The 144179-nt window shown below is 42.4% G+C and overlaps 2 protein-coding genes and 1 long non-coding RNA gene across 4 annotated transcripts; 1 reads left to right on the forward strand and 2 right to left on the reverse strand.

Moving 5' to 3' along the window:
- Positions 1-21841: 21841 nt before the first annotated feature.
- On the reverse strand, positions 21842-23331 carry LOC311234207. Its single transcript, XR_014620076.1, has 3 exons — positions 23210-23331; positions 22354-22443; positions 21842-21930 (listed from the first exon to the last, which is right to left on the reverse strand). It is a non-coding gene; the product is annotated as an uncharacterized lncRNA (long non-coding RNA).
- A 6542-nt stretch (positions 23332-29873) lies between these two features.
- Positions 29874-96584, forward strand: skic3 (SKI3 subunit of superkiller complex). Of its 2 annotated transcripts, XM_084335516.1 has the most exons (41): positions 29874-29946; positions 30290-30390; positions 31684-31827; positions 33256-33347; positions 41005-41080; positions 41221-41367; positions 47616-47714; positions 48265-48373; positions 48524-48664; positions 48953-49051; positions 49281-49405; positions 49963-50049; positions 50324-50427; positions 50652-50778; positions 51218-51397; positions 51534-51658; positions 52241-52491; positions 52609-52711; positions 54541-54723; positions 54970-55117; positions 55215-55293; positions 57171-57232; positions 57339-57395; positions 58836-58904; positions 59207-59281; positions 59585-59726; positions 60994-61087; positions 63420-63497; positions 71350-71474; positions 71786-71909; positions 73332-73556; positions 73769-73841; positions 74005-74058; positions 76209-76320; positions 76792-76920; positions 78039-78163; positions 85675-85839; positions 89731-89883; positions 92161-92291; positions 94067-94196; positions 95876-96584. In XM_084335516.1, exons 2-41 carry the CDS (start codon positions 30301-30303, stop codon positions 95954-95956), a joined length of 4713 nt encoding a protein of 1570 aa, XP_084191642.1. In that variant the 5' UTR covers positions 29874-29946; positions 30290-30300; the 3' UTR covers positions 95957-96584. The 2 variants fall into 2 exon arrangements, with proteins under 2 accessions (XP_084191642.1, XP_084191643.1); XM_084335517.1 differs by lacking the exon at positions 31684-31827.
- A 1886-nt stretch (positions 96585-98470) lies between these two features.
- Positions 98471-101131, reverse strand: LOC311246145 (uncharacterized protein). Its single transcript, XM_084336255.1, has 2 exons — positions 101038-101131; positions 98471-100016 (listed from the first exon to the last, which is right to left on the reverse strand). The coding sequence occupies exons 1-2, from the start codon at positions 101067-101069 to the stop codon at positions 99329-99331; spliced, it is 720 nt and encodes a 239-aa protein (XP_084192381.1). The 5' UTR covers positions 101070-101131; the 3' UTR covers positions 98471-99328.
- Between the last annotated feature and the right edge of the window lie 43048 nt (positions 101132-144179).

The raw sequence follows: 144179 nt of genomic DNA on the forward strand, positions 1-144179 counted from the left end.
ACAAATAAATAAAACTATTACAAGAATAGAAAAATAGATCCCTTTAAAACGTTACACACTCAAATACAATTAGAAAACAATACTGATACTATTGTATAATATACAACCTAGCAGAGCACATCAGCCACATTTCATTCCAAGTTTTACAGTGCAATAAAATCTATCTCAAATAGTTTTTCCCCACTCGTTGTAAGGAGTGTCTGATCCAGGCCCAGACTTTCACGGCCTGTTGTTTTTGGACCCAGAGTATGAAACACCTGGGGGGATGGCTAATGCCATGTGCAGCCCATGTGTGCTGACTGCAAACCCTGAGTGGCAGCCAGTGTTTTCTCTCAAGCTTTGAAACCATGATCAGGGATGTCCACCATTTTCTATTGACAGATAGCATTATTACAAGTCAATATATCCCCTATTCAATATGGTCTATGATCAGAACTAATAACAAAGCTGCTCATGCTTTGAATGATTATTTATTGTGATCCATTGTTGTGTAACAGTTCATAGTAAGTTATGTTCATTGTTTTTGTCTTGTTGATGTTGTTACTGTTGTCAATTGTCTCTGCATTGTCAAGGGGCTTATCCTGCGATTATTCCAGCTTATCCTGCTTAAATACATTTCCAAGCTATTCCAACACATCATGGCAATATACTTTCTAAAACATTTGAGGGGAAAATATTTAAACAAATGTAACCATTGACACTGGTTCAGATAATGTCAACTATGGGCATTTTAAGTTCACTGTTTTAGTCTGTAGTCAGCCTTTAAATACCATGAAAATCATGATTCTGTGATTCACCTTTTCTGCTGTTTTGCAATGTAGATTTATGGTGACTCCATATCCTTTAATGCAAGTAAAGGCAATAAATCATTGTGGCGCAATGATGAAAAGGATACACATGTCCACCTACTGACATCTCTCTATAGCGTGGGGAATACTTTACACATGTCCACCTACTGACATCTCTCTATAGCGTGGGGAATACTTTACACATGTCCACCTACTGACATCTCTCTATAGCGTGGGGAATACTTTACACATGTCCACCTACTGTGATGTCTCTATAGCGCGGGGCAATACTTTACACATGTCTACCTACTGACATGTCTCTATAGCGCGGGGCAATACTTTACACATGTCCACCTACTGTGATGTCTCTATAGCGCGGGGCAATACTTTACACATGTCTACCTACTGACATGTCTCTATAGCGCGGGGCAATACTTTCTGTGGAAATAACTGAATAATGAATATTATGTATGAATGAGAAGGAAATTGAGGATGCTCATAGATCTAGTGTCCTGAGAACACAATCTGTTCGCTGTTGCTTCTTCTTTCCTCTTCCTTTTCATTCAAGAAGTAACAATGAAATACATTCTGCATCATTTCATACAATCTAAAAGTTGCAAAACAAAAGTTCTGAACTTGAGATCACTGCTCGCTGACTGACCAAAGTTTGCTTCGCCGTCTTTGTCCGCATATGATAAAAAGTCATATGATGGTCACTGTGACCTCGCAAATCCTGCCTCTTCTGTGAACCATCTCATGCGGTCTTAGCTGTTTACCTCTGACGTTACGAGACGAGAAGGATGTGGGCTGTATGCGGTCACTTACAGTTTACAACCTCAGAGAGACAACTGTCCTGAGACAACATACAGTACAGTGTGCAACTCTCTCAGTTGTGGAATGCTCCCATTATGGTTCCTAACTTCCTCAGTCAAAAGCTGTTGGGAGTGTATTCCCACCTCAGAACAATTTTGTGGCATTTCTCCGCCTTGTTTGTAACCGACGAAGCAGCGCAAATCTAAAGGGGGTGAGCCACAGTGTGAGAGCTGAGAGACAGTACATCCCTTTGTGTTTCTCTGGAGGAAACTATTGAGTGGGTCCTGGGGCCGACCAAGAAGTTAAGAAGTTACCCATCCCTATTTGACATGAATGGTAAATGGACTACATTTATATAGAGCTTTTATCCAACTGTGCTTTACAACTTATGTCTTACATTCTCTCACACATTCACACACCGACGGCGGAGGCAACCATGCAAGGTGCCAACGTGCTCATCGGGAGCAGTTAGGGGTTCAGTGGCTTGCTCAAGGACACTTCGACACGCTGCCGGGAGGAGCCAGAATCGAACAAGGAACCTTCAGATCAGACATGAGACATGAGGTCTAATGGTATCTTGGGGAACTCCCAAGATACCATTAGATCTCAGAGTTAAAAGCGGTTGTGAGTGTATTCTCACCTCAGAACAATTTTGTGGCATTTCTCTGTCTTGTGTGTAACTGACGAAGCAGCTAATATGAAGGGGTGAGCCACAGTGGGAGAGCTGAGACAGTACATCCCTTTGTGTTTCTCTGGAGGAAACTCTTGAGTGGGTCCTGGGGCCGACCAAGAATTTAACAAGTTACCCATCCCTATTTGACTTACTGTAAATGGTAAATGGAACACATTTATATAGCGCTTTTATCAAATGCGCTTTATAACTTATGCCTCACACATTCACCCATTAACTCACACATTCACACACCGACGGCGGAGGCAACCATGCAAGGTGCCGACCTGCTCATCGGGAGCAGTTAGGGGTTCAGTGTCTTGCTCAAGGACACTTCGACATGCTGCTGGGAGGAGCCAGAAAATCAAACCGGCAACCTTCAGATCAGACATGAGACATGAGATATATTGATGTCTTGGGAAGGCATGATCTTGACTTCATAATCATCATCTACAGTGTTTGTATTTAAACTAGTCTGTTTATTGCGTTAATTAGATTAATTAATTACACAGCAAATTATCGCGTTATGTAAATTAACTCACAATTATTTACAAAAAAAAAGATTTTTTTATTTTATTTAAATTTTTTTGTATTTTATTTATCTCATTCATTCCATAAGAACGTAGAATACACATTTACAGACTTTTTTTTAATATGGTCCATTTGCATGTTCTTGGTATCTGATTCTAGGGACATCTATGGATCTCAGGGAATGTATTCCCAGTGTCAGAAATACTGTGTCTGTTGAGTAAATTGTAATGAACCAAATGAGAATATCAATAATTTTTTTTTTTTTTATCTTTGACTGTGAATAACACCATGCTCAAATTGACCAGACCTGAAAAATCTAAGCAAATTAATAGATGGAAGATGATTAAACAGAAGGTTTTGTAGATACAGTACTGAATTCTGCCATCCGGACACATGCAATTTGAAATATGACTATAGAATATAGAATATCAGGCATAATGAGGGCGGTCAGGTGGCGTAACGGAGATTGCGTTCGTCACCAACCCCGGAGCGGCTGGATTCGCCTGTTCGAATCCAGCTCACAGCTCCGGGGTTGTCACCAGCTTGGCTGGCCGTTCACACTAATACAATTGGCAGTATTAGAGGGTGGGAGAAGCTGGCGGGGTGGGTCCGGGTCGTTGTAAACAGCGACTCCTACAGTTCGGTCGGGACGCCTGCTAAGCGCGGATAGGATCTAAGTGGGATAGTGTGATCCTTCCACACGCTACGCCCTCTCAGTGAGAATCCGCGCTGCCAGGTGAAAAGAAGCGGTTGATTGGCTGGACGTGTGTCGGGGGAAGCACGTGGTAGCCTCCACTCTCCCAGACCGACTGTGGGGGGTAAGTGCGCAGCGACCAGGAAGGGGATTGGGAATTGGCATAACGACTAACATTGGGATGGGAGAAAATCTGAGGAAAAAGGAGGGGGAAAAAGATTTAAAAAAATTAAAAATATCAGGCATAAAATGGTTATGCGATTAAAATGTGATTAATTAGATTAATTCATTACAAATCCTGTAATTAATTAGATTAATTTTTTTAATCACCTGACAGCACTAATTTAAACATATACAACTGTATATTATTTCTCCTATCCTAATCTATTATCAAGAACACCTCACTTATACCCCCCTGTGTACAAAACATTCTGGACATATTCCTAGTATTGTGTTCCACTCTTTTCCACAATCCAAGTCTCAAGGCTCAAAAGGCTTTGACTTGTCTCCTCCTCACTATCTACAGTACATCTCCTCTTCATGATTAGAGTGGATTTAACCTGTCCAGCCTTAAGGTCCCCCTATAAATCGATCAATAGAGACCGTATTAGATCCCCAATGATCATATCATGAGGTACAGTATCATTGGAAAGCCACACTCATTGGCTACAACCCTGTGCCTCACATATCGGCATGTAACTCGAGAACCGCTGAACGGATTTTGTCACCTGAAAGGGCAATCGACAGGCAACAAATAGGGCTTTAATTCTATCTATATATTGTATTAAAAGAAATGCACACCCGAGCCACTAGAGGTCGGCAAAGAATCATCCACATGTGGGCCCTTGGATGTTAAGAGGTCAATGTTTTTAAATATGTTTTTTTGTAGCCAAGAGTAAAGACCATAACCATATCAAAAACAGTAGTCAAAGTGTATATTTTCATTTTTACCGATGTTTTATATGTTTTATCGGAAATACAAATGTATCTGAAATGCTAATTATCGTAAAAACCACAAGAAATGACTAAATCCAGATTCAACCCTGCCATTGGAAAGAGGAGCATTTTCCCTATCCATAGATGTATGATTTGGCCATAATAAGGTAAAGGTCAAGTTCAAGGTCAAATATAAATTTATAATTAAAGTCGATTATCATTAATTACTGTATCTACAAATGCTTCTGTTTAATCATCTTCCCGCGGTTTTTGTACACATGATCTCAATATGGTGGTGAATGAGCTCAGTGAGCATTTTCTCGTGCCCCGCATCAATTTTTGATCATCATCATCAAAATCATAAATCATAATTAATCATAATTAATTTATTCATTACAATTTACTCAGCCTAGTAACAGACACAATATTTCTGACACTGGAAATACATACCCCCAGGTCCCTAGATGTTCCTAGATACCAAGAACATGCTAATTGACCTTGCAGAAGTGGAGCAATCTTCCATTTACTTAGGCATGTACCTTTTATGCGAAAACGGTCTACAGATTAACAGGTTTATAAGTCAAATCAATGGGGAATTGTTGTTGCCACTTGTATTTCATTTCATGTGTATTTCATGAAATCTACAAATGTTAACATTTTAAACCCAGCATTAAATAATCCTTCAGATCCTGGTTTCTTAGACTATGGACCAGGACCTAAAATGAGTCACAGGCCTTCTTTAGGTGGGTCATGACAACAGTGGTAATATGCTTGTGATGAGTTTAAATCTCAGTCCCATGACAATGAAAATAAAAACATTTGGGTCCCTGACCTAAAAGATTTAAGAAAACATGCTTTTCATCATTATGAAGGACAGACTAACCAGCATTCCAAATTCTACTACAATTGGAAAACATTGCTTTTTGCTAATGTTTTGAATACCCATTGTAATTACTGAGAACAATACAAACGTATTGTAGTTGATGTGACCTAGACAAGATCTCCTATTCTGAAACCGTGGAATTGAAAATAAAAAAGAAACCCTGCATAACTGGACTGACTGCTAGGAGCTTGGAAATGATCCCAACTCATTTGTTGGCACGTTGGCTCGGCACAGTAGCATCATTCCACACCTACCATATGATCCTGGAAAAAAAACAAGCTGCAACAAAAAAATATATAAATGATGATGCTGACGTCCTACCATACATCAGAGAAAAAGATAGCACTGCAAAGAATAAAACCATATTTTTGAAATTCTCCGCATATTTTTGGAAGAAAAAAGTGTGACACGTGATACGTGACCTGCCCAGAATTGACGTCTGAGTCAGTCTTGATTCACCTCTTATTCACATGTACAGTATGCCACTGTAAAACCCCTCTGGCTCCACCTGTAAAGACATGCTGGTAACTCTACTAATGTCATAGAGTTTGATTTACTGCCTTGATTTTGTGAATCTTGGAATCATTGTAAAAGCTACACAAAAATAGATGTCCTGTTAACGTTTAAAGGGGAGAAACACCCACATTTTTGCAGGTTAAGTATTTTATGTTTTTTTTATTTCGTTTTTATGTTCCCTACTGCCCATTTGGCCAGTTATCTTCATCAAGCAGGAAATGTTCACGTGCAACTTGTATTATCAGACAACACACGTCAATGTCCCCATGGGCCGTACACGTCCTCCCCAAACAAGTCAAGAAGAAACATCACATCAAGTCAAGAACAAAACAAGAACACCACAAGGTCAAATTTTTTTTAAAATAAATGCTAAATAAATAAAAGCAACACTCCCAGACATACCCCACGCAAAGGTAAGGAAAAGGAAAAACTCACTAAAACCTAGCAATGGAAGGGGGTTAGCAGACATGGGAGCAAATAGACATCCTAACTAAACTAGACAGATTATTCTAAGGGTCAGACCCCGATCAGGTGAGATCAGGGTAGGTTGAAGGAGAGAGAGAAAAGATGGGTCTTAAGCAGGGATTTAAAAGCTTCGACAGAGCAGGCGCCCCTGACGACGGCAGGTAATTTGTTCCACAGGTAGGGAGCGTGGTAGACAAAGGCTCTGTGGCCGGCGGATTTCTTTTTAACCCTAGGAATCGATAGAAGCCCCGCATTTTGTGAGTGCAGAGCAAGAGCGGGCGAGTATCGAGAGATGAGATCGGATAGATAGAGCGGTGCAAGCCCATTTAAAAGTTTGTAGGTGAGGAGTAGCACTTTAAAGTCAGATCGGGCTTGAATAGGAAGCCAGCGTAGGGCGGACAAAACTGTTGTGATGTGATCAAATTTTCTCGTTTTAGTTAGTATCCGTGCAGCTGCATTTTGCACGAGTTGAAGATTTTTTATGCTTGAATTAGGTAGGCCTGAAAAAAGTGCATTACAGTAGTCTAGACGGGATGAGACAAAAGCATGAATTAGGGTTTCAGCATCAGCCAGAGTTAAAATGGGGCGAATTTTTGCGATATTACGAAGATGGAAGAAGGCAATTTTGGTGACATTTTTTATATGTGCATTAAATGAGAGGGAGGAATAAAAAATTACTCCGAGGTTTTTTATGGTGGAGCTCTGGGATACATAACAAGTATCAAAGTTGAGGGAGATGTCCTGAAACAGGCCTCTGTGGTTTGGGGGGCCAACAATTAACATCTCAGTTTTATCTGCATTAACACTTTCCGTGCCAGCAGGGGGTGCCAGAAATAGGCGCTTGAGTGCCAACGCTGTAGTCAATGGAGTGCGATCATATTTGCAAACGCATAAACTATATCTTAAATGATGGCTATGTGTCTAATACGCCCCTCGCTTATCAATGACTTGTTTGCAGTCAACATTGTCGAAACGGATTGTTTTTTTTAATCGGTTCATTTCCGTTTTATACCATTTTGAAAAACGCTCGTTTTTTTAAACATTCCGAAAAAAATTTAAGATTCTGCAGGAATCGCGCTTTACTGTAATACACAAAACACGTTGTCATTTGTCGGCCTATTTATGAATCGTTTTCAAATAAACGCTAGATTATCGATAGTATATGTGTACTTATGCACGCTATAGAAGCGGGCTGAAAAATCGATTCTTATTTCCTGATCAGCACAGTAGCACACACACACTCACAGCCACACACACACATTATATGGGCAGTGATGGGAATAACGGCGCTATAAGTAACTTTGTTACTAACAGCGTTAGTTTTTTCAGTAACGAGTAATCTAACGGATTACTCTTCCAATCTTAATAGCGCTGTTACCGTTACTGCAAAAAAATGTGGCGCGTTACTATGAATGAACCTGTTTCTTTCATCGGATAGATCTCTGCGCCGAGAGGCAATAATATGTTCTTCCTTGTTTAGTGGGCAGTGCGCGAGCCAAGCATACATGCTGACGATTGGCTGAGGTTGAATAAAATGTCATGGTAAGCCAATCAGAGGTGGAGGTGGGCGGGTGTCTAAAGCATCCAGAGTCTGACACACGGCGCGACAAGACAAGCGATCACTGATCAGTCAGCATGAGACCGCGGTCCGTGTAGTGTACGTTTTGAGCCCAAATAATCCAAAACGAATCCAACAAACAACACAAGCGACTCAGTCAACATGAGACCGCGGGTCCATGAGCGTTTTGTGTTCACTCTTTGCAGCGCAGGGCACTGAGTGGCTCTACTGCAGTGCTGACAGCCTTATCAACAGTGCTGCACTTCCTGGTGTAATAGCACAGGCTTCAGGTGCTCAGAGATATATATATCTCTGTATGTCATGCATGTCTTAAATCAATGTCATGATTAGATTAGTTTAGATGATTCGATTAGATTCTTATATCTGTATGTTGTGTATGTCATTGATTGATTGATTGAAAAGTTTATTAACAGATTGCAGAATGGGTACAGTACAGTACAGCTCAATACATACAATTGTTAAGGGGATGCAGACCAGAGAAAGACTTTCGTCATAAATGTCATGAATTGAAAATGGGGGACCCTGATGTAAACAAGACGAAACTCTTTCTCTGGTCTGCATCCCCTTAACAATTGTGTGTATTGAGCCGTACTGTATTGTACCCATTCTGCAATCTGTTAATTAAAATGTTCAATCAATCAGTATATATTTGTTATTTATTTTTGGTATAGTGCTTAACAAGCATAATTTAATGTTGCCCAGTTGTGGCCTGTTGAGGGGCAATACATATCAAAAGTTCCAAAACATCTATTCTGTTTGTATTTGTATGATCCACTATATAAACATAGTAATTATAATATCTACATACATGGCATTTGATTGGAGGCTAGTCTCACTTTGTCCCACAGCAACATTAAAATAGTTTAGATTTGTGTATGTTGTTTATGTAAAAAAAAAAAAAAACTTGAAAGTAACGCAATAGTTACTTTCTGAAGTAACTAGTTACTTTTATAATTTGTAACTGAGTAAGTAATTTAGTTACTTTTTGGAAGAAGTAACTAGTAACTGTAACTAGTTACTTTTTTAAAGTAACTTGCCCAACACTGTATATGGGACACGTTGATATATAGGTGAAAACAGCTCTGGTTATCCCAAGACTGGTAAAATAGATTCCTTACCTCAGTTCAGATGTTCTCCAAAAAGATTATTCCAATTCCTGATCGCCATTCCAAATATCGATCGCGTTTATTGATCCAACACTGGGTGGTCGAAACACATATTCCACGCTGTTCTGCGGCTCGGCAATGAGTGGGTTTGGCTCAGATTACATGCCTGACAAGTAAAATGTGGAATCCGGACTTTTTTCCCCATCCATTTCATTCAGTCCAATCCAATGGGGTGCAATACCATCCGGAGAGATGATAGGGGGCGGTATTTTCCCTGTTCGAGCTCAGACAGATCCCCACTGGTAATGTGAGGCTAGATTGATGAAAAATGAATGGAAATCAATAATAAAAAAATAACGATTAAAAACTAGATTTCTCGTCGGTTAGCACTCAACGCATGGCATGAACTAACGAGTTTCTCGTCGTTGGCACTCAAAGTGTTAAGGAGTAGAACGTTTTGCGACATCAACTTTTTGACGGCAAGTAGGCAAGCCTCAATATTTTGTAATTGGGAGGAATCATTTGGCTTAATAGGTATATATAATTGGGTGTCGTCAGCGTAAAAATGAAAGTTTATGCCAAATTTGCGTATCAAATCAAATCAAATCAAATTTATTTATAGGGCCCGACAACACACGTTAATGTCCCCATGGGCCGTACAGGTCTTCTTTAAACAAGTCAAGAAGACAACATAACAATAAGTCAAGAACAGAACAAGAACACCATAAGGTCCAAACATTTTTTAGATGAATGCAAATAAATGAAAGAATGCAAGCACTCCCAGACATACCCCACGCGAAGGTAAGGAAAAACTCACTAAAACCTAACAATAGGGAAAAAAGCCAATAGTATGATATTGCCAAGGGGTAGCATGTAAATCGAAAATAGTAAAGGGCCCAGGACAGAGCCTTGTGGGACCCCACATTGCACTAGGAGGGTCTCAGATGTTAAATCATTATAGACCATGCAGTGTGTTCTATCAGTTAAATAAGATTTAAACCAAGCAAGTGCGTGACCCCGAATGCCAACATGATTCTCAAGCCGACCTAGAAGAATCGAATGATCGATAGTATCAAAGGCTGCACTGAGATCAAGCAATAAGAGCACAGAAGTTAGGTTTGAGTCAGAGAGAGCAGTAAGTCATTTGTGACTTTGGTAACCGCCATTTCGGTGGAGTGTAAGGCTCTAAAGCCAGATTGAAAAGATTCATTAAGATTATTGTTTGATAGATGGTCAGTAAGTTGCATTGCGACAATCCGTTCTAATATTTTGGATAGGAACGGAAGATTGGAGATGGGTCTGTAATTTTTTAAGAGGGTCGAGGATCGGTTTTTTAAGTAGTGGTTTAATGACGGCTGATTTAAAAGCCAGTAGACAAGGAGGTGTTGAAGATATTGAGTATATTGAGAGCTTTTTGATGAGAGTTGCTGGAAGAGGGTCAAACAGACAGGTTGAGGGTTTAGCCGCGCTAACCAGTTTAGAGAGGGCACTAAGTGAGACGTTTTCAAGGCAGCATAGCGTATGGCTGGATTCAAAGTCGGGGGGGAAGCCCATCAGAGGTTGGGAGGGACTCTGATTGTTGAGTAAGCCAACAATTTCATCTCTTATGAGATCAATTTTCTTGGTAAAGAATTTAATGAATTCGTTAGCCGAGAACGCATGGTTTAGGGCACTTGGTTGTTTCTGAGTAAGTTTTGCAACTGTGTCAAACAGAAACTTTGAGTTGTTTTTGTTTTCGTTAATGAGCCTGGAAAAATATGAGGTTTTGGCAAGTGAGAGTGCCTTTTTGTAGTTACGTAAACTATCATTCCAGGCAAGGCGGAATACTTCGAGTTTGGTCGAACGCCATTTATGTTCAAGTTTGCGACATGCCTTTTTAAAGGAGCGGGTTTCCTTCGTAAACCAGGGATTTTGTTTTTGCGGAGCTCGTTTAATTTTAGGCTTAAGGGGAGCGACAATGTCGAGCGTGCTACGAAGGGCTGCGTTAAGTTTGTCTGTAAAGAGATCAAGGGGGCCAGAGTAAGAGAGGAAGGGAGAGAGGGTGTCTGGTAGGCAGTTAACTAGAATTGGGACAGTTGAAGCGTTAATACGACGGCTCATGTAGGATTCTACACTGTCTGGGCAAGAAACCGTCAAATCAATTTGAAATTTGATGAGGTAGTGGCAGGGGCGTATCTAGACCCAGCACTCTACTGGGGCACAGGGGGGCACAGAAGTATCTGAAGCGGGCGCGCGCTGCGCGTCCACGATTTGTTTTTTTGCCGGTTTTGGGCGGTTTTTGGGCAAAAATGGGTGGATTTTGTAACTTTTTTTTTTTTTTTTTTTTACTTTATTTCGGTTTTAGGGTTAGGTTAGGGCTATGTTATTTAATTATTTTGGGGAGCCAGCCCCCCAAACTCCTGAAATGCATAGAAATCTATGAAATAAATAAAACAATCTGACATTTATATTAAAAAGAGCTAGCCCCCCAAACCCCTAAAATACATAGAAATCTATGCATTTTGGAACAGTTACTATATATATAGTCAAGAAAGCATTTAGTCATACTTAAAGTTTAATGCATTGAACATTGCATTGAACATTGAACATTGAGGAGACATCATTAGAAAGCACAATGTATGTTTCCATAGTTACGCAGATGACACACAATTGTACATCTCCGCTGAACCAAATGATCACACAGCTATAAACTCCTTTTTCCGCCTGTCTCTTAGCAATAAACAAATGGATGACGAACAATTTCCTAAAATTAAATGAGGGCAAAACTGAAATCCTACTAGTCGGTCCTATAACAAAAAGAGAAATGTTACAGAGCAATATGGGGCAACTTACTCCTTGGATCAAACCCGAAGTTACAAGTAAGTAACCTACACTGGCTTCCGGTAACATTTAGAATTGATTTCAAGGTCCTCCTCCTTATATACAAAGTATAAACATTGCGATCATCTACTACTGGTCTATTGAAGATTCCAAGCCACAGTCTAAAGAAAATCGGAGATGCAGCCTTTGCTAACTATGCACCAAAGTTATGGAACACACTACCTATGGACATTAGGGAAGCTAGATCTCTAATAAGCTAAAAACGTACCTCTTCACCATAGCCTTCTAATACACCCCGCTGTTGATTGTACTGTAGCACTATTTTACTCTGGCCATTCTATTGCATAATTTTACTATCTATTCTACTATTCTATTATTGCACTGTATTATTGGTGTGCAAACCAGTCAACTTACAAAAAATAGCCTGTTGGAGGATTTCAACAAGATAAATGCGACAACAGTGCAAAATATTTCACTATAATATTTCAAAGCGAAGTAAAAAATATTATAATAATTATTTGATCATGTTAAATGATAATTTGACCATGTTAAAAAAGGGAAAATAAAAAACATTTGTTAAAATTTTTATTTTATTTATTTTTTTATCAGTGGGGCACGTGCCCTACTGATAGTGGTCTAAATACGCCGATGGGTAGTGGTCTGAGATAGCAGGAACATAGGGAGAAACGGTCAAATCTGACACAGTGAGACCGCGGGCTAGGACTAAGTCAAGGGTGTTCCCACCACTGTGAGTGGGTTGGTCAACGATTTGAATGAGACCGACAGAGCAGTGTTAATTTTGTCAACTAAAATGATGACGAAAGATGTTAGTCAACGAAGGTTTCTTTCATGACGACGAGACGTGACGTCACGTTATTGAAGACCATGGGCTAGATCCACAAAGAATGGATTGCACGGAGCAAGTTGCACCCTTACTTACAATTCATTATGAATTGAAAATGGGGGACCCTGATGTAAACAAGAGGAAAGTCTTTCTCTGGTCTGCATCCCCTTAACAATTGTGTGTATTGAGCCGTACTGTATTGTACCCATTCTGCAATCTGTTAATAAAACGTTCATTCAATCAATAATCAATCAATTATTTCATCAATCGAGCCTCACGCTAGTGCAGCAACCTCTCTCTGAGCTCCATTGGGAAAATACCGCCCCCTATCGTCTCTCCCTGTGTAACTGCACCCCATTGGATTAGACTGATGAAGGGGGGGGGGGGGGGGGGGCAGTTTCCTCATTTTACTTTTCCGTCAAGCCAACTGAAGGATCCAAGTGATCGCCGAGCCGCAAAACAACGTGGAATACATATTTACAGTACCCAGCGCTGAATCAATAAACGCGATCGATATTTGGAATGGCGATCAGGAATTGGAATAATCTTTTTGGAGAACATCTGATGAGGTAAGCATGTTATTTTACCAGTCTTGGGGTAATCGGATCTGTTTTGACCTATATATCAGCGTGTGCCCCATGTGTGTGTGTGCATGTGTGTGTGTGCGCGCTGATCAGGAAATGAGATAATATATTTTTCAGATCGCTTATATAGTGTGCATAAATACACATATACTATCGATAATCTGGCGTTTATTTGAAAACGATTCATAAATAGGCAGAAAAATGACAACGTTTTTTGTGTATGCCAGAATATTCCAGTAAATGCCGTTTATCCCGGAATCTATATATTTTCCTGAAAAACTAGGGCTTTTCAAAATGCTATAAAACAGAAATGAAGCGATTAAAAAACAATCCGTTTCGACAATGTTGACTGCAAACAAGTCATTGATAAACGACGGGCAGATTAGACACATAGCCATAATTTAAGACAGAGATTATGCGTTCACAACGCTATCATTGAAGTGGGTGGTGGCATTCAACCACGTTTTACCATGTTAACAAGTGGCAACCAAAGTGTTAAGGAACCTTAACCATAGGAATACAATTTATGAATTCAAAAAATTGGACGTTATTCCCCTTTAAGACTTGACAGCTGAATTCTGGACTAACTTTGGCAGAAATAAATAACATTGCTGCCCAGCTGCAACACATTGTTAAAAAGAAAAGTAGCAGACATGTGGATGTGGTCTGGAAGGGTGTGGGATGCTATGCTATTTGCAGCCTGCTGTTAATTAAGCCTACCCAGCTGTCTCATTAACATCAACATCCTCTTAGCTAGTTACATGTACATTTCTCCAGAAATGAGTTCATATGTTCATGAGAAAAACACTTAAGTGGGATAAGACTTGGAAATTAGATGATGGCTGGCTGCTGAGTTTACTCATGCTGTATGGGCGGTTTTTAGAGAGTAATACAATCTTGAATGAGATCAAAAGCTGTATCTCACATTTTTACACCAATCCCTTCCATTATGGTATGCAGTAGACGCCAACATAAAAGAGAGATCAAATTTCATCAATTCACATTACAAGGCCTGTCCTCCAGCCTCAGCCAGAACAACATGAAACAGCCTTTCCGTCTTGTGTTGTAAACAGACCCCTCCTGCTGGGCGGTTTCCACGCCACAGGGAAATACCAGGTTCCCTAAAAACCTCAGCATCATCAACTTCACTGCACCAGACATGTTTTTATGTCCACAATCACCCCCCCCCCCCCTCGACCTCTCAGTCTTATACTAAAAGGCTGGAAAGAGGTGGGTCATGCTGAGTACACAGGAATGTAGGCATTGCATAAGGAAATGAAAAGGAACACATTGTGTGTCTGCTCTGTGATGGTCAAATGAAACGACATATTCGATTTTAAATCATGTTTTATTGTTGGCGTTAGAAGTCTTGCTAACATTTGATCATTTATCATTTTCATTCGGTTATCAAATGGTCTGATACGTTTATTACACTGCAATGAAAAGTAACAGGAATAACAAACAAATACATCAACTTAAATTAGTACTGTAAAAAAGTAATACTCTGTCAGTAGCAAAATAAAGTGCATTATACATTGAATATGTTTAATTAGCCTATAGCACTACCTATAAAGTCTATGTTATTAAGTCAGTACAACAAGCCTCTTATAACCACTACACAGATAGAGCTGTGAATCTTCACTGGCCTCACGATTAGATTACGATTCAGTTGTCCGCGATTCGATTAGATTCTACGATGCATCTCGATGCAGGTCAATAATATATTACATCCTCAATGTTATAATCTATATTACTGCACATGGCTACTTTTTCATGAATTAATACAAGCAGTCAGATACATTAACAAAATAAATGTCTTTACTAGTGTTGCATGATACAGATACTAGAACGGTATCTCGATACCCAGCTGTTAAAAACGGTTCAATACTCTTTTTATTAGTATCAGTATTAGTATCAATACTTTTAGAATAACCTGATGCTGTATTTTCTATGAGTTGAGTGGATGCATGACCAGAGCACTAGCTTTAATAATACAATAATAATAATAATAATAATAATAATAATAATAATAATAATAATAATAATAATAATAATAATAATAATAATAATAATATTAATAATAATAATAATAATAATAATAATATATTTGATTTTTTTTAGGGTGCTTTATAGTTGTGGAGCAAATCCCAAAGCGCTACATTGTAAAAGAACATAAAAGCTAGCAAGAGAGTAAAACTATTTTTATTTTTATTTTAATAGATTATGTTCCGTCACTGCATCGATGCTGAATCGTCCGCATCGCAATGCATCTTAGAATCGAGAAATGTCCACATCCCTATACACAGATAGACTGATATAATACTGTGTAGTTAAAAAAGCTAGCTACCTATACCTATATGGTAAATAAACGGTTCTCAGTGCTCACCCATTTCATTGCTCTGGCACACCTATGGTACATGAGACACAACATTGTAAGACATATACAATTGCAGATTCTTTCAAAATGCATAATGCAGCTGGCCAAGAAGTACATTTCTCTCACTTCAATGGAAATAAAGAGGGAAAAAGGCTGATTTAATTAGATTCAGATTAAGTAAACAAAGTACTCAGCCAAAACTCAAGGCACACTTCAACTCACTTCACAGAGCAGTGAAGATCAACCATAGTAAAGCAAGTCCTGGTAATCACAGACTTCTACAGTAACTGCTTTTCCAACTACCGTATACTACTATAGGCTCAGGCTATTGCTTGTTCTATAGGCCCAGACTTAGATTATGTAACATATGTAACATATATAACAATATGTATATATATAACAATTCTACAAATACAAGAAGTATACTTGAACTGCATTAGAGATTAGATTAGAACATTGTTCACCAATCCTTTCACCTGACAAACACAACATCTCGAAACACCTGTTGACAGGCCCACTAGATTACGGTTTAATTTTACTTGCTACTCCAGATTCTATGGGGTGATGACGACGTCACTCACTCCAATTCTTGGCACAAGCTTTACTAGCAGTAGCTTTATGTTAGTTTGGCCAGCTATGCTTCTCAGGGTGCGTTTTTTATAGGCCCAGTTAAGACTTGGATTATGTATAACAATTCTACAAATACAAGAGGTATACTTGAACATGTTTCACTCTTCAATCCTTTTAACCCGACAAACACAACCCATACATCTCGAACACCTGTTGACAGGCTCACTAGATTACAGTTTAATCTTACTTGCTACTCCAGATTCTATGGGGTGATGATGACACTGCTTGCTCCGTTTCTTGGCACAAGCTGTGCTAGCTTTATGTTAGTTTGGCCAGCTATAGACCACTGCACTTCCGTGTTACATGGAGCTTGTGAGGAACCACCACGGGGGGGGGGGTAAAATTAATTAATGTTGATTAGAGCCTTGACGTAGGGCTGGGCGATATGGAAAAAAATCATATCGCGATAACGATATGATAATTTTATTTTATTTCTCGATATCGATAATTATCGAATTGTTATAAGTATAAAAAAAAAAAAAAAAAAAATTAACAACAGATGTATGTTTATTTTGCAGCTATTCTTTGTCGTTGCCGCCATCTTTAGTGTTACATCCCCTCACACTCCAGTTCTCAGGCTGCAGCTGGTTTAAAAGCTAAAGTAAACCGGCTTCTCTGCTGGCTGTGGCTCCAGAGGAGTTGAACAGTTCTGGATCTGCTAGTTTATTTTCGATCTTTTGGCGCTTTTTTGGTGGACAAACCACCGCACATGTGCACTGTGACTCGTGACTGGAGTCTAGTTCTGCTAGCACACATAGTGTACAGACGGTTTCAAAATGTATTTTAAATTAGAAAGCAAACAAAATAAATGGACAAGAGAAAAAGAAATCTGAATTTGGTCAGTATTGTCATTTGGACAAGCAAAGCCATTACTTTAAGTTGCAGGCAAGAAAGACAAGTCTGTCGATTTTTTTTTTATTTCGATATTCGATATCGATTATTAAAATATATCGCGATATTTATCGTTATCGTTATATCGCCCAGCCCTACCTTGACGACGTAAGTGGTTGTAGCTACGGCTGTGGGGGAGCTGGAGACATGATCCAATAGACTTTTTTATACAGGTGCGGAAAGGTGACTATAGCTTGGCCGAGGAGAAAGTGCCGATCGGACTTGGGATTGGTCTCTCCGTGTTCAGGAGACTCAGGCGTATAAAAAAATCTATTGGATCATGTCTCCAGCATTCCCACAGCCGTAGCTACAACTAGAGCCAAAACGTTACACTATAAAAACAAACTGGGAGCGGCTAGGTGGTGTAGTGGGCAAGGCGCTCGCCATCAACGCTGGAGACGCTGGGTTCGAATCCAGCTCTCGGCGTTGCCATCAGCTTGGCTGGTCGTTCATACTAACACAATTGGCAGTGTTAGGGGTGGGAAAGCTGATGAGTGGGTCCTGAGCGTTGTGGACAGCGACCCCTACAGTTCGGTCGGGGCGCCTGCACAGCGAGGGTAGGATCTGGAGGGAGGTAGTGTGACCTTCCACACGTTACACTCTCCCGGTGAGAATCGGCGCTGCCAGGCTGGCTGCCGGCTGGCTGCACATGCGTCGGAGGAAAGCATGTGACAGTCTCCGGCCTCCCGGACCAACAGTAGGGGAGAGTGCGCAACAACCAGGAAGGGGGTTGGGAATTGGCATAACGACTAACAGTGGGATGGGAGAAAAATCGGAAAAAGGAGGGGAGAAAAAGATAATAAATAATAAAAACGAACTGGATAGTTAATTTAACTTCATTAGCTGGAATATTCTAAAAGCATTAAGTCTGCTATAAGCCATTCTCCCTTTCTGTGTGTGTGCATGCGAGTGCCCGTCCCATCTGGTCTTTGGAAAGACCAGATGAGGTCAGAGGAGTTTGATAGTATTTATTGAGGATGGACAGATAATGTTGATATATAAACTTAAAAAAATTGTATACAGAGAGAAGCTTCAGCCAGTACAAAACGCTGCTGACAGACAAAAGAGAATCCCTCACTGAGGAAAACACAAAGCGCCTAACCATCATGTATCACAAAGGTGATGTCAGCCAGAGATGGGGAGAAGCATGGACCATTAAAAGACATCTCTTTGAAAGAAATTACATTTGACAGTTTTTTTCCTGATTTATTTTAAACAAATTATTATTTTTTATTATTTAACTATTTAATTATTATTTAGTTATTGCACTGCACTGCACTGCACTGGCAGTTGAACTGCATTGAACTGAACTGAATTAAAAATAATTATAATAATCATAACTGAACTGGCACTGAACATTGAACTGCACTGGCACTGTTTGCAGATGTACTGTTATTAAAGTTAGTTAGTTAAAACATTATTTTGTATTGTTTTTTTCAGTTAAATTCAAAGGAAAAAAAATCCAAAATCAGATAAATCCGAAAACAGGCAAATTCATATCCGAAAACAGGAAAAGATAAAAACGGATTGCATTAGGCCCTACTATAACCACTTACATCAAGGCTCTAATCAACATTAATTCATTATCCGTCCGCTCTCCATGAGCTCAAAATACCGCAAGTGTTGCGTGGTCTATGTCTCTCAGGATGAGCTTACTACTAGCCCTTGAGCATGAAATGCTCTACTGAGAATAGCTGACAGGCTCTTTATGATCACTTTTTTAATGTAAAACCATGCTGGGTCTATTTCTATCAGCTTAGCTGATATAACCCTGCACTGTCTAGGAGATTCGGTCGTCTTATAATCAGGGCCGTTTTATTTATTTATCGGACCAATACGGTAAGTGTATGGCTGAAATAGAACGCTCAAATGTTGCTTCATTAGCCTACTTTGAAAAGTGAATCTTTTCCTGGGCCGTAATCAACATAGCAGTTTTTGGCTGCAAATGCCGGATGCAGTACAACAACATGGTCCAGTTTTACAGTAGTTTTTGGCTTAACATTGGGTCAGCTTTCACTCCCTCCGAAGCTCTTACCACTTCCACTAACAACTTCCCTGGGAGAAACCCCTGCTTTTATATGAACAATGATAGACCTGAATCAGTCAAGGCAGGAAACTATTCCCTCCATTGGCCACAGTGGCTGGTGAAATCACTTTCATTATTCTACCTGCCATCAGAATAGAAGAGTCTGGTTGTTTACCTTCCAAAGTGTCCAGTAGAGGAGACAAACTTACCAAACATTAATTTGTTCACTAGTGTTAATTCCCCACCCTGGCATTAATACTACAATAAGATTCACTCCTTTATCATTCTGTCCCTATTCTTCTCCTTCACATACTTTCCGTCTCACATACAGTAGATCCACACACATTAAGACCCACACATTTTAACACACACGCATGCATGTATGCACGCATAGGCACAGACACAGACACACGCACGCACACACAACACACACACACTTCACCCCTCGTAAAGTGGAGTAACGGTGCCATCCTTCCATTCAATCAGGATTTCTCCTCGATGTAATGTGGGGGAGGAGTGAGGGAGGTGCATGGCATGCTTGGTCAGAGGAGCTCTCTCGTTGGGCACTGGAGACCCGGGCTGGCTCACCTCTGCTCTGGGAGTGTATGACTTCAACACACAGACCACCTTCTTCCTTCTGACAAAGCAAGACCGAAAGAGACAGCGGTTGACAGGGTTAGGGAGGTTATTATTCATCTCTGCTTTAATTACAGATTACACATTTCCATCTTAAGGTTTTAATCAATCCATTAAATTACACAAACTGATTAATGATTACATGTATTTTTTTATTACTTTGCCTACAAATTCCATAGAACATAATGCTAAACAGACACATTTTCAATTGGAAAAGTCTCAATATTTAAAGCTTCTCAACATCACTTGTGAGCTGAGTTGGGAGCAGTGTCAATTTCGTCACCTATTTAAAATTTAAATATTAGTCTTAGTCATGTGTCAAATGCTCTTTTTCGTTTATCATATTTAGTCATCTTTATCTATTTTACGTTTAGTCAAGTTTTAGTCAACTACAGGTCTGAGCATTTTAGTCTTAGTCTTTTTCGTTTAGTCTCGATTTAGTCTTTTTTGTTTAGTCTCGCCACTCAGTTACAGCCTCATAAATTGGCCTGACAAATTTACATCTAAACAAAAACAAGCTAATGTTAGTGCTAGCTGGTTAGACTTATGTAAGCTATTTGATGTGTTCTATGTTATTATTGATGCTGACGTTATTAGGTGGAGTTGCAGGGCGCGCGCCTGTGACAGGTCCGTTGTTGTGTTGTGGAGTGGAGTGGAAAGAGGAAGAAGGTGAATAAAACCGTTATGTTGATGATCAGATATCAATTCTCCCGTGATTTTATTTTAGTATAGTTTGAAAGTATAGGCGGACTATTCCTCTGTTACATTGGTGGCAGCCGTGGGATTGTTTCCTGCATTAGTGTCCAGCGTGAGAAGTAAAGAGAATGTGAGAATGAATTGGAGATGATTTGACAGTTAGCTAGTTGCTAATGCTAACAGTAACATAGCAGTTAGTTTCAAAGTATAGTTAGACAGCATTCGCCTTTGGACAGTAAGAAGTGGAAACGGTTCTAGACTTGAGTTTGGGAATCAACATAACGGTTTTATTCACCTTCTTCCTTTCCACTCCACAAGACAACAACGGACCTGTCGCAGGTTTCACACATTTCTCCCCGGGCTGAGCGGGCTCCCCTTCTTCTCCTCCTCGTCTTTCACTTTCAACAATACATTCTGCCAAGTCCAAGCCCACTGCATACAAGACCACCGAGACCCTGTTGCCCCGCCATTGTTCCATTAAACCCATGCCATGTGCAGTTACTGCTATCTAGAATGCTGGCTAAGAACAAGTAACGTGAGTGAGGAAATTAATCAAAGTGCTTGCGGTGCACACAGGAAACGGAAATGCTGCACTAATAATAACATGAATTATTCTAAAAGTTATAATTATTTTGTCTCGTCTTAAAATAAAGAGAGATTTCGGCAAGATTATATTTTGTAAACTAAATTTTGTGTTGTCGTTTGTAGTCAACGACATTGCATAAATTATTTAGTCACGTTAGTGTCACATGATCTACATTAACGTGACGTCTCGTCTCGTTGGCGTCAGGGGAAAAAACTTCATTGACGACCATATTTAGTCATCATTTTCGTTGACTAAATTAACACTGGTTGAGAGTTTATTTATTTTACATTTTAAATGTAAAACATTTTATTTTACATTTATTTTATTTTTATTTTGGGACCCTCTCGAAAACTAGATATTGTATCTCAATGTGGTTATCCCAATAAAATAATTTCAATATATAAACAGTAGATAGTGGTGGGTCAATGTGGATTGTGATTTGTACTACATTCACACTTTAGGCATTTAGCAGATGCTCGTATCCAGAAGTGTATGTGTGCCCTTTTGCAACCTTAGCTGTGTTTCACGTGTGTGTGTGTGTGTGTGTGCGTGTGCGTGTGTGTGTGTGTGTGTGTGTGTGTTTGAATGAGAGAGATAATTTCCTGAGAGCAGTTACACATTTAAGTCAGAGAGCAAATGTGTGCATCAAGAGAATGTTTCAATTTATGTCCACGGCCTGCAAGGCCTGGGTGGGGGTCGGTAGTTAAGATAAGGGCCTCGGATTGGATCTTGAAATGGGCCCCCTGAACCTTATGTGTGTCTTCTCACCTATTGGAGTAAACATTGAGGATGAGAATCACAGTTCCCAGCACAAGAGCCAAGGAAGTTAGCACCAGCATGGTTATCTTCCAGCCCATACCTACACACACGCATGCACGTGCGCACACACACACACACACACACACACACACACACCAAAAACAACAATATAACTTTTAGAAAGTTATTACAACTTATGCTTTGATGTCTCTGTGCCATGAACCTGTGATAAATGGACCTATTTAATCTCTTTCAAAAGACCTTGGACTGTAAATAAAAGCCCATTGAAACTCCTTTCACATCCGCTACAATACACCCACCATAAAAATTCCTTCACGTTTTTCTTTCATCTATCGCCACCCAGTGGTGGAGGAGTGGTTAGATTGATGTAGGCCAGGGCAAATAAAATGCATTCATGGTTGTGTTGAGTTTAAGTTTCTCGGCTAGGCTAAAAATGGTTTGTAAAATAATTTCAGTCAAAAAATCTTTAAAAGCCATTAATTAATCTGTTTACAAAACGTACCATAGTCCATACTGAAGAATACCATGGTTGGGTCTGCAGGTGATTTGGTGCTTAGGGACAACTCTGTCCCAGGACCTGTTTCACCTTCATCTGAACGTGGAAGGGAAGAGGACGACATGTTAACTTGCTGACATGAAAACAAACTGCTAGGCTACGACTGATTACCATACTTTTCTGTTGGCTTAGTAGAGATTTCTTGGCTTATTTGTTTTGGGCAATTCATCTGCTAATCAATTAGTGCTGCCTCCTCATGATCTACAGCCAAAACGCACATCATATGTTAGAAAGAAAAGACACCATTTCATACAGAGACAGCCAAGAAAGATAGCGGCAAGTCACAGTGATGCAGACTCATGGACTGGCAGGCAGCCTGCCCAGAAAAGGCCAATATCAGCCGGGGTGACGAGCATTTAGCTGAATGAGCTCTACAGTAGCATATATCAGACTAATACGAGTCCTCAGTCCTGTATTCCTGTAGTCCTGACTAATACCACCGGTATGTTTCAGTATCTCGTGGAAATTCCATTTTATTAGACAGTGACAGCCTAAAATTGTATGAGGATACAATTACACCTAATATATAAGCTATAATTTGTTAGAAATGATGACCTGGGATTTCTCAAATCTGAACAGTCACAAAGGATGATGCAGTCAAAAGGTATGATATATTAGTCTACTCGTATCAACTTGAAAAGGAGTGTGGTGTAATTCCTGTCGGTTTTGAGATGTAATTTTTTTTATTTCAAAATAGTTTTTGTGCTGGAGTGGTGCATCATTGCGCTGTGCAAAATGGCGAGCAAAACAGCTTTTTGCACTGTAATGTGAATGTTGCTTCAGACTCTGACTATTGTCCTACTTGGGTGGGGCTGGCTGCTGGCGATGGCACTTGGTTGCACTGATGCCCCAAGGCGGTTGTGAACGTGGTAATGGTGTTGATGGTGGCTCCCATGTCTCTCACTGCACACCGTCTGGTTGTCCAGTGTCCTCCATCTGCTGCCCTGCTTGTAAGAAATAAGAACGTCATGTTGAGTTCAAGTGTAATTACACAAACGGGTGAGAGCCAAGAGCTTTTCGGTCCCAGTTTTGACATTTTAATGTTTTGGCAATCAAATCAGTATATCAATCAATCAAAGTGCTTTCTGATGCGCCTTTTGATAACCCTTCTCTAAAATATTCTTGCCTGCTTGTGTTCCTTGGAAAGGAAGACCAGTGTGGACTCCTGTGTGGCACTGAGGTGCAGCCCCCTGCCAAGCAGGGTGAGGTGACCCTTTTTGGAGCAGGCCCACGCTTGACTGCTACTCTCTCTGTTCATCTCCACTTCTCCCTCTGCAGCAGGGCCAATGCAGGGTTGCAGACGGATGCCTTCATACTGTTCTCCCCTCGGGGCGGTGAGACAATCCCCCGTGTGGACGTTGCGAAGGGCTTGGCCCTCGGGGATCCAGTTCCAGTACTGTAGGGGGGAATCACGGCACTCCCCCAGTACTACTCTATCACTCTTCTTGCCGTGCCCCTCGTGGACCTGCAGACATTCACCCAGCAGTTTATTCTTTACCATGAAAGCAGACGCCTCTGTGGAGCGGACACCGTGAGAAACAAACTGTTAGCAGATTAAAAACAAACGTTTGCCAATCGAGTTGACCGTGGCCAGTATCAGGCTAGACTTGCTATCACAAGCAAAACCATGGCGTCCTCTACTACTCTACTGTTGGAATGCACCTGTGGAAGTACTGCAGACCATGGCTCTCTGACTAGTAATGCCACTAAGTAACCTAAAACATGTGACTGTTAGCTAACGGTAACGTTAGTTAGTGTAGAAGCTAGCAAAGCAAGCTAACTTTGGTTAGGGAGCTGGCGAAGTTTGCTCCAAATGTGACGTTAGCTAACGTTACATGAAAAAGAAGGAATGCATGGTGTCCCGTTAAACTTTTCAAAACGGAGTTATCTGACGTTAACATAACTAGTTAGTTATCCCACTTTGCAAAAATTCTTACCGTTATACGCGAGAGCGACAAGAAAGCAGATAACTTGCAGACTTCTCCTCATGATGATGACAGGCAGCCTGGGGTCTCCCGGGGCAACAGCCTGCATCTACTGCACGATAAGGGGGCGGGAACTAAACTTTTAGACAATAACGTTCAAGCCTCCAATCAGAGATGTGCGATTAGAAAATAATATAATTACTTGCTGATCTGATCCAAGTTACTACAGATAAGGAATTCAGAGTTATACAACATGAACGCACAACCTTACAGAGTTCTATAATAGTTTATTAATAAAGGTCAGTAGTTATAACGCAACGTACTGTACTGGTTTTAGGAATGTGAGGTAAAATTCCTTCCCACAAATCAACACAGTGTGAGCATGACACAAAGTAGTTTTATTGAGTTGAAGCCTATATAAAAGTACAGCATAACATGTAAACTCTGACCTGTCACCACATGAAATGAGCCCAGATTTTGTTTTTTGTTTTTTTCATGCATTGTATAAAAACTATATATGTTTACCAGTGTTTAGGCATGAATGATGTTTATGTCTGAGGCTATCCTGCAACTCCATGGACTACCAATTAGATCTGAGGAGCATAAATCTGTTATAAAGAGAAAACAGAGTTTCAAACTGAATAGGATTGCAAACACATTAAAGTGAGAAATGGGACAGCTTTGGGGGCCTGGCTGGTCACGTGATGTTTTCCCTCAATTAGTTGATATTCAAAGTATCTGCAAAAAACTACTGGTGAACACTGTTGTTTTAGCTTGTTGTAACCCTAAGTACACCCCACCCCTTCCCACACACGCACACGTGCAAATCCAACAGTATAGCCAACGACAATATGACATTCATAGACAAAATCTGTATAGAATAGAGCTTTAATTAACATGTTAACACGTTATAGATATAGTATATACACAATATTTCAGCAATAAAAGGGAATGTAGGGCTATTGTCACACAAAGTAAACAAGGAGACATGCAACTCCATGCACACTGCTGAAGGGGGAACTTCTCTTTTGTGTAATACAATACAAATAACTTCCCTTTGTTAGCTAATTCATTATCTTGTTCTGACTGTTCAATGATTGGGCAGTTTAGTTTCCTTCAAAGCTTTCTACAGTGGTTATCACCTTATTACCAACGATAATTATATTGCAACCCATATAAATCCCTGCTCACAGTGATCTGATATATTAGATAAATAAATAAAGCTAATGTGACAAGACCTGGCACATAACATATATGCAGTGAGTTCCATATTAACAATTTCACTACCACACTACAGAAGGTTAACCCTGTAGTGTGGTAGTGAAAGGTTAACCTTCTGTAGTGTGGTAGTGACAGTGTTAACCGTTTGTAGTGTGGTAGTGAAAGGGTTCTGTAGTGTGGTAGTGAAAGTGTTAACCCTTTGTAGTGTAGTAGTGAAAGGGTCCACCTTATGTAGTGTGGTAGTGAAAGCGTTAACCCTGTGTAGTGAAAGGGTTCAACTTGAATCATACTTAAAGGAGCACTTCACCAAAATACAATGCTGATTGATTTTGCACATTAATCTCACACACATCCAACAACTTCCCTTGTGAATTATTGTGTTGTGTTAATTGCAGCTCAATAAAATTACAGGGTAACAGTCCCAGTCCCTATAAAACAAGGTATTGCTATTGTGTTAATCTACATAATTTCAACATGAGGATCCAATGTATCCAATGACATCACTGGAGGCCATATTCAAACCATTATTCTCAATAACTGTCAAACTAAATTAATGTGTGCAATTGGATGTGCGTGAGATTATGTGCAAAATAAATCAGCATTGTTTTTTGGTGAAGTGGCATGAATGAATGTTCTAACTATATATAATTCAACTATCTTAAAGGTCAGTGGTTATAACGCAACACGTGCTGTAATGGTTGAAAGGAATGTGAGGTAACATTTCTGTCCACAAATCAACACAGTGTGCGCATGACACAAAGTAACTTTATTGTATATAAAGGTACAGCATAGCATGTCAACTCTGACCTGTCACCACATGCAATTAGCCCAGAGTTAATGTTTTTCATGCATTATATAAAATGTATTTACTACCGGTGTTTACCAGTGTTTTAGGCATAAATTACGTTTGAATGATGTTTGTGTCTGAGGCTATGCTGCAGCTCCAAAGATCCGGGGAGCATAAATCTGTTATAAAGAGAAAACAGAGTTTCAAACTGAATAGGATTGCCCACACATTAAAGTGAGAAATGGGACAGCGTTGGGGGCCTGGCTGGTCACGTGATGTTTTTCCTCAATCAGTTGATATTCAAAGTATTTGCAAACTACTGGTGAAGACTGTTGTTTTAGCTTGTAACCCTATACACTCACTAAATACACACACACACACACACACACACACACACACACACACACACACACACACACACACACACACACACACACACACACACACACACACACACACACACACACACACACACACACACACACACACACACACACACACACACACACACACACTCTCCCTGGCAATCAATGGCACACATAGTAGGCCAATGACAATGTGATGGTAGACTATATTTGTATAGAATAGAGCTTTAATTAAAGTTAACGTGTTGGTTATAGAATAGAATACACAATATTTCAGCAATCAAAGGGAGTGTAGGCACTTCATAGACTAGTACACACACAATATTTCAGCAATAATGATAAATAGTTTATTTGCCCTCAGAAGGAAATTACTTTCTACAGTACATAACACAACAAGTGTTAATTATACAAAATACAGGATTTACACTTAATTACAGGGGTCACACAGCAGAGACAAAGTCATGGAATGACACTATATACCACAGACTGGATTTCATGTAACTTAAGTGGTTACTTTTTAAAGCTTGTATGGCTGTGGGAACAAATCTCTTGCTAAATGGGCCTGTCTACACATGGGTAGTCTGCTCTACAGCCAAAAGTAAGGGGGTAAAGTGCGAGTGGGTGGTCTGGGTCAAAATCAGATACGTTGGGGGGTGGGAATACCAATGAGTTTGCTGGCTAAATTAGTTATCTTCAATCATTAATTCTTATTGGTGACTATAAGCATATGGAAACCATATAGAAGAACTAGCAGTACACATTAGCTTTTACTTTAGAGTACAGTAGGTTTAACTTTACGTTAAAGATCAAAGTAAGTGCTTTACAGACATTGAGTGTCACTGGTAATCTGTGTTGTCATGAGTTTATTAATCATGGGAAATTCCACATCACCACAGGGGAGAGAGGTGTGTGTGGAGTGGAGGCGCTGAGGGGTTAAACATTGTTTTACCTGCTCATAGAGACTCCATTGATAACGTGTGGGAGACACTGGTGGCATGAAGTCTGGAGCTGCTCGCAAAGTTTGAAGGTAAGTGTGAGTGTGTGTGTGTGTTTGTGTGTGATTTACTATAACGTACAACCTCCAGTCTTGCCACTTAATTTATCAATGAAGTTGATAAATGGAAAATGGAAAATTATAATTAATCTGTAAGTAACTATTTAAGGAAGTGTTCCATGAGTTGGCATCCTTGATTAAGTATTGATTTACCATAACTTGATTCCAAACAGGGTACTCTCTGCTCATTCATTTAAAAGCACATGCAATGTTGATTTTGATAGGTCACAATGGTAGAAAAAAAATCCCTTAGCTACAGTCAACCTTATTTTGTTATTACAAATAGCGTCACATATTAGTAAACAGAACCCAATGGTTAAATATGCAGGCACCAAGTTATTGATTTATCGAATTCTAAAGGGTGTGGCATTACAGGAGCAGAATGGAGCAGGCAAGATGGGGTGAACAACTCTGTTGGAAAGCTGCTGTCCATGGTGCTGAACATGCTGGTGTTTTTTCGATGGGCTGGTCCAGGTCCATCTTAGATGACAGTGGGATGTGAAAGTGCACGTTACACTCCCGCAGTGAGAGTCCGCGCTGCCAGGTGAAAAGAAGTGGTGGGCTGGGTACACATGTGTCGGAGGAAGCATGTGATAGTCTCCGCCCTCCCTGACCGACGGTAGGGGGTAGAGTGCGCAACGACCAGGAAGGGGATTGGGAATTGGCATAACGACTAACATTGGGAGGGAAGAAAAAACGGGAAAAGAAGGGGGGAAAAGATCATTAAAAAAAATAATGCATTGCCGTCAATGAGAAAATGGAATACTGTACACAGTTTACCAAAATCGCTAGTTTTTTCCTTATTGTGTAAGAAACCTCAGAATGTTATCAAAAGAGACCAGGCTTATGCATGTGCTATAAGTATAAAGTATAAAGATAAGCTTTGCAAATCAAGTATGCAGTCCTCAAGTTCAAGTAAAAAAAAAAGGCAGCTTTTCTGGGCGCATGTTATGTGGTTTTAATGTGAAAAATAAACAATTTTCTATAGCTTTTGGAGTTGACGACACAGTTGTGGTGGGCCTGATCTCTGCAAACGACGAGAGGGCCTACCTGGGAGAGGTAGAGAACCTGGTGCTGTGGTTCCCGGGAGAACAGCCTCTCCCACTCATCCACTCATCAGCCAGAAGGTACTTCAGCTACCGGATTCTGTCTCCTCATCGTGGGAGTGTTAAACTACCTTCCAAGTAAGAAGACTGAACCTAAGCCTTGCTGTACTCGTTGATATTTCCTGATCTAACCTCCGCTCCAGTGTCCCTCCTACCAGGACATCCCGTGCAGATTCCGCACAAAGGAGTGCTCCTGCTCTCACCCCCGACACAGCCTGTACAAGGAGTGCACCTGTACTAAACCCCCAAGAACATTTCCATTCCTGTCTGTCGCACATTCCATTCTGTCAAAACTGTCAAAACAACCCTAAACCTCTCCATTCTCTCTCCTCCTGTGTTTGCTATTGGGCTCCGCCAAATCCCCTCCTCACACACTCATTGCACACACATCCAAATGCACACACTCACTTTAAACAAACACTTACCTTAACACTCACTTTAGACACTTTAACACTACATTATATTTATCTATTTGGACCTTATGGTGACTTATTGTGGTGACCTTATGGTCACTTATTGTGATGTTTCTTCTTGACTTGTTTAAAGAAGAAGTATACGGCCCATGGGGATATTAACGTGTGTTGTCGGGCCTTACAAATAAATTTGATTTGATTTGATTTATTAAAGGGATTTGCACTACATTCATACCTCATTTGCATTTGCACCTTGCCTTAAAACGTTTTTGTACCTCATTGTCTGCATTTTACTTCATTGTACTTAGATTGTACTTAGGTTGTACTTTAGTTTGTAGATTATATTGTATATTGTATAGTGTTATTCCTCTTTTACTTACTATTTTACTGTATGAGGCACATTCTCAGGGGCTCATACAGAACCAAGCATTTCACTGTAAAGTACATGTACCTTATATGTGACAAATAAAAACAAACTTGAACTTAAAACGTTTGTGTTAAAAAAAAATAAAAAAAATTGACTTGTGCAGAATCGTTCTTTTATTTTGAAAAGACCCAGCCGGAAGTTGTATTATTGTTATTGTCGCCAGCGGAACACAACATAAGCGGGGAGCCGAAGAAGAAGCGAACTTTTGTAGTGGCGATATTTGTTGAATGGGCTCATAAAGGTTTGAAGCCTGTTCAATCATATTAAATGTGTAACGTTAACGTTAGCTAAAAGTGGCCATACATTAGCTAGTTATCGTTGCAGCTTGCTACCTGTCACTCAGGTTGTCTGAGTCAGGGCCGTCTGTCAACTCACGCCAAGTCTGCCACGAAGCTCCACATGACATGACCAGACAGCACCGTTGTTGGGAATAACTACGTTGCCCTGCCGTCAGCTAGATTCATATCCATTCAAATTCACATTTGTGTGCTTTGTAAATGTTCGCTTTGTGCTGTTACTTAACGTTAGCTAGCTAACAAAATTGGCTAATGTTATCCTCAACTTTGTTTTATTGTTTAATCCAGCTATTATTACGATGGCTAACAAAGAGGTGAAATCCGCTTTGAAAAGTGCAAGAGATGCCATAAAGAACAAAGAATTCAAAGAGGCTCTAAAACACTGTAAGGTAAGAATTGTATTGTCTGAAAAACAGAAATGTATTGGCTACAGTACGACTGAGGTTGCAATTAAGGAAATTGTGATTAATGCGTTGGTCTAATTTACCAAGCTAATCGTTTTTTATTTTATTTAAAGGTAAATTAGCATTATTAACACTTTGGGTGCCATGGGTTAAATTCATTATCAACCGTAGGTTGCCGGCTCTATTTGTCTATAGAGAAAGTCTCCTTCTTTGCAGGGCTATAACTTTTTAAATTCTATTGCTACATTGCCATTATTAGGGCCCATTCAAAGTCCTATATGTATTGTTTATTGTGTAGCTTTTCATTCACATATTCATAGTAAAGTATGGTCTAATGTATAACTATGTTTTCATCTCTTTCTGCAGCTTTCTCCAGAACGTGATCTATAGCCCCAAATACATTATATTGATGATGCAATACAGTTTTATGGCAATCAGCGTGATATAAATAATTCCAACTAGACGTACTTCTAGAAGTTACTACACGTCATCTGATGTTGACCGGATGGGCTAGGGGGCGTTTATAATTCCGTGGGCAGCGTTATACCAATCATCTAATGTGGGTCAAATGTTGATAATAGCAGTTAGTATCGAAGACGGTAATTTTACACGCTAAAACTCACCCCAGTCTCCGCGCGCCGTTGGGCGATCATCGTAGAGTAGAAATTTTACCATTATGGGATGCCGATTTACCCGGTCCATCTCCAGCTTGTATAATGGTATATACGTCCAAATCATGTTGTTTATCGAGTTATTGGCAATCGATCGCTATGTAGTGTGTCGAGATCGAGTCCCGGGACCTATAGCGAGTGCCCGGAAGTAATATGGCAGACCAGCACAACCTCTACGGCACTTCCTGTTAAGCGATTGCGCCGATCGGCCACCAGATGGCGCTCCTGAACCGCCAGAGAGCTCAGTGGGTCCTCCTGGTGGATCTCAGGCCAGCGGAGGGGAAATATGAATCCGATCCCAGATTTTTGAAATATTGATATTAAAGACGCTGTAAAGCGTCCTCGGCAACTTGAGCATGGCCGGGAATGACGCTTTTAAGCGTTTTCCGGCAGTCAAAGTGTTAATAATGGTGTGTTTTTAGTAGCCTGTCAGTGTTTGTATCCACCTCTAACCTAATTTTGGGTATTGTCCAGTAGTTGGTCAATGATCGAGTTAATGGCAAGGTTTTAACTAGCCCCTTTCGTGACTTTCGGTGGGGCTTGCAAACCGAAAGTCACGAAAGGGGCTAGGTTTTAACCAAAAATCCCCTCCCCAATCTGGTTTTAGGCTGTTCTGAAGATTGAGAAGAATAATTACAATGCATGGGTGTTCATCGGCCTGGCAGCCAGTGAGCTGGAGCAACCAGACCAGGCTCAGACAGCATACAGGAAGGCTTTGGAGCTGGAGCCTGAGCAGCTGTTGGCATGGCAGGTGAGATGGGGACCCTCAGCTCGGAACTAGGCAAAATCTGCATATGGCTCGCTGATAACAAACTATCATTACACATGGGCAAAACAGAGTCCATTCTCTTCGGTTCAAATAACAAACTCAGCAAGACTGACGGCTTCTCAGTTACAGTGGGTGACAATATTGTCACAAGGAAAGAAGAAATTACCTACCTGGGCTCCATCCTAGAGGCAAATCTTTCCTGTGACAAAATGGCATCCAATGTAATAAAAAAAAGTCAACCAGCAAACTCGATTCTTGTACCGGATCTCCTCACTGGTAAACAAGAATACCCTGAAGACTCTGGCAGGAGCACTCATTCAAGGGTACTATGACTATGCTTGCACCTCATGGTACCAAAGCACCTCAAAGGCGCTAAAAACAAAATTACAAACATCTCAAAACAAACTGGTCAGACTACTGCTTGACCTTACTCCTAGAACCCACCTCACCCCTGCCCACTTTGACAAACTAGGATGGCTTAGAGTAGACAACAGAGTACAGCAACTTGCAATGGGCCTGGTCTACAAGATTCACTACACGACCAAGGTACCCATGTACATGTCAAAATACTTCCCAAAGGTCAGTGAATACCACGATCACAACACCAGAGGGAGCTCCACAAATCATGTTAAACCCAGATTCGGTTCAAACAAGGGACTAAACACGTTTCGCAATTATGCCACATCAATGTGGAACGCCCTACCCAAAGCTGTAAAGGAATGTGAATCACTACCCACTTTCAAAAACACTCTCAAAGAACACCTACGGGAGACTGCAATTCGAAACTGGCCCCTGTAAATGTCCTAACCCAACCCAATGTACAGTAAATTACAAGTATGGTTTTGTCAATATTCCAATGTACAGTTTTGCTTGTACAGGTGTACAGTGTCCCACCCCACCCACCCAACCTCCTCCAATGTACAGTCCCCACCTACCCTCCAATGTACAGTTTCTACGTCAAATGTATATACTCTCTTTTCTGGACTCTTTTGGTATCACAAACAGTACTGTATTTGCAAATCTGATATGTCAGAAATGTATAGATGTAGCAGTACTGTCTATCTGTATGTCATGTATGTCATATATGTTATGATGAATTGAAAATGGGGGACCCTGATGTAAACAAGACGAAAGTCTTTCTCTGGTCTGCATCCCCTTAACAATTGTATGTATTGAGCTGTACTGTACTGTACCCATTCTGCAATCTGTTAATAAAATGTTCAATCAATCAACGTAGATTCAATGTGTTCAACTGGTTGGCATATACAATTACGTTTTTCAAGTGGCGAAGTAGGGGTTTGTCAACTAGACTCGAGTACCCCCCTCAGATGTAACCTAGTTAGTCTCTCATTGTAATCAATCATGATTCTGAACTGGACCAAAAGTTCTTAAGCAGCATCTGTTTTTCAGGGGTTAGCTAACCTGTATGAGAAGACTGACCAGTGGGATTTCAAAACTGAGTTGCCAGATGTCTATCAGAAACTCTTGGAGCTGCTTGCAAGGTATGCTATTCGTCAACCTTTGGCCACTGGCCATGATATCTAATGGCTTTCTAATGGCTTTAAAACGTCACCAGCTACTTTACTTCTTTTTGTTTAGGCTACCACCAGCCCACATGATGATTTGATTGATGAGCATTGAGCTGAGCTTCATAGTAGGGGTTAGCCCAGGGGTCGGCAACCTGCGGCCTCGAGGCCGCATGCGGCTCTTTAGCCAATCAGCTGCAGCTCCCTGGCCATTTTTTTTTTTTTTTTTGGAGATCGATGTCATACTGTGACACTGAAATGAAAAAATATTTCATCAACTAATATATTTAGTCAACAAAAGGCTTACTTACCTGTATGCCTGATATGTGGTGCGAAATTTGCGAACAATGAAAAATTTACTTTTTATTTTTATTCTTTTTATTATTTTTTAAACAAACGTATAAACAAACATGACAACACACGATAAGATATACAAGCATTAATTACAGTGCATATCCAATGAAATTACCATTTAGTCAAATGTCTTATACAGGATATACCCCTAATACCTGTTATCTAAAAACCTATTATGCTCCAGCTCGTACCCCCCCTCCCGGACCCCCCATTGGATAATCCAACCATTATAACTTGTTCCTAACCAGACACTACCATTATATGCTAGCTTTTATTCTCTCCACCACTTCTAACCACATTGTCATTTTGGATTCATTGAGACCCAAAATTCTTGCTGTAGATATTTATTGATAAATCACATCGAGATATGTAAGAGTCCAGACCTTCCGGCACATTTTTTCAGGTTGAAACCATCGTGATGCTATCAGCTTTTTAGCCACTGTGATACCGGATAAAACCAATCTCTTTAGCTGTGGAGGTACTGCATGTTCAAAGACATCATTCAGCAGTAATACAGAGGGGTGTACAGGTATATCCAGAGCTAAGAGATTTGATAATTGCTGGGTCACTTCTTTCCAAAATATCTTAACTGGTGGGCAGTCCCAGTACATGTGCATAAATGTCCCTTCGTCCCCATTTGTACATGGGGAGCATTTGGAGTCTTGTTTAAGACCCATTTTTGTTCAGTCTTATAGGAGTTAAGTATGTCCTGTGAATATAGTTAAGATTGATTTGTTGATGGTCCGGGTTCCTTGATGCAAGTCTTACATTTACCCAGGCCTCTTGCCAGTCAAAGTCTGTCTCCAGGTCTGGTATATCCCTCCTCCAGACTGAGTCTAGATGGAGGGTTTAATACGAGGCCGTTAGTAATTGATGATAAAAATCTGAAACAAAACCTCTCGATGTCTCTCTTTCATAGAAAAATGTGTGGTATCTGTGGTGTACAATTGGTATCTTTAATGGAACACCGTGAGCTTTCAAACATGCCAATAACTGTGCGTAATAATAGTATGTGGACTTGGTGAGATTAATTTTTTTGCGTATTTCATTGAAACTACATTTTTTTACTTTTTATTTTATAGATTTTCCACAAATAAGGGAAGGACTCTAATAGAGCTGCATATTTCAGGGTTTTATTTCAAAGTAGGTCTACAGATGCCAGTGTTTTTTCTCCTTTTCTGTGTTTTATTTCAAAGTAGGTCTACACATGGTATTCTTTTTTCAAAGTGGACTACTTTCTATTTTATAAATGTTCCACAAATAAGGGAAGGACTCAAATATACCTGAATAGTTCAGGGTTTTATTTCAAAGTCGGTCTACAGACACCAGTGTTTTGTCTCCTCTTCTGTGTTTTATTAAAAAATAGGTCTACACAGCCAGTATTTTTTCTCCTCTTCATAAGAGTTTGAGGTTTTCCTTTGGTAAAAACAGGTAAAAACAGCAATTAAAAAGTAAAAAAATTTCTTTTTGTTGCTTTATAATCCCATTAATGCAACAAACTGTGTGCTATAAGTATAAAGTATAATAAATCGCAAATTACTTTGGGTATGCAATTGTCAGGCGTTTTATGCTAAATGTGGGGTATGCTTGGGGATATATAAAACGTTATACACTGTGTTATCTTCATTTTAAGGGTAAATAGGTTGTGCGGCTCCCTGAGCATTTTATTTTGTGGGACGGGGGAAAAGTGGCTCTTTTGATAGTAAAGGTTGCTGACCCCTGGGTTAGCCCCTTTCGTGACTGTGGTTTGCAAGCCTGGGGCTTTTGTGACCGCAGTCACTTGCTCATGGGACGCGACCACTTTAGAAAATACCAACCAAGCGTGAACGCGGGCGTGGGGGTGTGTCAAAAATATATCGGATATGAATTTCAAAGATACCCAGCGTACAATATGGGTTTAACACAGCTTTACAGTGGGGTCTGGAAGATCGGAGTTGCTAATAAACAGTTTAAATCATTGTTACTCCACAAGTGGTACTCGCAGAGCGAGCCGTGTATTTCCGCCATTGGTGTCACCGTGCATGCGCACCAGGCATTTGGCTGCCAGGTCCAGGCATTACAGGCGGAAATACACGGCTCGCTCTGTGAGTACCACTCGTGGAGTAACAATGATTTAAACTGTTTATTAGCAACTCCGAGCTTCCAGACCGCACTGTAAAGCTGTGTTAAACCCATATTGTATGCTGGGTATCTTTGAAATTCATATCCGATATATTTTTGACACACCCCCACGCCCACGTTCACGCTTGGTTGGTATTTTCTAAAGTGGTCGCGTCCCATGAGCAAGTGACTGCGGTCACAAAAGCCCCAGGCTTGCAAACCGCAGTCATGTAAGGGGCTAAGTAGGGGTGGCCCCACGATACGATTATGATACTAGTTTATATGATAGGCCTACTATATTATTATATGATATTGTAATATCACAATATTGTGATTTATTACCGTTCTTCAACTGCAAATTATGTCTCCAATGGAAAACCGTGTCAATATCTGTAATAAAAATATATACAGTATACATCAGTTTATATATATATATTGGAGGTGGGCATAGATTAATTTTTTTTAATCTAGATTAATCTATCTGCAATCCTGGATTTAATATAGATTAATCTAGATTAAAATGGCTAAAAAAAAACCTGCCGAAGGCATTCAAAATATGTGTTCTACCCAAATAATGACCAGAAGTAAGTCCTTACTTTTTCTTTCCTCCTTATGTTTCTCAGGCCAGGTGGCCCATTACACCATGAGCCCATCTCCCGTTTCCAAAATGCATTACAGACTGTTTGAAAAAGCTGTTTTGCTATGATAATTGGTAATGAAATATCAAAATAATGTTCAATAAGATGTACTTGTGTTTAATAAGTTGTTTTATTCAGAAGTTAACACAAATAAATAATATTACCAGTACAGTATCTAGCACACTCTCAGGAGCAAAACAGAAAGAAGCATTTCAAACTTGAACTATGTGACATGGCTTGACTCAATCAGTCCAATCTCTATTTCTCCTTCTTCCACCAGTCACTCAGGCAGACCAGCTTGTTTTATGTAGCGATGTCTAGTCTACTTATAGTGCCTATAATATTTTTCCCGTTGGGTGCCAATGCAAATCAACTGCTCCAGTGGAGTTGCTCAGTGGCCAATGGTGTCAACTGTGGTTGTACTGGGCAGCTCCCAGGTGTGAATGGAACTGTGTGTGAAGCAGGGCGTTCCTGAAAAAGAGCATCTGTGCTCAGCGAACCTACCCTGGGTAAATAAAGGTAAAAAAAAAAAAATGTAAAAAAAGAAAATATATATATATATATATATTTTATATTAACACTTTGGGTGCCATGGGTTAAATTCATGATATACCATAGATTGCCAGCTCTATTTGTCTATGGAGAAGTACCCCTTCTTTGCATGGCTATAACTTTTTAAATTCTATTGCTACATTGCCATTATTAGGGCCCATTCAAAGTCCTATATGTATTGTTCATTGTGTAGCAACGTTAAACTTTTTCATTCACATATTCATACTAAAGTATGGTCTAATGTATAAGTATGTTTTCATCTCTTTCTGCAGCTTTCTCCAGAACGTGATATATAGCCCCAAATGCATTATATTGATGATGCAAATACAGTTTTATGGCAATCGGCGCGATATAAAAAATTCCAACTAGACGTACTTCTAGAAGTTACTACACGTCATCTGATGTTGACCGGATGGGCTAGAGGGCGTTTATAATTCCGTGGGCAGCGTTATACCAATCATCTAATGTGGGTCAAATGTTGATCATAGCAGTTAGTATCGAAGACGGTAATTTTACACGCTAAAACTCACCCCAATCTCCTCGCGCCGTTGGGCGATCAGCGTAGAGTAGAAATTTTACCATTATGGGATGTCGATTTACCCGGTCCATTTCCAGGTTGTATAATGGTATATACGTCCAAATCATGTTGTTTATCGAGTTATTGGCAATGGATCGCTATATATTGTGACGAGCCAGAGTGCCGGGAGCCAAACCGAGTGTCCGGAAGTAATATGGCCGACCAGCACAACCTCCACAGCACTTCCTGTTTGGCGATTGCACCGATCGGCCACCAGATGGCGCTCCTGAACCGCCAGAGAGCTCAGTGGGTCCTCCTGGTGGATCTCAGGCCAGCGGAGGGGAAATATGAATCCGATCACAGATTTTTGAAATATTGATATTAAAGACGCTGTAAAGCGTCCTTCGGCAACTTGAGCATGGCCGGGAATGACGCTGGAAAGCGTTTTCCGGCACCCAAAATGTTAATGCGTTAATTATATTATCGCGCGATAATAGTATCGCGTTAATGCAGCACGTTAACGCCGTTAACGGCCCAGCTCTAATATATATATATATAGACATAGATAAAATGTTCAGTCTGTTCAGCTCACTCCTCATTTCTATTGTAGCAAAATGGGATTTTCAAGCAAAACAATAGAAAAATATATATGTATACTTGGCGTCAGTGTATGTATCAATATAATTTCGGCACGCAAAATATTGCAATATATCTCTGTATAGACGGGGATGGGAATTGATAGGATTTTATCGATACGATTCCATTATCGATTCTGCTTATCGATTCGATTCTTTATCGATTCCCTTATCGATACCTGATCAATTTATAATTTAAATAAATAAATTGGAAATGCAACATAACTACATTTACATTTAGTCATTTAGCTGACGCTTTTATCCAAAGCGACTTACAAGTTCTGTACGACAAGCCATCAGGAAGGGCACAACTCTTATCAGCTGAGCAACTATGTTCATCAAAGTGTTGAGTGCTACAGTGTAGGTTAGTTTATTAGGACAAGTGCATGACAGTACGGTTAGTTAGGGTTAGATATATTTTTTTTTATTCAGATAATGGTTGAAGAAGTGCGTCTTTAGTCGACGGCGAAAGATTGGACGTGATTCGGCTGTCCTAACTGGGGTGGGTAGTTCATTCCACCATTGTGGGGCAAGGACTGAGAATAGGCGACTTCTCTTTGATGACCCTCCCGGAGCTTGGATAGGAGTAGGTCTGAGGCGGCCAGAAGATGCAGAGCGTAGGGGTCTAAGCTGGTTAGAATAACAACATGCAACTTGACATTTCTGATTGTCATTTATTGTTGAGCCCCCATGTCAGAAAAATACAAAAACTATAAAAAATAAAACATTAACTATAGCCTACACTTAAATAAAATAATGTATTTGAGATTCTCTTAAAATGTATTTATTTTTTTATTCTTAAACTAATTTAATCTATTGAATAACAGGTCGTTATTCCTCTGACTTCTGTCTCTCTCTCTCTCTCTCTCTCACACACACACACACACACACACACACACACACACACACACACACACACACACACACACACACACACACACACACACACACACACACACACACACACACACACACACACACACACACACAGACAGAGAGCTCCCTCCCCTGTCCTATAAGGTATTGGCTTGTGTTGCTACACAGACACATTTGTATGTTGCACCATGGTACTTCCTGGCTTACGAGACTAGTAAACAAACACTCCGTCTCTTATTATATGTGAACTAAAGAGTACAAGGTTTACACAACAGCCCCCACCTGCTGTTTTATTGTATTTGTACCTGTACTATCTAGGGGTGCACCGATATATCGGTCGGGTATCGGTATCGGCCGATAAGTGCCTTGTTGACTGCTATCGGCCTATCGGCCGATAAGCTCAAATGTGCCGATAGCAGTCGCCGATAAATACCCATCAATTTGTGTAGCGTCAAAAGGCAAAAAAAAAAAAGTTCACTCGCGACCTACCTGCACAACACCCGCCGTTCCCCACACACACACACAATCTACTGCATCAAAGTAACTACTTATGATTAACAAGGCATTCGTTTTGTGGCATTAGCGTTATATAGTTAGTGTTACACGGACAATAACATCAGCATATTATTATTACCCATAGCAGCAAGGCATTACTCCGAGTCCGTTCATTAGCTCGGTTCCATTCCGTTGCTCATTCCGTACCCAACTACACATTCTGCAATCTGTTAATAAAGTTTTCAACCAGACAAATGTATAGAAAGGCTTTGTTTTATTATAACATTTGTTGCAGTAAAATCATTATGTCTCATTTGGTCATGCGTGGAGCGCCGGTCGGCGGGCCGGGCAGCTAACGTAGCTACGTTAAGTGTGTTCTGCTCTCGCAAACAGAACAATGGCGGCATGCCCGGAAGTAGAAACATTTATAAACGCTTGCCGATTGGTGGTAAGGACAGCAGGAGGTGGGTGCTAGCGGTGTGGCGTAATTGGCCGAATCGACTGTCAATCAAAATGGTTCCATTGCATTGGTTGAAAGCTCTGGTTGAGAGAATAGTATCCCGCTGCAGGCCGCAAGAATGGTTCCATTGCATTGGTTGAAAGCTCTGGTTGAGAAAATAGTATCCCTCTGCAGGCCGCAAGACGATACTGGGAGAGAGATAGTGATACCATAAACCTATTTCTTGATGTTTCCTTTTTTTAAGTAAGTAAAGAGGCCTACAAATACAAACATACACATACAAATATACAGTAGTTTCATTAAAAAAATAAAAAAAAATTAAAAAAAATATATATTTTTTTACAAATACTTATATACAAATATACAAATATCGGTATCGGTATCGGCCGATAGTGTTAGTTGAACAATCAGTATCGGTATCGGCGGCCAATTTTCATATCGGTGCATCCCTAGTACTATCTGCTGCCAGCTGTTTATCTCTCTTTGTGAGCTTGATTAAATAGCGTTAGCTCACGTTAGCTAGCGTTAGCTCCGCGGCTAATTTGAGCTCACCCTGAACTAAATCAATGACTAGGTTCTAAAGCATTCAAGTAGTTTTCACTGCACATAGAAGTAGCCAAACAGCGGGAGCATTTCGGGAGCATATTACCAAAACCCAGGCAATTTCGAGCCCTTAAGGAATCAAATAGTCTGCCATGGCTACATGCTAACGTTATTGCGCAACTGTAGGAAAAACCTGGCAGCGATGAGGGAATCGAAAGTCACGGGAGCCACACGGTTCCAGGCATCGGCCAATTAGGAACCGGTTCCCAATGGGAACCGGTTTTCGATTCCCATTCACAGTGGTTGATCGTGGTCCTGGTCTAAGAGGGTGATTGCACATGGACATTTACAAGGCAAAGATAGAACCGACCAGTGTTTCACACCTTTTTTGTTACCTGGTAACTAAAATCCACGACTTGTCTGTTCCACTGTTTATGTTCCTTATTTTGTTCTTCATTCACAGCTCAGACAAGACTAAATGTTATGAGGTGATCAAAAAACTATCCGACATCTACCAGTCTGACAAAGAATATTTAAAGGTATGTAATATATAAAGTGCATGGTTGTGTATATGTTAAAGAAAAAGAGAGGGAGAGAACGAAAGAGACAGACAATGTCGGAGACTCACTATATCAGCCCATTAAATCAGTTGTGCGTGTGTGTGTGTGTGTGTGTGTAGTTGGCAAGGGTTTGGCAGCGTCTCATCCATCTGAAGGAGGAAGAGGCTGTGGACAAGTCTGAGCTCCTACAGCTGTGGCAGCAGATGACCTGTCTCCTCTCAGAGTGCACTGATGTAGAGCAGCAGGACAATGAAACTCAGCAGCACGTAAGTTTCAGCGGCACGTTAGGAGGCCAGGCAGTATATCAAGATGTATTGTTTAACCATCAGTTATCCTCTTGTGGTTTTTCTTTATTGTGAATCATGACTATGCACAATTTTGTGGTATAAATCAAAGCAAATATTAAGTCAGATTTGTCACAAAACTGTCTCTGAAATATCAGTTGGAAATGTAAAATGAAAATTCCAGTTTGGTTGATAACTATCACTCAAACCATAACCAGTGTAACGAGCATCAACATGCAATTTCCCATACAAAACAGATATGTTGATGTATATCTATCAAGAAAGTCCTTCTGAATATCCTATTTATTAATTTCCATATTACCTACAGCATGTAAAAGTTTCCTAAATACACACCAAGACTCAATAGCACCTATGTTTACCCACACAGACAACTGGGCCCTATTCGCTGTACCTGGTTCAACTAAGTCGATCAAAAGTCCCATTATCCAGATTCAATTAACCCGATGTTTGAATCCAGGCTTTCCCTGTTCCTCGAACACTGATTCAGTCTCGTTAATTCGAACCAGACTTGATACTCAGGATAATTGCGCGCGGCCGCCTCTCCTGAAAAGACAGCAGGTGTCGATCGCAGAAATCCTGATTTTCTAACTGCATTGATTGATTGATTGATTGAAATTTTTTTTAACAGATTGCAGAATCGGTACAATACAGTACGGCTCAATAGCCTTGCCGACAAGTTAAATGCATAATCTATAGGCTAATTTTAAATCCCTCATTACCCCAATCAATCAGATTATATATATATATATTTTTTTTTATCCACTTTTTTTCTCCCATTTTTCTATATTTTTCTCCCATCCCAATTTCGTATCATCCAATTCAACCCTCCCCTGTCACGAACGCTGTTTCTTGCCTCCCACAAGCCGGCTGCAATGTGGACTAAGTCATACATAGCACAAGTCCCCTCCGGTACTTGAGGTAACAGCAGTCGCATCTTTTCACCTGCACAGCTCGATCTCTGTGGCGAGGAGTAACGCGTGGGAGGCTCACGCTGCCCCCGACACTTCCTGATTCTACTGCGCAGGCGCACCAACCGACCTGTAGGAGTCGCTGTCCACAACGCCCGATCCCCACCCTTCAGTTTCCCTCCCCGTAATACGGCCAATGTGTATTACTGCGGACGACCAGCTAAACTGAAAACAATGTGGAGAGCTGGATTCGAACATGCGAACCCAGCGTCTCCACATTGGTGGCGAGTGCCTTGCCCACTACACCACCTAGCCGCCCCAGATTATATTTCTTTAAATGTGCCTGCTGGCAGTAGGCTTAATGGAATGAATAATCAAATGAGATCTTGCTAGCGAAAATAATTAGTTCAACTCTTTCAGAATAAGTAGATAAAAAAACAAGCCCAAAGAGTATCTAAGTGATACGAATTAATAGATACTTATGAGGATATCTGTACTGTATGTGCTTAGGTATCATGTACTATATAAATACATGGTTCCCAAAGTTTAAGGCGGGACCCCCGAATGAACGTGTCAGAGACTTGGAGGCTTGCAGTTTCACTATTAATCAGGTTTTAATCTGTTTCGGACATCATCCATACATGCATTGAATTGATTAACCTTTGGTTTATACCAGTGACACCAGTCATGTTAATCACCTTCTTGTTCATCATCAGATAATAGTGCTTGAACAGATAAATTCATTTTCTCAAATTCATTCATCAAAACGTCAAAGGCTTGCAATTGCTCATTCATTTTCTCAAATCACGTCCACGTCATCAAATCCGTCAAACAGCGCATCCCCTCAAACATTTGAATCCCAGTTACAATATCACAATAATGTGTGAGTGACAGTGATACAATTCAACAATCCACATATTCAGATTCGTCGTAATTCATATCCACAATCCACGCATAAAGACGCTTCAATTTATGCTTGAAACAATCCGGGCGCTCCGTTAAGCAAATACATCCACAGCGGAGAATATGAAACTAATTAGAGCCAAACGCCCGATAGGTTTCATTCATTAAAAACATCCCCGCAGGGCGGGCGGCTACGTGGCGTAGTGGGCAAGGCACTCGCCACGAAATGCTGGAGACGCTGGGCTCGTCAGTTCGAGCCCAGCGCTCCACATTTGCTTTCAGTTTAGCTGGTCGTCCACAGTAATACACATTGGCCGTATTACGGGGAGGGAAACTGAAGGGTGGGGATCGGGCGTTGTGGACAGCGACTCCTACAGGTCGGTTGGTGCGCCTGCGCAGTAGAATCAGGAAGTGTCGGGGGCAGCGTGAGCCTCCCACGCGTTACTCCTCGCCACTGAGAGATCGAGCTGCGCAGGTGAAAAGATGCGACTGCTGTTACCTCAAGTACCGGAGGGGACTTGTGCTATGTATGACTTAGTCCACATTGCAGCCGGCTTGTGGGAGGCAAGAAACAGCGTCCGTGACAGGGGAGGGTTGAATTGGATGATACGAAATTGGGATGGGAGAAAAATATAGAAAAATGGGAGAAAAAGTGGATAAAAAAAAAAAAAAAAACATCCCGCAGGATTCACATTTGCAATGTGCCGTTATTAAAATAACCACATAGTGTGTATCGCGACTCCGAGCGCCGTATATATGACGTGCATTATTTAGGACAAAGTAAATCCATAGGCTGAATGATTTATCAGCATTTGTTATATTATTTTACATTTCAAAAGCCCCCTCTAGAAAAACGAAGCACAAAAACATAATTCAGAATGGTATAATGGGATCTAGTCAGACTGTGAGGATTATTTCAGGAAGGGAGCTGGCATTTCTTTGCGAGGGCGTGGCCAGTTTATCGAGCTAACTGAACTAAACCCTGCGCTGGACCAGGTTCAAACTTTCTGATCTGTTGCCATAGTGATTTAGACAATCGCACTTCGAGGAACGGAAAGGTCTAGCTTAAGTCAAGTTATCCTGAAAATGATCCTGAAAATGATCCGGCTAACTCAGTTAGCCAGGTACGAGGAACAGGGCCCTGATATGCTTGCCATTAACCTAATGCGTCATAGGCTCTGCAGTTATGTTTCCACTCCGTCCTATGCAGAGAGTTGGACAACGTTCCACTATCAAACATCTCTGCCCAAACAGGAAGTAAACTAACTGGTGCTACATAATTTAATAAATTACATTACATTTGTTCCCCATATTCTGTAGCGGTGGTCAGCCCAATATAATCAAAGTGTAAATGTTACAGTGGTGCATTGGGCGCCAGACAGGCTAAAACCTGTCAATAAATTAAATAAGCAAAATTAAAGTGTACTGTTACCGGCTAGCTCCAGGTAACCTCCACTACAAAAAACAGCATGTGACAAGGTTTGAAGAGGCAGGCAAACAGTATTCAGTGAAATAATATATACTGTATTCAAAATAATCAAGTGCAAAACAGATACATAGAATACAAGTGAAAATGGTAATAAGTAAAACAAAAACAGTCCAGATTGTGTGTGTGCTCAGTGATTGCGTGTTTGTGGGGGTAGCAGGCTGGGGTAGGCTGAAGTGGTGGCTGAGGACAGCTTGGAGATTGGTAGGGGGAAGCTGGGAGAACAGGGACACTGAAGATCTTGAGTGAAGGTGGTCAAGTCCGGGATAGTTGGTGGTTTGAAGAGACGGTTCATGGAAGGGGTTAACTTGCCAGCACTGGTGTCCTCTCTTTACAGGTGATACTCTCTTTGATCAGCCATGTTATAGGCCACAGGATACATGAGGAGTCTGTCACCGTTTCCTCCAAATCAACTTGTTCTTTGCCTTCTTAACTCGCATATTCTTCTCAGTATTTCCCTTGCTCTCACTTCACTCCTCTCTCCTGCTCTGCGTCCTTGTGCTGCTCCACTTGCTCTGCCTCACTCTGCTCTACTGCCCATGCTGCAAATCAACTCAGCTGAGTCCTATATGGCAATTAGACTGCCTGCCTTAAAGGGGCAGTGCCAATAGGCTACTCTGCTACAATTCCTTTTGATAATTTTTTATTTGAAATCTTTATTTCGAACATGTAAATAAATACAAACAATATCAAATCAAAACAAATCATTGATCAAGAAATTAAATGGAAAAAAATATATATAAATAAACAAAAGCAAAACATAACTCAATTTACATGTTTGAAAATGAGTAGGAAGAAGTATACACTTATTTAACTCTTTCAGTGCCACTCACGAGATTTCTCGTGTTTTTTTATAGGTGGTTGCTAGCCACTCACGAGATTTCTCGGATTTTTTTTTTTTTTTTTTTTTTTTGCGATCTGAAAAATTATTGCATCACCCGAGCCTACCCGAGTATTGCCGAGCTGCGCCGGTGATCACTGTGGAAAAAAGCGCCCCCTGTCGTCTCCCAGATGACATAAGTGATTTTGGAATGGACTCAATGAAAATGAATGGGGAAAAAAATCCGGTACTCCACATTTTCCAGTTCACTGATCCAGCCGGGGTTACTAGAGTTCATTCTGGAGCCTCAGATCTCCGCGGATCATGGAGAACCACTGTGTCGCGTTGGATCCATACACGTATCGATTTTTTCGAATGGTGATCAGGAATTGGAATATACCAGTTGGATACCATCTGATGTCAGGTAAGGACTCTATGTTATCAGTGGTAGGATAATCAGAGTAATTTTGATGAAGTTATAAGCTGTTTTGTGAAATCTCTTCTTTCGTTTTCACTGTAAAAGTCCGAGAGGAAATCAACAAGGCGATTGTCCGCGCGCGGCCGTAATGTGCGTGCGTGCACGTATAATATTGATCATCTAGCGTTTATTTGAAAACGATTCATAAAAAGGCCGACGAATATCAACGTTGTGGAATATTCCACTAAAAGACGATTTTCATAGAATGCTCCAGAATGAGTTGTTTTTTATATCAAAACGGGGGCTTTTCTAACTGCTCTGAAACGGCAACGACGCGATAAAAAAACAATCTGCCTTCACAGCACTGTCTGGAACATAGTCTTTGATAATGCGATGGGCAGATTAGACACATAGCCATAATTTAAAACATAGATTAGGCGATATTAACGTTAACATTGGCGCGGATGGTGGCATTCAAGCGGTAAAATGGAAAACCAGGCATGGCATTTAAAGAGTTAATCCTACCCCTTTTCCACTACTCAAATGAGTGTACTAATTTAAAACCCTACAAAACAAATATATATATATATATATATATATATATATATATATATATATATATATATATATATATATATATAAAAAAAAAACGATGTATGTAAAACATGAAAGAAATAAAATAAAAATGTAAAATGTCAAATCCCTTCCTCATCCCTGTACCTCGTGAACATAATTTCCTTATAATTCAGTTTGAATTGTCTCATATTTGGACATTGCTTTAGCACCACATTCAGACTGTTCCACAGTTTCACTCCACATATTGAAATGCAGTGTCTTCTCATGGTAGTGCGTACACTAAGAACTTTTAAATTGAGCTCTCCCCTCAGATTATAACCCCCCTCTCTATCAAAGAACAGTTCTTGAATGTTTCCTGGAAGTACATTACCTTTTGCTTTATACATTAATTGTGCTGTTTTAAATTCCACAAGATCATTTAACTTGAACGTTTTTGACTTAATAATATGTTTGTGTGTTCTCGATAACCTGCAATGTGAACTATCCTTATGGCCCTTTTTTGGAGTATAAAAAGTGGTTGTAGTGTAGAATTATAAGTGTTTCCCCAGACTTCAGCGCAGTAATTTAAATATGGTAAAACTAGTCAACAGTAGAGAATGTAGAGTGATTTTTTATCCAGAATGTACTTTACTTTACTCATGACTGAAATGCTTCTTGACAGTTTAGTTTGGACATGTTTTATGTGAGGTTTCCAGCTGATTTTCCAGCTGATTCTCCAGCTGAGTCTATTATTACACCTAGGAATTTATTTTCATAAACTCTTTCAATAATCACATCATTATTATGATGATTAGTGATACTCCGTATACACCCAATTCAAAGTAATAGCCACGCTTTCTTTCAAACTAATTTGGTCGCAGATGCTTTGATTTGGTAAAAATGTCAGAGGCTGTGGACATACAGGTGTAGAGACAGCTCTGTGTAGGAGTGTGGTTTCCACTATCTTTTACCAAATGAGAAATGTGTTCTTATTGTGGCATGGTCTCTTCATAAATGAAAGTTGATGATAAGTGGGTGAAATAATGCTTACATCATATCATTTTAGTGCAGTTATCCAACAGTATTCTTCTGAGCTCTTGTTGTTTTTGATGATCACAGTTAATCACTGCTTATGAGAAAGCCATGGCTCTCACTGCTCCAGTACCAGGAGAGGACCACAGGAAGCTGTCGGCTGACTTTGTCAAATGTCTATCAAAAGTAAGTCCTCTTCCACGGATGTTTGCACCACAATGACCGATATTTAGGACCTATTGATAATGGGATTGACCCTCACACAAACAGCACCTCACAGTCTCATCCAGATTCAGCTGACTGATACAGATCTGCTAGACCAGGGGTTCTCAAACTTTTTTTATACCACAGATTTCTTTTGGCAACCCCACACTTAATGCATCACGTAATTTCAACGTGGAATTAAGGAATATCAAAATAAAAGCACACGTTGTTGAACTTGATCATGCATATTTATTTAAATTGTATTACAGCACTATGTTATCAATACACATTTATAAAATGAGGCATATTTAGCCAAAATATCTTGCTAGAACATAAAGAAAATTATAATAAGAATGATTGATTATTATTATTTTTTTTTTACTTGCCAATGCACACTGTCACCTACCCACGACCCCACTTTGGGCCGCAACCCGTAGTTTGAGAACCGCTGTGCTAGACCCTCACACAAACGGAACCTCACAGTCTCATCCAGGTTCAGCTGAGTGATCACAGATCTGACCCCTCTCTGTAGCTGTCGCACGAAGAGGCCAAAATGAAAGGGGCATGTGAGTCCATGTTGTCCCTCTATCCCACGAAAACGTATCCTCTGGAAGTCCTTTGCTCTCATTACATCAAGACGGGTACAGTAACAAATTCGGTCTTATTCGTTAAGAGCCAAGACACAGTGAATGTTTGCTACATTAAATGTACATGGTTATTTTGGTTTATATTGGAATAATGGTCAATAAATGTCATAGCCAGTGTTGATACCCGTTATGTTTGTTTTCTAGGCGTAGTAAGTGAGGATGCAGGCAGCAGTTTTTCCCGTCTGCTGGAACTGGACCCAGGAAGCGCTTTAGGTCACCAGGGTCTGGGGACCAGAGCTCTACAAGAATGCAAATATGAAGATGCCATTAAAAACCTGGCACAAGGTACAGTATGCACACTGACTATACACTGTAAGAGCATCGCAGTAAACATCTGCAGTCAATCATTCAAATGAATCTTTTGAATTGTAATTTCTGTAAATAAAGACTTTATATCTTCAATACATCATCATTTAGTATGTGCATGCATTATGATATGAGTGTTACATGTACCTGAACACACTTGAACTTAAATGAAACATGCTACCCTTTACCTCACTGGAATTCCATTGGTTTGCTCTGGTGTCCATGTGGACAGTTTGTCACTTGGCTATGTCTATTCTTTTTCATCAGGGCTTAAGAAAGTGGGCTCCAGCACAGGATGGTACAGCCTGGCTCAGGCTCAGCTCAAAATGTATAGATACTCTGACAGTTCTGCGTCCTGCTCTCAAGGTACAGTATGAGCCATCTTAAGATTTGACTGCCATACAGAATCACCGACAAGCATTAAGCATGTTGTTCACCTTTTTTCCAAGGTTCAGTAGCGTTTAGTTAAACTAATTAACTGCATCTTTTGTGGGATGCGATCCTGGACAAGCATAGTGTGGTTCTAGAGACACAGATCTCTGGCTCTCTTTCTAACACCAACCTCTTCTTGCTCTTTCCGTTTCCGCCGTCTCAGGTCTGACACTGTGCGCGTCTGCGGACGAGGGGACGAGACTGGGGCTCCTGAAGCTCCGACTTGAGGCCTTGGTCAGGAGTGGGGAGGAGAAGGCTTCAGACCAGGCCATGGAGACACTCGCACAGGTGCTTATAATTGGTCTCTAATTGTTTGAGGTATTAAATTCCATTGGTGGGATGCTCTAAACGAAAAGACGGCCTGGCCAAATGCACTTTTCTTGAGGGGGATTGTACAGTCCCCCCCCCTAGCCGCACCTCCAGTGTTCCTGGTTGAGGCAGACTTGAGGTTGATGAAATCAGACAAAGGAGGAGGAGCCAATCCACACTTGATCTTGAAAACTAGGCAGATGTCTTGATACAGAATAATTAGTTGTGTATAGTATATTGAGCTGGATAGAGTTGGCTAGATGTGGGAGCGTCCCGGTGGCTCACCAAGTGAAATACCACGTCCTGTGGACCTTTGCTGCATGTCATCCCTGTATCTTTAAGTATTTAGATATCAAATATATTTAAAATAATTTAAGAAATTAAGCTAAATGTGACTTGACTTGCTGCTGTGCATGAAAAAAAAAGCATTGGATTATAGCTTTGTGATTTAGGGACGGTCAACTTATTCTCTGACAAAGTACATGCGCCACACCAATTTCATCCCTGCCTGAATTGTTGTTCCACTTCTCATCTAGATCCCAGATGCTAGAAATGACCCAGTCCTGTTAGCCTTTAAAGGACGAGCTCATCTGAATAAAGGACAAGTTGACCAGGCTCTCCAGGTACACCATCTTGTCTGAACTAGAAATACGAGATTGGTCATATAATGTGTAACGTAGACAGAGAACTGGCGATATTATTGCCCATACCAACTTATACAATTTTATATTGCATAGATAAAAACATTGATCATGATCTTGTGTTTTAATCAGATTATGATGAAGTAATTAATTACAGAATACATAAAACTAAAGATGTACGGATGTAGGCAAAAGAAAAGAAAAAAGAACAAAGGTTGATGAATGATTAAATACTGACAGTGTGTTTGTTCCACAGGTGTCATCTGAGCTGCTGGCTTCTCACCCTAACCTGGCCCAGGGGTTGGCTCTAAGAGGACTCGCACAATTAGCCCAAGATCAGCAGCAACTGGCAGAGCAGAGGTACACTGTAGCCGTGCGTGTGTGTGTGTGTGTGTCTCAGCCAATACAATACAATGTATGGATTCAAATCATTAATATATCGTATAAGAAATGGACAGTTCAGAATGCCATACAGTATGTTACTGAATTAAATCATATCCTGTTGTATTAACATTTGTGATATTGTTGAATATGAACAAACTGTATAACCCTCCACATTGATCTCCCTTGTTGTCCTGCTATAGTTTCCTGCAGGCTGCGGCCCAGTGTCCAAATTGTGGAGAATACTACTTCCTTCTGGGACGCCTCTACTGGGACCTGGGGGAGGAGACCCGTCGGGACAGGAGCAAAGCCCACACACACCTGCTCAAAGTTAGCACTATTGCCATGGAACAATATTTGCAGAAATGGAGATTGTGTTACAGTCGTTATAATAGACTAAGGACTCAATATGGCATCATCCATATACAATAGCTCTAATTGCTTATTTGATATAGTGTTTAACATTGAAGGATTTCAAATATATTTGTATCTTGTACGGGTAACAACCGATGGTATTCTCCTAACAATAACATAACTATTTCTCTTCATCTCTTTTCTGGTGTTTATCTTGAGCAAGGTACTTAACCCCAATACTACTCCAGGGGCGCTGTACTGCAGGCAACCCTGCGCTCTGTCCTCTCTGAAAATATGCATGTGTGGGGTGACTGTGTGTATGTGTATCTAGGAGGGATATGCCGAAATACACTTCAATTGCTTTGTGTAAATGGCCAGTTAAGTAAATGATCATCTTCTTCTATCTGTACCTCAGGCTGCGAAGTTGGACCCGAACTTAGGCTGTGTGTTCCGCTACCTGGGTCATTACTACCGGGAGGTGGCTAAGGATAAGGGCCGGGCACGGGGCTGCTATAAGAAGGCCTTTGAATTGGACAACAGTGACACCGAGTCTGGAGCTGCCTCAGTTGACCTCAGTATGGAGCAGGGAGATATGGTGAGTGCCTGTGTGGAGCAAACTGCAGCAACATTGTGACTTTTGGATATCTCCCTGGCACTTTTTGTTACAGTTCTTGTTTCTTGAAAGGGTTTTGTTTCTTTACCCTCCCTCACTCCCTCTCTCTCTACCTCAGGACACAGCCCTGGCGGTACTACAGTCTGTGATAGAGAAAGCCACTCCAGGCTCAGCCAAGTGGGCCTGGATGAGACGAGGTCTTTACCATCTCAAGGTTGGAGAGCACCCACAGGCTGTCGCTGAGTAAGGATCAGTTCTTAGGTTTCAGTTCTATTCAGTTCTCTCTTCACTGACATGGTCTCTTCCTTATTCACTGCCTATTCATAGCTGTTTTCAGGCAGTGAAAAGTGACTGACCTTATTGTAATAAGTTGTGTTTGTGTTCAGTCTGCGGGCAGTGCTGATGGCAGACCCTGAGGACTTTGTAATACGTTGTGTGTCAGTATTACAATAGGAATGTTAGGAAATGGCTCCTAGAAAATTTCCCAGAGTAACTCAGGAAGCTCCCTGTTTTAATGTAGTGTAGTTTTAGTGTCTGTAAATTTTCTACATATTTTATTAATAATGTTGTATTTTACTTTTTAATTATATTTTTAGCAATATACTGTAGGCTGATGATAATATGTGTACCGGTAATACATGTTTATTTAAATACTATGTGCTGCTGAGACCAAGGACCACAATGGAAATAAGTCTGACTTTTTTGTGCTATCCTTGATCATTTTAGGGTGCATGACTTGTTGTAACATGCAATGTATTTTTTAATAATTTTCAAATAAACTAAACTAAAAACCCAGAGGACTTATAGTAATACGTTGTGTTTCAGTCTGCAGGCAGCGCTGAGGGCAGACCCAGAGGACTGGGTCTGTTGGGAGTGTTTGGGCGAGGCCTACCTGAACCGGCGGAGCTTCACAGCGGCCCTGAAAGCCTTTGGCAAGGCCCAGCAGCTCCACCCGTCCTCCATCTACAGCCTGTACCAGACGGCAGCCATCAAACAGATCCTGGGCAAGTTCAAAGAGGCTGCCGCAGAGTACCTGCAGATCATAGCCCAAGAGGACTATGTGCCTGCGCTCAAAGGTAAGGGGTTGTGCGTGAGTGACCTCCCCAGAGGAGTTCATATCCTCTGGGGGCTAATCCTCTGTGATCTCCTTCTGTTGGTTTGATAATTAGTTTTCTCTGTGGTGTGTTATTCAGGTCTAGGGGAATGTCTGCTGTCCCTGGCTAAAGGTTTGATGGAGGACTATAGAGACGGGGGAGCCATCGATCTCATCCAGCAGGCGATACGCCACCTCTTCAGGCACGTTTACTATCCATTTCCAGCGTAGCGTTTCTCCACATAACACACAAACATCGATACTTTGTGTAAGTGTTTTTAGATCCAGACGACATTTCGGCCAATGCGCTCCGCCTCCTTCGTTCCCCACACAGACTGTTTACCTGCAACAGAATCATGTTCCTGTGGAAATCACAGTCTAAATTTTAACTGCCATCCCCACTCAAACTACTTGGACTACAAACAGAAACCAGAACGCTTCCAAGACCAAAATCCTGTCCCTTGCCTACAGATTCTGCATTCATGTGCAGATATCTGTTTATAGAGATTAGTGAATTCACAAAGAGGAATTTCTTTAAAAATCAAATACTGAAAAGGACACATCAACATGCTGCCCAGGAGGAGCGGGAATCGAACCGGGAACCTTCCGATTACCAGAAGACCGCTCTGCCTCCTGAGCCACTGTCGCACCACTATCGAGCCATAGACTGATCCCCTCCCCGCCACACCATAAATCACCTCGCTCATTTCTTTCTGCCAGTAGTCATCAGGCTCCACAACTGTGGTCAAGGACTGACCTGGCCAACAGCTGGAGAACTAATGGCTGGAGAACTTGAGAACTGTTGGAACCGATTGACTCTTAACTACTGAACCCACCTGTCCGACTGACCAGACCCTCACCTTTGTTTTCTATTCATATTTTATCTTGTTCTTTACCTCTACTCTGATGTTTTTATTCTCTATATTTTATTGTAATTTTTATTACCCTGCCTGTACCCCCCCCCCCCCCCCCCCCCCCCTTTCGCCCGTGCTGCCATGACACCTGCATTTCCCCAAGGGGATTAACGCTTTCCGTGCCAGCCTCCGTGTCCTATTTACCCTGTTGAGTGCCGACACTCTATTCAATGACCGAGCACTCGCATTTGTGAACGCATAAACTATATCTTAAATTATGGCTATGTGTCTAATACGACCGTCGCTTATCAATGACTTGTTTGCAGTCAACATTGTCGAAACGGATTGTTTTTAATCTGTTCATTTCCGTTTTATACCATTTTGAAAAACGCTCGTTTTTTTAAACTTTCAGAAAAAAATAATATTCTGCAGGAATCGCGCTTTACTGTAATACACAAACACGTTGTCATTTTTCTGCCTATTTATGAATAGTTTTCAAATAAACGCTAGATTATCGATAGTATATGTGTACTTATGCACGCTATAGAAGCGGGCTGAAAATCGATTATCTTATTTCCTGATCAGCTACACACACTCACAGCCACACACACACATATGGGACACGTTTATATATAGGTGAAAACAGCTCTGATTATCCCAATACTGGTAAAATAGATTCCTTACCTCAGCTCAGATGTTCTCCAAAAAGATTATTCCAATTCCTGATCGCCATTCCAAATATTGATCGCGTTTATTGATCCAACGCTGGCTACTGGAAACATATATTCCACGCTGTTCTGATGGTGGGCAATGACTGGGATCGTCTCCGGTTACTTGCCTGACAAGTAAAATGTGGAATGTGGAAATGTGGAAATGCGTTTCATTCAGTCTAATCCAATGGGGTGCCGTACCATCCGGAGAGACGATAGGGGGCGGTATTTTCCTAATTCGAGCTCAGAGAGAGTGCCAATGGTAACGTGAGGCTAGATTGATGAAATATGAATGGAAATCGCTAAAAAACGGCATATCTTGTTTCTGGCACTCAACGGTTGGCATGAAATAACAAATTATGCCGTGGCTGGCACTTAAAGTGTTAATAAAGGAACATCTTGTCTTCTCTCAAATGGAAGTGAATTGATCCCAACCCTGATCCATAAACCTCTTCCCTCTCCTCTCAGGGCGGTGGAGTTGCGACCAGACCTGTCCTGTCTGTGGAAGCTTTTGGGAGACGCCTGCACCACAGTCCGCGTTGTGTCCCCTAACAGAGCCCGGGTTCTGATGCCAGGCCCACTGGCTGGTCTAGAACCCACCGACCAGAACCACGCTCTCAACCAGACCCAGACACTCAAAGTTGGCGAGAGGTATAACCAATAACAAGACAGTGATGTGCCTGCATGGGTTTCAAAGCTGCCTAAACCATTTCTGTTCTACATTGTCATCATTGTATGTATCATAAAGGAGATTTAACTAAATTAAAAAAGAAAGAAAATTGTTTATTTGAATGATTAATGGTTCAGTCATCAGTGTTCAGTACCTTATGAGCCCCAGCTGGCCTAGTATGAAATCCAGACAATGCAGTTATCAAATGATGGTGTTTGTTATAATAGGTGTTACGGCCGAGCTCTGAAGATGATGCCCGAGGCCTCCGGTCTGTGGTACGACCTGGGGCTCAACTACCACCGCCAGGCCAGCCAGCCCAGCTCTACCGAGGAGGACGAGAACTCTGTCATTCTGCTACTGGAGAAGGCCCAGCAGGTAGCTAACATTCACTAGTTATGAACACACCATTGTTATATGGTCCTTTTATTATCTTTAATTTTTTTTTACTTGACCATGATGTCCCTCTCCTTAGTGTGTGAAAAAGGCCATCATGATGGACAGTGGAAACCATAGCTACTGGAATGCCCTAGGAATGATTGCCATGAGCAAAGGTATTTATACTGTACCTTTTATATATATATAATTATTATTATACATTTTTTGTTTACTTTGCTCCCATGTCCTCAATGTTGTCATTATGCAAATCCCCTTCCTGGTTGTTTCTTGCCCTACTGTTGGTCTGGGGAGGGTGTAGACCAGGGGTGGGCAATTATTTTTCCCAGGGGGCCGAATGAGCAACTGAAAATATGTTGAAGGGCCGGGCCAAAATTCCAAACTCAATTATGCATAATATACATTTTATTTCTATATAAAAAGCAGTAAATGGCATTGTTTTGACCCCTGGTAAGAGTGTATGTTATTATTTGGCAATTAAAAGGTGAGGTTAGCTTTCAAAAATATCATTTATTCAAATAGAATTTATTTCCAAAATGATAAACAAAATGTGAAACATTAATAACAAAGGGCATTTTGAGTTTCATATACTATTGAAACAAGGATTTTCTTAGCTTTCTAAAGACATCACATCATCTTATAGCCAAAATAAACAAGACATGTCACTGAACTGTGTAAAGAAAAGTGTCCCAGTTTTGTAGCCTTTTTTACTTTACATGCCTATATTAAACATTTAATGTTTTCAGAACTGTGCAAAAAAAAAGATCAAGTGTCCCATTTCACTTGTTATATTTCCACATTTTAGTGTTCTTCAGTTATTTATTTTTCATTCAGTGTGAGAAATCCAGTCTCTGTTGAGCTTTAACAAGTCCATCAAAGTCAGGTTGCATGTCTGAGGTGGAGATGCGAAGCACAGCTGCCAGATGTTCATCAGTGAGAGAGGATCTGTACCTGGACTTGGTAAACGTCATGACTGAGAATGTCTGTTCACATATGTAGGTGGATCCAAAGAGAACCTACATCTTCTGAGCATGTCTCCTCATGTTAGGAAAGTTCTCTTCCTTGAGAGCAGAGTAGAACTCTAGCAGTGATGCTGACTTAAAGTGCTCTTTCAGTAGTGAATCAGACTGCAGGTCAATGAGTTCAAGCTGAACAACTATCAACATTGCAGGTAAAGGGAGAGGAAACCAGCTGCATTTCATCCTCAACCTTTTTGAAATCTTGAAAACGCCTTGAAAATTCATCATGCAGTGCTCCCAACATGGATGAGTACCTGTGCCGGTGATCAGCTGATGGTTTGACTTCTTTCAGGGTTTTCATGTGTTTGAGATTGTTGCTGCCTAGTTGCCTTGAAATTAATTGCAACTTTGTCATGAAGGCTTTCACATGGCTATGCATTTCATGAGCAAAAATGCCCTTGCCCTGCAGTTGTGTGTTCAGTAGGGATGGGTACCGTTCACATTTGAACCGATACCTGTGAATCGATACCGGTACCCAATGGTACCTTTTTTCTGTACTTTAATCTAAAAAAATGTAATCTACCTACCTCAGTTGTGAAAAAAAAAAATCCAAACCTCAAATAACCACACTTTCGACCGTTTTCGGCTTGCCCCGACTGCTTTGTTGTTGAATCAAGTCAAATCCTAGGTAAGCGTATATTGTGCGTGTGAACATGAAAATAAAAAAGTACAATTTTTTTTTTTAAATTATTATCATGTAATCTTCGCGGGCCGGTCAGAATCATCAAATTTTGTACGGCCCAGGTCTGCCTATCACATGCCTCCTCCAATACATGTGGAGTGGAGTTGCCAGCCGCTTCTTTTCACTTGACAGCTAGGAGTTTAACTGGGAGAGCGTAACATGCACAGAGGTTCACGCTATCCTCTGCAGATCCACTACCTATCTTCCCCATCCTATAACTCTCTATTATTGACTATTATTGCTTCCACTTTCCTTTTTGTTATTTATTTGGTTATGAATTATTGTGTTTTTTTTTATCATTGTTCTTTCATGTCTTTTTTTTTTTTTACAATAGGCCTTGATAACCTTGCCCTGGCTCAACATTGTTTCATCAAGTCCATACAAGTTGAGACTAATGTGAGTACAAACTAACATAAACACATTTATGTTATAGTATTTCTATAGTGTGGTGTGAGTTGCATTCTCCTAAACAATATTCATAATTGTATTTTCCTCCATATAGAATGTTGTTGCCTGGACAAATCTTGGCACCCTGTATTTGAAGAAAGAAAACATTGAAGTATGTGGTGATTGATTTTTTCATTTTGTTTTATTTTCATCAAATGCAGATGTGAATTAAGTTCGGCCTTGCTATTTAGCATTTCTACTCTTGTTTCCCTAGCTGTAGCATTTCTACTCTTGTTTTCCTAGCTACAGTATGTCACATTTCTACTCTTGTTTTCCTAGCTACAGTATGTAGCATTTCTACTCTGGTTTTCCTAGCTATGTAGCATTTCTACTCTTGTTTTCCTAGCTACAGTATGTAGCATTTCTACTCTTGTTTTCCTAGCTACAGTATGTAGCATTTCTACTCTTGTTTTCCTAGCTACAGTACAGTATGTAGCATTTCTACTCTTGTTTTCCTAGCTACAGTACAGTATGTAGCATTTCTACTCTTGTTTTCCTAGCTATTTAGCATTTCTACTCTTGTTTTCCTAGCTGTGTAGCATTTCTACTCTTGTTTTCCTAGCTACTGCATGTAGCATTTCTACTCTTGTTTTCCTAGCTACAGTATAGCATTTCTACTCTTGTTTTCCTAGCTGTGTAGCATTTCTACTCTTGTTTTCCTAGCTACAGTATAGCATTTCTACTCTTGTTTTCCTAGCTGTGTAGCATTTCTACTCTTGTTTTCCTAGCTACAGTATGTAGCATTTCTACTCTTGTTTTCCTTGCTATTTATCATTTCCACTCTTGTTTTCCTAGCTGTGTAGCATTTCTACTCTTGTTTTCCTAGCTACAGTATGTAGCATTTATACTCTTGTTTTCCTTGCTATTTATCATTTCCACTCTTGTTTTCCTAGCTATGTAGCATTTCTACTCTTGTTTTCCTAGATATGTAGCATGTCTACTCTTGTTTTCCTAGCTACCGTAATTCCTCTAATAGTAACCCCGGCTTGTATTTGTTTCAACTGTAGCTGATACCAGGCTTGTATTAGGAGGAGGCATGTATAAGAGAGAGGCCTATATTTCTAATTTTCAAACAGATCATAATGAATAAATCAACATTTTGTGTCAGTTTGAACCCAGTAAAATGTACTGGGTTAATTTATTGAAACCAAGTACTGTATGAAATACGGTAGTAAACAGTGCAATTACAGGTGGTCAAAAAAAGTTAAATAAAGTAAAATAGTGCAATCACAATACTGGTATAATAATAAATAAGAATAATAATAATAAGAATAACTTTGTTTTGTACAATTCTGAGGTAGGCTTACTCTCTTGGTAAACATTAACACCATACCATTATATGGTATTTACTGCACAGCCAGGCCAGCATATACATGAAACCCGGCTTGTATTAGGAGGCCGGCTTATAATTGCTTAGCTCAACAGCGCACCCGGTCATTAATAGAGACCCGGCTTTTAATTGAATACCGGTTACTATTAGAGGAATTACGGTATGTAGCATTTCTACTCTTGTTTTCCTTGCTATTTATCATTTCCACTCTTGTTTTCCTAGCTTTCACATGAGGCCTTCAAGATTGCCCAGTCCTTGGAACCACTCTACGTTAACTGTTGGATCGGACAGGTAAGTCATTCTTTTATAGACATGACACTTTATCAAGAAGAGACATCAACGTCATCATTTTAAAAATAACTTGGCTAAGTGAAAAAGTTGAAATGGGCATGCATGGTTTCTCTCTCTCCATGTCCTTTGTTGAATTGAGCAAATACGGTTTCTCTCTCTCCATGTCCTTTGTTGAATTGAGCAAATACTGTAAGAGCACGGTTTAGATTTTACTTCCAATATCATCTGCGCATGAAGGCCTTATGTAGGCATCACGGTTCCAAAGACTTGTTCTAACTATACTCTCTGTGCCCTCCTACCAGGCCCTAATAGCTGAGGCAGTGGGAAGCTACGACACCATGGATCTGTTCAGACACACCACTGAGCTCAACACGCATGTAGGTGACCACGGTTACCATCATTATCCCCACTTATTAGCTAGCTAATGAGAACAACATCGTCCAACCATGTCTCTGTTGCTCTCCTTAATCATCCATTCTCAGGCTTATAAGTACTACTTAGTCATCTGCGATGATGTGAGCGTAATGAATTTTAAAACCTAATTTGAAATGTTCTCCTCTTTTGTCTCGCTCTCCCCGTTCCCCTGTTCTGCCTCTTCTTCTCCCACCTTCTTTTCTTCTGTTCCTCTCTCTCATTATCTCTCTCTTTTCTATCTCCCCCTCTCCTTCTCTCTACCCCAGACGGAGGGAGTTAAAGGTTATGCCTACTGGGTCTGTGCCACTCTGCTGGATAAGAGCAACAGAGACTCTGAGCTCTACCGCTACAACATTGTCCAGATGAACGCTGTGTCTGCTGCTCAGGTGGCCCTCAGCAAGTACACCGGTATGTACATGTACGTGTGTGTGTGTGTGTGTGTGTGTGTGTGTGTGTGTGTGTGTGTGTGTGTGTGTATTTGGAGGGATGACGGAATGGTTACTGACTGGAGGTTCTGGCCAGGGTAACAGTGGTCAAAGGGCTTGGTGTGTGTGTGTGTCTGTGTGTCTGTGTCTGTGTGTCTCAGCCAATGTAATACAATATATAAATTCAAATCATTAATATATCATATAAGAAATGGACAGTTTAGAATGCCATACAGTATGTTACTGAATTAAATCATATCCTGTTGTATTAACATCTGTGATTCAAGTTCAAGTTTCAAGTTTCTTTAATAGTTGTCATACAGAAGTATAGAATACTTTTATACAAAATAAAATAACATAGTAAAATTAGAAGTAAAAAAATGAGGTCACAGTGTTCAGTTTAGACATATGTACAATGTTCGATGCAGAATAGACGTAGTTACCATACAATATACAATACTGTGCAGTGTACTAATATACAATACTATATAGTGCAAGGCAGAAATGGAGAAATGGGACGAGGTGCAATTTAGGTACAATTCACAGTAGGTGTACGAGTTGTAGTGCAAATCCTTTATCAATAAATATAAAGTGTAAGTGTGTTTGTGTGATCTAAAGTGTGGAGAGTGGGTGCTGCAGTGTGTTGTTTGTTTGAGTGAGTGTGTGCGTGTGGGTGTGTGTGCTGTGTGCATTTGATGGTTGTTGCATAGTGATTATTGTTCGTTTAGCAGCCTGATGGCCTGGGGATAGAAGCTTCTTCTGAGTCTTTCTGTGCTCGCCTTAAGACTCCGGTATCGCTTGCCTGACCGCAGCAGTTCAAAGAGGCAGTTGTTCGGGTGGCTCGAGTCCTTAATAATTCTCTTAGCCTTCCCCTTGCACCGCTTGTTGTAAATGTTCTGGAGGGTGGGAAGCCCCCCTCCAATTGTGCGTTCGGCTGAACGTGTCACTCTTTGTAGTCTGCTACGGTCTTGTGCAGTGCTATTCCCAAACCAGGAGGTGATGTTGCCGGTCAGGATGCTCTCTATTGTACATGAGTAGAAGTTCCTAAGGATCTTCTGACTGACTTGGAACTTCCTTAGGCGCCTGAGGAAGTAGAGGCGTTGTCGTGCCTTCTTCACAACACTGTCAATGTGTGTGGTGATATTGTGGTGATATTGCTGAATATGAACAAACTGTATAACCCTCCACTGTGTGTGTGTGTGTGTGTGTGACCTTCAGTAACATGACCTCTCCGTTGTGTCCCTTTTCAGAGAGGATCCAGTGTGACCCCGATGCCTTCATCATGCTGGGCTACCTCAATGAGCACCTGCAGCTGAAGATGCAGGCTGTACAGGCTTATCAGAAGTGTGTAACCGTATCTTGTCTGTCTCTCTCTCTCTCTCTCTCTCTCTCTCTCTCTCTCTCTCTCTCTCTGTCTGAGTCTCTCATCCTCTGTCTCCTCTCTCTCTGTCTGAGTCTGTCTCTCTCTATCTCAGGGCTGTACGTTAACTTTTTTTGCACATAGCACTGGTGCTACAGAGGTTGATAGTTTTGTAGCACAGGCCAAAATCTTGTAGCACGAGTATAAAACGTCTCTAAAATCTCTAAAAACAACCACAAGTAGTGCAGTTCATTACTTAAATAGGTATGTGACTGGCAAGGGACATGAAACTTGCATACAGGGCACACAAAATCCAAACTTTAACAAGAAATGCTTTCAGACAAATTCTTTCTTTATTTGCCCATAATGTAAAACAAAAAGAACAAGGACATAACCATATAACCGATATGAAGCAGTCCGAGACCAGGCAGAAAGTGTGACTCGAGGCGCACAACGTCGCGGCGAAACGCATATGACAATGATACGAAGATGAAACGAAAGGTGTAACCGCAGCCTCAGATTACAGGGAAAGCTAGAAACCAACCTAGAAACACCTAGAAACCAACATAACAAATAGATATAATGCATACAAACAAACACCTGTACATATTTGTGGAACCAAATAAATAAATGTATTATTATTATTATTATTATAATTATTCGTGTGTGTGTGTGTGTGTGTGTGCACTGCACACGTGTCACAGTTCCAGCATCATGTCTGCTGGCCACTTTTTCAGATCCACACACACACACACACACACACACACACACACACACACACACACACACACACACACTATTGCATTAATCAGAAGTACAAGGAACTCTGCATGAATGAAAAGGGCTTTATAAATAAAATGAATTATTATTATTATTACCTTATTTGCATATTGTCTCGTTATTAGATAGATTGATTGATTGATAGATAGATAATTAATACTTTATTGATCCCGGAGGGGAATTTAAGTAGCCATACGATGGAGTTATTTTTACAGAGTAAAATTAGCGGCTTAAATTTAGTGAACAGCATTTCTTCCTTGGCGATGCAATATGCCACATTCATCTTAAACTTTACCTCACGGAGATCAGCATCATCCGCTCTGGTCGTCTGTTTACTCAGCGAGTGCAAGAGGGTGCCGGCCCGCTCAGGGGTTTGTTTAGCGTTGAAGGCATCCCGGGCAAGGGACTTTGTGTTTATTAATGTTATCCCTTTTTAGGATATTGTTACCCGCGACATAGGGATTCTCTGACCGGATCTTTTCCGGAGTCTCCCGGCACCAGTGACAGAATAATAATAGCTGCGCTTCCTCATTAAAAAATATCCACGGAAAATCATTTTCCCACTCTGCGTTATATCTGTACATCTTGTTAATCTTCTCCTTTTGTCTCGTTTCTATTAACGGTGGTCCCTCTCGGGCTCGTTTGGGGTTTTGATCTTGTACTTCTTTTGTTGGATTTAATACCTTAAAAAATCGCTTCATCTTGTCGAAGTCACCCAGTCACTGTACATTGAGCTCGCAACTTAGTCGCGGGGATATTGTTCGCTAGGGATTATGGGATTTGGTGTTTGATTATGGACTCTACGCGAGATGGGACATTGTTTTTAATCGCACGAGACTACAAGTACCAAGTGGATAGTGTGGCGCTGTGGTCCATTCAATTTACCGTCACACGTTCTTTTTTTTTTGCTTGCGCCACGGGCCATCGCACCAGTGCTACTAAAGTCAATTCATTCATCGCACAGACTGACGTCAGTGTCGCACGTGCAACATATATGTCGCACTGTACAGCCCTGCTCTATCTGGGTCTCTCTGTCTGAGTCTCTCGCTCCTCTCGCTCTCTCTGTCTGAGTCTCTCATCTTCTCTCTCTGTCTGAGTCTCTCTCTCTCTCCCTCTCCCTCTCTGCTCTCCTCTCTCTCTGTCTGGGTATCTCTCATCCTCTCTCTCTGTCTGAGTCTATCTCATCCTCTCTCTCCTCTGAGTCTCTCTCATCCTCTCTCTTCTCTGTAGCCCTGTGTCTCTCCCTCTCTCGGCTATTTGAATACCATGCTAACTTAAAGTGTCCCTATTATGCCCATTTCCCAGTTTAATATTTTCATTTTTGTTTATTTACAAAAAAAGATTTTATGGTCAAAAAGCACCTAGTTATTACTGTACAGGCTGTGTGTGCAACACCTCAGGCTCACTCAGCTCAAACTTGATGTGAGACAAATGCAAATCTTTCTGATCTATTACACACACGGTATATCTTATGTAGTAGTTGGTAATATAGATATGTCAATATTAATGTGCTTGTGTGTTGTTTTTCCTCCTCAGAGCTGTGGAGCTGCTTCAGTCTATGTCCTCTACGGAAGAACTGGCTTTTGCTCTGGGCAGCTATGGCCGTGCACTATGGTACACACTGGACCTATGGATCACAAGCCCTGCCCTCTTTTCTTGATCCTCCAATCACAGCAGTTGTGATTGGAGGATCAAGACAATGGGTGAATTGATTATATGCAATTAATTAAGCCTACCAGATTCATTAGAAATGAATGATAGGGGTCCATTGGTCACGATGCTGTACGTTGCCAAGCAACACAAAGGCAGTATTGCCTCAAAGCAACACTCGCACATCATAGAGGTGAGAGGAAGGGACACACGCAGCAGGGCTGAGCACTATGTCCTGAAATTCATGTCACACTTACCTCGGCAACGAGAAATGACATGATGATGAATTCATTTTAAACACCAGCGCACAAATACCATCATGTTGGCCCTCTGTCGGCACGTCTATAATGTTTGTCTGTCAACATGTTTGTCTTTCAGCATTTGATTGGTTGTTTCAGTTAATTCACTTAAATGAAAGAGGCACGAAATTAAGCTGCCTACATGCTGGCGGAATGCACTTACCTAACATACCAATATGGGCAAAATTATGTGGGTAAGAGATTCATAATGTCAGTATGGGTATATTGCTCAGCCCTATCATTTGTGTATCACTGGTCCTCAAATATAGGTTGTAATTGGGGAAGGGGCACAAAAAAGGAAATCTGCACACCAAAAAAGTAGAACGGGTGCAAAAGGAGAAAATAAAATCAATGTATTATAGTAGAGACTCCTTGCAACACTGTAATGTAAACACTGAATTTATTGGTTGCACTTTGGGTACAAGACCTTCTAATCCTAGTTGAATTGTCTAGACTGGTGTTGCATGGAGTCTCTACTATAATTACTGGAAATATGAATTGACTCCGGTATCTCAATCCTTTAAATGGCTAGGGGGGGGGTCTGAAAGGCAGCTTAAATGTCTGGAGGCCTGTAGTATCCAGTGGAGTTTTTGACCACTAGTTGATTAAATTGGCGCTAGTAGGAGAAAAGGGGTCCCTGAAAATGGTGTAAAAAGGAAATGTATTCACCTTGTAGACTATAGACTCAGGCATTAAAGCGTTCCGTCTCCAGACGGATTTCCTACCTTGGTATAATATGATTTGTAGATGCATACAGATTGAAACAAAATTGAGCCAATCAGAGGCGCCAAATATCATGAAAAAGGGATTTTTTTTTCTATCGCGGTGCGGCCGCGCCAAGCAGTCATTGTCACTCAGCGACTCGAGAGACAGGATTACGCTGCTTGCTCCGCGGTTGCAGCTGGAGGCTATTGGGCGAGTGACATTTGCGAGGTCTGAGAGGTCTGTCCGCCACATGGCAGGGTAACAAAATAGTCATGTAAAATAATTAAAAACTGCGGTGTGTTTTGGTTTTACGACAGTTGCCTTTTTTGCAGCCTCGCGCATCAATCTCCTTGTTTACAGACGTCACAGCCACCACCTGCTTAGTAGCTGCGTGCACTGTAACGCTGCTATAGCGATTAGCTAACGTTAGCTTAATAGCGTCGGTTAAATGGAACGAGTAAGCCGGCCACTAAAAAGAAAAACCACAGCGGTTTTCTCAAACGAAAAGGATGAGCGGCACCACCCAACAAAAGAAAGTATCAAGAGGAATGGAAGTTTGAAGATAGCGGTGTTTCAAGAGACTGGCTAGGCTACTGGGGGCTGTAGTGGTGAGTTAACTTGTTCCGTGTTCCGCAACTATGTCAAAAAGAAAAACAGAAACAACACATTTTGTCATTGTCGTGTTAACCGTTACTTCACAGTACAAATACGTGAGTCTCCTGTTGTGGTTGTGAGTATCCTTTATTAGCTTAACTCCGTAGCAACATCACACAGGTGTATCTGTGTAGACGGTCTCCTCCCCACCGTATATTCTCTCCCCACCGTATGTTTTTTCTACCACCCCCTCCTCCTAATGTACAGTCTTCTCCCCATCATAATGTATATAATCTCTGACTGTCAGGATCTATGGGTAACATTACTGTATATTTGCATATGTCACAAATGTAACATTACTATATACCTGTAGTATGTCATGTATGTCCCTATGCCATAAATGTCATGATGTCAATGTTGTGTAATGTCATAAATGTCGCTATGAATTGAAAATGGGGGACCCTGATGATGTAAACAAGACAAACGTCTTTCTCTGGTCTGCATCCCCTTAACAATTGTGTGTATTGAGCCGTACTGTATTGTACCCATTCTGCAATCTGTTAAATATTGATTGATTGATTGAAAATGTTATTAACAGATTGCAGAATGGGTACAATACAGTACAGCTCAATACACACAATTGTTAAGGGGATGCAGACCAGAGAAATACTTTCGTCTTGTTTACATCAGGGTCCCCCATTTTTTTATTCATCATAACATATATGACACACCTGACATACAGATAGACAATACTGCTACATCTATACATTTATGACATACCAGATTTACAAATACAGTATTGTTTGTGATACAAAAATAGTCTAAAAAAGAGTACATTTGACGAAGAAACTGTACATTGGAGGGGGTGTTGGGTAGGTGGGGTGGGGGGACTGTACATTGGAGGTGGTTGGGTAGGCGGGGTGGGGGGGGGGTAACTGTACATTGGATTATCGACGAAACCTTACTTGGTCCCAAGAAGAGGGTCTCGTGTATTAAATAAAGTTTTCATTCATTCACTCTGGATCTGGTAAATCCAGTAGAAATACACACAATTGTTAAGGGGATGCAGACCAGAGAAAGATGTTTGTCTTGTTTACATCATCAGGGTCCCCCATTTTCAATTCATAGTGACATTTATGACATACACAACATACATGACATCATGACATTTATGACATAGGGACATACATGACTTAGAGTTATATAGTACTGTTACATTTGTCACATATGCAAATATACAGTACTGTTACTCAGAGATCCTAACAGTAAATATATACATATGATGAGGAGGAGACTGTACATTAGGAGGGGGTGGGTGGTAAAAAATATATACAAACGGTGGGGAGGAGACTGTCCATTGTTGTTGTGGCATAATTGCGAAACGTGTTTAGTCCCTTGTTTGTATGATAACAAGCCGTTTAGTTCATGGTTCAAAGTAATGGGAAAAGGGTGCTAGCTCGCCATCAATCAGAAGCTAGCCACAAGACTTGCATTCACGCTCTCCAGCACACAGCCTCCCTGCCTGGCACAACAACCACAACAGTAGGGTCTATAGTCACAGTCAGGACAGTAGGCTCTACAAGTAGGCTCCCTTAAAACGCTAACGCTATTAAAAAAAACAAAACAGTGGAGGTTAAAATAAGAATGACTTCAGTTCAGTCAGGAGATTTTTGCTTTAATCCCATAGACCAACAATAGAAATGTAATCACCTTGTAGACTATAGACCAACAATAGAAATGTATTCACCTTGTAGAGTCGACTATAGACCAACAATAGAAAGGTCTTCACCTTGTAGACTATAGACCACCAATAGAAATGTATTCACCTTGTAGAGTCGACTATAGACCAACAATAGAAAGGTCTTCACCTTGTAGACTATAGACCAACAATAGAAATGTCTTCACCTTGTAGAGTCGACTATAGACCAACAATAGAAAGGTCTTCACCTTGTAGAGTCGACTATAGACCAACAATAGAAAGGTCTTCACCTTGTAGACTATAGACCACCAATAGAAATGTCTTCACCTTGTAGACTATAGACCAACAATAGAAATGTCTTCACCTTGTAGACTATAGACCAACAATAGAAATGTCTTCACCTTGTAGATAATAGACCAACAATAGAAATGTCTTCACCTTGTAGACTATAGACCAACAATAGAAAACTCTGTCTATTTGGATGGAAATGGGAATATAAACAAAAGTGAGCTGTTTACAAGAAAACTTTGTTGGGAACCATTTGAACCTTTTCACTACCAAATGATTAACCCTTTCACTGTGACAATATAGAAGGTTAACCATTTCACTGCCACATGACAACAGGTTAACCATTTCACTACCACACTACACAAGTCCGAACAGAAATGAGAAAGAAAGCTTTTAGATTTTCCGCACCTACTGCATGGAACAATCTCCAGTCCGATCTGAAGATTCAAAGCTTGGTAACCCTGAATGTATTTAAGGCTATGGTGAAGCCTATTGTAACCAGGTTTTCTGTGTGCAAATGTTTTATCAGATCATTTTGTAACGTTACTTGTATCTGTAATGTCTATGTGTTTATTTAGAAACTTTGTGTTGCTGCTATTCTTGGCCAGGGCCCTATTCTCCGTACCTGGTTCAACTAAGTCGATCAAGAGTCCCATTATCCAGATTCAATTAACCCGATGTTTGAATCCGGGATTTTCCTGTTCCTCGAACGCTGATTCAGTCTCGTTCATTCGAACCAGACTTGAGACTCAGGATAATTGCGTGCGGCCGCCTCAGCTGAAAAGACAGCAGGTGTCGATCGCAGAAATCCTGATTTTCTAACGGCATTGATTGATTGATTGATTTAAAACTTTATTAACAGATTGCAGAATGGGTACAATGCAGTACGGCTCAATAGCCTCGCCGACAAGTTAAATGCATAATCTATAGGCTAATTTTAAGTCCCTCATTACCCCAATCAATCAGATTATATTTCTTTAAACGTGCCTGCTGGCAGTAGGCTTATGGAATGAATAATCAAATGAGATCTTGCTAGCGAAAATAATTAGTTCAACTCTTTCAGAATAAGGATAAAACAAGCCCAAAGAGTATCTAATTGATAAGAATTAATAGATGCTTATGAGGATATCTGCACTGTATGCGCTCGGCTTAGGTAACATGTACTTTATATATAAATACAATTTTCAAGGCGCGACCCCCGAAATAACAGAGGCTTGGAGCCGGCTATACAGTTTCACTATTAATCAGGTTTTAATCTGTTTCGGACATAATCCATATGCATTGAATTGATTAACCTTTGGTTTATACCAGTGACGCATGTTCATCATCAGATAACAGTGAATCTAACTTCATTAGACGGCCGACGTACGGCTCTCTCTTGTCCATTAATGGATATATAATGGATATTTTATTTATCTGGCACCGTGGTGTAATGGTTAGTCCTTAACCTCTCACGCGGACGACCCGCGTTCGAATCCCCCCTTTTTCTAATTCTTTTTTCTTTTTGCGATGTAAATGCTTCAATTTGGTGCACTTTGAGAGCTATATAAAGAATGACATCCTCAATGCATGTAGATTTATAATATTTTAACTTAAAACTAGGCTACTTTTGCGTATAGTCATTAATATTATATTAAAAAAAAATTATATTAGAAACGCGGGGTTTCGAACTCGGGTCGTCCGCTTGACAGGAATGAGCACTAACCATTACACCACTGTGCCAGACAAAATATATCTGTTTCTAATATTTTTTTTTTGAATGAAGTTTTATCTCTTTATTCTCAAATGCATTAATGTCTCATCAGACATTTTAATCCCAGTTACAATATCACAATAACGTGTGAGTGATGATACAATTCAACAATCCTCAGATTCCTCGTAATTCATAATCCACAAAGACCACAATCCACGCATAGACACTTCAATTTTATGCTTGTATGAAACACAATCCCGGCGCTCCGTTAAGCAAATCTACAGCGGAAAATATATGAAACTAATCAGAGCCAAACGGCCGATTTAGTTCTATTATTATACATTTCAAAAGCCCCCTCTAGGAAAACGAAGCACAAAAACATAATTCAGAATGGTATAATGGGATCTAGACTGTGAGAAATATTTCAGGAAGCGAGCTGGCATTTCTTTGCGAGGGCGTGGCCATGCAGGTTATCCAGCTAACTGAACTAAACCCTGCCCTCGACCAGGTTAAAACTTTCTGATCTGTTACCATGGTGATTTAGAAAATCCGACTTCGGGGAACGGAAAGGTCTGGCTTAAAGGATAACTCCACTATTTTGGGAAATTAGCTTATTTAACATCTTCCCTGGAGTTAGACAAGAAGATGCATACCTTTTTTGTCTCTGTGCGTGCATTTTAGCTTTGGGAATAGATGCTCCGTTAGCATAGCTTAGCTTCATCACTGGAAGTGAGGCAGGACAGTAGCCTTACAGTGCCTTACAGTGTATTGCAAGGTCTGACATTGACCAAACTTGATATGCATGACCTTGGTGGGCTCTAGGTCAACTCCTGAAAAGGGGGTCAATGTCAGACTTTGCAATCAAAAGTTAGGGGGCTAATAACCCTTGCCATAATTTCAGTGCGCCCCTAACTTTTGATTGCAAGGTCTGACATTGACCCCCTTTTCAGGAGTTGACCTAGAGCCCACCAAGGTCATGCATATCAAGTTTGGTCAATGTCAGACCTTGCAATACACTGTAAGGCACTGTAAGGCTACTGTCCTGCCTCACTTCCAGTGATGAAGCTAAGCTATGCTAACAGAGCATCTATTCCCAAAGCTAAAATGCACGCACAGAGACAAAAAAGGTATGCATCTTCTTGTCTAACTCCAGGGAAGATGTTAAATAAGCTAATTTCCCAAAATAGTGGAGTTATCCTTTAAAGGGGAACTATCTTATAAATGACCTTTTCCAGTGTTTAGGGTCATTTTCTAGCTATGTGGACTAATAGTAATAGGATCTATGTCTCTAATTCTCGATTTGGCGCATTCTTCCAATTCTCATCTCACAATAATGTCCCTCCCTCAAGTGAGTCGTCTGAAAATTAGCGTATTCGGGACGTCAGATGGTCCTCATTTGCATAATAACGCCCGCCCCCCTCTAGCTGCCAGCCGAGCGAGAGCGAGCGAGAGAGAGATAGACCCACGGTGGTGGACCAACTGGACCTCGGTGTCTGTATTCGACAAAACATGTCGGCGCGCGCGGACCAACTGGACCTCGGTGTCTGTATTCGACAGGCTTTTGTCCCAATCGGCGCACCAACTGGCCCTCTCTCGCGGACCAACTGGGTCGCGCAGGATGACTGGATAGGCTGTGTCCTGTATTAGCCAGGCTTTTGTCCCAAATGGCGCCTCATAGTCCACCACCGCGCTGCGCCACAGCCCATGCTCCCGACCGAGAGAGAACGAACTGTAAATACTCTGCGTGTCTCCCGGCTCCCTCTCCTCTCCCGGCTCCCTCTCCCGGGAGACACGCAGTGTTTACACAGTTCTTTTTTTTCTCTCTCTCGCTCTCACTCTCTCCTTTTTTCTTCCTCTCTTTTTGTCCCCTCTTCTTTTTAATGTGGACGTTTTGAGCAATCGCTGGCTGCCTCTGTGGCTCGGTGGGAATGGCATTTTTAGAAGAATGTCTCATACTGTGGTTTTAACCCATTCCTGTGTCCCATCTCTCTCACTCACATACACATACACACACACACACTCCAACACACTCTCTCTCTCTCTCTGTCTCTCTGTCTCTCTGTCTCTCTGTCTCTCTCTCTCTCTCTCTCTCTCTCTCTCTCTCTCTCTCTCTCTCTCTCTCTCTCTCTCTCTCTCTCTCTCTCTCTCTGGACTGACTGTCAGTGTCACTCAAAGTGCTTATGGGCGGAGCCAGGCCATAACAGCCTGAAATCCGGAGGCTGAAAAATGATGGTTTTGAGTACTTGATTAGAAATATAAACCAATGCATTTTTTTTTGAAAAATAACGTCAATAGACTCACAGGAATTGTGTAAAGTTGCCCAAATAGTGCTAGGAATAGTAAAATAGTTCCCCTTTAAGTCAAGCTATGCTGAAAATTATCCGGCTAACTCAGTTAGCCAGGTACGGGGAACAGGGCCCAGGTCTCCCTTGTAAAAGAGATCCCGGATCTCAATTGGGACATACCTGGTTAAATAAAGGCAAAAACATTCATAATAAAAAAAAGTGTTATTAATGTATTTTACCATGTCTTCCACAGCACTTCAGGTCAGTCGGAGGAGGCGGTGCGTGTTTATTCCTCCACACCACTAGAGGAGCTCTATGATCTGGCTGGGCTGGCTCTGGCCTACTTCAGGGCAGGATGTATACCAGAGAGCATCAAAGGTGAGTGGAACCAGTGGAACAGCCAACTCAATCAGTCCGTTTGTTTGAGAGAGAGATGTCTTTGGAGTTTACGGTACATCACCATTTAATTTGTTGTTTGATAGAAGAAGGCAATCCAAGTGTATTTAGCCAGTAAGATTAGAGGTTTTCCTTAATAATAATAATAATAATAATAATAATAATAATAATAATATAACTTTAAGATAAAATAGCAAATCACTCACATTTTACACCAGTACAAAGGTCAGTGAGCGCACAGTCCATACATGTTCAACAAAAGAAGAGTTAGTATGCTGTGTTGTGTTCCTCAGCCTATGAGCGTGCCCTGGCTGTGGCCTCCAGTGAGAAGGACAAGGCCTACATCCTGTCAGCTTTGGCCCTGTTGCAGCACAGACAAGGCAACCTGGACCCAGCCAAGTCTCTCCTCTTCAAATGGTCAGTTCAGTAGCCAGCCCATGTCATTGCCACAAAGTCATTAAAACGCTGCTCTTTAAATGGTCAATGAGCAAGACACTTAACCCCCTCCCGATGAGCAGGTTGGCACCTTGCATGGTTGCCTCCGCCATCATTTTACATTTACATTTTTATTTAGTCATTTAGCTGATGCTTTTATCCAAAGCGACTTACAAGTTCTGTACGACAAGTCATCAGGAAGGGCACAACTCTATCAGCTGAGTAACAATGTTCATCAAAGTATTGAGTGCTACAGTGTAGGTTAGTTTATTAGGACAAGTGCATGACAGTAAGGTTAGTTAGGGTTAGATATCGGTGTGTGTCTGAGTGAGTGAATGTGAGGAACAAAATTGTAAAGCACTTTGGATAAAAACGCTATATAAATGCACCATTTCCCATTTAGTCTTCACCCTTGTCAGAAGACACTTCCCTTCAAATGGTCAGTTTATCAACTAGTCTTCACCACAGCCAAAATAATACTGCTTTTCGAGTAGTCGGGTCTTAAGTCTCTATCGGCTCCTTTTCAAATGGTCTGCTCCATTACTCAAACTACTCCCTGTTGTGTGTGACCAGTTACACATGCACATCAGTGCACGTGAGCGGCGCAGGGAGCGGAGCGGGCGGTTTTGACGTGAGCGAGGAGTGGGTTTTAAAATGGGTCGGCGCGACGTCCGGAGCGAGAGTTCTCCTCCGCTCCAATCCACTCCGGGCCGCTCACAGTGGTTTAACATAACATGGAAATATACATGTAGTACAATGCCAAAGCAACAGATGGCGATGTACAAACATGAAGGCCATTTTCAACCAATGAGAAGGGTGAACCGTCACTCGCATCCTGTTAGAAAAAGTATATGACGCCATTGTTGTTGTCGTTAGCTTACATGCTATCGTTAATGGCAGCGACCATAGCATTGTGGCTAGGCTAGCTATCATCGCATAGTAGAGCTAGTGAATGGATAAACAACGTTATTTAACATTGCAGAATGGGTACAATTACAATACGGCTCAATACAAACAATTGTTAAGGGGCCCAGGGGGTGTAGACTGTTGTAGTTTGAGCTAATTTACACCATGCTCAAAAAAAAAAAAAATATATCTGCCGAGCGATGTGGAGCGGGGAGCGCTCGATTCAAGGTGAGCGGAGAGCGACTTGGGGGCGGGGTCAACATGAGCGATTAGCGGAGCGGAACAAGCCGTCTAGAGCGAAGAGCGGATTTCACGCCCGTGCCGATCCGCTCACGTGGCCTGATGCACATCTGACCAAGCTGGAGGTTCCGCTACCGTGAATTGAACCCGGGTCTCTGCGATGTTTGGGCGAGCGCTTAGACATCTACACTCCCAGACGTGTCCCGTCACCACTGTGTCTCCCATCGTGTCTCATGTGTTATCTTTCCATCTCCACAGTTCCATGCTGAAGGAGCCTGTTCCAGAGTCCCTGCTGTGCCTGTGTGCCCTGGGTCTGGTCCACCATGACGCCACCCTGGCCGGCGCCGCCCTGACCGAGCTGCTGAAGCAGGGCTCGGCCACCGGGGGCACCGTGGAGCAGCGGTGTCTGCTCACCTGCACCCTGCTGGCCCTACAGGGCGACTACAGCGCTGTGCAGAGGGAGGCGTCCAGAGCTGTACACAGGTAAACTGCTGAATTAAAGGTGACAGACTCAACTATGTACAGTTTGTGGAATGGGTGTTTTGTCTACACAGAGTCCTCACCCTCAGAATGTTTATTGGTATTGGTTATTATGTGGTTATACTACACTGATCAATAGAAGTGTTTATAGAAAATGCATAATCCGTTAGTAAGTGTTCTTGGTTGCATGTTCATATGACGACTCCTCTCTGCAGCTATCCAGGCAACCCGTCTCTATGGGCCCTTCTGTCCAGACTGGTACCACAGTACTGCCCTAAGAAGGCCAACGTAAGTACACACAGACACAACCCCGTAAACCTAACGTCATTAAACCCTAGACCTGCTATTGCCTCGTAGATGCCGTATGATATTGCTTCTTATGCTGCATCCTTCACTCGCCTTGAACCTCCCAACGCCAGTGTTCATGTCTATAATCTACTGTGTGTTCCAGGGTGGTGCGATGGCTGGTCACGTAGCTTGTCTTTCCAGTATGACCCAAGGAAAGGTAAATATATCTGATCACACATGCGGCAGGAATAGGGATGCATGATATATCGGTGACCATATCGGTATATCAGTATTTTTCATATATCTCTATCGGTCTGTTGAGCAAAACTGGGCAGATATATATCGGCAAACATATATTGACTGATGATAGTGATTTATTTGTATTGATTACATAAGGCCGATGTGAACAACATTGTACATTGTAGTACATTGTAGTAGGCATATTTCTCAACTAGTAGCAGAGAAAAGTTCACATACTGAAGGCTCCTATTTAGTTATTGTATCGCTGCATCAATTGATGTTTGGAGCATGGCGTGCTTTTCTTTAGACTTAATGACCTTCTTGCACAGTCATACACCTGCCTAGAACTGGCCTGGTGAGTGTGTGTGTCACTACTTGGCTCATAATGCTGGACTAAGCTGCAGTGTTTTTGCATTATGGTTCCTAGGGTTTCCCAGGGTGATGTGAAATGTCTCATGACTAATAAACTCATGACAGCCGCTGACACCGGACATTTTACAAAATGATGCTCGATATCTGTAGAGCGATTACTTTGATCTTGTGTTACAGGTATGTGTTGTGAATGTTGTGTGGCTACATTGATCCACTGTGTCAGTCCATCTACATCTGTTTTTAATTCATTTTCAATTACTATTAATTTCTTGGACAGACAGAGTTGATTTAGAGTGTGAGTCTAATTAAAAAAAATAAACCAACGGAGGATACCATACCTTCCGTAAATGTACTATCCTTTCATTGACGGATCAATGACTGATCAATGTAGCTGCAGCCTTAATTAGCGCATCACACAAACATACTGTTGCTGGTCTGGACTGGTCCTCGGCTCCTCTCCAGTCGAGCTGCTGCAGGGTTTAAACCAAAATAACCTGTTTCTTGTATTGTTTCTAGAGCCTCCTTTGTCTCCATCACGCACAGTTAAATCTACTCTAAAAGAAAGTGAGACTTAAGCTAGTCTGTACTGCGACCTATTATAAAATACATCTGCTGTCTGCACAGACACGTTCAGTTTATAATGTTGTCTGACTAAGTATTGCTAACACGCTTAGTATTTTACAAATTTGAGTTATTTTTGTATTTGATAAACGTGGGCACTGATATGCAAACATTAACTAAATGGGTCTTAATTGTACTCGGTGGATGCCTGAACACAGTAACACCAGTATCACGGCATGCCTAATGGTTCCATATGACTTATTACATCAGTTAGTTAAAGACCGGAAGCAGCTGGAGATGGTGGTCTGGACACTACAGCTGCCAAGGTAGACGGCTCTTAAAGTGTCCTGTCCTGCACCTCTCACCCTGCAAACCGCTACTTTGCTATGATTCCCTCCAGGGAAAAGGCTGGGGAGTATCTCAACTAGAACCAGGAGGTTTAACAATAGCACCTACCCTTATGTAATGAACTCAGTACGCCTAGGCCTAATGTGTGTCTGCCTCTTTGAAATGGAGCTGCAAATTCCAATCAACTTTGGTTTTAAAGGCAGTGAAGTATTAGACAGCTGTGTGGCGCTCGTCACCAACGCAAGAGACACTGGTATTGAATCCAGCTGTCAGCGTTGCTTCCGGCTTGGCCGGCCGTCATACTGGCTCGATTGGCAGAGTCAGCGGGAGGGAAGCCGGTGGGTGGGTCTGGGTCGTTGTGGACAGCGAGGGAAGGATCTAAGAGAGGTAGTGTGACCTTCCACACATTACACTCTCTCAGTGAGAGTCCGCGCTGCCAGGTGAAAAGAAGTTGTGGGCTGGGTACACATGTGTCGGAGGAAGCATGTGATAGTCTCCGCCCTCCCAGACCGACGGTAGGGGGTAGAGTGCGCAACGACCAGGAAGGGGATTGGGAATTGGCATAACGACTAACATTGGGAGGGGAGAAAAACGGAAAAAGAATGGGGGAAAAAAGATAATTAAAAAAATATATATATATTGCTTAAAGGGTACAAAGCATTAAGAGGGTGAACATGTGATTTTTTTCTATAATATGTCCAAGTTAAAGTTGTTATTGTTGCAGATTTTTAAATGTTATTTGTCTATGCATCTTCAGCTTTAGGATTAGATAATGTAAGATAATAAAATAGTAAAATTATCTCTACTACCATGTTTGGGCATGCTGTAACCTGTACATACCTGCAGAGGGCGTTGTTGTACAGTGGCATGAACCAGCTGGCTAGTGGGAGACATTCAGGAGAAAACCACTACAGGAACGCACTGAAGACCATGCAGAGAGCTGTGATGCTCTGCCCTGGTAATCTCTCTCTCTCTCTCCTTTCTTTCTTTCTTTCTTTCTTTCTTTCTTTCTTTCTTTCTTTCTTTCTTTCTTTCTTTCTTTCTTTCTTTCTTTCTTTCTTTCTTTCTTTCTTTCTTTCTTTCTTTCTTTCTTTTCTTTCTCCCTCCCTCCCTCTCTCACTCACTCTTTTGTGCATCCACCCACACACCGTCTACTCCCTTACACACAGATAAAAGTAGCAGCTGGTATGTTGCTTTGTTTAGACAATAGTGTCACTGAAATACAAAATCAAAGCCCACAGGTAAATATATAAATAATAAATAAAGCTCTTATCTTCATACTTGTCAGATTCCTTGCAAGCCTGCCTTAACACAGCAACTGAAATGCACGCAGGCCTCTCTGTTTCAGTCATCCTTACACAGAGCATCACTGTTTGACATAGCATCAGTAGCCATTTCTGATCCAGTCTCTCCTTTCCTCTCCCCTCAGATGACCCAGCAGCCTGGGCGGGATTACTGGCTGCCTGTCACACAGAAAAAACGTCCTGTTTCCTTTCTGGCTCCGCTCCTCGCAGACAAGGACTGGAGCAAATCCTGATGTCAGTGGTGTCTGAGAAAGGTCAGGTGTGTGTGTGTGGTGTGTTGCGTGTGCGTGTGTGTACACTGTAGTACAGCCACAAACTTCACTGTGAAGAAGGCACCTGCATCAGCCCACTGCTATCTATCCACAGTTTATAACAAATGGGAAGCAAGTTGTGATTGGAGGATCAAGAAAAGAGGGCGGGGCTTGATATGGGTCAATTCGATGGCCGAAGAGCAAAACCTCCTATCTACATATTTTGGCAGCATTTTCTGATTGGTGGAAATTGCATGAATTTTTGGGGTTTTGCTCTTCGGCCATCAAATTGCTATAACAATGCATTTGTATTGCTTTTCCATCCAATGTAATCACACCCCCTGCATTATGCTAATGTGTGAAAAGTGAAAACACAAGAGGACATTAATCGGAATGCAAGTCAATACGGATCCCCTCCACCCAGAACATTAACACCCCCCCTTCTGTTATTTAATGGTGGTTGGAAAACTTCAATGCACAGTGACAGAGATTAGTCACCTCATTACAGAGTAAAGGAGGCTAAATGGAGGACAGGGCCATATAACACAAGTGCAGTTAAAATTGGTCAGCATTACCATTTGATTTGGTACCCAATAGGGGTGTAAAGGTACACGTATCCGTACCGAACCAAACAAGTTTCAGTGTGTACCGTACCGTACCGAACGGCTGTGTAGTGTACCGAACGAATACAACGGTATGTTAACCACTAACGACCGCCCACCAGGGGCTGTTTTTTTTCACAATCTAATATAATTATTATTTTTATTAAATCTTTTTACAAGGTCGATTATTAATTTCAATATAGAATATTCGTTGACAGCCGTACAAGTACAATTAGTTACTGCACACTACATCACCCCTGAGTGGAACATGGAAAGCCAAACTTTCTCCCACTGTACCGAAAACCATACTGAACCTTGACTTCAAAACCGAGGTACCATGGTTTTTGTGTACGTTACACCCCTAGTACCCAAACATTCCACCAGCTCAATTTGAGCATGTGTCGTACCCTCCATCTCCCATTGGGTGACTTATCCTCCTATACTGTATGTTCGCCATGTGTGCAGTGAGGAACGGGATACGTCATAGCTGCTCTCTCTTCCCATCTCTTATGATTTCAGTGCGTAGTGTGGAGGAGACAGAGCGCCCCCTAGCCCAGGCTCTGGAGGGCTGGGTGTTACAACAGGCTGTGACTGGCCTCACAGTGGGGGGACAGCTTGACCAGGCCGAGGCGCTCTGCTCACAGGTAAAACACACTGTTACAAAGGGTCAGATTAAACCGAATATATGTATTTATTGATTGATATATATTGCATAATATTTTGTAGATCGTTTGATATCCCTTGTGTATTCTTTGTACATATACACGGAATATCCCTTTAACCTAGTAGCCTACAGACCATAATATTTCGTTCTCTTATTGGATGGCGTGCCACCAGCGCCAGTGTCTTACCCCCAGAGTCGAGTTCAAAGCTACCGTCAAGGCTTGTCTCAACATGCCCGGTTCTGCCCAGGACTACGAGACAGGAATAAGGCTGGTACTAGTTTGTTCCCCCAACATATAAATATGGCGCAGGTGAATACAGAAGTAGTTCAGTCCGCAGTCCGTTCAGTTCAGTCTTAGTAACAAGTGAAGCCTCACCCACTATGCAACGTGCGGTGAAGTAGGGCTCGTATTGCCCCAAGATAGAGTCTTGTTTATCCTAATACGTTTGTTCAACGTATCGTTCGCTCCTTACTAGTAAAAGCCTTCATCACGAGTCAAAGACCAAGTGAAGTGAGCAATTGTGTGTCTAAATAGAGCACTTATAGCCGCGTGCGAATAGGATAGTGGAGTATCAGAGCTTGGTTGAGTAACGTCAAGTTCAACTTGGTTGGTGTGGAGTACCGCGCACCGGAGGATCTGCACCGGTGAATGCGGAGCCCCTTTCCGACTGGAGTATTATTATTATTGCTTTGGACCATGCTGTTGGAGCGGATAAGAATCGTCTACACCCACTGCTGTGGGACCTGCCCGTGAGGACCATCATTCGAGCCCGTCTCTATTGGAGAGGCTGACCGGCTTCCACCTGTGCTGCACGCATACTGGGATTACAGCAGCTGCCTTTCGTCTGCCGAGCAGGGAGTAATATACCGCCTCCAGGAGCCTATTGAGTCCCCGCTGACCCAGACTTTGCATTAGAGCATTGCCTCCCCCTGCTGGCTTACAACCGGTGGAACCCCCCTACCAGTATCCCCTGCTACCTTACCAGAGTACAATAGATATAATTCCTAATATTCAGGTTGTATTCTTATTTCATGCGTAACCAGAGAATGGACATTCATTATTGATTTGCCTACGCACATTCCTTTGCCTTACAAGTGCATTCCAGTAAAGTATATTATGTATTCTTGCTGCTAATAAATACTTAAAGACAACTTTGTGTAGAACCGATTCATTGTGGGGAAGTGTTCTCATCATATACTCGTGTACGGTATGGCCAGTATAATGTACATAAGACGGTAGTGGTTTAATGATACCATACTTGATTAATACAGTCAGGGAATTGTACCCCTCAGTTACAATTGGTCCTTCGAGCCGGAGAAGAATTAGCGTAATATTAATATAATATTAATATTAACATGGCCGATGATGAACACTCCACAAACGGTTCTCCTAAGCTAGATCGCCCGCAGCGCAGACGGCAGCCACCTCCCTATCTAGAGGCATACACTGTCAGTCCAATACCTAGCTTTAAAGGGAAGTTAAATACGGATAAAGTAACTAAAGCGGATAGTAAAATTATGTCCAACCCTACCGACCAGGCTACCCCGCCAGTAGAGACCCTAGTGGGTTCTAACGTAATTGACCAAGCTCACGGGGGGGACCAGGAGGGACATGACATGACTTTACCCCCAGACAACACCAACGGGACAGTCCCCGGAGAGCTCCAGGATAAAGAAAGCGCTCCAGGGACGGAACCCGACCCACTACCAGAAGAGAAGCGCGCCCAGGAGACGGACCTCGGGGCGCGCCCGGAGAACAGATCTCCAACGAGCACTGCCGGAAGCCGATCACCTCGACCAGCGTCTTCCCCCAGCGAGGCGGACAAGATGCTGGCGCAGGCACTCATCGCCACCCTGGCAGCCTCCACCGAACGCGATCGACTTCAAGCGCAACAGACGCGCGAGCGCGAACATTCTGCAGCCGAGCGAGAGCGCTTCCAGGCGCAACAAAGGAGTGAAGACGACCGCATAAGACTGGAGACCAGACGCCTTCAGACGGAAGAGAACATTGAAAGAAGCCGCGCCGATGCACAGCACGCCGCCGCCAATGCACAGCGCGACGTCGCAAATGCACAGCTCCACGCCGCCCATGCCAGCGCCAATGCCCAGTGCGACGCCGCCAACGCACAGCGCGACGCTGCCCAGGCCAGCGCCAATGCGCAGCGCGACGCCGCCAATGCCCAGCGCGAAGCAGCGCGCGACGCAGCCCATGCCCAGCGCGAGGCAGAGCGCGACCGGCTGCAGGCGGAGCTGATGGACAAACTGGTTGCCATGGCGACACCCCCTCTCTCCGCACGGAGCTCCCGGAGATCGTCACGACAAGGGTCTAGGACACATTCCCCTACCCGACCAAGCGACCCGGGACCCCGCCAACAGGAGGATCCTGTCCACGTCTCCGAACCCCCTCCCCGGCCGGTCCATACGAGACCCAGCAACCGGGAAGAACCGGACCACGCCGAGAGACTGAACAGAAGACTCCAGGTCCTAGCAGAGGGAGAGGAGGAGGAAGAGGAGGAATGTCAAGCCGACCAGCAGCAACGTACTCTGGACCAGAAGGCCCAGTACAGCCCAGAAGTCAGCCCCGAGGCCCTGCGCTACAAACCCCCGATTCAACTCACGGGTGAGTTTGACGCACCGCCAGCCCCGAGGAACAGCACCTGGGTACCCGACCTTCGGTACCCACCAAGTACCAGCCCAAGACGACACGCACGGGGAGACTCGCCCAGGAGGCCTCTCCCCCAACGCTCACCGATGTGCCAGTCATCCATGGCATCGTACCTTGGCACACCGACGTTCCCGGACTTCACACACGAGAACAGAGCACAGTACACAGAGCTACGAATGTGCTTAGAGACTATGCTGTCCGACGTACCAGATGAACCGTACAAGTATGCTATCCTACTCAAGCACCTGAAGGTGCCCAGAGCACACAATATAGCGCTGGCATATTCCAGCTCTACTACCCAATACACCGCGGCTCTAGTAGCCCTCGACCAACGTTATGGACGCATATGGGACTACGTGATACAGGAGATAAGAGACATTGACCGTCTCCCCCCAGCCAGAGACAACAGAGCATTAGATGACCTCTCCATCAAGGTACAGGTAGGGATGCTGGGGTCCCAAAAGGAAAAAGGGATCTATGAACTGTACGCTAACTCTAATGTAGAGAGGATACTAGAGAAGCTCCCTCCCGCCCGACAAGAGCGCTTCAGGCGGCAGAGAGACCACCGCGACCCCAACGGCCCAGAGGCATCCCTCCTAGACCTATCTGAGTTCCTCGCAAGGGAGGTCAGTAGCCTACGACTCGACACGTTCGTATGGAGTGGATCAAGCCCAAGACTCGGACCTCGGGGATCAACAGATAACCGTCGGTTGGTGACCGTTATGCACCAAGCCGAATCAGTACCACAGCACAGGAACCACAACACCCCCTCGACGAAAGAGGACCAGTGGAAGATTGAGTGCCAGTACTGTGAGGGAGAACATCGGCTGTACCAATGCGACACTTTCGGGAAGCTGACCACGGACGAGGTGAGTCAGTGGATCAAGGACCACCGCCGCTGCTTCCGCTGCGCGCGCAGCCACCTAGCAGCTGAGTGCCGCTTGAAGAAGAAGTGCAGCAGGTGCGGTGGCACCCACTTGGAGGTCCTGCATGACATCAACAGGCGTCAGCCAGGACAACAGAGTGGGCCCGTCGCGGTAATGTACCATGCCGAGGCGGTGGCACCAGTACCGAAGAGCCACCAGACCGCTCCCTACTGTACCTACTGCGACGGCGGACACTGGCTGGCACAGTGTGCCGAATATAAGACACTGAACCCCGTCCAAGTTGACCAGTGGCGTGAGGCGGCCCAGGCGGGCGCCGCTTACCGCGCAGGGGCGGCCCAGGCGGGCGCCGCTTACCGCGCAGCACGGTGCGGAGCCCACCAGAATGTCCAAGGCAACCGACCAACAGGAGTGCTCCACATTGACCAGCATAGCGGGACCCCCCGAGTGCTCCTCAAAGTGGTCAGAGTGCTCCTGAGCTACGAGGACAAGGTCCTGGACGATGGGTCTGAAAAGACTCTCCTCCTCGCTTCCGCAGCAGCCCAGTTGGGCCTGCGGGGTGTCAAAGATACCATGACCATACGCACCATCAGAAGGGACCAGAAGACCATAAAAGGTGAAAAGGTCTCCTTCAAGATAGCAGCGGTGGACCAGCCCGAGAAGCAGTATAGTATAACCAACGTCTTCACCAGCCACGGCATAGGCCTGTCGCAGTACACCTACCCCATCCCACAGCTGATGGCCAAGTATGTGCACCTACGTCAACTACCTATACCGCTCATCGACGGCGCCACACCGACCCTGCTCATCGGCTCCGACCACGAGGACCTCATTCTCCCAATTGAGGCGGCCCACATCGGACCCAAAGGATGCCCAGTCGCGGTTCAGACCCGACTGGGATGGACGCTCCAGGGCCCCCTCTACGGACTTGACAGTCAACCCACGTCTACACGCTGCCTACACACAAAGGCGAGCGACACCGGCCACTCCCTCGTACAGCAGAGGCTATTGACATTAAGCGAGAGGCCCGTGAGAGAACCGTGGGCACCAGAGGGAGTTCGGAACTCCACCCCCCTCAGCTGCGCTTCAGACGTAGCTGACCTCGAACCCAGCACCCCAAGCGACTCCTTGACGGGGCGGCCGGGACCGGCCCCTCCTCAGACGGGGTACAGAGCAAACAAGAGAAACAGACGGAGGAGGAGGAGGCACAGCCAAGCACAGATCAAAGCAGTCTCAGGCCCGCTTCCTCCTAAGCCCCCCTTCATCCCGTCCAGTCGTCATGACCATAGACCAGTCACTACCCCGAGCTGCGTGGCCGGCCGGCCGCGTAAGCAAAGTGACCACTGGTGCCGACGGAAAGGTCAGAGTGGCAGAAGTGCTCGGCCAAGGGCGGACATACAACCGACCCGTGGCGAGGCTGATAGAGTCGCCAAGGCTCCCCGACTCGCTTAATGACGACCATGACCCCTGACTTTGTGAACTGCCTACCCTCACAACGGACATTGAGTAGTGGACAGTGCGGTTAATCTGTCTCTGCTTAGCTAATTAGGTGGGACTAATTAGGAGGCGGCTGTTACAAAGGGTCAGATTAAACCGAATATATGTATTTATTGATTGATATATATTGCATAATATTTGTAGATCGTTTGATATCCCTTGTGTATTCTTTGTACATATACACGGAATATCCCTTTAACCTAGTAGCCTACAGACCATAATATTTCGTTCTCTTGGATGGCGTGCCACCAGCGCCAGTGTCTTACCCCCAGAGTCGAGTTCAAAGCTACCGTCAAGGCTTGTCTCAACATGCCCGGTTCTGCCCAGGACTACGAGACAGGAATAAGGCTGGTACTAGTTTGTTCCCCCAACATATAAATATGGCGCAGGTGAATACAGAAGTAGTTCAGTCCGCAGTCCGTTCAGTTCAGTCTTAGTAACAAGTGAAGCCTCACCCACTATGCAACGTGCGGTGAAGTAGGGCTTGTATTGCCCCAAGATAGAGTCTTGTTTATCCTAATACGTTTGTTCAACGTATCGTTCGCTCCTTACTAGTAAAAGCCTTCATCACGAGTCAAAGACCAAGTGAAGTGAGCAATTGTGTGTCTAAATAGAGCACTTATAGCCGCGTGCGAATAGGATAGTGGAGTATCAGAGCTTGGTTGAGTAACGTCAAGTTCAACTTGGTTGGTGTGGAGTACCGCGCACCGGAGGATCTGCACCGGTGAATGCGGAGCCCCTTTCCGGCTGGAGTATTATTATTATTGCTTTGGACCATGCTGTTGGAGCGGATAAGAATCGTCTACACCCACTGCTGTGGGACCTGCCCCTGAGGACCATCATTCGAGCCCGTCTCTATTGGAGAGGCTGACCGGCTTCCACCTGTGCTGCACGCATACTGGGATTACAGCAGCTGCCTTTCGTCTGCCGAGCAGGGAGTAATATACCGCCTCCAGGAGCCTATTGAGTCCCCGCTGACCCAGACTTTGCATTAGAGCATTGCCTCCCCCTGCTGGCTTACAACCGGTGGAACCCCCCTACCAGTATCCCCTGCTACCTTACCAGAGTACAATAGATATAATTCCTAATATTCAGGTTGTATTCTTATTTCATGCGTAACCAGAGAATGGACATTCATTATTGATTTGCCTACGCACATTCCTTTGCCTTACAAGTGCATTCCAGTAAAGTATATTATGTATTATTGCTGCTAATAAATACTTAAAGACAACTTTGTGTAGAACCGATTCATTGTGGGGAAGTGTTCTCATCATATACTCGTGTACGGTATGGCCAGTATAATGTACATAAGACGGTAGTGGTTTAATGATACCATACTTGATTAATACAGTCAGGGAATTGTACCCCTCAGTTACACACACACAATACATTGGCTTCCTGCATTGGCAGTGACTAGACTTACTTGGGGACTGCTGGATAAAGCAAAGACGGCCCACTCCAAATGCTGACATGCACTGCATGTACAGTCTACACACACACACACACACACTCACACACACACACACACACACTTTCAAGCATATCAGTTGTTCTTCACACAGACACCAGTCTTCTAAAGCAGGTCAGATTGTTCCTCACACACACATTGTTTCCTAGCAAGCCTTAGTTCCTTATACCATGAATCCTTTTTGTCCAGACATTGTTTTGCCTATAGCTTCAGATCTGAGGACTTCATATATAGCTTCAGATCTGAGGACTTCATCTGTAGCTTCAGATCTGAGGACTTCATCTATAGCTTCAGATCTGAGGACTTCATATATAGCTTCAGATCTGAGGACTTCATCTATAGCTTCAGATCTGAGGACTTCATCTGTAGCTTCAGATCTGAGGACTTCATCTATAGCTTCAGATCTGAGGACTTCATCTGTAGCTTCAGATCTGAGGACTTCATCTGTAGCTTCAGATCTGAGGACTTATAGCTTCAGATCTGAGGACTTCATCTGTAGCTTCAGATCTGAGGACTTCATATATAGCTTCAGATCTGAGGACTTCATCTGTAGCTTCAGATCTGAGGACTTCATCTGTAGCTTCAGATCTGAGGACTTCATCTGTATATTCAGATCTGAGGACTTCATCTATAGCTTCAGATCTGAGGACTTCATATATAGCTTCAGATCTGAGGACTTCATCTATAGGTTCAGATCTGAGGACTTCCATCTCCTTCCTCGTCTCCCCATTATCTTCAACCTTCTCTTCTGAATATTTTCATTTAAGTCAGTAATGTTACATTTACAGTGTCAGCAGTTTAGAGGCAGAGCAAACAACCATGCATACATAATACATATAACTACATGTAGTCTATAGTGTCAAATGAAATGAGTTAAAATACATAAGATGGAATAATGGTCTATCTTTCGCTCCACACCATCCTCCTTCCATTGTTGCCTCTCTATTGTTCCCATCCTTTACCTGTCTGTGTCCCAGGTCCTCAGTGTCTCACCAGAACGCCCAGCGGTGGTCTTGCTGTTGAGACAGGTGCAATGTGAGCGCCTCCTACTGGCCAATGGTGGTACTGCTCTACCAGAGTCTGTATTGGAGCAGCTCAGTAACGCTGTGTTGGTTAACCCCACCAACCTGGGAGCATGGCAAGTGAGTGACAACTCTTTCTCTGGAGATCCAAACTTTACTGTACATTATTGTTAATAATAATAATACATTATTGTTCAATGGCAATTTTTTTGCGGGTGGTTACCCTTCGATTCTAAGCTTAATTTCCCCTGTTTTAAAGCACGGTTCACCATCTTTTAACCCGTTTACTAGATTTAGATCTATTTTTTTTACAATCTGAATGTTATGGTTATGAAACATGGAATTCTATATAAGAATCCTACCCAAAAATTATCTCCTGGTCATGCTAACAAATTGGTCAGCGTGACCAGGAGATACATTTAATGTAGGTTTTGCACCTTTAAAATATTTTAATTTTTTTTTCATCAATACGTTCCCGTTTTATACCGTGGTGAATATGAGTGTTATATCGGAATGATCTGGGATAATTCCTGCAAGGCTAGTAATAAGGCGCTAAGCTAATAACGTAAAATCCATTGGCGTTTCGTCCCTACACACGCTAGAGTTTAAAATCCAAATGCATATGATCGGTATTATGTTCCATCCTGAATGCATGAAAGGGGGGGGGGGCGGGGGAAGTCATTTCTGATTATTGATTACCAGTAACGGCATTAGTATTGAACGCTAAAAACGCTGGATCGGTATGAAAACTAGGGATGCACAGAAAATTCGGCCACCGAAAATGGTTAAAAAGGCTCTTTCGGCTTTCGGCCGAAAGGGTTTTAGCACCGAAAATATATCACTGAATGTCAAAGAACAGGGTTACGTAACGTTCGTAACCTAAAGTGTTGTTGTGATGACGTAATCAAAACGTGCAATGTGTAACGTGAGCAGCTTGGCAGCTCTTCCTGCGTTCTGCAGCCTGTGATAACTAACTCCTCTTGGGAGTCGCGCTGTTTCTATGTAAACTCCGCGACCGCGAGCAACGCATCCAATAAATGCGTCTTTAACATGCTTTATATCCTCGCCATTACTATATGCCTGTCGCGGTTAAAACCTTTTGAACTAATGTTAGCGTTAAGCTAGCTAACGCTTCCATTCCTCTTTGACCCGTCTCTCGTAAGCTACGTCATCCCCCGCTAAGAGTCATGGGAGATGTAGTAAATACAACAGTCCTTTGTGTGTGTCTTTATGCAGATCGTTATGCAGTTTTAAAGCACCTTGGCTTTGTTCTGAATGCACTTTGTTGTAGTTATCCTACAGAGAAAAGAAAATGCACTTGACTTTAACACTTTGGATGCCACGCCCGAAATTTCTCGTGTTTACCCCCCCGCGGGTTGAATGCCCATCACGAGAATACTGTTTTTTTTTTTATTATTTTTTTATTAGCGATCTGAAATCATATTGCATCAAGCGAGCCTACCGTTGGAGATCCAGTCACCCCAGGCGCTCAGATGTGAAAAATGCGCCCCCTATTGTCTCCCAGATGGTAAATCACCCTTTTGGATTGGACTCAATGAAAGTGAATGGGAGAAAGGATTTCTGACTCCACATTTTACTTCTCACTGATGTAACCGGGGTCTACCAGAGTTCATTCTGGAGCCTTGGTGCCGCGGCGAATATGTGTTTTACTGTATACACGATGGATCAATCAAATGAGCGATTTTTTCGAATGGCGATCGGAAATTGGAATAAACCATTTGGATACCATCTGATCTCAGGTAAGGAATCTATGTTATCAGTCTTAGGATAATCAGACTCGTTTTCACGGATATATAAGCGTTTCCCCTATATGTGATATGGCTGTTTTGACTGTAAAAGCCATCAGGAAATAAGAGCAGTGATTATCAGCGCGCGGCACGAGCGTGCGTGCGCACACATATACTATCGATTATCTAGCGTTTATTTGAAAACTATTCATAAATAGGCAGACAAATGACAACGTTCTAGAATATTCCAGTAAAAGACGATTATCATAGAATGTGTTGTTTTTTCCGCGAAAACAAGTGATTTTCAAAATGCTATCAAACTGAAATGAAGCGATAAAAAAACAATCTGCTTTGACAATGTTGACTGGAAAATGAGTTTTTGATAAGCGCCGGGCAGATTAGACACATAGCCATAATTTAAAACATAGATTAGGTGATATTAACGTTAACATTGGAGCGGATTTGGGCATTCAAGGGGGTAAAAAGGAAAACACGGCTGGCTCTCAGTGTTAATGCACATTTTGTTGTATGCAAAGAGAAAATGTTTAAATTGTACAATCTTCAGCAGTCAGTCTGGAATTAATGTATGCATTCAAAAGTGCTGAATAAAGGTTTTATGGGCCCATAATAGTGATTATTAATATTATTTAAGTAAAGTTTTGCCATAATCATGTCTTTTGCCATAATCGGGTAAAAAAAAAAAAAACATTATATATATATATATTTATATTAATCATTTTCGGCATTCGGTTTTCGGCCAAGAATTTACGTCAGATGATCCCTACCTTTGATCCGGAGTATTCAAAAAATAATATTCCAATTGTTTGATCGATATCTGCTCCATCCGATTTACATTTGGCCCACGACATAACCAACCACAGCATATGCATCGGATGTCCCGTAGACGTTTGGATGTGACCGATTGAAGCTCTAGCCTTGCAGTCTACTGAAAATATGTGAAAAAAAAAAATACTTTCAGTGTAACACAGGATCTGGAAAAGGGTTTACTGCAGCTCGATACCGCCACCTGGGAGAATCTGGCCGGTACTGCACCCTCTGCTTTGCAGTAGGCCTTATAACAGCAACATACGGGTCCCTGGCCTTGAATAGGATATTAATATAGAGAAAAAAAAGATAAATTAACCAAAAATGTAATATTACGTGGTTGGCACCCAACGGTTGTTGGGCAAACACGTAATATTATGTGGATGGCACCGGAAGTGTTGATGTGCACTGTCCCTGGGTAAACAAATACATAATAAAAAATGTTAAAACACATAATAGGCGGTCTTATTTAAACTGCCAGCTCCATGTCTCATTCTCTGCTGCTTTGCTACCTGCAGCCTCCACACTGCTGCTGCTACCCGCCCTGCTGCTTCATGCTGCTGCTACTTGCTCATGCTTTTTTGCTCCCACCGACCACCCCAGCATCCACCTGTGGGCTCCGTTTCTCTATGGTCCAAGAAGGACATGGCTTTATATGGTTCCCCCTGGGTCCTTCTTTGAGCACTCCCTGCGCTCACATTTTATTTGGCTGGCTTTAAATTATGCTTAGCAGGGAGTGATCTAGCAAACTAGAGAGCCTTGAAGCCATGTAAATATGTTTATATTCATGCTCAATTAAATTCTTATTTAAATGTTGCGTCTGACTGAACTAAATCAGATTACGTTTCTATATAGAGATACCGAGTGGCTACTTGGGCTATGAGAGCTCATTATTTTAAAAGGCTCGAGGTCATGATGGTTGGAAACATCCTCTCTCTCTCTCTCTCTCTCTCTCTCTCTCTCTCTCTCTCTCTCTCTCTCTCCCGCTGATAGACTAATAACATTTGCTAGAGACTTTTCAATTGCTGCACTTGAGATCAAATGGCTCCAGTCAGCAGGAGGGCAGTATCATGCAGGTTGTTTTTTCTCTTTGTGCTAGAAGTCTTTAGCCTAGCAGTAGTTTTATATGTCTACTTGTTGGAATGGAATAACAGCCCAGTGGGAGAGGCAGATGATTATTGCGACCAGTTGTGTTTATTCTAATACAACTGAACATGAATGAGGGGAAAGGTGAGTCATCAATCATCAATATAATTATTTATATTCATCTCCTTCCTGTCCTCTCATAATGTGTAACTTACCACCTTGCTGAATCTTTACCTTCTACTGCCTACTTGCATCTCTATCCCTCCCTACCCCTCTCCTACTCCCTTCTTAATCTTCTCACCCCCTCCTCTCTCTCTCTCTCTCTCTCTCTCTGTCCCTGTCCCTGTCCCAGTGGCTGGCTGAGGTGTATCGTAGCCAGGGCCTCTTGGTCCAGGCAGTGATGGCTTACAGACGGAGCCTGCAGCTCGCCTCACAGCTTGGTCAGCACAGCAGCCAGGTGGCCAGCCTGCTGCGACTAGCTCTGCTGGCCCTCGCCCCATGCATGGTGAGTTTCTCCCAAGGCTAGTAAACTAATTGAGCATAATATGCTATATTATAGGCTAAAACCATGAATGAAATTTCATTCAAAATGATTTGAACGCAAGAAGTGAGTTTAAAACGTGTAATTACTTGTTGAGTAGGAACAGGTAACTGGCCTTCTTTAGTTCACTGACGGGTAGCTAATGGTTTCACCCTCTCCTCCTAACGCCTACTCGTTTCAGAAAATGTATTTATCAACCAAACATTGAACTTTAGGATAAAAGGTGGTCATAGATATGACTGGTCTCATGGTGTCTCCCACTGGATTCTCTTTGCAACACATTTGAAATGAAACAATTATTCTTAACCAATAATAGCACCGTGAAAGGATGGCGATACAGTGGGTTGTTTTCATTCTAGATCACGTGGTTTTACTCTTATTTGGATTGATAACCTTTATTTGTTGTTTTTGCAGCATAGAAAAAAACAAGTTTAAACGGCTGGTTAGTTCACTATATGGGAGCTGAAGGAACAACCCTGGAAAGATACACTAACAAACACACACACACACACGGCAGGGAGGGACAGTACAGGGCATTCTCTTTCCAGAGGCCCAACACCAGTAGTCACGTCATACTGTATTACCGTAATTCCTCTAATAGTAACCCCGGCTTGTATTTGTTTCAACTGTAGCGGGTACCAGGCTTGTATTAGGAGGAGGCCTGTATAAGAGGGAGGCCTATATTTCAAATTTTCAAACGGATCATAATGAATAAATCAACATTTTGTGTCAGTTTGAACCCAGTAAAATGTACTGGGTTCATTTATTGAAACCAAGTACTGTATGAAATAGTAAACAGTGCAATTACAGGTGGTCACTGGTCATTTCTTTTTTTATTTATTTTTTTTATTGGTCTTTTTTCCCCCTCCATTTTCCTCCGATTTTCTCCCATCCCAATGTTAGTCGTTATGCCAATTCCCAGTCCCTTCCTGGTCGCTGCGCACTTACCCCCCACAGTCAGATCATCTGGGAGAGTGGAGGCTACCACGTGCTTCCTCCGACACACGTCCAGCCAATCACCGCTTCTTTTCACCTGGCAGCGCGGATTCTCATTGAGAGGGCGTAGCGTGTGGGAGGACCACACTATCCCCCTCACGTCCAATCCGCGCTTAGCAGGCGCCCCGACCGAACTGTAGGAGTCGCTGTTTACAACGACCCGGACCCACCCCGCCAGCTTCTCCCACCCTCTGATACAGCCAATTGTATCAGTGCAGACGGCCAGCCAAGCTGGTGACAACCCCGGAGCTGTGAGCTGGATTCGAACAGGCAAATCCAGCTCAGCTCCGGGGCTGGTGACGAACGCAATCTCCGCTCGGCCACCTAACCGCCGGTCACTGGTCATTTCAACGTTTTCAAAGTGAAATCAAGTAACTAGCTCAGTATGCAGCTCAGTATATTAGTAACCCGGCTTGTATTAGGAGGCCGGCTTATAATTGCTTAGCTCAAGAGCGCACCCGGCCATTAATAGAGACCCGGCTTGTATTTGAGACCCGGTTACTATTAGAGGAATTACGGTACATTAGGAGAGGAGAGGAGAGATGCGTAAACATTCATATGTACATGAAATGACAGTACTAGTCACCAAGGCCAGGTGGAAACACAAACAGCAGTGGGGAGGCAGCCATTTCAGTTCATTAGAGGATAATCTTTTATCTCTCACTCCCAGGCCTTTCAGTGCTGCCCAAGTCTTTTATGGTTGACCAGTTTTCATGCTCCATGCATGAGGTTCTGCAGGTATTCGTAATAAACACAGGTTTAGACGGCTATTGCTGCTGTGAAATTTAACGTAGAGCTAAGAGTGGAGGGATATGAAATTAGGCTTTCACTTGTGTGACATGCTATTAGACACACCACAAATTATGTCTTCTGTATCACTTCTAATTTCATTTTAATATGATCAAACCAAATTTGTGGCCATACATTGGTACATTTTATGTCTCGGTTATCACATATCACATATCCTATCACATGATAGGATTCAGTTTGAAAATTGGCAAAATGCCCCTTTAGATAGATATTTTTACTTGTCCACTTTCTTGGGAATTTGACTCTGGCTTCACCATGACATTTCTACTTCAATCAACAAGACAACGCAGTAGAAACACCATACAGGCACAAACCAGCCCAATACATAGACAAAAGAAAAACAACAACACAGACGGAGCTTCAGGTACCTAACCAGTGCCATGGTTAAAAAGAAAATATAAGAACGTGTGTGTGTGTGTGTTTACCACCCCCTAGGCTGGTGTCCCTGGTAATGACTGGAAGGACCTGGTACTGGAAGCCACCACAGAGGTGCTGAAGCTGGGTTCTTCTCCGATGGCCCTCCTCATCCAGGCTCTGCTGCAGTACGCCACCAAGATGACCGCTAGGTCAGTGCTCTGTCCCCACTATGGGTTATCCACTATGTGGATGCATGTGGGAGAGTTGTGTGTCTGCATCAGACACAAACAACTATCCTCCTGGTTATCATGTAATAATGAAAAAGCAACGGAGGCATTATAGGAATTTCAAGATATCTAAAACTGCAGGATACAGAATTTACAGTGGCTGGTCTTGGGTACAGAAATAGAAAATAATTCCCCACAAAAAAACAGTTGATGTAGGCAAAAAGAAATACACTGATATAGTGTCTACAGCTCTGCCTTCAAACTGTTAATGCTCTTGGAACTGCAGAGCAAATTATAGCGCCTGGCTTTTTTTTTTTTTGTCACTTTTTCTCCTCTTTTTCAATTTTTCTCCCATCCCAATTCCACTGTGCCAATTCTTCCCTCCCCTGTCTTGAACGTTGCTCGCATATGCCCCCCACTGGCCGGTTGTAGGGAGGATAGAAGCCTTGCATCACGTGTCCCCTCCGATACACGAGGAGGCAGCCTGTCACATCTTTTCACCTGCCAGCGCGGACTCTCATTGGCGAGGACTAACGTGTGGGAGGCTCACACTACCCCCGCTATTTCCTGTCTCTGCTGTGCAGGCGTCCCCCAACCGACCTGTAGGAGTCGCTGTCCACAACGTCCAGATTACCACCCAATCGACTTCCACCCGCTAACTCTGCCAATTGAGTTAGTATGACGGCTGGCCCAAGCCGGAAGCAACGCCGACAGCCGGAGTCGAACCCGGTGTCTCTTGCGTTGGTGACGAGTGCAATGTCCACTGCGCCACCCAGCCGCCGGATAGCGCCTGGCTTTTGATGTTATTTAACAGCCCTCTGCCACTGCCTCACAGCCCTGCCAAGGAGCTGGAATAGAACAGCGCTCTGCCACTGCCTCACAGCCCTGCCAAGGAGCTGGAATAGAACAGCGCTCTGCCACTGCCTCACAGCCCTGCCAAGGAGCTGGAATAGAACAGCGCTCTGCCACTGCCTCACAGCCCTGCCAAGGAGCTGGAATAGAACAGCGCTCTGCCACTGCCTCACAGCCCTGCCAAGGAGCTGGAATAGAACAGCGCTCTGCCACTGCCTCACAGCCCTGCCAAGGAGCTGGAATAGAACAGCGCTCTGCCACTGCCTCACAGCCCTGCCAAGGAGCTGGAATAGAACAGCGCTCTGCCACTGCCTCACAGCCCTCTGCCAAGGAGCTGGAACAGAGTGCTGTTGGTGTTTGCTGAATACACATTTGGTATTCAAAAACTTCCCATTTGGCATGGCAGATTCAGCCTGAACACCAGCAAAACAGCTGTAATCATAGAAATGAAAGACCCTTTCATACCAGAGGCACTTTATTATTTTTAAATTATGAAACGCTTAGTTGGAAACAAAAGGGGAGTTAGTTCTGGAAATGAGCTGAGGCAGTTTTAACAGGTGGGGGGGGGGGGGGGGCAACCATAGATATACTTCCATGGTATAACCTGGTTTACTTGATAACACATGTTTATATAAGCAATCATGTGCTTAAATGAATATGAACACGCAGAAGGGTAAGACCAAGGGGTTTGGATCACAGATAAAACAACCCTGCCCATTGGGACGGACACGGCTTCTTCCAGCCATCACATCATTTCTAGAGGCCGGACTGCCACTTTAGCCAGATAAGTGAGAGAAGTGATTATATGCAATTCCCAGATATGTTTTACTCATCCCTACCTGTGTGTGTGTGTGTGTGTGTGTGTGTGTGTGTGTGTGTGTGTGTGTGTGTGTGTGTGTCTCCAGGGAAACCAGGCGTCTGCTGGAGAGGCTGGTGTACGTCTCCTTCCAGCAGTGCCCAGTAACAGTAACACAGGTGGCCCGCTGGTACCTCCTCAGACACCTTCATGCCAAAGATGACCAGGAGCTGATCGATGTGAGTACAAACAGTACCTTACTTGTATATGACGGACACTTTTTTGTGTTATAGCTTTTTGAAGGCTTTCGAAGGTTGTCCCGACTAACTTAGACGACTACTGATCGTGGGATTTTCGTCGACTAATCAAATAGTTTATTCAGTTGACAAATCTGTCGTGTATGAGGACACAAGAGAGATGCAAGCTCTCACATTTTTAAGTAATAACTTGGATAACTATAATGATTACACAAAAAGACTTGCACACGTAAAGAAACTAAGGGAACCTTAACTGATTCATAGATATTTTTAATTGGTATAATAAAAAATAAATAAATATTATTATTATTTAAACAACAAATGTAAACGGTATGTTTATTTTGCAGCAATTCTTTGTTGTTGCCGCCATATTTAGTGTTACAGATTTCCCCATTCAAAACTACCACAGGATCCTTCTCATTTTATAGTCGGTGGTCTCTGGCTGTGATGGAGGAGTGCACTGCATATTGAATGCACAGTGCAGAGTTGCAATTCAACTGAATTTACATGACATGGGGATGTTTTTTTTTGTTTTTTTAAGATATCTTTTAAGTTTATCGCCATTTTACTACTGGGCAGTCCAGTAGAGAGAGAGAGAGGAGGAACGGGAGACAGAGTGGGGGGAAGACATTCGGCAAATAACGACTGGTCCGGGAATCGAACCCGGGTCGGCCGTGCCGCGACTTATGTGGTTCGCCACTGGGGCGCCCATGAAATGGGGATGTTTTAAAGGGGAACTATCTTATAAATGGCCTTTTTGAGTGTTTAGCATTGTTTCCTAGCTATGTGAACTTATATTAATATGATCTATGTCTCAAAATTCTCATATTGGCGCATTCTTCCAATTCTCCTCTCACAATATTCACCCTCACTGAACTGAGTCATCTATGATGTCATAAAGACACCGCTGCATGTTAATGTTGAGATACAAGATGAGCTGCACACAGTGGCACCTGCACTCTTGCCACATCAGCTCAAAACGGCTCGAGATCTTGAGGTAGAAAAATGCTGTTTTTGAGGACTTGATTAGAAATACAAAACAATGAATTAAAAAAATATATATATTACAGAGGTGTTCCATAGACTCACAGGAATTGTGTAAAAGTGCCCAAATAGTGAAAGAAATAGTAAAATAGTTCCCCTTTAACTAAAACATGCCACAAGACCTAGTATTTTAGTATAGTATAAAGTATTTAAAAAAAAAATTATGTTTTTTTTCGTACATATGCAAATATATCGATATATGACGCCACTTATCGATATCACGCAGTTATCGATATATCGATAAGTGGTCTCAGCCTTAGTAAGGCTAGGGGCTCGGGTCCACTAACTGCTCTATTTCAATAACAGTATTTTCTTGATCCTTCATTTTATCATCACTAATGAGTTGATTAATTTAATCCTGTTAGGATAGAGAAGTACTAGCTGTATGTATTGTATAATGAATGAAGGAGAGCAAAGTAGAGTTATAGTGTGTGTGTGCACGTGTACGTGCTTGAGTAATTAAAAATAGTCATATTTGTCTGCCGTGTCCCTCTATAAGCAGAAAGGGGGAGTCAGGGCTTCTGGGACAATACTGTCAATAAGACTCAGTTGAAGAAAGTTTTGTTGGATGTTTGCTTCCTCACGCTAACGATTTTCTTTTGTTTTGTTTCCTGTAGACCCTTGTGGAAGATGCCAAAGCAAACGGAGACCAAAGATTGCTAGAGTTTCATTCACAGCTTACCGCCTCTGTGTCCTGAACAGGCCACCGGACTACATCAGAGATACCATAGAAGGCATAGATACTACAGAGATGCTACATCCACACAAAGAAGCCATTTCTCCACAGATCTGTTCCACAACCCTGCTAAAAAATTTCCTCAACTTAACAATAAATGAACTGTTTGTCTTCATCATCCTGTCTCTTTCCAAACGTAGAAATCATGTCATATGTTTACAGGAGCAGAGGGATCTGACTGCACTTGGTTTGTTGTAGAATGTGACTACAGTATGATAAAATAATGATTATAGGACTACGAATCGATCACATGAAATAATGTTGTAGGAAGCAGTGAAAGCACTTATCGGTTTTACAGCATGGAATGATCTTGTAAAATTACCAGAAATGTTATGCTGTTCAATTATAAGATTAATGTTGGCTACAAACTAAGCATATTTGGAATGTAATACAAATTTAATTCTTCATGCAATATAGTCTTCTGGTTTTCTGTTCAGCTCCCAGGTGTGTGCCATGATGTGAAGTGTAATTGGATTTACATGATTGTAAATGGCCTTTTCTGGGGACATGACTTACAGTATTTTTACATTTCTGTGTTTATTGGCCCCTTTCGCTGTTATAGCCTCAAGTTTCCCCCCAAATTACCCCAAGGGGATCAATAAATGAATATCTTATCTTTTTTAATGGTCTGGTCACTCTGGTGCAACCAGCTTATTTAGCCTTCTTGCTATACCAGATGTACGCCTCGACACGAACAGGACGTTATAGTTACTAAGCCCGCAAAACGCTGGATAATTTTTGTAACCATGGGAATCAAGTACACAGCCACCTCGAACCCTGTCCTGTTTTTTTTATCCTCGAATCACAACCGTTACTTTCCTCAGTCAATTGGGTCTGCAGAAAGTCTTTTTTTTAAGAAGGCACACAGATGCCACGAGAGTAAAGATGCTCATGAACACATCACCCCAGTCCTCCATTCCCTTCACTGGCTCCCAATTAACCAGCGGATCACCTTCAAGGTTCTCCTGCTGGTCTATAAGGCCATAAACCACTTCGGCCCGACCTATCTTCAGGACCTCCTCTCCCCTCAACCTGCGTCCAGGTCACTCAGGTCTGGCAGCCAAAACCTCCTCACCATCCCACTCACTAGGCTGTCGACCATGGGGCACCGTGCTTTTTCCGCACTGGGGCCACGCCTTTGGAATCAGCTGCCGGGGTCCATCAAGGCCTCAGTCTCCATTGCTACCTTCAAGGCCAGCCTTAAAACCCATTTGTTTTGCTCTGCCTTCCAATAGGGCCTGTCTTTTAATCTGCTCCTATGTTTTGTTTTGTTTATTTTATTCATTTGAAATGTTTTTATGTTTTAAACCTTTTTATTCTTATCTTTTTATTCATTTGAATGTTTTTCTTGTTATAAATCTTTTTCTATTTTTTATTTTGTTTTCCTTCTGCTGTGAAGCACCTTGAGAGCTCACTTAGTTTAAAGTGTGCTATATAAATTAAATCTATTAAGGTGAAACGTATTGAAAACATTCAGGAAGTACCACTCGCGGCCAGTAGGTGGCACCATTTCACATTATCGCTTTAATGTCGGGTCTCGTTAAGGCCACTGAGATCAAAATATGATACTTCCTTTATTTACAGTACATTATAATTAGTTATCACTTATAGTCAAGTAAATTATCTTGTAGTACTTAAACCATTATAATTACATCTCTGCCATTACACAAAGACCTCAATGATTGTCAAGCTAGCATGAAATGAGTTTGTCAAGAGTAGATAATTGTCGGGCGGTCAGGTGGCGTAGCGGAGATTGCGTTCGTCACCAACACCGGAGACGCTGGATTCGCCTGTTTGAATCCAGCTCACAGCTCCGGCGTTGTCACCAGCTTGGCTGGCCGTTCACACTAATACAATTGGCTGTATTAGAGGGTGGGAAAGCTGGCGGGGTGGGTCTGGGTCGTTGTAAACAGCGACTCCTACAGTTCGGTCGCGGCGCCTGCTCAGCGCGGATAGGATCTAAGGGGGATAGTGTGATCCTTCCTCACGTTACACCCTCTCAGTGAGAGTCCGCGCTGCCAGGTGAAAAGAAGCGGTTGATTGGCTAGACGTGTCGGAGGAAGCACGTGATAGCCTCCACTCTCCCAGACCGACTGTGGGGGGTAAGTGCGCAGCGACCAGGAAGGGGATTGGGAATTGGCATAACGACTAACATTGGGATGGGAGAAAATCGGAGGAAAAAAATAATAAAAAAAGGAGGGGGAAAAAGATAAAAAGAAAATAGTAGATAATTGTCTCTCAGAATGGCTCAGTGGATTTCTTTCCCCCAAAATAAACAACAGCACAGCAAGAAGCCTTGGTTCAGCCCCATTACAATACATTATTTGGTTTCAATTTGGTTTCTAATCATTTAAGCTTAATCAGATGTCCAGCAAGAACAAGAAAAATCAACAGTCAACCTGGATAAAACAATTGACTTCAAGATACGATTTAAAGATATATAAAGATATTCCTTTATTGATGCATCATAGCAGCATGGGGGGTGGGGGCTACAGGTATGGGCATGGTAATAGTAGAAGACATAATACAGGCAATACAATTATAGTACAGTAGAAAAGTAAAAATAGGCAGTGTAATCGATATAATTAACTGAACTCTCAAATACCCCGAGAGAATGTTTCTTCCTGATTACATGCAAACTCCCAATACTCATGTGAGAATAATGGTAAACAACAACATCAAAACACATCTCAAAAGAACAGTTTATTTTCCACCCCAGAAGTCCAGCAGTAATGCTCTCAATAATGGACAAGCTATTGTAGATCAATAGAGACCCTGAGTCAGGCTCGGCATTAGCCCGTCATCAAGGGCATCAGCAGTCCCAAGTTTATTTCCAATGTAGTCTGATTGCAACATGTATCCCCATATTCCCCTTTCCTCCACAGACCCCCAAACCTCTTAAATGGGCATAATTTCTATCCCCTTTCATATGCCTTATCATACCACCATTCTCGCTATACCCTCCATTTGGGGAAGCACCTATACTCATACTGGTACTGGTACTGTATACCCGATAAGGGTACCATGGCTAATATTGGGAGAATTTCCCCAATTACAAAATCAGATTCCAAGAGCTATGTTTAAGAAATCAAAGCAAAACAAAATAAATTTTCAATATTTTACTAACATTGTGGTTCTGTTCTAACTAGGTGTACCGGAGGCATTACAGTGAGCCAGCATGCACAATACCAGAGCACTGGCACACCTAAACGAAACAGAACCTTAATTAATGCTGGTTACACTTGATCTTTACCCTGCTGCTACGACGCGTCAAAATTACTTAAGGTTTAGTACTCCTGCATTCCTACCCTCCACGCTCCACCCCTTCCTCCTCTCAGGCACGAGCTGAACATACATGTTCGGTCATGAGGGTGCAGATGTTTTGACCACAACCCCAGCAGGGCTGAGTGGTGTGTGCTTGACCCTGGGGGGTCTTTCTCTTGCACAGCGAACACACGCCGCCAGTGCCACTGCTCCCTTTTGCCCCTCCTCTCCCCCCTGTCCAGGGCCTCTTGGGAGTCTGTGCGATCAGTTGTTGGAGCTCCGTCAGTACAGTAGTGTTTGGTGCCTTAGCGATGCCTGTGACCTCCACCCTCTTCGGGTCAAACACACAGTCCTCCTCCAGACCGCTGGGCACGGCCTTCATGTTACAGTTAGGGGGCACCCAGGCGGTGTCGTACCCCGCGGTGTGCCAGGTGTACTGCAGGGTGTGGTTGTCGGTGTCGATGCGCTTAATGCGGCCGGCGTGGACGCGCAGCTGAAGCACCACTCGGTCAGTGAAGTGAGACTTCAACGGGTAACGCTCTGCCTTTATCTGGTCGCGACTGACATAGACACCGGGTCCCAGCATGCCGCCGGGTGACGGCGTGAAGCCGTTTGTGATGATGACGCGCGCGTTGGCGAGGCTGGTACCGTGGAACATAGCATAGACACCCTGGTCTTTTGGTGTCTGAGATTCCCTCAGCTGGCTGGAAGAGGCATCATCGTAGGTCACCTCCCAGCCAAAGAACGATACCGACATTCTTTAACAGAAATATAGCAACGATTAGAATGTTAGGAGGACCTGTCTACCTTTACGCAAAAGTATCATGGTAGTATGATGGTAATTCCACCTTTACCATGACACCTGCTATTGTAAATAAAGTATAAATAATTGACCATGGTAAAGGTTATGTGTCACCATGGTACCATTTTTGTATAATCCAATTTAAACCATGATACATATAGTAATATGATATTTTCGTCATTACCATCACCAAAATATTATGGCAATACCTTTTTGGAAATACCATGATACTCGTTAGGGTAACTAAGAAATTAGGTTTGGCAATTAGAAATGCTAGGTCCCCCACCCTCCACCTCACTCCCAATATTATTAAAGGGGTTATGCTGCCACCAGTTCACATCTTCCTGTTCCCCAGGACAGTTCAGTCAGTGTTTTTGAACATGCAACCACTCTCTCATGAGATAGCAATCAAAGAGAGAACCCTCCAATTAGTGAGGTAAAAATCTGGGGCAGCTCAATGGACAATGAATGGGGCATGAATTTATGAAGACTGAACTGTCCTGGGGCTGAGGAAGAACATCATGTGAATTCTTAAAATAGGTGGCATTCCCCTTTACGTTTTGGTTAACCTTTCAACAACACATACTGTCTGTCCCCCATATATAAAATGGGGACCCTGATGCAAACAAGACGAAAGTGTATTGAGCTAAGTTTTCAATCAATCAATCAATCAATCAATCAATCCATATGTTCTTATTTAGGAACCAGAGTGATTGTTTGACTGCAACCATTTTTACTAATTTGAAAAGAAAAGCATGCTAAGGAAACGGGAGACAAAAAGATTCGTAGGACATGAAGAACAAATAGGCCCATAAAGATCAGTAACGTTATGCTATACTGATCTTTCACGTTTCACTGAAAACTCGCGACTGTTTCGTTTTAATAAAGTAGCACAAACTCTAAAAAGTTAACGTTACTCAAGTAAATTACTAGCCTACTCTAGTCAATTACATTGTACCGAGTGCAAGACATCTCACCTTGAACGAGGGTCCGTGTATGGATATGACATTATTTTACATTTACAGTCTCCCCGTTATAACTTTCACTTTCTTTTCGGTGCACTATAGGAAGTGACAGTATGCGGCCTGTGTGAGGCGCTGCCTGGGTAGTCTCTCTCTCCGCCTCGTCTTGAATGATTGAAAATAAAACAGGCAAATCAAAAGCAGAAGAATCAGAGCGTTCATTACACTATTTGGGAACTAGCAGTTTTTTACAACCGTGAGTTCAAAGGCCGGTTAGCTCAGTTGGTTAGAGAGCGTTGTGCTAATAAAGCCAATGTCGCGGGTTCGATCCCCGTATTAGCCACGTCATTTATTTTATCTTGCTATAATAAGCACAGCACAGTTATAAGTGTCTGCAAATCATTAAAGCACCATAACAGCACCCCATTTCTTCTCAATAGTTTCACATGCTTGAATACAATTTAGCATACAAAAAAAACATTGGTATCAATGATATGGTGTTTGATGGTTTCCTGGTTTCCTGGTGTTCCACAAGGAAGCATACTAGGACCGCTACTCTTCCTAATTTATGCAAATGACATGTCGTCAGCCTGTGACTGCAACTTGTTCCTGTTTGCGGACGACTCAGCCCTGCTGGTCTCTGACAAGAACAAATTGCAGGTTGAAAAAACCCTCAGCACGGAACTAGGCAAAATCTGCATATGGCTCGCTGATAACAAACTATCATTACACATGGGCAAAACAGAGTCCATTCTCTTCGGTTCAAATAACAAACTCAGCAAGACCGACGGCTTCTCAGTTACAGTGGGTGACAATATTGTCACAAGGAAAGACGAAATTACCTACCTGGGTTCCATCCTAGAGGCAAATCTTTCCTGTGACAAAATGGCATCCAATGTAATAAAAAAAGTCAACCAACGAACTAGATTCTTGTACCGGATCTCCTCTCTGGTAAACAAGAATACCCTGAGGACTCTGGCAGGAGCACTCATTCAAGGGTACTATGACTATGCGTGCACCTCATGGTACCAAAGCACCTCAAAGGCGCTTAAAACAAAATTACAAACATCACAAAACAAACTGGTCAGACTACTACTTGACCTGAACCCCAGAACCCACCTCACCCCTGCCCACTTTGCCAACCTAGGATGGTTTAGAGTAGACGACAGAGTACAGCAACTTGCAATGGGCCTGGTCTACAAGATACACTATACGACCGGGGTGCCCATGTACATGTCAAAATACTTCCCAAAGGTCAGTGAATACCACAACCACTACACCAGAGGAAGCTCAACAAATCATGTTAAACCCAGATTCGGCTCAAACAAGGGACTAAACACGTTTCGCAATTATGCCACAACAATGTGGAACGCCCTACCCAAAGCTGTAAAGGAATGTGAATCCCTGCCCACATTCAAAACCGCCCTTAAAGAGCACCTACGGGAGGCTGCAATTCGAAACTGGCCACCGTAAATGCCCAAAACCCCCACCACCTCCTAATAGACAGTCTCCTCCCCACCGCATGTATTATATTCCCTCCCCGCCGTATGTATATTCCCCTCCCACCCACCCACCCCCTCCTAATGTACAGTCCCCTCCCCATCATATGTATATACTCTGTCAGGATCTAGGGGTAACAGTACTGTATATTTGAATACCGCCTATGTCACAAATGTATCAGTACTAAATACCTATATGTCCCTATGCCATAAATGTCATGTATGTTATGTATGTCATAAATGTCTATATGAATTGAAAATGGGGGACCCTGATGGAAACAAGACAAACGTCTTTCTCAGGTCTGCATCCCCTTAACAATTGTATGTATTGAGCCGTACTGTATTGTACCCATTCTGCAATCTGTTAAATAAAGTTTTCATTCATTCATTCATTCATATGCGTTCTTTATTGATCCTCCAATTACAACTGTTGCTTTCCGTGAAGCAACAGTTTGATTGATTGATTGATTGAAAACTTTATAAACAGATTGCAGAATGGGTACAATACAGTACAGCTCAATACACACAATTGTTAAGGGGATGCAGACCAGAGAAAGACTTTCGTCTTGTTTACACCAGGGTCCCCCATTTTCAATTCATCAGGACATATATGACATACATGACATACAGATAGTCAGTACTGCTACATCTATACATTTATGACATACCAGATTTGCAAATACAGTACTGTTTGTGATACAGAAGGAGTCAAGAAAAGGGAGTATATACATTTGACGTAGAAACTGTACATTGGAGGAGGTTGGGTGGGGGGGGTTGGGTACACTGGGATATTGACAACCATACTGGGTAATTTACATTGGAGGTGGGTGGGGGGGGGGGGGGGGGCACATTGTATAAACAAGCAAAACTGTACATTGAGGGGGGGGGGGGGGGACTCTGTACAAACAAACAAAATTGTACATTGGACTATTGACAAGACCATACTAGGTAAATGACTGTACATTGGAGGGGGTTGGGTTAGGATATTTACAGGGGCCAGTGTTGCATTGCAGTCTCCCGTAGGTGTCTCTTGAGAGAGGTTTTGAAAGTGGGTAGTGATCCACATTCCTTTACAGCTTTGGGTAGGGCGTTCCACATTGATGTGGCATAATTGCGAAACGTGTTTAGTCCCTTATTTGAGCCGAATCTGGGTTTAACATGATTTGTGGAGCTCCCTCTGGTGTTGTGATCGTGGTATTCACTGACCTTTGGGAAGTATTTTGCCATGTACATGGGTACCTTGGTCGTGTAGTGTATCTTGTAGACCAGGCCCATTGCAAGTTGCTGTACTCTGTCATCTACTCTAAGCCATCCTAGGTTGTCAAAGTGGGCAGGGGTGAGGTGGGTTCTAGGAGTAAGGTCAAGCAGTAGTCTGACCAGTTTGTTTTGAGATGTTTGTAATTTTGTTTTTAGCGCCTTTGAGGTGCTTTGGTACCATGAGGTGCAAGCATAGTCGTAGTACCCCTGAATGAGTGCTCCTGCCAGAGTCTTCAGGGTATTCTTGTTTACCAGAGAGGAGATCCGGTACAAGAATCGAGTTGTGATTGTATGATCCAGAAAAGAGGGCAGGGCTTGATATATGTCAATTTAGGAGGGACATCTCTATATATAATCTATCTAATAATCTATATCCGTGCTGTGGTAGTTCTTTATGCACTTAATTCGATTCATTATCTGTTCATCTAATCTGTTAATCTAACAGATAATGAATCGCATTAAGTGCATAAAGAACTACCACGGATTTCAAATGTTTGATGAAAAAGTATTTTTTTTATCATAGGATGTTTTTAGTTATTATACAATTAGGGACAGGCCATTCTTCATGAATTATTCAAAGAAACAAAGTTCTTGTAGCCCATCAATTTATTTTCCTAAAAACATTTTAATAGACTTTGTATAGCAAACAATGAGTCCACGACACAAACGCAGTTGCACACAATCAAAATAAGGACTCAAAGTATATTTATAAATACATTTAATCTACAGTATGGCCAAGATCTTCATCTTTTATTATTATTATTATTATTATTATTATTATTATTATTATTATTATTATTATTATTATTATTATTATTATTATTATTATTATTATTATTATTATTATTATTATTATTATTATTATTATGATGCTGCTTCACTAGAAACTGATTCCACACAGCTTGGCTCCTAGTGATGCTCTAGGGGGGGGGGATCCTAATCCTGTTGATGATGTCACAAGTCTCTGAGCTCCTCCACCTTCCTGCAGATGTGTTTGATGTCTTTCTGAAGCTTCTCCTTGTCCAGACGGGCCTTGGTGTCACCAATCTGTCTCAGGGAATCAATGGCATCATGTACAAACCTGAACCCTGTCCAAGAGAGAGAAAGAGAGTATAGGGATGGGCATTTTGAGTTATTTAATCAAAACACATCAAACACGCAAGTACAGAAAAGGTAGGCCTATATCGACAGTGCAAACAAATAGATTTGATTACATTCAAGTAAATTGTCAATTTATAGTACAAATAGAGTATACAACAAAATGAAGTTGGCATCTAACCAGAGTGCAAAGGAACAGTAAAGTGCATAGCAGTATACACGTGAATATACAGTATGGAGTAAATGTGACAAAGCTAAGTAAATCTGCTAAGCTTATGTTTGCACAGTATTATTATATACAGTGGTACGAGTATGAATACACTACAGTATGATAATAAACCAGTCTAACCAGTGGTATAACTAATAGTGAATATATATATATAGATATATATATAGATAAATGTATATACAGTGTGCACAGTGTTATTGTACATTATTATCGCAGTGTTATATGGATACTATAGTAGTAGTAGTAGTATAGTAGTAGTAGTAGTTTTATTCAGTCATCACCACAATACAATATGCTCATTTAACAATATTTGATTTTTTTTTTTAACTTTGCACACCGTCCGGGAGAAACTTTGCTTTAGCTCTGTACATTATTTGCATAATTTTATAATAAACCAAATCATAAAATTTCATAACATGAGACTTTATGAACAGTGGATTTGTGCGGTCATAGTAAATTTCGCTGAGTAAATTTTACTCAAACTGAGTGAAATTTTACTCACTTGGGCTCAAATGGACTCAGTTTGAGTAAAATTTACTCTGCGAAATTGACTGTAACCAGCCTTAAAAGGCTCAGAATGGCCCGTTTTTGCAGTCGGATTTACAGTCTTTTTAAATGTCGACCCCCATACTTCCACACAATAAGATATGTAAGGAAGTATAAGTGAGCAGTAAATGATGTACACGACTTTATAGAAACTCTTTCTATATTTACCTTGTATATTTTTAACTCGATATCCCCCTCTATTTCTTTTCGATTACAGTACCAAAAACCATACATTTTGTTTTCTTAACTCATTCTGCGGCAACGCTTATTGCGCGAGAGGGCGCTAGAACTTTAATCAATGGGGGACTGCGAGTTTAGCAGGTGCCTAAAATATATCTTATATTATATCTATGGGTCTAATACACCCGTCGATTGTCAGTGAATTGCTTCCAGTCAAGATGTACAAAACGGATAGTTTTTTCATCCGTACATTTCCGTTTTATACCGTTTTGAATATGAATATAGTTTTGATGATTCTTAGTAATCCCAGGAAAAGACGCGATAATAGCCCTTTAGTGGAATACTTTCGTTGTAATTTTTCACCTGATTATCTAATCATCCTGAAATCAACACTAGATCATCATTATTATCCTTCCCCATGCATACATGAATTGGCCCTCATAGCGCGAGGCTCCCCTAGTCCCCTCCTGCACCGCAACGGCACACAGCCGCGATCGCGGTAGAAAGAAATATCAGATCAACGCAAGATTTTATATATAGAGTCCTTACCTGGTATCTGATGTAATGCAAAAGAAAGAATCCAATTATCTGATCGCCATTCCAAATACTGCTCGTGGAGGTCCGTCCCACATTACCGAGCGTTACACATGGGCGGGCGGGCAGGCTTACTGTTCCATGCCATCGTTGTATAGGCCTACCTCGCCTGAGTATTTAAACCCAGCGTAGGCGGCGGTATTTGCCCTTTTGCGAGCTCAGACCCATTCCCAATGATAACATCAGGCTGGATGGATGAAAATGAATGGATATCGCTAATAAAAGAAATAACTAGGGATGTCCGATATTATCGGCCTACCGATATTATCGGCCGATATCGGTGTAAAGGCCATATGAGTGTTTTGGTTATCAATATTATTATTATAGTGTCTTATTTATGTTTGAACACTAGAGGGCTCTCCGCCTCCATTATAGCCACTCTTCTATAAATAGCCTAGCTAATTAACGTAATCCCATGCACCTGTGATGAGGATACATTTTTCTACCTGTCTCACCGTTTGGAACTGACCATGGAGCAATTGACAACTGTTCTGATTTAACCCTTCATTCACCATCATTCACCTTTGGACAACAATAAACTCTGTAAACAGCAGCAACTTGGGACATTCCATATTTACATCACAAACTTTGGGACTGAGTAAGATAATTAATTGCGGGTGCATCGTGGACGCTTGTCGATTCATTGGGGAGCGACAAGCGGACACATCATACTTCTCCAATTTTCTCACTATATATGCTGTGATCTATTGTATCAAAAACCTTCTGCAGGTCAATATGAATACCAATAGAACACTTGTCCACATATCTGAGGACTTGACATGGACCACACACATTGACAGTGTTATCAAGAAGGCACGACAACGCCTCTACTTCCTTAGGCGCTTAACACATTGGCGGCCACTGGGATGAATCTAATATCACTAGAGACGACCAGCATTTGTAAACAGACATGGGGCTGTTTGTAGAGCTAAATCTATACTTTATAGTATTGCTATCTGTCCATTGTCAATTAAGTCCATAAACCGTCCCTTCAAAATGGCTTGAAGATTTTTTTTTTATCAATACGTTCTCATTTTATAGCGCTGTGAATATAAGCGTTATACGGCATTTGGTCTAGTATATTTCCTGGAAGGCTAGATAAAGGGCTAATAGCTACTAACATTATATCTAATGGCATTTCCGTTATACATAAGCTACAGTTAAAACTCAAACTGCATATGATCGGCACGATCCTCAAGCATGTATGCATGAAAGGGGGGGGGCGGGGGACGTCGTTTCTTATTATTGATTACCAATAACCGTGTTCGTCTAAGTAGCCACATACGCTGATCGTATCGTATCATAACAAGGCCCGATCAGGCTGTAATTTACGTGAAAAAGATCTTACCATGAGCCGGTTGGATCCCCCCGAGCATTTCCCCGTTATCGATCGCCATCTGGTAGATCGATATGTCCATTGGCTGATGATAAATCCCCTTATTGCATAGTGAAATCCGCAATCCAAAACGTATCCCGTGCAACAGACAATAGCTATCGCTAACTTCGGCCACAGGGAACACTGCATTATCACGATAGCGCCCCTAAGAGGATCTGGCCGGTAATGCACTTTCTCGAATTCAAAGAGTAGGGTACATCTGCAGTGCAGCTCGGCGACCTTGAATAGGTTATTAAAATGGAATAAAAGCCAAAACAACTTGCCACGGATATATCCGTCCTTCGGTCCATTAACACTTTGGATGCCACACCGTGTTTTCCTTTTTACCCCCTTGATGCCCAAACCCACTCCAATGTTAATTTAATATCGCCTAATCTATGTTTTAAATTATGGCTATGTGTCTAATCTGCCCGTCGCTTATCAAAGACTCATTTTCCAGTCAATATTGTCAAGGCAGATTGTTTTTTTATCGCTTCATTTCCGTTTGATAGCATTTTGAAAATCACTCGTTTTCGCGGAAAAAACAACCATATGATGATAATCGTCTTTTACTGGAATATTCCAGAACGTTGTCATTTGTCGGCCTATTTATGAATCGTTTTCAAATAAACGCTAGATGATCGATAGTATATGTGTGCGCACGCACGCTCGTGCCGCACGCTGATAATCGCTGCTCTTATTTCCTGATGGCTTTTACAGTCAAAACAGCTATATCACATATAGTGGAAACGCTTATATCTCCGTGAAAACGAGTCTGATTATCCTAAGACTGATAACATAGATTCCTTACCTGAGGTCAGATGGTATCCAAATGGTTTATTCCAATTTCCGATCGCCATTTGAAAAAATCTATAATTTTATTGATCCACCGTGTGTACAGTAGAACACATATTCGCCGTGGCACCAAGGTTCCAGAATTAACTCTGGTAGACCCCGGTTACATCAGTGAGAAGTAAAATGTGGAGTCAGAAATCCGTTCTCCCATTCACTTTCATTGAGTCCAATCCAAAAGGGTGATTTACCATCTGGGAGACGATAGGGGGCGCTTTTTTCACATCTGAGTGCCGGCGGTGCCTGGATATCCAACGGTAGTCTCGCTTGATGCAATATGATTTCAGATCGCTAATAAAAAAATTAAAAAAAATAACCAGAGAAATCTCGTGATGGGCATTCAACGGTCGGGGGGTAAACCCGAGAAATCTCGGGCGTGGCATCCAAAGTGTTAAGCATGGATTTGAAAGCCGGATATATCCGTGCTTGGGCGCCATTGTGTTAAGGAAGTTCAACGTGAGTCAGAAGATCCTCAAGAACTTCTACTCATGCACAATAGAGAGCATCCTGACTGGCAATATCACCTCCTGGTTTGGGAATAGAACTGCACAAGACCGTAGCAGACTACAGAGAGTGGCCCGTTCAGCCGAACGCACAATTGGAGGTGGGCTTCCCACTCTCCAAGACATTTACAACAAGCGGTGCATGGGCAAGGCTTAGAGAATAATCAAAGACTCCAGCCACCCAAACAACTGCCTCTTTGAACTGCTGCGGTCAGGCAAGCGATACCGGAGTCTCATGGCAAGCACAGAGAGACTCAGAAGGAGCTTCTATCCCCAGGCCATCAGGATGCTCAATGAACAATGAACAATAACAAACCATCAACACACCCACAGCACACACACACTCACTTTAAATAAACAACACACCGTAGCACCCACTTTACCACTTTAGACACTAACACACTTTACACTTTATATTTATATTATTGGTAAGGAAATTGCACAGCATTCTCATTCCTTATTCCTTATTGCACCTCATTGCACCTCACCACCACAAGGTGGCACCACAAGCTAAGCTATACCTCACCATTTTTGTACCAGCTGTTGGTGGTGGTCGGAGGGGCCGTAGGCGATGATTATTCGCCACGCTTCCGTGAGTCTGCCTCAGGGCAGCTCTGGCTGCAATTGTAGCTTACCACCACCGGTATGACTGTGTATGAACGAATAATGGACTCTGTGAAGCGCTCTGGGTGTCATGAAGAGCGCTATATAAATCCAATCCAAGAAAAAATAGGCGTAATGAGATGCTGCTCTGTTTCCAACCACCATGTGCTGCTCCCAGGCCTTTAACGATGTCCTTGTTAAAAAAGACACCAACTTGCAAATATTTACCCAAAAACTGTAAATAAACATTACTTTGCCAGTGGTGATTTAATTCTGTATGGATAATTGATACTAATTCTGTATTTTGGTGATTTCTAAAGGATTGTAAAGTATTTCAGGGACACACTGAACAGGGGAAAGGTAGTGGCAGCCATCTTGGAATCCATCTTGGAAATTATCTGATGACTATAGGTTGGATAGAGCGGTGTAATGAAAGTAGGTAGAGTATAGAGTAAATTGTATGCAGTGTAGGCAGGAGATAAGTATGGATTGAGTATAGGCAACTGTTGTTGGATTGGAATGTAACTGCAAGATTCAGGTGAGGGATTTCTCTAACCTTAGAGAAGGAACAAACGTTTCACTAGTTGAGCTACTTGTGTTGCTGAAGGAGAGGGGAGCAAACAACAGGAGATGGTGAAAGGGTAAGAGCAAGATAATGAGGGAGTGAGGACATTTTCTAATTATCAATGGCACCACTGTTTCGTGTCAATCCGTCTTACATCTGTCCTAATTAAGCGTTTGTGTCTGTCAATTATAAAAGATGAATGACCCATTCGAGGTGTGTTCTTCTTGTCCTTCTTCTTACATGCTACTGTGTAGCAGTATGCTTACAACGGAATAATTGGTGACTGTGGTTTTGAAGTACTGTAGACTCCCCTGTCCTATGACGGGACAGTTAATCTCTCTCTTTTTTTTCTTTTGTTTTTCTGGCAGAAATATTTACCCACTCTCATCGGTTATTCACTGTTCTTCTCCTCTCCTCTCCTCTCATCCCATCTCCTTCCATCTGTATTCCTTGTGTTCTGAAAACAATGAAGTATGGATGGGCTCTGCAGTGTGCCAGCCAGCCTCTAGACTGGAGACTGAGTGGTGATTCATGGATTGTTTTGTTTACTGCTGCTCTTATTTACAGAGTAAAAGCCTGGCCTTTCTTTTTCATTAGCCAATGCTTTCACAACACTCTGAGATGGAAAGGGAGAGGGAGAGAGAGAGGGAGAGACAGAGAGACAGAGAGAGAGAAGGCTTGAGATCAAGTGCCAGTACTTTTGGGAAATGAGCAACCAATTGGCATTGAGATGAGTTGAGGATGGATGTTGCCGACAGGTTGAAGCAGAGCTGGGCTGCCGCGTTCCAGCCCCAGGCCTTATTATATCCCCCGAATGGTGTTGGGGGAATATTATGGATTTACCCAGACTGCCACCGGCACAGACCCTTCGCGTGAACGTGAAAACTCCAATAACTTTCTTTTGAATCTTTTCAAATTTGCAGTACACATTTCTTACCCCTAGAGCAGGGGTGGGCAATTATTTTTCCCGGGGGGCCGAATGAGCAACTGAAAATATGTTGGGGGGCCGGGCCAAAATTCCAAACTCAATTATGCATAATATACATTTTATTTCTATATAAAAAGCAGTACATGGCATTGTTTTGACCCCTGGTAAGAGTGTATGTTATTATTTGGCAATTAAAAGGTGAGGTTAGCTTTCAAAAATATCATTTATTCAAATAGAATTTATTTCCAAAATGATAAACAAAATGTGAAACATTAATAACAAAGGGCATTTTGAGTTTCATATACTATTGAAACAAGGATTTTCTTAGCTTTCTAAAGACATCACATCATCGTATAGCAAAAATAAACAAGACATGTCACTGAACTGTGTAAAGAAAAGTGTCCCAGTTTTGTAGCCTTTTTTACTTTACATGCCTATATTAAACATTTAATGTTTTCAGAACTGTGCAAAAAAAGAAAAAAAATATCAAGTGTCCCATTTCACTTGTTATATTTCCACATTTTAGTGTTCTTCAGTTCTTTTTTTTCATTCAGTGTGAGAAATCCAGTCTCTGTTGAGCTTTAACAAGTCCATCAAAGTCAGGTTGCATGTCTGAGGTGGAGATGCGAAGCACAGCTGCCAGATGTTCATCAGTGAGAGAGGATCTGTACCTGGACTTGGTAAACGTCATGACTGAGAATGTCTGTTCACATATGTAGGTGGATCCAAAGAGAACCAACGTCTTCTGAGCATGTCTCCTAAGCGTATACTGTGCGTGTGAACGTTGACATGAAGAAAAAAAAAGTAAAAAAAAAATATATATATATATATATATACATTTTTTTTTTTTTTTTTTTTTTTATTATTATCATGTAATCTTTCGCGGGCCGGTCAGAATCATCCCGCGGGCCGGATCCGGCCCGCGGGCCGTACAATGCCCAGGTCTGCCCTAGAGGATGAAGCCTATTGATTCTGGTGACCCCATGACTTTTCCTTCTAGCACTCTCCATCAGGGCCAAACATTCATATCCTAATTGTGAACACGATACCTCTGATAGCTTTTATTCTAATCTTTTCAAATTTGCTGTGCACATTCATGACCGCGATAGGATGAACTCTATTCATTTTTAGTGACCCCATGACATTTCCACCATCAGGCCAAACTTTTAAAAATTTTAATTAGTGTATCTCAAATAGCTTTCATTAAAAATCTTAAAAACATTGCTGTGCACAGCCTTAACCTAACTATAAATGGCAGGATCTGATCGATTGAACATGATCACAACCAAATATCAAATATCTATCAGGCAAAATATAATTAAGCAATAATACACGAGAACCAGTGGTATGTCATGAATATTGCCACGGCCGTGATGCGCCCGCAGCCACGAGAGCGAAGCTCGAGTGGCGTAGGCATCACAGAGTTAGACTTGCATTAGACTCCTCTATATCTTATCTATCCACCCATTTATAGTTAACGGGTAAGTTAAATCAAACGTAACATTGTCCGCGGAGTAGGTCATGTTGACAGTTTCCGTTTGATGAATGGCAGTTGAAACTTTCTACAACATTCTAAAGCTAGCGCAGTGGTATATTCATGGTGATTTAACCGTGAGTGTATCATGAATATACTCACGGTTTAGAACGCTCTCGACCAATCACAATGCATGGTCGGACCTACCTGTTGTATAATATAAGTATAATAATGCCATAATGCCAAACAAGATAAACGAGAACAACGTGACACTACACACACATCAGCGTTTGAGTCTCAACATTGTTTGAAAGTTTTGTTTTCAAATTGTCACATAGCATGTTGATAGTTTTCACATACAGTACGTAAGTATGGATAGTCTGTCTGTCGCACACACGCACGCACGCACGCTCACACACACACACACACACACACACACACACACACACACACACACACACACACACACACACACACACACACACACATGGGATGGCGCCGCAACGAACGGCTGCCTGTCTGTGCGCTCCGTCGAGACTGTGCTTACTTTTGTTAATATTTATAGTTTTTAGAGTTTTGTTTGTACCACCTGTTGGTGCATTTAATGTGTATGACCGTCAGTCACTCATAGTCATTGGATTACGGGAAATTTACCAACTGGATTACTCACTGGACCAGCTTTCCGAACCGCAACAATGGCCTGAAGAAATTCTCCGGAGATTAGGACCAGATCCTTTGTTCCTTGATCCCAGGAACAGAGGACCCAGACGGCGAGGAAAGAGAGCTGGAGTCCGTAACAGGCTGAGAACCAGGCGGCACAGGACACCACTACCCAGTATATTGCTAGCCAATGTACAATCAATTGACAATAAACTGGATGACATCCGAGCAAGGATTCAATATCAAAGAGACGTTAGGGACTGCAACGTTCTCTGCTTCACTGAAACGTGGCTCACGCCGGAGGTTCCAGACCACGCAATTCAACCAGCCGATCACTTCTTTATCCATCGCAAGGATCGGACATCAGAGTCCGGTAAACAACGTGGAGGAGGTATTGCCTTCATGTTTAACAAAAATTGGAGCGATCCAACTAACGTGAAGGAATTATCCAACCACTGCTCCCCAGACCTGGAATATATAACCATCAAGTGTCGTCCTTTCTTCCTCCCGAGGGAGTTAACGGCGATCATCCTGATCGGAGTGTATATTCCACCGCAAGCCAGCAACAACGCCGCGCTCTCCAGACTCCACGGTAAATAGAATACAAGCGACGAACGTTAACGCCGCCATTTTGGTGCTGGGAGATTTCAACAGCGCCAATCTGAGAAAGGTATTACCTGACTTCTATCAGCATGTGACTTGCAACACCAGAGGCGGTAACATCCTAGATCACTGTTACACGCAATTTAAAGGTGGCTACAAGGCTCATTCTGATAGTGGCTTTGGTAAATCAGATCACGCGTCAATCTTTCTTTCACCAAAGTACAAACAGAGAATTAAAAGTACTCCTGTAGTCTCGCGAGAGGTGCAGAAATGGGATTTGACGTCAGAGGAGACGCTCCGGTCTGTGTTTCACTGCACAGACTGGAATGTGTTCCGCGACACAGATAACATTAATGTCTACACGGAGACAGTGCTGGACTATGTTTGTACTAGGGTGGAAGAAACAATCCCCACTACCAAAATGAGAGTTTACCCAAATCAAAAACCCTGGGTAGACAAATCCGTCCGTGAAGCTCTGAGAGAGCGCACCAAAGCATACAACGACGGCCTAGTGGCAGGCAACATGAATGACCACAAGGTGGCGCGATACAACGTAAGGAGGACAGTGTCAGAGGCCAAACGGCGCTACAGGGATAAAATTGAACTCCAGTTTGAACAAGCTGACTCTAGAGCTATGTGGCAGGGGCTCAAAACGATGACAGACTACAAAGGCGCCTCCCTCAAACTGAACAGTGACATCTCCTTAGCAAATGACCTCAATACCTTCTATGCAAGGTTTGATGCTGGTAATAACAACACCAGCTCACAAGCCACGGCAATGGGGGGGGGGGGGTCGGCTGCTGATGGAGGCGCAGTGTTCAGGGTAACAGAGCATGAGGTGAGGCGGACCTTTAAAAAAGTGAATACCAGGAAGGCAGCAGGTCCGGACGGCATCCCCGGCCGCGTCCTAAAAGTCTGTGCCGACCAACTGGCCCCAGTATTCACTGACATATTTAACCTGTCCTTAGAACAGGCTGTCATCCCCACCTGCCTGAAGAAGTCCACTATTATCCCTGTACCCAAAAAATCCAAGCCTGCTTGCCTCAACGACTACCGCCCTGTAGCTCTCACCTCCATAGCCATGAAGTGCTTTGAGAAGCTAGTAAAGGGCTACATCTGCTCCTCCCTCCCCATCAACATGGACCCCCTGCAATTTGCATACCGCCCCAACAGGTCCACGGAGGACGCCATAGCCCATGTGCTGCACACAGCAGCATCACACCTGGACAAGAGGCAGGGGAACTATGTGAGAATGCTATTCATCGACTACAGCTCGGCATTCAATACCATAGTCCCCTCCATACTCATAGCCAAGCTCAGGGACCTGGGCTTGGGCTATGACCTCTGCCAGTGGGTCTTGGACTTCCTGACTGGCAGACCCCAGGTGGTGAGAGCAGGCAACTGCACCTCCTCATCCATCACCCTCAACATAGGGGCCCCCCAGGGCTGTGTTCTGAGTCCCCTCCTCTACTCCCTGTACACACACGACTGTGTGGCTCAGCGGAGTAGCAATACAATCATCAAATTTGCTGACGACACAGTGGTGGTGGGCCTGATCTCTGCCAACGACGAGAGGGCCTACCTGGAAGAGGTCAAGGTCCTGGCGGGATGGTGCCAGGAAAACAGCCTCTCCCTGAACGTCAGCAAAACAAAGGAGATGACTGTGGACTTCAGGAGGTCGGGGGTCAAGGACTACAGCCCCCTCAGCATCGACGGGGCACCGGTTGAGAGAGTCAACAGCTTTAAGTACCTCGGAGCCTACATATCCGAGGACTTGACATGGACCACACACATTGACAGTGTTGTGAAGAAGGCACGACAACGCCTCTACTTCCTCAGGCGCCTAAGGAAGTTCCAAGTCAGTCAGAAGATCCTTAAGAACTTCTACTCATGTACAATAGAGAGCATCTTGACCGGCAACATCACCTCCTGGTTTGGGAATAGCACTGCACAAGACCGAAGCAGACTACAAAGAGTGACACGTTCAGCCGAACGCACAATTGGAGGGGGGCTCCCCACCCTCCAGAACATTTACAACAAGCGTTGCAAGGGCAAGGCTAAGAGAATCATTAAAGACTCCAGTCACCCGAACAACTGCCTCTTTGAACTGCTGCGGTCAGGCAAGCGATACCGGAGTCTCAAGGCGAGCACAGAAAGACTCAGAAGAAGCTTCTATCCCCAGGCCATCAGGCTGCTAAACGAACAATGAATGAACACTACACAACAACAACCACCAAACGCACATAGCACACACATCCACACGCACACACTCACTTTAAACAAACACACTGTAGCACCCACTCCACACACTTTATAGCACACACCCACTTTAAACAAACACACTGTAGCACCCACTCCCCACACTTTATATTTATGGATGAAGGATTGCACTACAACTCGTACACCTTACTGTAAATTGTACCTAAAATTGTACCTCATCCCATTTCTGCTTTGCACTAGATAGTACTGTACATTAGTACACTGCATAGTATTGTATATTATATGGTAACTCAGAACATTGTACATATGTCTATACCGAACACTGTGACCTAATTTTTCTTCTTCTAAATTACATGCTATATTATGTTATTATGTTATTTGATACTATCTTGTCTAGCACAGTCTCTGGAGCGTAACAGTAAGAAGCATTTTGTATGAAAGTATTCTGTACTTCTGTATGACAACTATTAAAGAACTTGAACACACACACACACACACGTATTCACTGATGACTGATTTCCTGACTGTGGCACCAACCTTCCTGGTAGTCCTGTTTGATCAGCTGTATCTCCTGCTGAAGGCAGTTCTCCACTGAGCCAATCCTGCTGTTGAGTTTGGTCTCACAGCGTCTCAGCCTGTCTGTCTGGCCGTGGTTCGCCTGCCACTGCGTCTCACACCTCTCCACACGGGCCTCCAGAGCATGCAGCCGCTCAGAGGACCTCGCCTCTGCCTTCACCTGAACACATGGCACAGGTCAAACTGTGAGAGACCGTTGAAGGAAATCTGTGATTTTCATTTGGTTTATAACCGATATATAGAGATGAGCTTTAAGAGGGTAATACCATTATCATAATTTTTTGCATGTGTGTCTGTCTCCAGTCAAACTGGGCAAAGGGCCGTTATCAGCTGGGTGCCAAAGCATCAAGGTCAGTGTCGACAGCAGCGCTGGCGACACAGAGCAGTGTAACCACAGAGGGGGAATAATATCAACTTTGCCGTTGCTATAGTGATCTGGGTCAAATAGCTGTGGTCAAAGACAGCGCGTCACATGGCAACCAGAAGAGGGGCGAGGCCGTCGTTGCTATGACGAAGATCATATAAATCTAACAGTGGTTCCGGGTAAGGGCAGACTAAGAACAATCTAGACACGAAGCTGACGCGAGCGGACGTTGATCAGAGACTTTGAAACGGCTCCCTTCCCCCCACGCAAGGGGAGGGGGGGGGGGGACTGATGTGGCACGATGGAGGCTTTTGGATTACCGCTAGGTCGCGACGAAACCGAGCGGGGTGAAAGGAGAGATCATTAGAATAATGAATTTAGTGTTCCATCAAAGACTTTTCTCAAGGACAATACGAAATGGGTAACATCTGAGGCTTTTGTTTATGTAATAAACAACGTTTATCAAGAAAGGTACTACGCTGTCCAGTGTCGAATACGTATGGTTACAGAGTTGCATTAAAGGGGAATGACAAAGATTGTACAGCCAGTATGACGAGACAGAGAGAAATAAACACAACGCAGACACTACACGACGACAACGGATGGAGAGGTGATAACACAAGCCAACAGATGAGGAGGTGATACTGGCTGATTTGATCGGAATCTAACACCGTTGAACCTTTATGTGTGTGGATATTGCCTCCTGATCTGTTATGTTGTGTGTGTTGTCTATCTTACATTTGTATAGCACAAGATACATTTCCTAGAGGAGTCAATCAAAGACTAAATCAACACTACTGCCACTCGACATGCTAGGATTACATTGGTAAACTGTCAGGAAATAGTTAACAGTTGCTATACATCTATACACTACAGCTGTATGAGACTTCTCTGTAGTTGCACAAACATCCCCAAGTTAGTGCATCACTTTTTTGTTGTTTCAAATCTAGTTTCAAACTCTACCACAGTTATTTTGCACATTCACAGTCAACACTACTTCCCCTCCCTTCTACACATTGTACAATTAATTTGCAACACATGACTGTTTTCATCCACTATAAATACACATTGCACACTGGGCTAGACACTGCTCACTTAAATACACACTGCACACTGGGCACTTCCCACTTAACTGCACACTTAATTACAAACTGGGTTGGGAAAAGGGGGTTACTGCTGTATCGTGTTGTATAGATGTATACAGTTTGTAGTGTTTTTGTAGAATATATTATTATATAGTGTTATTGTGTAGAGGCATAGAATATTAGTGTGTATAATATGTTTTCTTGTATTGAAATGTTTGTGTTTGCTGTTAGTAGTGTGTATAATGTGTCCTTCTAATAAAAGGTTTGTGTTTGTGTGACAAGTTAGATCACACTTTACAAAAAAATATGTTTCAAACCAAGTCTAAAAACAACTTCAACTTCAAGATAGAGAAACTTAATTCATTGGTGGTTGAATGTGAGAATGTTATGTATGATATTACCTTTTAATTTGCTTATATTGATTTCAAGGTCCTCCTCCTTACATACAAAGCACTAAATGGAACGGGACCAAGCTATTGCAAATTCTCTAGTCAACTATGTGCCTTCTAGAACATTGCGATCATCTACTACTGGTCGATTGAAGGTTCCAAGCCACAGTCTAAGGAGAATTGGGGTTGCAGCCTTTGAAAACTATGCACCAAAGTTATGGAACACACTACCTATGGACATTAGGGAGATCTCTTAATATTTTCAAAAATAAGCTAAAAACTTACCTCTTCACCATAGCCTTCTAATACACCCCGCTGTTGATTGTACTGTAGCACCATTTTACTCTGTCCATTCTATTTTATTGAACTGCACTGTTGCATAATCTTACCTATTCTATTCTACTATTTTATTGCACTGTATTATTTTACTCTGTCTATAACTTTTTATTACAGGTTCAAAACTGTCAGGTATTAATAAACTGTGTGGGTATCAAACAAGAAAGACTGTCAGGCTTTAAAACTCTGTAGGACCCACGCCTAGAACTGCACCCTGAGAGAGGGAACTACGCCCTGAGAGGGAGGTTTGCCCTGGGTGGGAGGTTCGAACGGTCAAAGTGGGTATCAAACAGGAGGGAAGACTGTCAAGTTTTAAACTGTGGATACCAAACAGAGAAGGTAAAGACGACTTTGAACTGTTGACCAGTAATCCAGAACAATTTTATTGCACTGTAAAAAAATATTTTATATGTCTGCACTTTATGTGCTAATTTTATGTCTATTCTATTCTACTATTTTATTGCACTGCACTATTGCACTATTGTACTCTGTCTATTTTATCTTACTCTTCTTATTATTGACTATTTCTTTAACTGAATCAAACCATAAACAAGGTGGCCTGTTGGGATGTTAGATCCTAATGTGAAAAACTGTGATTTTATGTCTGCACTTTATGTGCTCATTTTATGCCTGTCTTTTTTCTGTTGTGAAGCAGTTTGAGCTGCAGTTTCTGTATGAAAGGTGCTATACAAATAACGTTTATTATTATTTATTATATTATATCACCGTTCACTTCATCCTGTTAATTGTACCATACTGCAATGTTAGTTTGATAGAATAACACTCCACAATCGTCTTACCATGTACGTACAATTAGTACTGACGTCTCAAGCTCTACAGCACCTTGATGGTCTCGGTAGCAGCATTTGAAGCCATTGTTGTTGCTCTCTTGCGTTAAAAAGGTGTACCATAAACTCGGAACGCGGAAAGACTATACCTAAGTCAATGGAGAATGCTAGAAATGTATTCCCAAAACATACTTCCCGTTGCCTGATGTGAAACATATTCCCACACGCTCATCCTTGTGCCTCTGTAACTCTCCGCGCCGAAGTACAGGCTGATTGGCCCTATAGTTTGTGAGATATTGCACAGATTCACGCACCATCGCACACAAATGCAGATGCTATAACTTTTATTATGTCTCGCTCCACGGACATAACAAATGAAATTATATATCTGAAGCTGAAGAAATGACACTGCTAACATTAACATTCCACAATAAGCTTTTTCTGACTGAATTAATATCATTGTACTGGTTCTCTTATCAATCGCCCCCAAAAGTGGCCATTTTAGTTTTCGTTTTTGAGGACTGCATACTTTTTTTGCAAACCAAAATACTATACTTTATACATGCATGAGCCTGGTCTCTTTTGAAAGATGACATTCTGAAGTGTCTGATACAATAAAGAAAATAGAGTAACATAGGTCTGAACTTGAGGAGTTGTAGAAAAGCGTGTTACTCACGTTTTTCTGTAGTAGTTAGTAGTCCAGAAGTAGTATTTACCAAAAAGATGGTATGGCTGAAAAAACACCCTGGGTCCATAGCCTGAAGTCTTGTGTAGTACATGTCCAAATTTTATAAAAAATCCGTTCAGAAATGAGTGATTAGAAGCGGTTTTGGTAAATAAGTGAGAGAGCTAAGAAAACGATTTTCTCATAGACTTCAATGCATTCAACTGAGAATTCGCTCCCTGTTTTGCCTCGCGACTTCTCACCTAGATCCCTGATTCGCTCATTCCCACGTGGGGTACCATTGGAAAGCCCTTCTCATTGGTTACAGCCCTGTCCAATACTTTTCGAGATCGCCAAATGATTGACGGAGGTAGAGGCTTGAGAGTCGGGAGTGGTATTTAAAAAAATAAAAAGTCTGCCGTCTACTTCGGCACACGCCTCACATATCGTCATGTAACTCGAGAACCGCGAGAACTCGAGAACGGTTCTCGCCTGAAACTTTTGTCGCCTGAAACGGCTATAGACAGGCAACAAATAGGGGTTTAATTCGATATACTGTATATTGTACTAAAAAATATGCACACCCGAGCCGCTAGAGTGGACTATGTTTTTAGGCTGTTTATAGCCAAAAAGATATTGGTGTTGAGAGAAAACAGGGTTTATTCAATGTATGTGATGTATAGATTGGGGGGAGATGGTAGCATGTAACAGTGCCAGAGAGGTCGAAGTGCATGCTGACGGTGGAAGCAGGAGACGGTGGTTCAGTAGAGCAGGTGAGCACCACACTGAGCAGGGCCGAATGTTGACATTCCTTGTAAGAACACATTGATAGAAGCGAGTGTGGGCCCAGAGAGCAGGGCGGAGAGAGGTTCATCTTAATGAAACAGTAATGAAACGTTTTGAAATGTGTGAAAGGTTATTAGCAGTTGTCATGACAGCGCGTCGCATGACAACCAGGAGAGGGGCGGGGCCGTCGTTGCTATGACGAAGATCTATAAGTCGAACAGTGTTTCCGGGTGTGAGGCAGACCAAAGAAACGAATCCCACAGGAGGGAAGAGACTCTCTCCTCTCATCACAGAGATAGCGGGGGGGGGGGGGGGAAGAATGACACATCATCATTAGCTTCGGCTAACGCGAGGAGGGTTTAGGCTAAAGACCAGGCCTGACCACCATTGGACTGAATAGCAGGAGGACGATAGACTGAACACACCGAAAGATCATTAGAATAGACTTTTCAAGGACAATACAATCTGTTAACATCTGAGCTGAGGCTTCTGTTTATCAAATAAACAACGCTTCTCCTTGTAAGGTATTACGCTGTGTCAAAGTGTCGAATTCTTACGAGGGTGGAGAATTATTATGGTTTGCGGATCGCACTAACGGGGAGAGATAAGGATTATATCAGCCAGTATATGAGACGTCAGGACCATTAAAATTACACAACGCAGAGGAATTGGATGGAGAGAGGATAACACAAGAAGACATGATACTGGCCAGATTGATCAGAATCTAACTGTCGGTTGCCGATGACAGACGGATTTGCAAGAGATAAGAACAACGGAAAAAGACTTTTCAATGCGGTGACAAGTGAACAACAGCCATCATGGACTCGAGCCAAGCCGGCAAGCGAGGCCAGCTAACCATGGGAGAGAGTCGATTCGAGCGGTCAGGAGGCGAACCAGCGCTGTAGGAGAAACAGCGCTCAGGAGAAAGATGTGAGTTCACTGTGCACACACGGTTGTTTTGATCTTTTAAGCCAAATAAAAATGAACAGATAGTGCATCCGTAAATAAGGAGCGACAGAGAAGCCAGCTGTAATAATATGAGCAGAGAGCCATGGGGTTTTGAAAAACCGAGATGGGTGTTATCTACAGAGAAGGAAAAACAAACAGGGCAGGCTGCACGGTTTTGGTTTAAGGAGGGTAAATGCGAGATGAGGAAAAGAGGGGGGGAATGCTGAACCAGACTGAAAAATTGTTATGGCGGGATTGTTATGACAAGACTGTCGCCTGAGACGGCCCACCTTAAACTGGTCGCTGTGGTCTCAAGACGGCCAGAATTTGTCGTGGCGGGAGGAAAGTCGATCGGGTATTTACCTTAAACTGTGTATTATGTCAGATAAGCAAGAGTTTAGTCCGGGAGAAGCGTCCCCTGATATGGATAGGAAAAAGAGAAAAACAGCAGTGTTTTTAGGCCTTGGAAGGAAGGGCAGCGGCCGTTTGTTTTTAGAGAGTAGCCATTATGAGCGAGACAAGATGGCCGCAAGGAGCCACGAGGAGGATGAGATAAGATGAGAGGAAATGTCAACTAAATTGAGTAGAGAAGATGGCCGCAGAGCCACGAGGAGGTTAACGGATTAGAGTCAGAGAGTGACGTCAGCTAGAATACTCTAGACGGAGTTTTGCCACCATCTAGGGGGGACAGTGGGATAATGCAGGCACATTTTTGAAGATAGGTCTGTACTACCATCTAGTGGCGGAGGGGGGGAGTGATTCATCTGGGAATCTAATTAATTGCAGGGAGAGGGTGGATTATTATAATAATAATATTGATATACAGGTTAATTAAATAATGTTGATATCATACAAGGATTAAATAAGAATTGCACAGAGAGAGGAGGTGCAGTTATTTGAATGGGTTAATTATGGAATAAAGAGGGAGTTTGAATTCTAGTGGGGCTTTCTCACACCTAATAGATAGGCAGGGTCTTCAGAAGACACGTCACCAGAAGAACTGGCACGCGCTGGGGGTCAAACTGGGATGAAGAGATAGGGCGACGGAAGTGGGTATCGGTTAGCTGCTGGTGTCACGACGGAAGATGACAAACAGGGACAGATATGGGTGTGGAGAAGGTGGTAGACTAATAGCAAAACAAGGGAAGTCGAATGTACAGACGACTGCTGGTGTTGTGTTTCTGCTTTCAGCGGGGGGAGACACCGACCGCGGTGGAGACGACCAGGAGACAGACTGGAGGAGGAGGAAGCAGCAGGGGCCAGGCACCGCAGCCTGGTACACAGATCATCCACGACGAGAGAGAGGAGACGGCGGCAGGTGGGAGAGCAGATGTGGAGAGGACAGCCAGAGACACTGAGTAGTAGCAGACCAGAGGAGACATTTTTGCCTAGGGGACCGTGCCCTGGAACGGGGACCAGCTCAGGAAAGGAGCCGTCACTGAAAGGGGCCCTTGCCCTAGGAGACGGGACCGGCCCAAGATGGGGGGTGTACTGTAAGAAGGAAGGGAGCGCTCTGATTTGACGTGGGGTGTACCTAAGTAGGGGGGGCCAAAGGGTGTAGGTGTGTTGTCTGGAAAGTTGTGAATCTGTGTCTCTCTCTTTCTCTCTCTCTCTCTCCTCCCTGACCGTTGTTTAGCCTTTCTGGTTTAGGTGTGATGCATGTAATGGAAAAACAATAAGGCAAACAGCAGATGGAGGGGCCCTAATTGTTATGAGTCTATTTTTGGGTATAATTAATTGAAAAAACAAGTAGTCTGTTGATTCTGAAGGTTGATTAAGAATCAAAGGGGGGAATGAGAGAAAACGGGGTTTATTCAATGTATGTGATGTATAGATTGGGGGGAGATGGTAGCATGTAACGGTGCCAGAGTGGTCGAAGTGCATGCTGACGGTGGAAGCAGGAGACGGTGGTTCAGTAGAGCAGGGTGATTGTGAGCACCACACTAAGCAGGGCCGAATGTTGACATTCCTTGTAAGAACACATTGATAAGAGCGAGTGTGGGCCCAGAGAGCAGGGCGGAGAGAGGTTCATCTTAATGAAACAGTAATGAAACGTTTTGAAATGTGTGAAAGGTTATTAGCAGTTGTCATGACAGCGCGTCGCATGACAACCAGGAGAGGGGCGGGGCCGTCGTTGCTATGACGAAGATCTATAAGTCGAACAGTGTTTCCGGGTGTGAGGCAGACCAAAGAAACGAATCCCACAGGAGGGAAGAGACCAAGAGACTCTCTCCTCTCATCACGGAGAGGGGGGGGGGAGAAATAATGACACATCATCATTAGCTTCGGCTAACGCGAGGAGGGTTTAGGCTAAAGACCAGGCCTGACCACCATTGGACTGAATAGCAGGAGGACGATAGACTGAACACACCGAAAGATCATTAGAATAGACTTTTCAAGGACAATACAATCTGTTAACATCTGAGCTGAGGCTTCTGTTTATCAAATAAACAATGCTTCTCCTTGTAAGGTATTACGCTGTGTCAAAGTGTCGAATTCTTACGAGGGTGGAGAATTATTATGGTTTGCGGATCGCACTAACGGGGAGAGATAAGGATTATATCAGCCAGTATATGAGACGTCAGGACCATTAAAATTACACAACGCAGAGGAATTGGATGGAGAGAGGATAACACAAGAAGACGTGATACTGGCCAGATTGATCAGAATCTAACAGTGTGCTGGTGTCTCTACCTCTGACCAACGCACCCAAGAACACCTTCTGATGCCCTAGTATTACTCATACAGAAATAGCTTGAAATACAGGCCCAGTATCCTGGCTAATTTTTTACTCCTGAGCAATGAAACATTTAGTTTATTCGATGTACGATGTAAACACAAATTCCATGCATTTTAAAAGCTGGTGTCTCAGGAATATTCAGACTACAAGACTATCAGTAACATATTTGGAATTTGGAAACCCATACATAACAACCCAGCTTGTAGAGCAAATAGAGGTTAACTGTACCGTTTTGTCCTCCAGTACTGAGAGTAGCTGCTGGCTGCCCTGTGTTTGTGTTTGCTGTGAGCTGTGGAACTCATGCTTGATCCATTCCCTCAGCTTGTCTGTCTCCTTCCTGGCCTCATTCAGAACACCAGAGTTCCTGCAGGGAGATGAGACATCAGAATACTTCAGACGTTTTCTCTATGGACCTACTTTTTAATCCTTTGCTCAGCACATGTAAGCTATTGTGTCAAAACCATTGTTTAGGCTACAATCTAGCGTGCAGCGCCATGTATGCAACTATTTTATATAAGATGTTAACTACTGCATTCCTCATGTTTAATAATGTGTTGCTATATTATGAAATATCCAATGTTAACCAAGCAGCCTGAAGAGTTAGTTACATAACAGAGGATGGAAGTGCTTTTATGTTTGCTCGCTATTTGAGTACCTTGGACTAAGAACCCCATAACTCAGTTTTAGGTTTTCAGACTCAGAGGATTTTTTTCTCCCAAACATTACTATCTAAACATGGTACGTTGTTAGAGGGTTGTGTTCATTCACAGTTGACAGTAGAGGTTGAGGGCTTTCTGGTGATATATCACATTCACACACCAAGTGATTTGGAATGACTTCACAACTGCAAATACATGGAGTGTCTAAACATAGTGATATGGTTCAGTGCAGGGGTTGATTTCACCACTGGATGTGAGCCTGTGCTCTCGTCTAAATGGAGCAGGTCCCTTACAGCTTGAGAGGCTGTACTCATAATCTGTCTCTCTGGTAATTAGGAGATTGACCTTCTCAGCAACGACCTGTCTGTCACACACTCATTTTGGTTTGAGTCACTGCCAGCCTCTCCAAGCAGGCTGCGTGCTGTTCCTCTGCTGACGCATTCTGCTGATACATTTACACACACACACACACGCACACGCACACATGCATTTCTTCCGGTCAAGATGCAAAAAAGAGATAATTTTTCCATCCATACATTCCTGTGTTATACCGTGGTGAATATAAGTATGGTTTTAGGTCATTCATGAAATGCTTATGGCAGTAAACGTTGATTCCATTGTAGACTTTGCCGTTTCTTGCCTGAACCCGCTATTGTTCCGAAATCAAATCTAGATCATAGCTATTATGTTCCATCATGAATGCAGGAAAGGGGGGGGTGGTCGTTTCTGATTATTTGATCGTCAGTAACGGCATTCGCATTGAACACTAAAAACGGTTATCAGCCCGATCGGTGTGAAAGCATTGCAGGATCAAGCTAAAATGTACGTCAAATCGCCCTTACCTGTGGCCGGGAGTAATCCAAAAAGAATATTCCAATTGTTTGATCGCCATCTGCTATATCCAATGTCCATTTGCTCGACGGCATAATTCACCATAACATATGGATCGGGCATATTTGACAGGCTTCAATGTAACCGGCAGAACCGTTCGCCTCGCCCGAGAAGGAAAAATGAAACTCGAGACCTGGGGCCATCCCACAGCCCAGGATACAATGTTAGAAAGGGTGCTCGATACCGCCGCCTAGCGTGCTGCGGCCGGTATTGCACCTAGGCATTCTTAATGCGATTCCCAATGTTAACGCTGAGTCAGTGGGCCTGTAATGAATAGAAATATCGAATAAAAGAAATAACGATCAAATAACGTATACAGATGAATTTTTTCAGAATCGGGTCCCTTCTGCCACTCCAATGTCACTTCGATGTCAGTTTAGAACTAGCACTAGGTGTTAATTTTTTGCAGTAAACAAAGCGAGGGTACTTAACCTAAGTGCCTAAGTTAATTTTCTGCAGTAAACAAAGCGAGGGTACTTAACCTAAGTGCTTCCCCAGGGAGGGGGTCGGGGGCTACTGCCCTCAGACCCCCAAGATAATTTTTATATGGGCAGTCTGACTTGGGCTACTGTACCATATATTAGTGTTGCAATGCATGATAAATAAACAGTGAAAAAAGCTAAGAAATTGGATGGGGCTGGGACATTTGGGACGAATAAAAATGTAAGATGAAAATCTTTCCAGCCTGTGGCAGGCAGTGGAGGTGTGAAATCCAGAACAATAGAAGTCACAAAGTGGAGTGGTGGAGTAGTGGTAGAGTAGCAGTAAAAGCTGGACTTCTAAGGGCTTCTACTGTACGTGGTTGGCGTTCAACGGTTGTCGGACAAACACGTATTTAAGCGTTGTCGGCGTCCAATGAGTTAAAGCAGTAGTCCACTCAAGCAAGATGGCCGCCGGTGAACTACGCGTGCAGACATATAAAATCACAGTTTTTCACATTAGGATCTAACATCCCAACGGGCCACCTTGTTTAATGGTTTGATTCTGTTTAAAAAATAGACAATAATAAAAAGAGTAAGATAGAATAGACAGAGTAAAATAGTGCAATAGTGCAGTGCAATAAGTAGTAGAATAGAATAGACATGAAATGAGCACATAAAGTGCAGACATATAAAAGTGCAATAAAATAGAATGGACAGAGTAAAATAGTGTGCTACTGCAGTACAATCAACAGTGGAGTGTATTAAAAGGCTATGGTGAAGAGGTAAGTTTTTAGCTTATTTTTTCAAATGAGATCTAGCTTCCCTAATGTCCATAGGTAGTGTGTTCCATAACTTTGGTGCATAGTTTGCAAAGGCTGCATCCTCGATTCTCCAGGCTGTGGCTTGGAACCTTCAATAGACCAGTAGATGTAGATCATAGTAAATGATCGCAATGTTCTAGAAGGCACATACTGTAGTTGATTAGGGAATTTGCAATGTAGCTTGGTCCTGTTCCATTTAGTGCTTTCATTTTATATGTCTGAACTTTATGTGCTCATTTTGTCTTTTTCTGTTGTGAAGCACTTTGAGCTGCAATTCTTGTATGAAAGGTGCTATACAAATAAAGTGTATTATTATTATTATTATTATTATTATTATTATTATTATTATTATTATTATTATTATTATTATTATTATTATTATTATTATTATTATTATTATTATTACACCCAGTAGTACTCATATATATATTTTATACCCAGTTTAATCACTTGTACATTGCACATTACTATTGCACTTTACTGTTACATTTGCATTTTGGTTGGATGCCAAACTTATTTTCATTGTACTGTATAATGTGCTGTATAATGTAGCTTTGGTAGCATCCCTATATAAAACTATGCCTATGGTTGGTACTTTATACTGCATACTGGTATCAGCATGCTGTAATGATCTCTGCAGTCGACATACAGTACAGCCTTGTGCCTTATTCCACTGCATCACAGCCATGCTGGTCGTATACAGAATAAAGTACTCCCTCTTTGTGATATTGCTTAATTAATGACTAAATTATTACCTCTGCCAACGAGGTTGCTTTCACCCCTGTTTGTCTCTCTGTCTGTGAACAAGATATAACATTTACTGAGAACATTCATTACTCTGAATGGATGACACCTATTGATTTAGGTGACCCCATGATGACCCTCCATCATCTAACCCCTCCATCTAGCCCCTCCGTGTGTAGCCTTTTTACAACGCATCCGCGTTTCCGGCGCTCTGATTGGCCAGGTCATGTGACATGTGCGCGCCCAATAGCGTGTTTGCCCATTTCCGCGTTGAACAGCCTGCAAATGACCTGGCGTTCTATCGCCATGCTCTAAGAAAAACTCTAACCTTAACCAACTTCGAAATTAGTGCCTAAGCTTAACCGGCGAAATAACTTGCCGTCACGCTCTAAGACAAACTCGAACCTTAACCAACTTCGAAGAGTGCCTAAGCTTAACCAGTGTAGAAACTTGCCGTCCCACGATTGGCGCTCATGTCTCATGACCTGGCCAATCAGAGCGCAAAACGGGAACCCGGAAACGGCGGTGCGTTGTAAAAAGGCTTCAAGCAGCCCCTCCATCAGGCCAAACTGAATTTATAATAAAACATCAGATACTTATGCCCTAATGATGAGGATAAGCGCTCAATGAAGACACCCAATCTCATTGCCAATTCGTATATGGTATTCATATACGGTACGCCGAATGTTAAGAGGTTAATTGATTTAGTTATCCTTACTTTTGCCTCGCCTTGTTGTCTTATTGATATGATTTTATATGCTGTGTGATTTTCTAGGCTTTTAAAAAATGTATTCTGTAAGTACACTCGACGTGTATTGACTATAAATGAAGGAAACCTCAGTTGCCTTTCGTGTTAAAATCAAGGTTTGAAATGAAAAATAATAGAATAGAATAGAATGTTATATTATATTAAATCCATAGCTATAATATATAGCTATATATTATTGTTATACTGTTCATATCTCCAGAGCCCCATCTCCATAGCAATCTCCCCCCCCCGCCCCCCAAACGAAGAAATTAAACAAAGTGCAATACCAAGCAGGTGGTTGTTTGAGTTAACAGCAGGCCTGGGCTCACCTGACCTCCAGTAGTTTGACTTGGTTGTGCAGGTCAGACACGCAGCTCCTCAGACCCTGAGACTGTTCTGGTAGAGACGCTTCCAGCCTTCCCATTGCCTGGTACAGCTACACACACACACACGCACGCACGCACGCACGCACGCACGCACGCACGCACGCACGCACGCACGCACGCACGCACGCACGCACGCACGCACGCACGCACGCACGCACGCACGCACGCACGCACACACACACACACACACACACACACACACACACACACACACACACACACACACACACACACACACACACACACACACACACACACACACACACACACACACACACACACACACACACACACACAGACACACACACACCTTTTAAGATAAGGTTTAGTCTAGTGAGAGTCAAGTGAACAACCTACTGTAGGAGGAGTAGAAATGGTAGCCATATTGTTGATTCACTTCAAGTTTCAAGTTTGTTTATTATTTGTCACAATAAAATACAGAATACTTTACGATGAAATGCTTGTTTCTGTATGAGCCCCTGAGAGTGTGCTTCATACAGTAAAAAGAAAAGTAAGTAAAAAAGTAATTAAGAAGTAGGTAAAGCGTAAGTAAAGGAATGTTCAATATACATTATATACAATATACAATACGGAGTAAAATGGGTAACAGTGAGGTACAATGCAGAAATGAGGTACAAAACTTAGGGTAAGGTGCAAGTTGAATTTCATCATGATCAGACAAGTCATTAAGGAGTAGTTCACAAATTGGACGAGGTGGACATGGTGGACATGGTGGACATGGTGGACGAGGTGGACATGGTGGACATGGTGGACGAGGTGGACATGGTGGACATGGTGGACGAGGTGGACATGGTGGACGAGGTGGACATGGTGGACATGGTGGACGAGGTGGACATGGTGGACGAGGTGGACATGGTGGACGAGGTGGACGAGGTGGACATGGTGTATGAGGTGGACATGGTGGACGAGGTTGACATGGTGGACATGGTGGACGAGGTGGACATGGTGGACGAGGTGGACATGGTGGACATGGTGGACATGGTGGACGAGGTGGACATGGTGGACGAGGTGGACATGGTGGACATGGTGGACGAGGTGGACATGGTGGACGAGGTGGACATGGTGGACATGGTGGACATGGTGGACGAGGTGGACATGGTGGATGAGGTGGACGAGGTGGACGAGGTGGACGAGGTGGACATGGTGGACGAGGTGGATGAGGTGGACGAGGTGGACGAGGTGGACGAGGTGGATGAGGTGGACATGGTGGACGAGGTGGATGAGGTGGACATGGTGGACGAGGTGGACGAGGTGGACGAGGTGGACGAGGTGGACATGGTGGACGAGGTGGACATGGTGGACATGGTGGACGAGGTGGACAAGGTGGATGGGGTGGACATGGTGGACGAGGTGGACGAGGTGGACATGGTGGACGAGGTGGACATGGTGGACATGGTGGACGAGGTGGACATGGTGGACGAGGTGGACATGGTGGACATAGTGGACGAGGTGGACATGGTGGACATGGTGGATGAGGTGGACATGGTGGACATGGTGGACATGGTGGACATGGTGGACGAGGTGGACATGGTGGACATGGTGGACATGGTGGACGAGGTGGACGAGGTGGACGAGGTGGACGAGGTGGATGAGGTGGACATGGTGGACATGGTGGACATGGTGGATGAGGTGGACGAGGTGGATGAGGTGGACATGGTGGACGAGGTGGAAAAAATTAATAAAAATCTAACCCTAACTAACCTTACTGTCATGCACTTGTCCTAATAAACTAACCTACCACTGTCTGTAGCACTCAACACTTTATGAACATTGTTACTCAGCTGATAGAGTTGTGCCCTTCCTGAACTTGTAAGTCGCTTCGAATATAAAATAAAACTAGTTCCCACTGTGTATGTTTGAACAAACAGAATCATACTCTGATGAAGGTCCGTCTGGACCAAAACCTTCATTTCATCCCCTCACACACAGTACAGATGACTTGAATGAACCACAGCTTCAACACTGTGTGTGTGTGGGGGGGGGGTCTGGGAAAGGTTCATTCAGGTACTGTAGAATAGCGTAGAGAGGAATGACACGCTAGCCGTCTCTCACCTTGAGCTCCATCTCTTTCAGTCGTACGTCCAGAGCTGACCTGAGATCAACCACTTCCTCCTGCAGCCTGATCACCTGCTGCTCCCTGGAGGTCAGATCTCCACTCAGCTTGGCTATACTGGCATCACACCTGGGAGAAAGAGGAGAGGGAGAGAGGGAGAGAAGGAGAGAGAGAGAGAGAGAGAGAGAGAGAGAGAGAGAGAGAGAGAATAACTGATACGAGAGACGTGACCTCACTTGTATTCCTTAGCGTTCCCTAACTCACTCTGACTCTTGCCTTGTTTGTTTTGGCGTGTTGTGCTGTTCCTTTGTTTTGAGTACTTTCTCAGCTATGCAGCCCACTGTAAAGCACTTTGGTTGGCACTTTGGTCATGAAGTGTCATGTTTAAATGTGCTATATAAATACATTTGATTGATTGATTGATTGATTGATTGATTGATTGATTGATTGATTGATTGATTGATTGATTGATTGATTGATTGATTGATTGATTGATTGATTGAACATGATCCATTTCAGAAAACGAGGCAGAAAAGGACGCAAATGACCAAGGAAGATATACTGCATCTGCCTCTACCTTTCCAGGAGGATGCTTACACAGAGGGGCCATTATCGCATATATTCATCAACCATCAGCACATTTAACAACAAAAGTAGTGGTTTATTTTATACACAGGTACAGAAAGCAACACTATGAAAAGAGTTGAGTGAGTGACAAAAAGGGTGGAGAGGAGCTCACATCCCTGGCTCCTCAGTTGGACTATATTATTACACCTGGGAGAGGAGAGAGGGATGGGTAGACTGAGAGAAGGGCAGACAGAGATCAAAATGTACATCCGGTGAGAAAAGGTTTTAGGAAAATGGAAATATAAGTGAAGGAGCTCACATCACAGCCTGCTTCTAGTGGCAGCACACCTGGACAGAGAGAGCAACGGTCTGGGATGGGTGGAGTGGATATATGCCAAGACAAGCAAATGGACAGGAGGGAGTCAGAGGTGGAGAGAAGAATGGCTCCATTTGCACACACACACTGTTTAGACAGGCTGCAAGCTGCCAGCGAAGACAAGACAGTTGTCCATGTCTGTACATCTTGGTAAATGGTGCATTTATATAGTGCTTTTATCCAAAGCGCTTTACAATTTGTTCCTCACAATTTACCCACTCACTCACGAACGGTGGAGGCAACCATGCAAGGTGCCAACCTGCTCATCGGGAGCAATTAGGGGTTAAGTGTCTTGCTCAAGGACACTTCGACATGTTGACCCGGAAGAGCGGGAATCGAACCAGGAACCTCCGGATTACCAGACGACTGTTCTACCTCGTGAGCCACTGTCACCCCCATCTTGTGAGGATGCTACAGTGAGTCCAACAATCTCAGTGAAACGTTACAAAAACAGGCTCCCTGATGTGAGCATTTTATAGTTCCTCTTGTGAAATCTTTCACATTACAGCTGCCCTGTGCCTGTGTCCGGTGCAGCTCTTACCACCAGTAAGACTCCTAAAGAGACTTCTCCCTGGGCTAAATTTATGGAGTCATCGTCCAGGCTTCCATTAAGGGGAGACACTGCAGGTGAATAGGGTAAAAAAATTAACTAATAAATATCACAATGAAACTTCCCCAGTTGATTACTTATATTAAGACTTTTTTGTATTACAAGTTTTCGGAAATTGTATGTTTAAATATGCAAATGAGGCATGATCTACTTAAATATGCACTAATTTGCATATAATTCCAAGACAGAAATCTGAACATTGGATAAAGCCATTTTCAAAATTATAGTTTCATTTTGTTGACATATTAGAGCCAAAGGTTATTACAGAGGGGATTTTGGATATCTCTTTTTATCACTCCATAAATCAGAGAATACTCCATTCAGTCAATTTTTATGGTAAAATTCCATATTTCGCCATGTTTTTAGGAATAAAATGTGATATAAATCAGGGTATGAATGCGATATCAACAAACCCTTCTGTAAATACCTTCAGAACATAGATATGAATAGAACTGGAAGGTTTGGTGTATGTGTGTGCTACTGAAGTGGAGATTTCTGGCTCAGAGTATGAGGAAAAACTCTTAAAGCTCATTTTTGGGAAAACGCCTTCAAAGTTCTGTATTGTAAAATGCCATACTTTTTTTTTTTAAACAGATATTTACAAACACAATACCTAATCAAACCATTAGTAATAGACAACCTAAACACATGCCTGATAACTGAATAATAATAATAATGATGTTATTGAACTGAACAGAACTACACACAGGCTACAAACAGTGTAGTACAGTGTAGTACCCCCTAATAGGCAAAACATATTTGAATAGATATCACTATGAAACTTTCCCAATTTGTTATGTACATATAAACTAAGAAAAAATATATTGCAAGTTTTCTGAAATGTATGTTTATATATGCAAATGAGGCACTTCCCCATTAAATATGTGCACATTTATGGATGCAATAAGGCAAAATGATGTAAAATAAACAACTAAATGTGTGTTATTGACGTTTTATTGTCACTAGTTTCATAGAAGACATGTTTAGGAAGCAAAATATAACAAAATCTCAAAATCAACAAAAAAAGTATATTTGACTATTCACCTGCAGTGTCTCACCTTAAGTGGACTACTGTACCATGCATCTATTGGGGCTAAGGAAATTTGACAGATGACTCAAGTTGGCCCGAGGGGGATGCATTTTCATCGTGCTATCACCCTACAGCATGCTGGCTTTATGTGTGTGTATTTGTTTGTGTTTGTTTGTGTGTGTGTTTGTGTGTGTGTGTGTGTGAGTGTGTGTGTGTGTGTGTGTGTGTGTGTGCGTGCGTGTGCATTTGCATACAATTTTAATAACCAAACACTACCATGTTTTATTGCAGTATCTTGTGTCAGATTTGGATTCATTCCCAGTAGACCAATGCAACAGTGATTTTAAGTGGTCTGTTTACAGAAGAGGTGCCTTATGGGAAAACCAAAACACTGGCCTACTTGCCTATTTATGGCCAGCTCAGAAAAGGTCATCAATCTAAGATGGAGAGGCTTTCGACAGCCTTTCGTGAACCATGAATCAACTCAGTGTTGAGTAATTGACCATCTCCCTTTCCTAACCCCCCCACCCCCCCACTCGAGAGTTTCACTTTAATCTGGACAAAATCAACCTGATGTGGCCTAAACGGATGATCTACTGGTCTCCATCTCAAATCATTAAGACTAATTTGAACAGCTTGGCTCTATCATTGTTTTTTTTTTTAATCGTATTTTTTATTATCATTATTATCCATTGTGATTGCATACAGTACCTACTTGGATCATGGATCTATGATTGCCAAGATTTGGGTAACAGAGACACATAGTCCCATGTGAGTCGTTATATTGTCTCCGATGTCTTTACCCATTTCACTTCACTTAATGAGACACACAGTATTGAGCCAAGAATCCATAGTATTGTTAAAACAGAAACCACAGAATCCTCTGTCGTTCCACTTTTGTTTTATCCAACTTAAAGGAAAAACTGCGCCCAGAAGACAAGACATGTCATCAGGTGTAAAGTCTGAAGCTGCTGCATAGACAATGCATTGGGGAAGATGGTAAAGGTGGCACTGAGAGCATGGAGGATCCGTTTCAGAACTGAGAATGTTATCATAGAATGAAGCTTGTTTAGGTATACAAACTCAAACTCAAACCGTGGGTCCACAAATCAAATCTCCCTTTCATTGTCAATGGAGCTGCTCCAGTCTATAGGCTACCTGATGACATCACACTCATTCATCTTCTCTGGTTTCTGACTTTGGGAGAGAGTAGCTCATGTTCACAAATACTGGTTGAACTTTCCTACAGTAGGTCATGGAAATAACATATTGGAATTTGTAATATGGATGGCCTTTGACAATGTTAATTGGGTAATACCCTGTACACACACACACACACACACACACACACACACACACACACACACACCTACACACACACACACACACACACACACACACACACACACACACACACACACACACACACACACACACACACACACACACACACACACACACACACACACACACACACACACACACACACACTCGCATACACATAGCCTTCACTCTATCTACACACACTCCCCCCCCCTCTCTCTCTACGCATCAACTTGTACACACATATGCACACACACAGCTGCCGCATAAGTACGTCATCCAGATATCTCTGTACTTCATATCTATAATTCATATTATGTACGTCAATGCTCCACTTGTTTTGTCTACTCTCCTGTATAAATACTCACCATTCTTTAGAGATCTAGGCTATAGGGCCATTGCTGTAGGTCTCTCCATGTTGCAACATGTCATTCTTTCAGTAAACTCTATCCTTAATCAAAGACTCTGTTGTTCACCTCTATGAATAATACCTGGTGAAATTATTCCACATCAACACGGATGAGGAGGAGACAGAAGCATACCTGGCCACTCTGCCTCTCAGATCACCAATACCAGCCACGTTCTTCTGGTCCAGGTTCTGCACAGCCAACGAGGTTCCAAATGCCACAGAGTCCCTCTGGGATATCTGTCTCTCCAACACCTACCCAGGGGGAGGTTGAAACATGGGAGAGAATGCCCGTTACATTCTTTGGTACATTTTGTAATAATGGGGAAATGGTACATTTTATATAGCACTTTTATCCAAAGCACTTTAAGAAGTTTGTTCCTCACATGCAACCATTCACCGATGGCAGAGGCAACCATGCAAGGTGCCAACCCCGCACATCAGGAGCAATTAGGCGTTAAGGACACTTTGACATGCTGCCTGGGAAGAGCGGGAATCGAACTGGGAACCTTCAGACTAGCAGACGACTGCTCTACCTCCTGAGCCACTGTCGCTCCTAAAAGAGGAGGGAGTTCTTTTAACTGCCCTAGTGGGGTGTTTATACGAAACAAAATGTGTTTTAGTGCATATAGTTGTGCAGGCTACGCTTTTTTCTTGATCCATTCATCCATTCGTCCATTCGGTCATACATCCATTCATCTATTCACTCACTCACTCACTCACTCACTCACTCACTCACTCACTCACTCACTCACTCACTCACTCACTCACTCACTCACTCACTCACTCACTCACTCACTCACTCACTCACTCACTCACTCACTCACTCACTCACTCACTCACTCACTCACTCACTCACTCACTCACTCACTCACCCACTCACTCACTCACTCACTCACTCACTCACTCACTCACTCACTCACTCACTCACTCACTTCCCTACACAAGATGGACGTCCTCGCCGTGACATTATCTATGATCACTACTAGCATGTTTCTCTCATTTGCTATGAAGAATGACCAGAAACTGCCAGAAGAAGAAGTGGTCATGCTTGGTCACCCTGCCTTTACATGGAATATCAATCTAGAGTCTACTCTACAGGACAGGGTCATTGAAATGCGTCAGGCTCGGCTAACCCACAGAGATGACCTCGGCTGGTAATGAGAACCAGCGGGGAGCTGTGGAACGGAGCTGTAGGTAGTGAATTCACTGCACGTACTGCACGGCGCGCTTACTGTAATCCTGCTGTAATTAATGAACTGATGGGGGGGGGGGGGGGGTTATTGTGATAATTTCACATAACCGTTATCATACGTCTTGAGGCTATTGGTGTCTTGAACTAATGATGCATTGTATGTGCTTTATATACTCTTTGTTGATGTAAAGCTGCTCTCACCATGTGCATAAGAGTTTCACTCTGGCCTGGATAACCTCAATAATTAGTTTAATTAAGTAAATTTTCCATGGGCCACTCAGTTAGCATGCTGTAACTCTCTCTGCCAGTGGCATTACTGGCATTGGCAAGCACTTCAGAATGCAGAATATTTATTTTGTGACGTGAATCATAAAATTTTTTGCTTATATGAGAAAATTGCCCATAAGCAGTTGATGAGATTCAGTCTTTGACTTTGCTCAGGGCACCGTGCCATTCAATCAAGTATATAATCAAATTAGCGGCGTGTGTGAGTGAGAGAGAGAGAGAGAGAGAGAGAGAGAGAGAGAGAGAGAGAGAGAATGGTAAGGAGACATGCATATACTATAGAGAGAAAACACTACACAAACAGGTCATGAGAGAGGTGTCATATATCTACTACTACAGGGCCGATGAATTACTGGATATTCTCATATGATATCAGACTTCACTGTACTAGGCTACATTAATCCATGTTGTTTATGGAAAATGTGCTGAGGAATTCTCTCTCTCTCTGTCTCTCTCTATCATACAACATGCAGTACACTGTCACACACACACACACACGCACGCACGCACGCACGCACGCACGCACGCACGCACGCACGCACACACACACACACACACACACACACACACACACACACACACACACACACACACACACACACACACACACACACACACACACACACACACACATAAATACAACCACCCACCCACCTACTGTACCCACATGCATTTACTTCTTTACTTACATATTCTACCTGCGACTTAGATATACCTGTATGTCCATGCTGAGGTGTTTGACAATATGAGTGATGGTGTTTATATGGTTCTCCAGCAGTCTGCGGGAGAGAGCCTCAGCCAGCACAGAGCCCTGGGTGGTCTGCAGGCTGGACGCCACCTCCTCTCTGATCCTCAGAGCCTGCTCCAGCAACACAGCCAGCACCCGCTCCTGGCTACCCAGACCACCCTCCATCACATCACGCCTAATAGGAAGAAAAGTGCAATTATAAAGGGATAGCCTTACAGTTGCTATTGCAAAGGTACCGTACTGTAGCTTTACCCACGCTGGGCCTATGCTGTGGGCAGGGGTGTAGAAGTGGGGGGATATGTGGAACTGATGACCCAGGGGCCCTCAAAGGGTCTTGACTAAAAGGTTTGTTTTAACCTCTTCCGCTCGTGCGGGGCCGGACCGCAAATGACATCACGTCATAAATCAAGCTCTGCAGACTGTCTGACATAATTATCGTCTTTCCTTTCAAACGTATTCAAGAATAAACATCATAACCATGTCAAAACAGCAGTTATAATGTATATCTTCATCAATACGTTTGTTTACCAATAGGTTAAAGTGTTATTAGTGAGATTTTAGTTTTTGAAATGTGTTTGTTGTGGTCGCGGAGATCCGCTATTTTGAATAAGCTCTGAATGATGGAACATTTTTACATTTTGAGAAGAGGACATCCAGAGCTTGCAATGAGCGTTGGAATTTTTCAAGACGACACTTTCCAAAGGCCTCTAGCTTTCTTCAAGCAAATTACTTCCTGATTATTATTTTAAATTTTTCTTATTACTCTGGATTATATACTGTACCACAAAACTGAACATTATTGGCATATATTGGAGCACAGTTAGTTTGTCTCCCCTATTTTGAGCATTTAGCAACCATCCTATTTGAAATCAGTTTCAAAATGGCGGAGCTCTGGCAAGAATAGAAAACCTACTGTACATACAGTCGATTTCATTATCTGTTCTTATGCACGCCTGGTGATACTAAATCCAAATTGAACTCGGCCATTTGAAAGAGAAAATTTGGCCCAATCCATAAATGTGCGAATTGGCTATAATAAAGTAATTTATAGGCCTGCTATTCTATATTCTATAATAATATTTCAAATTGCATTGGTCCGGATGGGAGAATTCAATACTGTATCTACAAAATCTTCTGTTTAATCATCTTCCCTTTATTAATTTCCTTTGACTTTCTGTACACGTGATCGCAAGAAGGTACTGAACGAGCTCAGTGGCAGTTTTTCATGTCTGGTAATTTTTTGCATGGTGTTATTCACTGTCAAAGATGCAAAGAAAAATCATAATTAATATTCTCCTTTGTTTCATCACAATTTAAGCAAACCTAGTAATAGACACAATATTTCTGACACTGGTAATACATTCACCGAGGTCCATAGATGTCCCTAGATACCAATAACATGCAAATGGACCTTGTAAAAGTGGAGCAATATTCCATTTAATTAGGTATGTATTTTAGGCAGGTTTTAAGAAAATAGGGCTCCGGGCTTAAGAGGTTAAAGGAACACGCCAACATTATGGGACATCTGCGTACCTGCTTCTCCAGAGTCAGACAAGAAGATTGATACCAATCTCCTCGGTCCGTATCCGCTTCCATTAATTTGTGCTAAGCTAGGCTAGCTTGCAGCCGGATAGCTTTCTACTGAACACACAGAGAGGAAATTGGTATATATCATCTTGTCTGAGAACACGGTAAGCATGTAACAAAAACAAGGTTATGTACATGCATACAAGTAAATAAAATACAAAATGACAGTAGCAATAGTATACAAGGACAATTACATTAAATAAGTGAAGGAAATCGATGATTTGCATTTGGTTTATAACCTATTTAGATATGAGTTTTAAGAGGATAATATCATCATCATCATCATCATCATCATCATCATCATCACCATCATTATCATTATAGGAGAGCGGGCCCTCGTTGCTATGGCGAAGATAATATAACGGGAGTTTCTTCCGGGTAAGGTGAGAATGAGAAACGAACCACACCGAAGAGTGCACGCGTTGATCAGAGACTTTCATCCCTCTCCACCCTCGCTGGGTGGGGGAGGGGAGTGACACATCATCACTAGCTTCGGCTAGCAGATATGGTTGTTGGCTATGACAAGGCCGCGATGACCACCGAGCGGGGTAACAGGAGATCATTAGAATAATGAATTTAGTGTTCCATCAAAGACTTTTCAAGGACAATACGAGATGGGTAACATCTGAGGCTTTTGTTTATGTAATAAATAAACAACTGGTTCCAAGAAAGGTAACATGTCTGACGGTGTGAATTATTATGATTACGGATTGCATTAAAGGGGAATGACAAAGATTGTACAGCCAGTATGAGAAGACGTCAAAGAAATAAACACAACGCAGAACTACACAAGCCAACAGATGAAGAGGTGATACTGGCTGATTGATCGAAATCTAACAGTGGAGATAGAAGGAAAGAGAGAGAGGGAAAAAGAGAAAGGGAGAGTGAGAACCAGAGGAGAGAGAGAAAAAAGGGGGAGAAGGAGGGAGGTAGGTGAGGGGGCTTAGGGTGAGGAGAGAAGAGTCTGAGAGCTATGCGTGCGATTGGGAGGCAGTCAGCAGGTGCAACAGTCGGTTATGATCTCTTTCAGATTTTGTTTAAAAGCAGTGAGCGATGTGAGGGGGCTTAAGGGGAGGAGAGAAGAGTCTGAGAGCTATGCGTGCGATTGGGAGGCAGTCAGCAGGTGCAACAGACCAGGCACGTGCACACATAGAGCCCAAGGGGTGCTTGAGCACCTGCCTTTTTGAGCCTCATAAAAAAGTGCCACATTAAAAAAAAAAAAAAAAAAAAAAAAAAAAACGTTAAAATTTCTTTTTACCGTTATGCATATAGACTGCCCTTCCAACTGAAAAATGTCAGGATAGAATAAAAATATTAGGTAATGAGAGAGAGATGCCCCATATTCCATTGCAGTTTGCACGGCCTCCTCAGCGTGCCTCTCCGCGGACCTATATTTTATGCATAGCGTGGGTGGTGATGATGATGATGATAGAAACCGCTGTGGCGCATACAGTTGAATGCTGGTATTACACTCACTGAGGGACACGAAGAAGTCAAGTCCAATGGGATTTGGGAATCTCAAATACAAATCGGGATTGGAATAAAAAATGCATTTATATTAAATAATACAGAATATACAGCACTTCTTGGGGTCTGTAGGGTAAGCACTTATTCCCTCCCCCCTGAACATTTATGGAGATGTATGGGCCTTTTAAGTCAGTGATAAAAGTGTCTTTCAAGGATAAGTGAGCTCCTGCACTGATTATTATAGTTCAATATTCAATATTTGATCACCAAAACTCCCCAAAAAGCATAAAAAGGGGGCCCCCGCCCCGCTACACGCGCTCGGTTAAAGCACACAAAGGTATAGTGCCCTTTTCAGCCTTTGTGCACCTGCCCCTCTAAAGTCCTGTGCACGTCCCTGAAACAGACGGTTATGATCTCTTGCAGATTTTGTTTAAAAGCAGTGAGCGATGTGAGGGCAGTGAGTTTAAGGGTGTTTTGTAAGGTGTTCCAGTCGGATGCAGCAGCAAATCGGAAGGCGTTGCGGCCGGAAACCGTGCAGGCTTTGGGGATGGTGAGTTTGATGAAGTTGCTGGACCTTAGGTTGTAGTCAGAAGTGGAGACGTGCCGAAGGGAGGAGAGGTAGAGAGGTGTTTTACCAAGTATGGTTTTATAGATGACTTGAAGCCAGTGAAGAAGCCTTCTGGTGTGAAGAGATGTCCAGTCCACAAGGTCAGATATGAAGGATGATAGGAAGGGGGGCCCTAGAGACACATCATGCACAGGATCTAGAATGTCTTGCTACCCCTGACTGTGGGTACAGTAAAGCATCAACACACTATTGGATTACAGAGCAGTTGCAGCGCTGTTTGTGTCCAGGAATGCATTAATGAGGTGGAAGCAACATACTGGAGATATTGAATTTGCGTCTGTTATTTTCCTTCACCATTTTGTCGGGGAAACTGTCTGCGTTCATCCTTTTAAAAATAAATTTCAGCATTCGTTATTTGAACCAATTGGTCTAACAAGCTAGCTTGCAGTAGAACTGTAGGCTACACATGTTGGCTGGCTGTTTTTCAGTTCATTAAAGAGACAATACAGAAACTTCCCCCCCATATTATGACAGTGTGTCTGGTTGTTAAAGTTAGAGGTTCTATGTAGGATTGCAAGTAACTGTCTAACTGTATTTAACTGTTTCCACTGACTGTACATAACTGTTTCCACTAGAGGGCGCTATAGGCGGAGCCACTAATGTTACCACCAGGTGGAGAGTATTTAAAGAGATGTCTCCTCCCCCTCTACCTCTTTCCCACCTGCCTCTCACGAAGAGGAGAACTCATGTGAGATTAGAATCTAATCTAATCATCTAAACTAATCTAATCGTGACATTTAAGACATGCATGACATACATATATATATATCTGAGCACCTGAAGACTGTGCTATTAAACCAGGAAGTGCAGCACTGTTGATAAGGCTGTAGCCTCCACTACTGTAGTGCCCTGCGCTGCAACACAACTAACACAAGAGTGAACAAAAAATGCTCATGGACTGTCTGTCGTTGACTGATCGCTTGTGTTGTTCGTTGGATTAGTTTTGGATTATTTGGGCTCGCCAAACAAACTATCAAAACGTACACGGAACCGCGGTCTGTCATTGACTGAGTCGCTTGTGTTGTCGCTGTGTGTCAGCCTCTGGATTATTTCGAACACCCGCCCACCTCTACCTCTGATTGGCTTACCATGACATTTTACTCAACCTCCGCCAATCGCGCACTGCCCACTAACCAAGGAAAAAAGTATTGCTTCTCAGCGCAGAGATCTGTCTGATCTGAAAAAAACAGCTTCAATCATAGTAACGCACCGCATTTTTTGGCAGTAACGGTAACAGCGTTATTAAGATTGGAAGAGTAATCCGTTTACTCGTTACTGAAAAATATTCCCATCACTGGATGTCACAGTATGATGTCATAATAGAACATTCTAGAACATTTATGATGTCATAATAGAACATTCTAGAACATTTGTGATGTCACAGTATGATGTCATAATCAAACATTCTAGAACATTCGTGATGGCACCGTATGATGTCATAATAGCACATTCTAGAACATTTGTGATGTCACAGTATGATGTCATAATCAAACATTCTAGAACATTTGTGTAGGGTATATATTCAACAATTCTCAGATATCAGAAGAAAAGTGAAGATCTCACTTGTTGTTCCTGGCTATTTGTCTGTAAGCTTGAATATATTCTGTAGATACAATTTAAAATCCCCACATGGAAAAGGAAACAATGTCCTGTACAATCCTTAATGAGCTGCGTCTGGAGGGAAGGCTCTGTGATGTGGTTATTAAAGTCAACAGCACTGAGTTGAATGCCCACAAGGCCCTCCTGTGTGACTGCAGCGACTATTTCAGGTAAGCTTGGTTCAGGTTAGCTTGTTCAGCTTAGCTTGTTTCAGGTTAGCTTGGTTCAGGTTAGCTTGGTTCAGCTTAGCTTGGTTTAGGTTAGCTTGGTTCAGGTTAGCTTGGTTCAGGTTAGCTTGGTTAAGCTTAGCTTGGTTCAGTTTAGCTTTGTTCAGGTTAGCTTGCTTCAGCTTAGCTTGGTTTAGGTTAGCTTGGTTCAGGTTAGCTTGGTTAGTAAACAGATACCATACTGTACTTTTTACTGTACACAGATAATATACAGTACTTCTACTGTAAACATATACTATACTGTACTTCTACTGTAAACAGATAATATACTGTATATATACTGTAAAAAGATAATATACTGTACTTCTACTGTAAAAAATATACTATACTGTACGTATACTGTAAAAATATAATATACTGTATTTCTACTGTAAACAGATAATATACTGTACTTCTACTGTAAACAGATACTATACTGTACTTCTACTGTAAACATATACTATACTGCACTTCTACTGTAAACAGATAATATACTGTACTTCTAATGTAAACATATACAATA

Source organism: Notolepis coatsorum (assembly GCF_963971535.1).
Source record: "Notolepis coatsorum genome assembly, chromosome: 1".
Classification (NCBI taxonomy): domain Eukaryota; kingdom Metazoa; phylum Chordata; class Actinopteri; order Aulopiformes; family Paralepididae; genus Notolepis; species Notolepis coatsorum.

Coding starts and splice junctions, on each gene's coding strand:
- skic3 (XM_084335516.1), top strand. CDS start 30,301: ATGGCTAACAAAGAGGTGAAATCCGCTTTGAAAAGTGCAAGAGATGCC. Junction 52,492..52,608: donor CTATGTGCCTGCGCTCAAAG/GTAAGGGGTTGT, acceptor TGTGTTATTCAG/GTCTAGGGGAATGTCTGCTG. Junction 61,088..63,419: donor GCTGTACAGGCTTATCAGAA/GTGTGTAACCGT, acceptor TTTCCTCCTCAG/AGCTGTGGAGCTGCTTCAGT.
- LOC311246145 (XM_084336255.1), bottom strand. CDS start 101,069: ATGTCATATCCATACACGGACCCTCGTTCAAG. Junction 100,017..101,037: donor TACACGGACCCTCGTTCAAG/GTGAGATGTCTT, acceptor TTTCTGTTAAAG/AATGTCGGTATCGTTCTTTG.